Here is a 144,179-nt window from a genome sequence, read left to right as displayed (position 1 = left end):
ATAAATGGTGCTGGGAAAATTGGACAGCCACATGCAGAAGAATGAAACTCGACCATTCTCTAACACCATACACAAAGATAAACTCAAAATGGATGAAAGACCTCAATGTGAGACAGGAATCCATCAAAATCCTAGAGGAGAACATAGGCAGCAACCTCTTTGACATCAGCCACAGCAACTTCTTTCAAGATACATCTCCAAAGGCAAGGGAAACAAAGCAAAAATGAACTTTTGTGACTTCATCAAGATTAAAATCTTCTGCACAGCAAAGAAAACAACCAACAAAACAAAGAGGCAACCCACAGAATGAGAGAAGATATTTGCAAATGACACTACAGACAAAGGGTTGGTATCCAAGATCTATAAAGAATTTCTCAAACTTAACACCCAAAAAACAAATAATCAAGTCAAAAAATGGGCAGAAGACATGATAGACACTTCTCCAAAGAAGATATACAAATGGCTAACACACACATGAAAAAATGTTCATCATCATTAGCCACCAGGGAAATTAAAATCAAAACCACATTGAGATACCATCTTACACCAGTTAGAATGGCAAAAATGTACAGGGAAAGGAACAACAAATGTTGGAGAGGTTGTGGAGAAAGGGGAACCCTCTTACACTGTTGGTGGGAATGTAAGATGGTACAGCCACTTTGGAAAACAGTGTGGAGGTGCCTCAAAAAGTTCAAAATAAAGCTACCCTATGACCCAGCAATTGCACTCCTGGGTATTTACCCCAAAGACACAGATGTAGTGCAAAGAAGGGCCATATGCACCCCAATGTTCATCACAGCAATGTCTGCAATAACCAAACTGTGGACAGGGCCAAGATGCCCTTCAATGGACAAATGGATAAAGAAGATGTGGTCCATATATACAATGGTATATTACTCAGCCATCAGAAAGGATGAATACCCAACTTTTACATCAACATGGATGGGACTGGAGGAGATTATGCTAAGTGAAATAAGTCAAGCAGAGAAAGTCAATTATCATATGGCTTCACTTATTTGTGGAACATAAGGAATAGCATGGAAGACATTAGGAGAAGGAAGGGAAAATGAAAGGGGGGAAATCGGAGCGGGAGACAAACCATGAGAGACTACGGACTCCAAGAAACAAACTGACGGTTTTAGAGGGGAGGGTGGTAGGGGGATGGGTGAGCCCGGTGATGGGTATTAAGGTGGTCACGTATTGTATGGTGTACTGGGTGTTATACAAAAACAATGAATTGTGGAACACTACATCAAAAACTAATGGTGTACTATATGGTGACTAACATAACATAATAAAATAAAGTTTACCAAAAAAGGAATCTAAAAAACAATACAAACGAACAAACAATAAAGCAGAAACAGACCCATAAATACAGAGAACAAACTGGTGGTTGCCTGAAGGGAGGAGGTAAGGGGATAGACAAAATGGGTGAAGGAAAGTGGGAAGTACAGTCTCCTAGTTTTGGAATGAACAAGTCATGGGGATGAAAGGGACAGCATAGGGAAAATAGTCAATGGTATTGTAATAGCATTGTATGGTGACAGATGGCTGCATCCCTGCCAACATATGTCATTTCCTGACTTGTTAATTTTAGCCATTCTGACCAGTGTGAGGTGGTATCTCATTGTGGTTTTGATTTGTATTTCCCTGATGCCAAGAGATGTGGAGCATTTTTTCTTGTTTCAGTTGGCCATTTGTATGTCTTCTTTAGAGAAATATCTGTTCATATCTTCTGCCCATTTCTTGACTGGATTATTTGTTCTTTGGGTGTTGAGTTTGATAAGTTCTTTATACATTTTGGATACTACCTCTTTGTCTAATAAGTCATTTGCAAATATCTTCTCCCATTCTGTTGGTTGTCTTTTGGTTTTGTCAACTGTTAACTTTGCTGTGCAAAAGCTTTTTATCTTGATGAAATCCCAATAGCTCATTTTTGCCTTTGTTTCCCTTTCCTTTGGAGACATGTCTAGCCAGAAGTTGCTGGGGCTGAGGGCACAGAGATTGCTGCCTCTGTTCTACTCCAGGAATTTGATGGATTCCTGTCTCAAATTAGATCGTTCATCCATTTTGAGTCTATTATTGTGTATGGTGTAAGAAAATGGTCCAGGTTCATTCTTCTGCATGTGGCTGTCCAATTTTCCAACACCATTTGTTGAAGAGACTGTCTTTTCCATTGGATATTCTGTCCTGCTTTGTCAAAGATTAATAGACCATAGACTTGAGGGTCCATTTCTGGGTTCTCTCTATAGCCGATTCAGATGCCTTTTATTTCTTTTTTTTTTTTTTTTTTGTCTGACTGCTAGTCCTTTCTGGCCTGCCAGGTCTCTGCAGATAGGTCTGATGCCAGTCTAATGTTTCTTCCTTTGTAATTTTCCGACCTCTTGTCTTGAGCTGCTTTCAGGATTTTCTATTTGTCTCTGAGATTTGCAAACTTCACTATTATATGTTGAGGGGTTGACCCATTTTTATTGATTTTGATGAGGGTTCTCTGTGCCTCCTGGACTTGAATACTGCAGCATTATTTACAATAACCAAATTATGGAAACTGCCTGAGTCTCCAGCAATAGATTAATGGATAAAGAAAATGTTATGTATATATATATATAGAGAGAGTCCGATTATCAATTATCATGATGAGAAGTGAGTAATGTAGAATTTTTGAATCACTAAATTGTACACCTGAAACTAATATAACACTGTTTATTAACAATAATGGAATTATAAGTTTAAAAACCTAATACACATATAAATAAAATGAAAAGATCCATTAAAACTAGCATAATAGAACCCTAATTGCCTTTAAAAATTCATGTTAAAAATTCAAAATCAAATTGCTGTTCTGTTTAAATTATCCCTAGCCAAAATCATAGCATCTAATGAAATTAAGTACTTTTAAATAATTTTTTATATTCAGAAACACATATGTTCTTTAAATTTTTATTTAAATTCTAATTATTTGACATACAGTGTTTTATTAGTTTCATGTACACAATGTAGTTATTCAACACTTCCATACTTGTCACAAGTACACTCCTTAATCCCCATCAGCTATTTAACCAGTACCCCCACCCACCTCCTCCCTGGTAACCATCACTTTTTTCTTTATACTTAGGAGTCTGTTTCTTGGATTGCATCTCTCTAACTTTTGTTCTATATGCTCATTTGTTTTGTTTCTTAAATTTCACATATAAGTGGAATATTATGGTATTTGTCTTTCTCTGACTGTATCAGTTCTAGTAATTTTTGTGTTGGAGTCTTTGGGTTTTCTATATAGAGTATCATGTCATCTGCAAATAGTGAAAGTTTCATGTTGTCTTTGCCAATTTGGATAACTTTTATTTCTTTGTGTTTTCTAATTGCTGTGGCTAGGACTTCCAGTAATATGTTAAATAACTGTGGTGAGAGTCAATATCCTTGTCTTGTTCCTTTCCAAGGAGGAAAAGTTCTCATTTTTTGCCTCACTGAAGATGATATTAGCTGTGGGTTTTTCACATATCACCTTTATAATGTTGAGGTATGTTTGCTCTAACCTGACATTGTTGAGGGTTTTTAATCATGAATGGATAGTGTACTTTGTCATGTGCTTTCTCTACATCTATTGAAAAGATCATATGGCTCTTATCCTTTCTTTTATTGATGTGGTGTGTCACATTGATTGATTTATGAATACTGAATCACATTTGTGGCCCAGGAATAATTCCCACTTGAATGTGGTGACTGATTCTTTTAATGTACTGTTGGATTCATTTTGCTAGTATTTTATTGAGAATTTTTGCGTCCATGCTTATCAGGGATATTGGCTTATAGTTCCCTTTTTTGTGTGTGGCATCTTTATCTGGATTTGGTATCAGGGTAATGCTGATCTCATAGAAAGAATTTGGAAGTTTTCCTTCTTTTTCTATTTTTTGGAATAGTTTGAGAATAGGTATTAACATCTGTTTAAATGTTTGGTAGAATTCACCTGTGAAGCCATCCAGACCTGGACTTATTTGTTGGGAATTTTTTGATTACTAGTTCAGTTTCTTTGCTGGTTATTGGTCTGTTCAAGTTTTCTATTTCTTCCTGTTTCCGTTTTGGTAATTTATATCTTTCTAGGAATTTATCCCTTCCAGGTTGTCCAATTTGTTGGCATATAATTTTTCATAATATTCTCTTACAATTGTTTGTATTTCTGTGAGGTTTGTTTTTATTTCTCCTCTCTCTCTTTTGATTTTATTAACTTGGTTCCTTTCTATTTTCTTTGATAAATCTGGCTGGGGTTTTATCAATTTTATTAATATTTTCAAAGAGCCAGCTCCTGGTTTCATTGCTCTGTTCTGGTTTTGTTTTGTTTTGTTTTGCTTTTCTGTTTGATTTTTTTTAGCTTCTATATCATTTATTTCTGCTCTAAACTTTATTATTTCCCTTCTTCTGCTGACTTTAGGCTTTATTGGCAGTTCTTTTTCTAGCTCCTTCCTTGTGTAAGGTTTGGTTTGTTTATTTGAGATTTTTCTTGCTTCTTGAGGTAGGCCTGTATTAGTATATACTTCCTTCCTAGGACTGCTTTTGCTGCATCCAAGAGACGTTGGACCATTATGTTTTCTTTTTCATTTGTTTCCATGTAATTTTTTATTTCTTCTTTTATTTCCTGGTTGACCCAGTCATTCTTTAGTAGCATGTTCTTTAACCTCCATATATTTGTGGTCTTACTAAATTTTTTCTTGTGGTTGACTTCAAGTTTCATAGCACTGTGGTTAGAATATATGCATGGTATGATCTCAGTCTTTTTGTACTCAATGAGGCCTAATTTGTGACTTACTATGTGACCTAATCTGGAGAATGTCCCATCTGCACTTGAAAAGAAAGTGTATTCTGCAGCTTTAGAGTGAAATATTCTGAATATATCTGTTAAGTCCATCTGGCCCAGTGTGTCATTCAAAGCCATGGTTTCCTTTTTGACTTTTTGCCTAGATGATCTGTCCATTGATGTAATTGGGGTGTTGAAGTCTCCTACTATTACTGTAGTATTATCAATGAATTCCTTTATTTTTGTCATTGTTTACATATGTTGGTGCTCCCAAGTTGGGGGCATATATATTTACAGTTGTTAGATCTTCTTGATCTTGTTAGATCTTGTATAGACCCCTTTATGATATAGTGCTCTTATTCATCCCTTGTTAAAATCTTTGGTCTAAAATCTATTTTGTCTGATATAAGTACTGCTACTCAGGTTTTCTTTTCACATCCATTTGCATGATAAATGTTTCTCCATCCCCTCACTTTCAATTTGCAGGTGTCTTTAGGTCTAAAATAAATCTCTTGTAGGCAGAATATACTTGGTTCTTGTTGTTTTTTTTTTTAATCCCCTCTGAAACCCTATGTGGTTTTTAAAAATTTATTTAAATTCAGTTAGCCAACATATAATACATCATTAGGTTTTGATGTAGTCTTCAATGATTCATTAGTTGTCTATGTGTTTTGATTGGAGTGTTTAGCTAATTTACATTCAGAGTAATTATGGGTAGATGTGTATTTACTGCCATCTTATTACTTGGTTTGTCATTGTTTCTGGAGATTTTTCCACTCAGATTACCATTTAATATTTGTAGCAGGGTTGGTTTAGTGGTCATGAACTCCTTTAGTTTTTGTTTGCCTGGGAAACTCTTCATCTTTCCTTCTATTCTGAATAATGGTCTTGCTGTATAGAGTATTCTTGGCTGCAGATTTTTCCCATTCAGGACATTGAATATATCACACCACCTTTATCTGGCTTGCCACGTTTCTGTAGAGAGATCTGCAGCTAGCCTCATGGGTCCTCCTTTGTAAGTTAGGGACTTGTTTTGTCTTGCTGCTTTTATGATTTTTTTCTTTATCACTGTATTTTGCAAATTTAATTAAATGGGTCTTGGTGTGGGCCTGGTTTTGTTGATTTTGATGGGAGTTCTCTGTGCCTCCTGGATCTAGATGTCTTTTTCCTTTCCCAGAGTAGGAATGTTTTCAGGTATTATCTCTCAAAAAAAAATTTTTTTCTGCCCCCTTTTGTCTCTCTCTTCTTCTGGGACTCCTATTACACAAATGTTATTACATTTGATGGAGTCACTGAGTTCCCTAAGTCTATTCTCCTGTTCAATAATTTTTCTTTCTCTCTTTTGTTCAGCTTCATTATTTTCCATTATTTTTTTCTACATCACTTATTAATTCCTCTGTTTTTTCCAGGCTTGTATTCATCACATCAAGCCTGTATTCAATCTCAGTTATTGAATTTTCATTTCTGGCTGAATGTTTTTAACTCTTTTATTTCTGTATTAAAGGCCTCCTTGAAGTCCTCCATTCTTTTCTCAACCCCAGCTAGTATCATTATGATTGTTGTTTTAAATTCACCATCAAGAATATTACTTATATTGGTTTACTTAGATCTCTGGCCATGGCCTTATCTTGTTGTTTCATTTGGGACAAATTCCTCTGTCTTAGCATTTTGTCTGAGTCTCTGCTTCTGTTTTAAAAAGCCTATTATGTTGCTTCTCTTGAGAGTAATGGCTTTATGAGGAAGATATTATATAGTGTCCTGGGCCTCCCGCTTCAGGGTGTGTCTCTTGTGTGTGCTGTGTGTGCTGTACTATTGTGTTTTGGTCACACTATCCTTCAGTCATCTTCAGAGGCTCTCTTTGTCTGCAGTGTGCAGTGTTTGGTCCTTGCCCAGAATGTGGCAAGTTTAACTAGGTGTACTCCAATCTGTTCTTTAAATGAGACCTGATACTACTTCCACTAGAACAGAAGCCCTACAGAACTCTCTGGTTGGGGGAGGTGGTGTGGGCAGGTGTTTCTGCTGGTCTTCTGGGGAAGGGGCCCTCCACACTGGGATTGAGGCAAACTTGACTGAGAATGGCAGTACAGCCAAAATGCAGTGGTGTTGGACTTGGTGTTAACAGCCAGTGTCAGCACTGTGGTGCTTACCGTAGGTGACTCTGTGTTTATGCTGAGGGCTGGGGGGAGGGAAATGACATCAGCCAGTTCCTTTTTCCCTGGAGAGGCATCTACATGCATGCTACATGCTGCCTCTCCGAAAAGCACTGGGAGAAAAGAACACAATTTCCCCCATTGTGTGTCCTAGGTATTTTTCAGATTGTTGTTTCCACACTGCCTCTGGGTTATTTGTTTGCCTTCTTTCCAAGAGCAGCGAGGTGCCCTCCAGCCTCTATCCAACACAAGTCTGCTGAGTTTAAAACTCCAGGCTTTCTGGACATAGTGTTGGCAAGGGCCTGTACTGATCTGAGAGAGGGTCCTGCTATGCTGGGACTTAGGCAAGCTTGACCAAGACAGGGAGTCACGCCAGAGCACAGGGGTATGGGACTTGATGTAAGCAAGTTAGGCAGCCAGTGTCAGGGCTGAGCTGCTTTCTTCAGATGGCTCTGTGTTTATGCTGAGGGTCAGGGAAGGGAAATGGTGCTGGATGGCTCCTTTGCCCTGGGAGAGGCCTCTCCATGAACGCTCCCTCTCAGGGACAAGCTCCGTGAAGAGTAAATAATCTCACCTCTGTAAGCCCCAGGTGTTCTTCATATTGCTATTTCCATGCCACCTGTCCCCAGGTTGCCTGCCTTCTATTCAGGAGTAGGCAATGCCCTCAGTGTTCTATCCCAGCCAAGTCCAAAGATCTTTAAAACTCCAGTCTTTAAGCCCTGTCTGTTGCAAGAACTCATGAAAATCAGGCCCTCTTGTTTTCCCAGCCAATGTTTTTGGGAAGATGTTCTCGTTGTGTGTTCTCCTGTGTGCTCCTCTCTCTCTCACCTTTCTCCATGACCATGGTTCCCTCCACTCTGCAGTACCCATGATCCATTTATCCCCCAAACCATGTCTCTGCAATTCCTACCTTCTTTGATGTGGCTTCTTCTCTTCCTTTAGTTGTGGAGTTTCTTCTTTCAGTCTTCAGGTTGATTTCTGTGGTATTTAGAATGATTTGATAGTTATCTAATTGTGTTCATGGAACAAGATGAGCTTAGGGTCCTCCTGCTTCTCCACCATCTTCTCTCCCTTCTAAAAAATTAAGTATGTAAAAGTTAGTAGTAAATCTTTTTCTTACTTTTGAGGGAAGTCATACATATGCATATGCACATTTGCAGAAACACACATACACATTTAGGTGAGTGTGTTGGAAGCTTCATTAAAAATGCAGCCACCTCCCTTGGGTTCTATTTAGTACCACAAAACAGTGCCCTGAGATATTGCAGACCAGAAAGAGTGAATGAATTTGCAAAAGGTACACATTTTACAACTGTTGAGTAATTTAAATCCTGAGGGAATCTGACTCAGGTTACTCACAGTTTCTTCCATTGACACTACACCTAAATAAAAACACCATATATCTGCACTTTTTATATGGACAATACTGACTTCATGTAACTTTTTTTAATAATGGAAATCTGCCATATGTATTACCCAAATAAGATGCCATATCTGTGCAAAAAATACACAAAATAAACACACAGATTTTTTTTTAAAAAGCATTTTCAGACCATATGTCCTCATTTTCAGATCAGCAAATATAATTATTATTCATGTATCACATCTTATGTTAAGGAAATCCCTCCATAAGTCAGTGATGAATAAGAGAACACAAAATTTAGTAAGATGAACCTGATTATCAAGGGGAATGTTTTATCATTACTTCTTTTTTTATTTTATTTTATTTTTTTAAACATTTTATTTATTTGACAGAGAGAGACACAGCGAGAGGGGGAACACAAGCAGGGGGAGTGGCAGAGGGAGAAGCAGGGAGCCCGATGCGGGGCTCGATCCCAGGACCCTGGGGTCATGACCTGAGCCAAAGGCAGACGCTTAACGACTGAGCCACCCAGGCACTCCTATTTCTTTTTTTTAAATTGAAGCATAGTTGACATAAAATGTTATATTAGTTTCAGGTGTACAACATAGTGATTCAACAATTCTATACATTATGCTCTGCCATGATAAGTGTAGTTACCATGTCACCATACATTATTCCAATACTATTGACTATATTCCCTATGTTGTACTTTTAATCATCATGACATTTATTTTATAACTGGAAGTTTGTTCTTAATCCCATTCATTTATTTTAACCACCCCTCTCACTCTTTGTCCTCTGGCAACCACAAGTTTGTTCCCTGTATTTATGATTCCATCTCTGTTCCTATTTGTTTCTTCATTTGTCTCATTTTTAAGATACTACATATAAGTGAAATCATATGGCATTTGTCTTTCTCTGTCTGACTTATTTCACGTGGCATAATGCCCTCTAGGTCCATCCATGTTGTTGCAAATAGTGAGATTGCATTATCTTTTATGACTGAGTAATATTCCAGTGTGTGTGTGTGTGTGTGTGTGTGTGTGTGGTGTAGCATCTTTACCCATTTATCTATCAATGGACACAGTTTGCTTCCTTAAATAATAATCGTAAATAATGCTGAGATAAACATAAGGTGCATATATCATTTTGAAATAATGCTTTCATTTTATTGGGGTAAATAACCAGTGGTAGAATTACTGGATCATATGGTGTTTCTATTTTTAAATTTGAGGAACTTCCATGCTATTTTCCCCAATTGTGTCAATTTATATTCCCACCAAAATTGCCTGAGGATTAAGGACTAAGTTCTATTATTACACCTTTTTTATCCATGTGCTTTCTTTGGGTGATCATATCTACTCCCGATTTTTGAATACCAGCTCTACATTATTTACCCTCTCAGAGCCTCAACTACCTCATTTTAAAATGGGAATAATAGGACAGGAGGAAGATGGTGGAAGAATAGTGGACCCTAGTTTCATCTAGTCCCTGGAAGTCATTTAGATAGCTATCAAATCATTCTGAACACCTGTGAGCTCAAATAGAAATCTAAGAAAAGAATTGATGCAATTCTACAAATAGAAAAGTGACCACTTTTTACAAGGTAGGAGGTGTAGAAAAGTGAATCTGAGGTGACATATCTGCAGAGAAAACCAGGGAGAGGGACCTCCATAAGCCAGGTACTGGAAAGTGATATAGCAGCAGAGCATAAATTCGGAAATTTTAGAAATCTGCTCTGGTGGGGGACATCTTGCCTGAAAGGTGCTCAGGTGGTAAAGCAGGGCAGAATCCTAATTGGAACAGTGAGGTCCCAGGATCCCTGGGGTCACAGAAAGAATGGCAGAGGCTGAATGTGGCAGAGTTCCCAAGCACTGAGGCAGGGAAGCCAGCTGCAAACAGTGAGCCCAGAAGTGGTCTTTCAGCATGGTGTTGCCATTAACCATGAACTGAGGTATAATCAGGTGACTGCTCTCTGAGCAGGGGCCCAGCAAGATGCAGAACAGTGATGAGAACCCAGTCCCTGTCATGGGAGAAGAGGCATGGATGTCCAACGCAGGACTCTATAAAGTTGGAGACTCGGAATAGGATTGCCTGCCTGAGATAAAAAATGCTCATTCAGAGGCTAGGTGAACATAGAGTGTAGACAGAAACCAGGGAGACAAGAGTGATTGACTGCTTTTCTGTGAGGGCTCACTAAAGAGTGGGGAATATGAATCAGCTCTAGAACTGAAGATCAAGACACTGCCATTTTTCTTTTCATCCTCTAAATAGGCATGGAAAGTCTTCAGGGAATGAAGGCCACAAAGAGCAATCAGGAGCCCCTTACACTGAGCCCAGCCCCTTGGCAAGGGCAGTGAAACTCAACCTGGGCAAAGACAACTGAGAATCAGTACAACAAGCTCCCCCTTCAGAAGAACAGCAGGAACATCCAGTTCCAAGTTCACCAATTAACACACAACAGAAAAACTTCAGAGCTGGGGGGAAATTCTATTTGAATTCGGTTTTTTTCTTATGATTCTTTAGTCTTTCAGTTTAAATTTGTTTTTCTGTTTTTCTCTTTCAACTAGTTTCTTATTTTATAAACTTTTTGTAAGAATTTTTTATTTTTCATTTTTACATTTACATTTTATATACATTCTTCATTTTTGGCTTCCTTTAATTGTATTCAATTTTATTTTTGTATATAATATGTTTTCCTTTCTACACAATTTTGGGATCTAGTTTCTCCTAACAAAGAAGCCAAAATACACCAAGACCTAGTGTATTATTCTGTTCTGCCCACCTGTTTAATTATAATCTCTCTTTTTTTCCTTTTTTTATTTTTGGTTTCTGAACTCTTCTGATTTGTTTAGTGTAGATTTTGCTGGGGTTGGGGTTGATATTTTTGTATGTTTTTGCTCCTTCATCTATTCTTCTCTGAACAAAATGAAGATTGAAAAACTCAACCCAGAAAAAAGAACAAGAGACAGTACTAACTGCCAGAAACTTAATCAATATGGATCTAAGATGTCAGAGCTATAATTCAGAATAATGATTTTAAGGACACTAGCTGGACTTGAAAAAAGCATAGAAGACACTAGAGAGTCCCCTTTGGAAGAAATAAAAGAACTAAAATCTAATCAGGACAAAATAAAAAAGGGTATTACTGAGATGCAATAAAAAATGGAGGTTTTGGGATGCCTGGGTGGCTCAGTCAGTTAAGCATCTGCCTTCAGGTCAGGTCATGATCCCAGAGTCCTGGGATCAAGTCCCACAACAGGCTCCTTGCTCAGCAGGGATCCTGCTTCTCCCTCTGCCTGCTGCTCCCCCCCCCCCCCAGTTCATGCTCTCACTCCCTCTTTCTCACTCTGACAAATAAATAATAAATAAATAAATATTTAAAAAATGGAGATTCTATCTGCTAGGATAAATGAGGCAAAAGAGAGAATTGGTGATATAGAAATTAAAATGATGGAGAATAAAGAAACTGAGGAAAAGAGAGATAAACAATTACTGGACCATAAGAGGACACATTGGGAAATCAATGATACCATAAAGCAGAACAATATTAGAAAAATATTGGAGACCCAGAGGAAGAGGAGAGAGAGAGGGACAGAAGGCATATTTGAGTAAATTATAGCTGAAAATTTCCCTAACCTGGGGAAGGAAAGAGACACTCAAGTCCAGGAGGCACTGAGAACCCCCCTCATAATCAATAAAAATAGGTCAACACCTCAACATAAAATAGTGAAGCTTGCAAATTTCAGAGACAAAGAGAAAATTCTGAAAGAAGAGGTCCATAACTACAAGGGTAGAAATATTAGATTGGCATCAGACCTATCCACAGAGACATGGCAGGTCAGAAAGGACTTGCATGATATATTCAGGGTGCTAATTGAGAAAAATATGCAGCCAAGAATACTTTATCCAGCAAGGCTGACATTCAGAATAGGAGAGATAAAGAGCTTCAAGGATAAACATAAACTAAAAGAATTTATGATCACTAAACCAGCCCTGCAAGAAAGATTAAAGGGGATCCTTTAAGTGAAGAGAGAGCCCAAAAGTAACATAGACCAGAAAGAGACAGAGACAATCTATAGAAACAGTGACTTTAGAGGTAATACCATGGCACTAAATAAATATCTTTCAAAAGTTACTCTGAATGTAAAAGGGCTAATTGCCCCAATCAAAAGACACAGGAAATCAGATTGGATAAAAAAAACAAGACCCAATGATATGCCGTCTGCAAGAAACTCATTTTAGACCCAAACACACCTCCATATTGAAAGTGAGGGGTGGAGAACCATTTATCATGCTAAGGAACATCAAAAGAAAGCTGGGGTAAAAATCCATATATCAGACAAATTAGACTGTAATAAGAGATGGAGAATGTCACTATATCATAGTTAAAGGGAATATCCAACAAGAAGATCAGGCAATTATAAATATTTATGCCTCTAACTTGGGAGCAGCCAATTATATAAATCAATTAATAGCAAAATTAAAGAAACACATTGATAATAATACAATAATAGTAGGGACTTTAACACCCCCCCACACTGCAATGGACAGATCATGTAAGGAGAAGACCAACAAGGAAACAAGGGCTTTGGATGACACACTGGACCAGATGGACTTCACAGATATATTCAGAACATTCCATCCTAAAGCAGCAGAATACATATTCTTTTCGAATGCACATGGAACATTCTCCAGAATCAATCACATACTGGGTCACAAATCCGGTCTCAACTGGAACCAAAAGATCGAAATTATTCCCTGCATATTTTCAGGCCACAATGCTTTAAAACTTGAACTCAATCACAAGAGAAAATTTGGAAAGAATTCAAATACATGGAGTTTAAAGATCATCCTACTAAAGAATGAATGGGTCAACCAGTAAATTAAAGAATTCAAAAAATTCATGGAAACAAATGAAAATGAAAACACGTTTGGGTTGCAGCAAAGGCAGTCCTAAGAGGGAAGTACATAGTGATACAAGGCTTTCTCAAAAAACAAGAAAGTTCTCAAATACATAAACTAACCATACACATAAAGAAGATGGAGAGAAAACAACAAATAAAGCCTAAACCAAGCAGGAGATGAGAAATAATAAACATCAGAGCAGAAATCAATAAAATAGAAAATGAAATAACAGTAGAAAAGATCAACCAAATTAGGAACTGGTTCTTTAAAGAATTAATGAAATCAGGGCGCCTGGGTGGCTCAGTTGGTTAAGCGACTGCCTTCAGCTCAGGTCATGATCCTGGAGTCCCTGGATCGAGTCCCGCATCGGGCTGCCTGCTCAGCAGGGAGTCTGCTTCTCCCTCTCCCACTCCCCCTGCTGGTGTTCCCTCTCTCGCTGTGTCTTTCTCTGTCAAATAAATAAATAAAATATTTAAAAAAAAAAGAATTAATAAAATCAATAAGCCCCTAGCCAGACTTAACAAAAAGAGAAAGGACTCAAATTAATAAAATCATGAATGAAAGAGGCGAGATCACCACCAACACGAATGAAATACAAATGATTTTGAGAACATACTTTGAGCAACTATATGCCAACCAATTAGGCAATGTAGAAGAAACTGAGCATTCCTAGAAACATATAAACTACCAAAACTGAAACAGGAAGAAATAGAAAACCTGAACAGACCCATAACCAGCAAGCAAATTGAAGCAATAATCAAAAACCTTCAAACAAACAAGAGTCCAGGGCCAAATGGTTTCCCAGGATATTCTACCAAACATTTAAAGAAGAACTAATACCTATTCTGAAGCTCTTTCAAAAGGTAGAAATGGAAGGAAAATTTCCAAACTTTTTCTATGAGGCCACAGTTACCTTGATCTCAAAACCAGACAATGAACCACCAGAAAGGATATTACAGACCAATTTTCCCAATGAACATGGATGCCATAATTTTCACCAAGATACTAGCCAATAGGATCCAACAGTACTTTGAAAGGATTATTCACAAGGACCACATGGGATTTATTCCTGGGCTGCAAGGGTCGTTCAACATCCATAAATCAATCAATGTGATATACTACATTAATAAAGAAAGGACAAGAACCATATGATCCTCTCAATAGATGCAGAAAAAGCATGTGACAAAGTACAGCATCCTTTCTTGACTAAAACTCTTCACAGTGTAGGGATAGAGGGAACATACCTCAATATCATTAAAACCATATATGAAAAGTCCACAGCGAATATCATTCTCAAAAGGGAAAAACTGAGAGCTTCTCCCCTAAGGTTAGTAACACAGCAGGGATGTCCACTTTTGCCAGTTTGTTCAACATACTACTAGAAGTCCTATCCTCAGCAGTCAAACAATGTAAGAAATAAAAGGCATCCAAATCAGCAAAGAAGAATCAAACTCTCACTCTTTACAAATGACATGATATTCTATGTGGAAAACCCAAAGGACTCCACCCTAAAATTGCTAGAACTCATACAGGAATTCAGCAACTTGGCAGGATACAAAATCAATGCACAGAAATCAGTTGCATTTCCATACACAAACAATGTGACTGAAGAAACAGAAATTAAGGAATTGATCCCATTTATAATTGCACCAAAATCCATCAGATACCTGGGAATAAACATAACCAAAGAGGTAAAGGATCTGTACTCTGAAAACCATAGAACACTTATGAAAGAAATTGAGGAAGACACAAAAAAAATGGAAAAACATTCCATGCTCATGGATTGGAAGAACAAATATTGTTAAAATGTCTATGCTACCTAGAGCAATCTACAGATTCAATGCAATACCTATCAAAATGCCACCAACTTTTTCCACAGAGCTGAAACAATAATCCTAAAATTTTTTGAAACCAGAAAAGACCTCATGTACCCAGAGGAATGTTGAAAAAGAAAACCAAAGCTGGTCGCATCACAATTCCATACTTCAAGCTATATTACAAAGCTGTAATCATCAAGACAATATGGCACTGGCACAAATACAGATACATAGATCAATAGGAACAGAATATAGAACCCAGAAATGAACCCTCAACTCTATGATCAATTAATCTTCGACAAAGCAGGAAAGAATATCCAATGGAAAAAAGGCAGTCTCTTCAACAGATGGTGTTGGGAAAAGTGGAGACCAATATGCAGAATAATGAAATTGGACCATTTTCTTATATCATACACAAAAACAGACTGAAAATGGATGAAAGACGATTAATTATTTATAATTGTTAGATATACCCTTTAGGTATGATACAGTGTCCCTCTTCATCCCTCACTATATTTTTTGGTTTAAAATCTAATTAGTCTGATATAAGGATTGCTACCCCAGCTTTCTATTGAGTGCCATTAGCATAAGTAATTCACCACCTCCTCACATTCAATCTGGAGGTGTCTTTGGGTTTAAAAGTTGTCTCTTGATGACAGCATATCATAGGGTCTTGCTTTTTTATCCTATCTGATACCCTGTGTCATTTGATTATAGTGTTTAGCCCATTTACATTCAGAGTAACTATTGAAAGATATTTATTTAGTGCCATTGTATTACTTGTAAAGTCACTGTTTCTATATATGGTCTCCGTTTCTTTCTGGTCTATGTTACTTTTGGGCTCTCTCTTCGCTTAAAGGATCCCCTTTAATCTTTCTTGCAGGGCTGGTTTAGTGATCACAAATTCTTTTAGTTTACGTTTGTTCTGGAAGCTCTTTATCTCTCCTTCTATTCTGAATGTCAGTCTTGCTGGATAAAGTATTCTTGGCTGCGTATTTTTCTCATTTAGCAACCTGAATATATCATGCCAGTCCTTTCCAGACTGTCAGGTCTCTGTGGATAGGTTTGGCCTGCCAAGTCTCTGTGGATAGGTCTGCTGCCTCTCTACCTCTGTAGGTTAAGGACCTACAGAATCATTATTCTGAATTATAGCTCAGGATTTTCTCTTTGTCTCTGAAATATGCAATCTTCACTATGATATATTGAGGTGTTGACTTATTTGTATTGATTTTGAGGGGGGGTTCTCTGTGCCTCCTGGACTTGAATGCCTGTTTCCTTCCCCAAATTAGAGAAGTTCTCAGCTATGACTTGCTCAAACATACCTTCTGTCTCTCTCACTCCTTCCTCTTCCTCTGGGACCCCAATTATTCTAATACTGTTTTGCTTTATAGTATCACTGATTCCCCAATGCTGCCTCTCATGATCCAGTATTTATCTCTATTTTCCTCAGTTTCTTTATTCTCCATCATTTTCATTTCTATATCACTGATTCTCTCTTCTGCCTCATTTACACTAGCAGTTAGAGCCTCCATTTCTTAGTGCATCTCAGTAATACCTTTTTGATTTCGACCTGATTAGATTTTAGTTCTTTTATTTCTTCAGAAAAGGATTTTATAGTGTCTTCTATGCTTTTTTCAAGCCTGGCTAGTATCTTTATAATCATTATTCTGAATTATAGCTCCAACATCTTACTTATACCCATATTGATTAAGTCTCTGGCAGTTAGTATTACCTCTTGTTCTTTTTTCTGGGGTGAAATTTTCCATCTTGTCATTTTGTCCAGAGAAGAATAGATGGAGGGAACAAAATACAAAAATATCAACCCCAGCAAAATATACACTAAACAAATCAGAAGAGTTCAGAAACCAAAAAAGTACAAAAAGAAAATAAAAGGAATATAATCAAACAGGTGGACAGAACAGAATAATACACTAGATTCTGGGTGTATTTTTGGCCTTTTTGTTAGAAGAAACTAGATTCCAAAATTGTATAGAAAGGAAAACATATATATACAAAATAAAATTGAATACAATTAAAGGAAGCCAAAAATGAATGAAGAATATATATAAAATGTAAATATAAAAATGAAAATTAGAAAAGACTAAAAAAAAGAGTTGATAAAATGAGAAAGTAGTTTTGAAGGAAAAACGGAAAAAGGAAAAAAGAAATTTTAAACCAAAAGAGTAAGGAATCATGAGAGAAAATCTTGAATTCAAATATAGTTTTCCCCTAGCACTGGAGTTTTTCAGTTCTGAGTTAATTGGTTAACTTGGTATTAGCTGGATGTTCCTGCTGGTGTTCAGGGGGAAGGGTCTGTTGCATTGATTCTCAGGTGTTTTTGCCCAGACCGAGTTTCATCACCCTTTTTAGTGGGGTCTTTATCTGGTTTTGGAATCAATGAAATGCTGGTCTCGTAAAATGAGTTTGAAGGTTTTCCTTCCATTTCTATTTTTTTTTTTTTTTGGAATAGTTTGCAAATAATAGGTATTAACTGTTCTTTAATTGTGTGGTAGAATTCCCCTGTGAAGCCATCTGGCCCTGGGCTCTTGTTTGGTTGGAGATTTTTGATTACTGTTTCAATGTCCATGGTGGTTATGGGTCTGTTCAAATTTTCTGTTTCTTCCTATTTCCAATTTGGTAGTTTATATGTTTCTAGGAATGCATGCATTATTTTCAGATCACCTAATTTTTGGCATATAATTTTTCATAATATTCTCTTATAATTGTATTTCTGTGGTGTTGTTTGTGATCTCTCCTCATTCATGATTTTATTTATTAGGATCCTTTCTCTTTTCTTTTTGATAAATCTGGCTAAGATTTTATCAATTTTATTAATTTTTTCAAAGAACCCTTTCTTAGTTTCATTGATCTTTTCTACTGGGGTTTTTTGTTTCTTTGTTTTCATATCATTTATTTCTGCTCCAAACTTTATTATTTCTCTTCTTATGCTGGATTGAGGTTTCATTTGCTGTTACTTTTCTAGCTCATTTAGGTGGAAGGTTAGGTTGTTTATTTGAGATTTTTCTTGCTTCTTGATGGAGGCCTGTTGTGCTATATACTTCCATCTTATGACTGCTTTTGCTGCATCCCAAAGGTCTTGGACCATCATATTTTCATTCTCATTTGTTTCTATGTATTTTTTATTTCTTCTTTAATTTCCTTGTAGACCCATTCATTCTTTAGTATTATATCTTTTAACCTCCATATATTTTTGGTCTTTCAATTTTTTTCTTTTGTTTGACTTCAAGTTTCATAGCATTGTGGTCAGAAAGTATGCATGGTATGATCTTGATGTTTTTGTATTTGTAGAAGCATGATTTTTGACCCAGTATGTGATCTGTTGTGGAGAATGTTCCATGTGCACTGGAGAAGAATGTGTATGCTGCTGCTTCAGGATGAAATGTTCTGAATATATCTGTTAAGTCTGTCTGGTCCAGTATGTCATTCAAAGCCATTGTTTCCTTGTTGACTTTCTGCCTAGATGATCTGTCCATTGGTGTAAATGGGGTGTTAAAGTCCCTTACTATTATTGTAGTATTATCAATTAATTCCTTTATTTTTGTTATTGTTTTATATATTTGGGTGCTCCCATGTTGGGGGCATAAATATTTATAATTGTTAGATCTTCTTGTTGGATAGTCCCCTTTATTATGATATAGTGCCATTCTTTGTCTCTTCTTACAGGATTTGGTTTAAAATCTGGTTTGTCTAATATAAGTATTGCTACTACAGCTTTCTCTTGACATCCTTTTGCTTGATAAACAATTCTCTATCCTCTCACATTCAATCTGCAGATGTCTTTAGGTGTAAAACTAGTCTCTTGTAGCAATATATAGATGGGTCTTGTTTTTTACCCATTCTGACACCATGTCTTTTGACTAGAATCTTTAGTCAATTTATGTTCAGAGTAATTTTGATAGACATGGATTTGGTGCCATTTTATTACTTGTTTTGTCATTGTTGCAGTAGATTTTCTCTGTTGCTTTCTAGTCTTTTTCACTTTTTGTCTTTCCTTTCCTCTCAAAATGTTCCCTTTAGTATTTGTAGTAGGGGTGGTTTAGTGGTCATGAACATCTTTAGTTTTTGTTTGTCTAGGAAACTCTTTATCTCTCCTTCTATTCTGAATGATAGCCTTACTGGGTAGTGTATTCTTGCTTGCAGATTTTCCCTTACATTAAGTTAAATATATCTTGCCACAGCCTTATGGCTTGCCAAGTTTCAGTGGCAAGATCTGCAGCTAGCCTAATGGGTCTTCCTTTGTAAGTTAAGGTTTGCTTTGTCTCGCTGCTTTTATAATTTTTTCTTTATTGCTATATTTTGCAAATTTAATTACAATATGTCTTGGTGTGGGCCTGGTTTTGTTGATTTTGATGGGAGTTCTCTGTGCCTCCTGGATCTGGATGTCTGTTTCCTTCACCAGATTAGGGAATTTGTGAGGGAATTTTTTAGCTATTATTCCCTAAAGTACATTTTGTGCCCCCTTTCTCTCTCTTCTCTTCTTCTTTGGGACTCTTTTAATACAAATGCTATTACATTTGATGGAGCTATTGAGTTCCCTAATTCTATTCTCCTGTTGCATAATTCTTTTTCTATGTTGCTCAGCTTCATTATTTTCCATTATTTTGTCTTGTATATCACATATTCTTTCCTCTGCTTTTTCTATCTTGGTTTTCATTGCGTCTAGTCTGTTTGGAATCTCAGTTATTGAATTTTTCATTTCTGCCTGATTATTTTTTAACTCTTTTATCTCTGTGGTAAGGGCCTCCTTGAAGTCTTTTATTCTTTTCTCAAGTCCAGTGAATATCCTTATGATTGTTGCTTTAAATTCTCCATCAGGCATATTACCTCAGAGAATGCTATCTCTCTGGGACAAGCTCCAACAAGTATGAGTAATCTTTCCCCTGTGTGCCCAGGCATTTTTCAGGTCCCCATTGCCACACCTTCTGCCCCCCGGGTTGTTTGCCTGCCTTCTCGCCAAAAGTAGAGCAGAGCCCTTAAGGCTCTATCCCAACCAATCCTGCTGACTTTTAAAACTCTAATCTCCAGGGTGCCTGAGTGGCTCAGTCAGTTAAGCATCTGTCTCTTGATTTCAGCCCAGGTCATGATCTCAGTGTCATGAGATCAAACCCCATGCCAAACCCTGGTTAAGCCCCTGTTGGGCTCCATGCTGGGCATGGAGCCTACTTAAGATTCTCTCTCTCCTTCTCCCTCTGTCCCTCCCCACCCCTGCTCACATGTGCTCTCTCTCTCAAACAAATAATTTTTTAAATTTTTTTAAAATAATAAACTGTGCAACTAATGTTTTTAGTATATTCACAAAGTTGTGCAACCTTTAATGTAATTGTAGAACATTTTCATCACCCCCGGAAGAAACTCTGTACCCTCTGGCAGTCATTCATCATTTCCCCCAAATGCTGTCCTTCCAATCTCTGCTGTAGGCAACCATCAATCTACTTTCTGATTATATAGATTTGCTTATTCTAGATATTTCACAGAAATGGAATTATATAATATGTAATCCTTTGTTACTGGCTTTTTTCACTTAGCACAGCGTTTTCAGGGGTCATCCATGTTGTAGCATTTATCAGTATTACTTTCCTTTTTTTTTTTACCAACTAATATTCCATTCTGTGGATGTTCCACATTTTGTTTATCTATCCATTAACTGATGGACATTTTAGTTATTTCTACTTTTTGGCTATTATGAATAATGCTGCTATAAACAACTGTATAAAGTTTTTGATTGGATATAATATTTTGATTCTTTTATGTAAATACCAAAGTGGAATTGCAGGTCATATGATAACTCTAAATTTACCTTTTTTCAGGAACTATCAGACTGTTTTACAAAGTTGCTGCACCATCTTACATTCCTGCCAGCAGTGTTACAGGGTTTCAATTTCCCCACATCCTCACTGACACTTGTCTATCTTTTCTATTATAGCCATCCTAGTGGGTATGAAACAGAATCTCATTTTCATTTCCCTGATGGCTAATAATGTTGAACAACTTTTCATGTGCTTATTGACCATTTGTATATATTCTTTAGAGAAATGTCTATTCTGATACTTTGCCAAATTTTTAATTAGATTATTTATCTTTTTATTTTTGAGTTGTAGGACCTTTTTATATATTCTAGATACAAGTCCCTTGTAAGACATGACTTACCAAAATTTTCTGGGCTGTATTTTTACTTTATTAATGGTGTCCTTTGAAGCACAAAAGTTTATATTTTAGTGATTTCCAATTTATCTATTTTTTCTTTTGTGAGTTGTGCTTTTGTAGTCATATATAATAAATCATTGTTTAAACCAGTGATGAAGTTTTATACCAGTATTCTTCTTCTAAGAGTTCTATAGTTTTAGCTCTTATTTTTAGGTCTTTGGTCTATTCTTAGTTAATTATTGTATGTGGTATGAGATAAGTATCCAAATTCCATTATTTTGCATATGAACATCCAGTTGTCACAGCACAATTTTTGACAAGATTATCCTTTCCCTCATTGAATTGTATTGGTGCCCTTATCAAAACCAAACAGATTTTATTTTTTTTAAGATTTTTTTTAAATTTATTTATTAGAGAGAGAGAGTGAGAGAGAGAGCACAAGAGGGGGTAGGGTTAGAGAGAGAAGCAGACTCCCCGCCGAGCAGGGAGCCTGATGTGGGACTCGATCCCGGGACTCCAGGATCATGACCTGAGCCGAAGGCAGTCGCTTAACCAACTGAGCCACCCAGGTGCCCCAAAACCAAACAGATTTTAATGTGAAGGTTTATTTCTGAACTCTCAATTCTATTCCATTCATTTCCATGTTTATCTTTATATCAGTACTTCACCATCTTTTTTGGAAAAGCTTATTTTGGAAGTCTCAGTACTCTCTTTGTTCTTTTTCGAGATTACTTTGTCTATTATGGTTCCCTTGCATTTTTATATTTCATATTTTAGGGTCAGAATGTCCTTTTCTGCAAAAAAGACAGCTGGAATTTTGTAGAACTTGCACTGACTCCGTATATCAATTTGGGGAGTTCTGCCATCTTAATATGAAGTCTTCCAATCCATGAATATTGGATGCCTTTCTATTTAATAAGGTGTTCTTTACTTTTTTCAACAATGTTTTGTAACTGGCAGTTTTGTACTTCTTTTGTTAAATTTATTTCTAAATATTTTATTCACTTTTATGCTATTGTAAATGGAAATATCTTAATTTCATTTTAGAGTTGTTCATCACTAAAAGAAAAAAAAGAATTGTTCATTGCTAGTATCTAGAAATACAATTAATTTGTGTATATTGATTTTGTATTCTGCCCAATTTCATCCTCAGGTTCAATATAACGTGAGGTTATATTCAATCTTGTGGCTAGTGTGGGTTTGTAGGAAAGTTTTGGTGATACTATGCTTCTTTTAAGAGCTAAAACCCTGTTTTGTTCTTCTGCCTTGATGAATGCACACATCTATGAAGTAAATTAACTACCTCCAAATCAATCTTCACATGTTGTCATAGTGATCTTTGTAAAATGCAATTCTGAACATGCTCTCAACTTTCTGAGACACCACAGACAAAATTACTTTGATCCAGACCCATCCTTACCTGCTTGTCTCTAGTTTCAATAAAAAATATGTCTTTCCTTCTGAATCCCACCTTCAATCAACTCTTTGATCTTAAATTTTCTCCACAAATAACAGTAATTATTAAGCCCTTCATGCTCAGTCTTCTTAAAAGTGTGGACCATACTACTTCTATTTCTTTACTACCCAATCTTCTCAGTCCACTACTATCTACTTTCTGTCCCCCACTAATCCACTGAAAACAAGCTCATTCTGAGTCTATAGCCCAGAAGAAAAGCCTTGGCTAAAAGTAAAGATTTGGGAGTTATTTACTCCCATGTTTTAACTACTATATCTATGGTGATTTTACCCAAATCAATATTTACAGCCAAGATCTTTCTCCTAAGATGCACACCTATATATTCAATTGTCTACTATGTCTCCATCCTCCTGACCCACAAGTCCTTTATACTTAACAGAGCAAAAACTGTTGTCTCCAAATCTGTTCCTTCTTCCTTATCCCCGCTCTTAGTGAAAGGTATATATCCAGTACCCAAATCAGTAACCCAAACACCCAGTAACCCAAATCAGAAATCTAAGACCTTATTCTGGACTTTCCCTTCTACTTAACATACATATCCTATCAGATCTCTCAATTCTGTGTTTTAAATTTCTTTTTCACTCCCATTACTACTAAGTCACTTCAGGCCATGATTACATTTTGCCTTGATTATCATTTGTTGTCTGTCTCTGATCTTGTCAACTGTTTCCTTCACTCCCATCCATTCTGCACATAATAACCAGTGACATCTCTAAAATGCAAATCTGATCATGACACTATTCTTTTAAAAATTCTTCAGTTATCTTCCCCAGTTCTCTACTCCCTTGTCACAGGATAAAATCCTTTACCATGACTTAGGTCTTTGAACTGGACCATGTCTTTTTTATTTCCATGTCCCCTATGTTCCAGATACATTGAAACATGCATATATTGTGTACAGTTCTTAAAATGGTTCATAGTTTCACTCACTTCCATGTCTTTTCATGGATTCTTGTGCCTGGATTATCTATCCTGCTTCTTTGCTTGAGTAGCCCCTACTCATCTCTGGGAAGCCTTTCTTAACATCCCCTGAGTTGGGGACATTTGTGATCATGTAATACCTTGTGAGTATTTTTCTATTACAGAATTGATCACATTGTATAGTCAGCATTTTTTCTCCCTATTAGACTGTGAGTTTGAGTACTGTGTTATAATCATATGTTTATCTTTAGCACTTTGTATAATACCTGGAATCAATTAGGTGCTCAATAAATATCTGCTAAATGAATGATGTGGAATATAAAGTACTATTGTCTCCTGACATTTGCATATCTTCCAAAAGTACACAACTCCCACTACAGATACAGTAATGGCTTGCTTTTAACTAAAACTGTTCTATTATTTTTAGTTTTATTTTTCCACTGTTTTTTAGAATGTAAACATCAAGAGTAAAATAGAGTGGAGGTCAAATACTTAAGATTAAAACTTGCCCATGATTTTAAAAATACACATATGTTTTATTTGCAGTATATTGTGTATATCTTATTTACCAAATGCCACCTATAAATATAGTCAAACAAATCATCTAGCATAATTTTTGAGAACTTACTAGGTTTTAAGCATCCTGCTAAACAGTAGAGATAAATAAGAGTATGACACAGTTTCTGCTCTGTCCTCAAAGAATTAAAAAAATATGGGGAATTTAAGTGTATATCCTTATAAATCAATGTAGAATACACTATAGGGTCAATGTGTATGAGATGCTGTGGGAACACATGGACAAAGAAAATGACTGACTTCACCAGTAAAGAGTTGTACAAAGAATGTGTCTTTTGAACTAAACTTTGAAGGATGAATATCAGTTTTTCAGTTAATAGCATGTGCAAGTCATGGAAGGTGTGAATACATAGGGAGTATTTGTGGAACTCTAAGTACCTTGAAACGGTTAACACTTAGGATGATGGGTGGAAGGGAGGTCATAGAAAATGAGCTTGGCAAAGAATTCAGGGAGCTTACCAGAAAAGGCTTTATGAGACATGCTAAGGAATATGGTATTTACTCAATAGGTTACTGGGCAACATTAAAAAGTTTTTAGTCATGGAAATAACAGGATTTGGTTTCTGTTATGGAAAGATCGTTCTGGATCTACTGTGGAAAATGGATGGTGGGGGTTGGAGTATGGCAGAACTGGAAGCTGATAGACCAGTTATAAAGTTATGGTAATAGGCCAGGTGAAAGATGATAGCTCGTTGAACTAAGATAATAGCAGTGGAGATGGGGACACTTGAAGCATTTAAGAAATATGAAGAGTTAGCAGGTGGAATTTGGTAATTGATATGGCAAGTGAGAAAGAGGTAATAGTCAAGGGCCAAGTCCATAATTCTGGTTTGGGTAACATGGGTGGGTAATGGTCTCTTACTGAGACAAATTAACCTGTCAGTGGATTACACTCTTAGGTGTTTATAGTGGATATATATTGAAAGATCACTAAACAGGGGTTATAAGGAATATAGAGCTATTACCTTGTTTCAGAGAATATAGAAGAGAAAATACAATAACAAATCCCTAGATCACAATTTGCTCATTATATTCTCTTATATTCTATTTAAATAAATGCCAGAGAATTGACCTCTTAAGCAAGAACACTGGTACTACTTCCAGTTCCTTCTGCCTCAGAAATCAGTCTGTATATTTCATAGGGATATTTCCCACAAGGTAATAATCTTCAGACATAGTCAAAGCTTGGCCACCAAGTGATCCCACAAAATTGTGCCCAGGTCATCAGATTCATTCTGGAGAACATAATTTTACTATTACTTGAAACTCAAGTGATACATTCACACTTTAAAAAGGAACAATTTACCTCAATCGATACTGAAAAAAATATGCTTGCCAAGGAAATAATGATAACATTTCCCAGCTATGCTAATAATAATTGAATTTGATTCTCATTCAGTTCAATACTTTAACAATTCTCTTATGACCAGATGTCAACATGTCACATAATGCACATTTGGTTTTAATTTTATGGTAGTGCATGCCTTATACTAGTTGATAAATAATTTTTCTTCTGTAACTACATGCATAAGTGTTCAAGTTTTATTTTGGTAGGCTGGGAGTGACTTTGTTTTTATACTATTATATTAGTCTATAAGATGAAAACAAAAAGCTTAAATCAGGCACTCTATTCAGTCTGAGAATGTAATCTACTTGTACTTAGAAAAAGAAACAGCATTATATACATGCATTTAACATTTTAATTTTTATAGATTGATCTGGACCTTTTTGCCAAATAAATTATAATGATTGATTATTGGCATATTCATTGTAAAGTAATCCTCTAAGAACCAACTCAAGTCCTAACTTCACCATGATTATACTAACTACTATAGCCCACATGGATTTCGCTTTAAACTTAGCCATTTAGCTTTTAACTGTACTTAAATATATGTCTTTTCAACTTTATTATAAGCTCATAGAGGCAAGGAAATACATCTTATACTTCTTCATTATTCTATACAACATTTAACATAGAAATACTGGATCTGCTGATTTAAATACTATGTGTATAAAAGTATAGCCTTCTAGAGTACATGAAATTAATTGCCTGTATAGTTGACATTATTCCAACAGTCTGTTTTCACATTTGCATCAACTGTTCTGATAATTTGATGAGGCTGATTTTTTGTTTAGCTTATGAGAATTGGCCTCATTATTTTATTGTAGAATTTTGAACTTGCTTTTCTTTTGAATGAATGATAGGGTCTGGTGAAAACACAAATAAAACAGCTAACTGAATAAGTTCCACTTTTTTATAAGTTTATGTATGTATGTATGTATGTATGTATGTATGTATGTATATATTTTAACTAATTGCACCCAGTGTGGGGCTTGAACTCACAACCCTGAAATCAAGAATTGCATGCTCTTCCAACTGAGCCAGCCAAGTGTGTCCCAAGTTCCACTTTTTAATTAATTTTATTAAATAGCAGAATATTTGTTCTAACATCTAGTATATCTTTTAGTGGTTACTATATAAGTATTCTGTCATTTATGATAATAGTTCTTTTATAGCACATTTGTTAGTAATCTTAACATAGTTATCATAAATATTAGGGGAATAATGCATGCTGGACTGAATTCCTTAAAAAATAAGACCATCATCTTTATCCAGCTGGGTTAGATACCAACATGTGTGGATTGACCTTTTGTAGGTAATCATGTTTTTAGTATTACTATGATTGTTACTTTATTTTTATATCAGATGACTATGACTTTAACTTATTCAAACAGAACAGATACTATTGGATACAGACATTGGTTATTAGAATAATATTTTCCTGGTGAGGCAAAGAGTTTTTTAGATACCAATTTTTATTTGTTGTTTCTCAATTTTATTTCTAGTATTTCTAATTTTATGTACCTTTCTTACAGGCAAGACCTTTTTGTCCTTAGCTCCTTATAACAAATAGAGTATTGGTCAAGGGTAACCGTATTATAAACACAATTTCAGAATAAATATATTTTTAAATAATTTTATTAAATACTAACCTGCAATAACTATAAAGACTGATACTGGACATTATATTTATTTGTAATTCAACAAAAGAATGAGCATGATTAAGTGAATGCTCAAATTTTTAAGGTTTTACATTTCTAAAAAGGAACTTGGCAATTGTATTTTTCAATTTAGTAATAGATTGGTATGGGAATAAATGAGAACTCATCAACAAGGAAATTATTAAAGAAAAGATAAGAGGTTGCTTTCTGTGTGCATTCACTTACTGAATGCTGCTATTAGCAATTCTTACCATGCTGTATAGCTAGCAGTTGTCTGGCTCCAACTTTGCAATATCCTTATTAGAGCAATGCATACCAGTTGATATCACATCCTGCCAAGTAGCATTCATGGTCTTGTGTTACAGATGTCTTGCTGTGCCTGATTTCTGAAAACCCCATATATATGATTCAAGTGGATATTAGTATTAACTTCATAGAGAAATTCTATCTAAGGAGGGAGGTTTTGAAGCAATAGTTACACAAAATGGCTCCCTTTTTGGGTGCTATACAGCTTGTCAGGAAATCTTATGTGATTACATCTAAGCCTTGAACAGTGGGGGAAACAAAAACTGTTCCACACATATTCAGAATTCACCAAATTTCAATGCTGGAACCTGGATGAAGATCTTTTAGTACAACAAAATTGCCACATCAAAATTTGTCTGCTTCCAAAAGGGACCCCGTTTGTAGCAAGTTTCCTGGGAAATCATGTACATAGAACCAGGAATAAAAACTTTTAAAGATAGAACATTCTAGCAAAGCTAACAGAAATGAGATTTCACAGTTTCTATGCTTGGCATATATCACTAAAATAACTGGAGCCTGAAAAAAAGTTGGTGAAGTTATTTTGATCAGCCTAATGGCTGAATTATATTGCTGCATTGGTGAGCTAATTAACTGTGTGATCAACAATTTGTTCCAACAATTTGTTTTTCACTGAAATGAAAAATCCAAGAATATTGTCACCAATTTGTTAGCCATATATTGATATCAGTAATGCTTTGCCTTTAATACAGTATGAAATTTAGAAGTGAGAAGCAAAAAGGAATACCATTCCACTAGATATCTCTGTTTTACATTATAATTAAATATTATTAATTGAGCATTTACGAGGTACATAGCACTCATAGAAGTATAAAAGGATATCAAAATGAATGTCACTTCCTGTTTATTAAGAAATTTGGAATCCGGGGCGCCTGGGTGGCTCAGTCGTTAAGCGTCAGCCTTCGGCTCAGGTCATGATCCCAGGGTCCTGGGATCGAGCCCTGCATCAGGCTCCCTGCTCCGCGGGAAGCCTGCTTCTCCCTCTCCCATTCCCCCTGCTTGTATTCCCTCTCTCGCTGTGTCTCTCTCTGTCAAATAAATAAATAAAATTAAAAAAAAAAAAAGAAATTTGTAATCCAAGTGGAAAAGTAATGAAGGTATTTCCTCCCAATATTTTACAATAATCCTTTATGAAATGTGCTGTTTTGCATGTACACATATGCTTGGGAAACCTGTCTCTACATAAAAAGGTCATATCTTATTTACATTAACAATTACTTCCATGTAGAGATTCCCTTTCATAATTTTAACTATTTTTACTTCTTACTATAAAACACACACGTACCTCTTCCCAACATCCTCTTGTCCCACCCCCATCCCACTCATAGACATTTAAAACAATCTTTAAACTCACACTAGTTTGAAAATTTAATAGTTAATTATTTTATGAAAAGTATGGGGAAAAAAGGTTTCTATATCCCCACCTAATTAAAACATTCTTTGCATTTTCCTATGTATGTTATAGCCAAAAATCTTTTTACAAACTATATTTTTTACATGCAAGAAAGGTAAAAATATTTCCAAAGATAATAATGGTAGAATATGCTAAAAATGTACCTGAGACCTTTCACAGAACCATAATACTTTTTAGATGAACAAACCAGAAACTTTGAATTCTGTGTTTGTTTGTTTGTTTGTTTGTTTTTAATTTTAGACTAGGGTTTAAGTTTTCAGGAGAATTTAAAAGGTTTGGAACTTTTGAAGTGTGTAAGATGGCAGTGTAATAGGAGGATCCTAGGCTCCTCTTGTCCCTTGAACACAGCTAGATAACTATCAAATCATTCTGAGTATCCAAAAAATTGACCTGAGAACAGACAGAACAAACTGCACAACCAGAGGGAGTAAAGAAGCCACATAAGGGAAGGTAGGAAGTGTGGAGATGTGGTTTGGGGGAGAAATGGATTGCAGGCGCTGCAGAGGGGAAGGACCCCAGTCATGGAGAAAAGTGAGAGAGAGGAGCACACATGGAAATGCACAAGGAGAACACTTCCCCAAAGCCACTGGCTCAGAAAATGAGGAGCTGATTTTTAGGAGCTTTTGCAACCAGCTGGGCTCAAAGACAAGTTTTAGAGGTTGGTGGGCTTGGCTGGGATAGAGCCTTGAGGGAGCTTCCCTACTCCTGGAGAGAAGGCAGGCAAGCAACCCCAGGGGCAGAGAGCATGATCTGAGGATTGCCGAAGGCACACAGGGAAATATTGTTCCCTCTTCTTGGAGCACATCTGTGAGAGGTGGCCTTCTCAGAGATGCCTCTCCAGGGACAAAAGAACCAACAGGCTCCATTTCCCTCCCCCATCCCTTAGCATAGGTGCAGAGACACCTGCTGAGAGAGGTTAACTAGGAAACTAGCTATTTACCTGCTTTGCTCCAAATCCCATGCCCTTGACCTCTGATGTAACTGCCCTTTTCAGTCAAACTTATATCCATCCCCACTCAGCAATACCCTTTCCCAGAAGAGCAGTGCAGGCCCCCACCACAGCAGGTCCCTAAAGTTTGGAGTTTTAAGTCAGTAGGCTTGGCTGTGATATAGCCCAAAGTGTGCTGCTCCAGGGAGACAAGCAACCCGGAGACAGACAGAGTGAAAACAGTGATTTGAAAAATGCCTGAGATGCACATGGGGAAATTATTCGCTCTTCTGGGAGTGCTTGCCTGAGAGTAGCAAGCACAGAGACCCCTATCTGGGGACAAAGGAGCTGGCTGGAGCCATTTCCCTCCCCCATCCATTAGCATAAACCAACTTCAGTAAACATCACAGTGCCAACACTGGCTGCCTAACCTGCTTACACCAGGTTTCCTGCACTCTGCTGATACTCTTTTTCTTTGGCAAGTGTGCTTAAGGACCAGCACTGTCGGCCCCTTCCCCAGAAGACCACCAGAAACCCCCGCATGCACCATGCCTACCAACCATAGAGTTCTGCAAGGCTTCAGTTCTAGTGGAAGTAGCATCAGGTCTCATTTAACAAGCAGACCAGAGCACACTTAGTTAAAACTCACAACACTCTGGCCAAGATCCAAACACTGCCCACTGAAGGCAAGGAGAGCCTGTGCAGATGACAGATCTTAGGGATAGAGCAGACAAAACACAGCAGCACAGGGCACACAACATACACCAGAGACACTTTTGAAGCACCAGGCCCTGGACATCATATGACTTCTTCTTTATAAAGCCATTACTCTCAGGAGCAGGAAATATAACAAGCTTTTCTAACACAGAGAAGACAAAGACCTAGACAAAATGCCAAGAGAAGGAATTCATCCCAAAAGAAAGAATGAGAAAAGGTCATAGCCAGAGATCTAATCAAAACAGATATAAGCAATATGCCTGATGGACAATTTAAAGCAACAATCATAAGGATAGTCACTGGGCTTGAGAAAAGCATGGAAGACACCAGGGAGACCCTTACTGCAGAGACAGAGATCATCTAAGCAGAAAATGAACAGGGAAACAATGGCTTTAAATGACACACTGGACCAGATAGACTTAACAGATATATTCCGAACATTTCATCCTAAAGCAGCAGAATACATATTCTTTTTGAGTGCATATGTGATATTCTCCAGAATAGATCACATACAGGGTCACAAATCAGGCTTAAACAAGTACAAAAAGACTGGTATCATACCATGCATATTCGGTGACCACAATGCTATGAAACTTGAAGTCAAGCAGAAGAAAAAATTTGGAAAGACCACAAATACTTGGAGGTTAAAGAACATGTTACTAAAGAATGAATGGGTCAACCAGGAAATTTAAAAAGAAATTAAAGAATACATGGTACCAATTAAAATGAAAACATGATGGTCCAAAAACTGGGATGCAGCAAAAACAGTCATAAAAGGGAAATATATAGCAATACGGGCTTACCTCAAGAAGCAAGAAAACCCTTAAATTATCTAACCTGACATGTAAAGGAGCTACAAAAAGAACAACAAATAAAGCCTAAAACCAACAGAAGAAGGGAAATAATAAAGATTGGGGAGAAATAAATGATATAGAAACTTAAAAAAAAAAACAAAACACAGATCAATGAAACCAGGATCTGGTTCCTTGAATAAACTAATAAAATTGATAACACCACAGCCAGACTTATCAGAAAGAAAAGACAAAGGGCCCAAATAAATAAAATCACAAACAAGAGAGGAGAAATAATAACCAACACCATAGAAATACAATAATAAAGGAATATTATGAAAAACAATATGCCAACAATTTGGAAAACCTGGAAGAAATGGATGAATTCCTAGAAACATATAACCTACCAAAACTGAAACAGAAAGAAATGGAAAACTCAAACAGATTGACAACCAAAAAAAAAAAAAGTGAATCAGTAATTAAAAATCTCCTAGCAAACAAAAAGCCAGGGCCAGATAGCTTCATAGGGGAATTCTACCAAAGATTTAAAGAGCTAATACCTATTGTTCTTAAACTATTCCAAAAAAGAGAAATGGAAGGAAAAGTTCAAAATTGATTCTATGAGGCCAGCATTACCCTGATTCCTTAACCAGGCAAGGACTCTAATAAAAAATAGAACTACAGGCCAAAATCCCTGATGAGTATAGATGCAAAAATTCTCAATAAAATACTAGCAAACCATACCCAAGAGTACATTAAAAGAACCAATCACTACAATCAAGTAGGATTTACTCATGGGCTCAAGGGTGGTTCAATATTCACAAATCAGTATGACACACCACATTAGTTTTAAAAAGATAAGAACCATATGATGCAGAGAAGCATTTGACAAAGTACAACATCTATTCATGATAAAAATCCTCAACAAAGTAGGGATAGAAGGAACACATCTCAACATTATAAGGCCATATATAAAAAACACAGCAAATGTCATCCTCAATGGGGAAAAACTGAGAGCTTTTCCTCTGCAATAAGGGACAAGAGAGAGATGTCCACTCTCACCATTGTCATTTAACATAGTACTGGAAGTCCTAGCCTCAGCAATCAGACAACACAAAGAAATAAAAGGTATCCAAACTGGCAAAGAAAAAGTCAAACTTTCACTCTTTGCAGATGACATGATATTCTATATAGAAAACCCTAACGATTCCACCAAAAAATTTGCTAGAACTGATACATGAATTCAATAAAGTCACAAGATACAAAATCAATGTACAGAAATCTGTTGCATTTCTATACACCAATAATGAATCAGCAGAAGGAGAAATTAAGGAATTAATCCACTTACAAATACACCAAAAGCCATAAGGGAGAAACCTAACCAAAGCAGTGTATGATCTGTACTCTAAAAGCTATAAAACACTGATGAAAGAAATTGAAGATGACACAAAGAAATGGAAAAACATTCCATGCTCATGGACTGGAAAAACAAATATTCTTAAAATGGCTATACTACCTAGAGAAATCCACACATTTAATGCAATCCTTATCAAAATACCACCAGCATTTTTCACAGAGCTAGAACAATCCTAAAATTTGTATGGAACCACAAAAGACCCTGAATAGCCAAAGCAAACTTAAAAAAAAAAAGCTGGAAGCATCACAATTATGGACTTCAACTGATATTAAAAGCTGTAGTATAAATAAATAAATAAATAAATAAATAAATAAATAAATAAATAATAAATAAATAAATAGCTAGCTTCTGCCCAGCAAAGGAAACAACCAACAAACTAAAAATCAACCAATGGAATGGGAGAAGATATTTGCAAATCACATACCCAATAAAAGGTTAGTACCCAGAGGAGCAAAGTGGTGGTGGAGTAGTAGACCTAAATTCCGTCTGGTTCCAGGAATTCAGCTAGATAGGGATTAAACCATTCTGAACACATACGAACTCAACAGGAGATCAAAGAAAAGAATAGCAACAACTCTCTGAACAGAAAAGCGACCACTTTCTGGAAGGTAGGACGTGAGGAGAAGTGAATCCGAGGTGATATTCAGGAAGATAGATGGCAGGGAAGGGGGCCTCTGTCAGCCACTACCGGCAACTGATAGAGCAGTGGAGCACAAAATTGGAAATTTAGGAAGTCGGCTCTGCTGATGGACGAAGCTCCAGTGGCTAAGTGGGAGGTGGAACCCTAGCTGGGACAGTTTGGTGTCAGGACCTTTGGGGTCACAGGAAAACCAGGGGTGCCTAAGTGCCGCAGAGCTCCCAGGTATCGGAGCAGGGAAGCCGGCTGGAGAGAAGGAGCCGAGGAGTGGGCTCTCAGCTCTGCGTTGCCATAAACCGTGATCTGTAGCACGGTTGGGCCACTGCTCTACCAGCAGGGACCCAACAAGCGGCAGATCTGGGGAGACTTCCTCCTCCAGGAGGTGTGGCGCAGGATCACACTGCAGGAATCTGCTGGGTTTGGAGACTCCAAATGGGGTCGGGTACCAGAGATAGAAACACTCGATCACAGGCTGGGTGAGCACAGAGTGTGGCCGGAGACCAGGCAGACAGGAGTGATTAACTGCCTTTCTCTGGGGGCTCACAGAGGAGTGGGGCCCCGAGTTCTCGGCTCCTCCTGGGTGGAGATTGGAGGCCACCATTTTCACTCTTGTCCTCCAAAGCTGTATGGAAAGCTTGCAGGGAACAAAAGCTCCCGAGAGCAAACCTGAGCAAATTACTTAGCCCGGCCCTGGCAAGGGTGGGGCAATTCCGCCTCCCGCAAAGACATTTGAGAACCACTGGAACAGGCTCCTCCCCCAGAAGATCAGCAAGAACAGCCAGCCAAGACTAAGTTTATGTATCTATGAGAATGGCAGAACTCCAGCACTGGGGGAATACTGCACATAGAATTCATGGATTTTTTCCCCATGATTCTTTAGTCTTTCAAAGTTAATTTTTTTAATTTTCTTTTCTTTCTTTTTTTGAATTTTTCTTTTTCCCTTTTACAACTATCTCATCAATGCCTTTTTTAAAAAATCTTTTTTATTTTTCATTTTTAGAGTCATATTCTATCCCTTCATAGTAGTTAACCTTATTTTTGGTATATATATATATATATAAGTTGTTCTCTCTTTAAAATTTTGGGATACGGTTTCTTCTAACAGAACAAAATATACCCTAATTCTCTACTGTATGGCTTTGTTCTAATCTCCTGCCTGATCACATTCTCTCCCTTTTTTTAAATCCTCTTCTTTCTTTTTTCAACCAGCTTCTTATCTTATCAATTCCTTTTATAAAATCTTTTATAATTTTCATCTTTACAGTCATATTCCATCCCTTCATTGTATTTACCCTTATTTTTGTACATATATAGGTTTTCCTTTCTTTAAAATTTTGGGAGGCACTTTCTTTTAACAGGCCAAAATATGCCCAAAATCTAGTGTGTGGCATTGATCTATGCACTAGCCTGATAATATTTGATCATATTCTGTTTTGTTTTTTAAATCTTTTTCTTTTTCTTTTTGTTTCTTTATTCTTTCTTTCCCTTTCTTTTCCCCAGTTTCAGGTCTCTTCTGATTTGTGTATATTTTTCTGGGGTCATTGTTACCCTGTTAGCATTTTGTTCTCTCATTCATCTATTCTCCTCTGGACAAAATGACAAGATGGAAAAAATCACCTCAAAAAAAAAGAACAAGAGACAGTACGGACTGCCAGAGACCTAATCAATACAGACATTAGTAAGATGTCAGAACTAGAGTTCAGCATGACAATTTGAAAGATACTAGCTCGGCTTGCAAAAAGCATGGATGGTATTAGAGAAACCCTTTCTGGAGAAATAAAAGAACTAAAATCTAACCAAGTCAAAATCAAAAAGCCTATTAATGAGGTGCAATCCAAAATGAAGGCTCTAACTGCTAGGATAAATGAGGCAGAAGAGAGAATCAGTAATATAGAAGACCAAATGATGGAAAATAAAGAAGCTGAGAAAAAGAGAGATAAACAACTACTGGATCATGAGGGCAGAATTGGAGAGATAAGTGATACCATAAGATGAAACAACATTAGAATAATTGGAATCCCAGAAGAAGAAACAGAGAGAGGTGAAGAAGGTATATTGGAGCAAATTATAGCAGAGAACTTCCCTAATGTGGGGAAGGAAACAGGCATCAAAATCCAGGAGGCACAGAGAACCCCCCTCAAAATCAATAAAAATAGGTCAACACCCCGACATCTAATAGTAAAACTTAGGAGTTTCAAGGACAAAGAGAAAATACTGAAAGCAGCTCAGGAGAAGAGATCTGTAGAATGGTAGAAACATTAGATTGGCAACAGACCTATCCATAGAGACCTGGCGGGCCAGAAAGGACTGGCAGGATATATTCAGAGGACTAAATGAGAAAAATATGCAGCCAAGAATACTATATCCAGCTAGGCTGTCATTGAAAAGAGAAGGAGAGATAAAAAGCTTCCAGGACAAACAAAAACTAAAGGAATTTGCAAACATGAAGCCAGCCCTACAAGAAATATTAAAAGGGGTCCTCTAAGCAAAGAGAGAGCCTAAAAGTAACATAGACCAGAAAGGAACAAAGACAATATACATAACAGTCACCTTACAGGCAATACAATGGCACTAAATTCCTATCTTTCAATAGTTATCCTGAATGTAAATGGGCTAAATGCCCCAATCAAAAGACACAGGCTATCAGATTGGATTAAAAAACAAGACCCATCAATATGCTGTCTGCAAGAGACTCATTTTAGACCCAAAGACACCCCTAGATTGAAAGTGAGGGTGTGGAAAACCATTTACCATGCTAATGGACACCAAAAGAAAGCTGGGCTGGCAATCCTTATATCAGACAAATTAGATTTTAAACCAAAGACTATAATAAGAGATGAGAAAGGACACTATATCCTACTTAAAGGGTCTATCCAAGAAGATCTAACAATTGTAAATATCTATGCCCCTAACATGAGAGCAGGCAATTATATAAGCCAATTAATAACACAAGCAAAGAAACACATCAACTACAATACAATAATAGTGGGGGACTTTAACACCCGCCTCACTGAAATGGACAGATCATCTAAGCAAAAGATCAACAAGGAAATGAAGACTTTAAATGACACACTAGACCAAATGGACTTCACAGATATATCCAGAACATTCCATCCCAAAGAAACCGAATAGACATTTTTCTCTAGTGCCCATGGAACATTCTCTAGAATAGATCACATCCTAGGTAACAAATCAGGTCTCAACTGGAACCAAAAGTTTGGGATCATTCCCTTCACATTTTCAGACCACAATGTTGAAACTAGAACTCAATCACAAGAGGAAAGTTGGAAAGAACTCAAATACATGGAGGCTAAAGAGCATCCTACTAAAGAATGAATGGGTCGACCAGGAAATTAGAGAAGAATTTTAAAAATTCATGGAAACCAATGAAAATTAAAGCACAAATATTCAAAATCTTTGGGATGCAACAAAGGCAGTCCTAAGAGGAAAGTATATAGCAATACAAGCCTTTTGCAAGAAACAAGTAAGGTCTCAAATACACAACCTAACCCTACACCTAAAGGAGCTAGAAAAAAACAGCAAATAAAGCCTAAATCCAGCAGGAGAAGAGAAATAATAAAGATCAGAGCAGAAAACAATGAAATAGAAACCAAAAGAACAGTAGAACAGGTCAATGAAACTAGGAGTTGGTTCTTTGAAAGGATTAACAAGATTGATAAACCCCTGGCCAGACTTATCAAAAAGAAAAGAGAAATGACCCAAATCAACAAAATTATGAATGAAAGAGAGATCACAACCAACACCAAAGAAATACAAACAATTATAAGAACAATTATGAGCAACTATATGCCAGCAAATTAGATAATCTGGAAGAAATGGATGCGTTCCTAGAGATGTATCAACTACAAAAATTGAACCAGGAAGAAATAGAAAACCTGAACAGACCTATAACCACTAAGGAAATTGAAGCAGGAATCAAAAATCTCCCAACAAAAGAAAGCCCAGGGCCAGATGGCTTCCCAGGGGAATTCTACCAAACATTTAAAGAAGAATTAATACCTATTCTTCTGAAACTGTTCCAAAAAATAGAAATGGAAGGAAAACTTCCAAACTCGTTTTATGAGGCCACCATTACCTTGATCCCCAAACGAAACAAAGACCCCACCAAAAAGGAGAATTACAGACCAATATCCTTGATGAACATGGATGCAAAAATTCTCACCAAAATACTAGCCAATAGGATCCAACAGTACATTAAAAAGATTATTCACCACGACCAAGTGGGATTTATCCCTGGGCTTCAAGGTTGGTTCAACATTGCAAATCAATGTGATATAATACATTAACAAAAGAAAGAAAAAATTATATGATCCTCTCAATAGATGCAGAAAAATATTTGACAAAGTACAGCATTTTTTTCTTGATCAAAACTCTTCAGAGTATAGGGATAGAGGGTACATACCTCAATATCATAAAAGCCATCTATTAAAAACCCATAGTGAATATCATTCTCAATGGGGAATAACTGAGAGCTTTCCCCCTAAGATCAGGAACATGGCGGGGATGTCCACTATCACCACTGCTATTCAACATAGTATTAGAAGTCCTAGCCACAGCAATCAGACAACAAAAAGAAATCAAAGGCATCCAAATTGGCAAAGAAGAAGTCAAACTCTCACTCTTTGCAGATAATATGATACTTTATGTGGAAAACCCAAAAGACTCCACCCCAAAACTGCTAGAACTCATACAGGAATTCAGTAAAGTGGCAGGATATAAAGTCAATGCACAGAAATCAGTGACATTCCTATACACCAATAATAAGACAGAAGAAAGAAATTAAGGACCCGATCCCATTTACAATTGCACCCAAAACCATAAAATACCTAGGAATGAATCTAACCAAAGAGGCAAAGAGTCTGTACTCAGAAAACTATAAACTACTCATGAAAGAAATTGAGGAAGACACAAAGAAATGGAAAAACGTTCCATACTCATGGATTGGAAGAACAAATATTGTGAAGATGTCAAATGCTACCTAGAGCACTCTGCACATTCAATGCAATTCCCATCAAAATACCATCCACTTTTTTCAAAGTAATGGAACAAATAATCCTAAAACTTGTTTGGAACCAGAAAAGACCCCGAATAGCCAGAGGAATGTTGAAAAAGAAAAGCAAAGCTGGTGGCATCACAATTCTGGACTTCGAGCTCTATTACAAAGCTGTCATCATCAAGACAGTATGGTACTGGCACAAAAACAGACACATAGATCAATGGAACAGAATAGAGAGCCCAGAAATGGACCCTCAACTCTATGGTCAACTCATCTTTGACAAAGCAGGAAAGAATGTCCAATGGAAAAAAGACCGTGACTTCAACAAATGGTGTTGGGAAAATTGGACAGCCACATGCAGAAGAAGGAAACTGGACCATTTCCTTACACCACACACAAAAACAGACTCCAAATGGTTGAAAGACCTCAGTGTGAGACAGGAGTCCATCAAAATCCTAGAGGAGAACACAGGCAGCAACCTCTTCGACCTCAGCCACAGTAACTTCTTCCTAGAAACATCACCAAAGCAAGGGAAGCAAGGGCAAAAATGAAGTATCGGGACCTCATCAAGATAAAAAGCTTTTGCACAGCAAAAGAAACAGTCCACAAAACGAAAAGACAACCGACAGAATGGGAGAAGATATTTGCAAATGACATATCGGATAAAGGGCTAGTATCCAAAATCTATAAAGAACTTATCAAACTCAACACCCAAAGAACAAATGATCCAATCAAGAAATGGGCAAAAGACACGAACAGACATTTTTCCAAAGAAGACATCCAAATGGCCAACAGACACAAGAAAAAGTGCTCAACATTGCTTGGCATCAGGGAAGTCCAAATCAAAACCTCAATGAGATACCACCTCACACCAGTCAGAATGGCTAAAAGTAACAAGTCAGGAAATGACAGATGTTGGCAGGGATGTGGAGAAAGGGGAACCCTCCTACACTGTTGGTGGGAATGCAAGCTGGTGCAGCCACTCTGGAAAACAGTATGGAGGTTCCTCAAAATGTTGAAAATAGAGCTATCATATGACCCAGCAATTGCACTGCTGGGTATTTACCCCAGAGATACAAATGTAGGGATCTGAAGGGGTACATGCACCCTGGTGTTTATAGTAGCAATGTCCACAACAGCCAAACTATGGAAAGAGTCAAGATATCCATCGACAGATGAATGGATAAAGAAGATGTGGGGTATATATATACAATGGAATATTATGCAGCCATCAAAAGGAATGAAATCTTGCCATTTGCAATGATGTGGATGGAACTGGAGGGTATTATGCTGAGCGTAATAAGTCAATCAGGGAAGACATGAATCATATGATCTCACTGATATGAGGAATTCTTAATCTCAGGAAAGAAACTGAGAGTTGCTGGAGTGGTCGGGGGTGGGAGGGATGAGGTGGCTGGTTGATAGACCCTGGGGAGGGTATGTGCTATGCTGAGCGCTGTGAATTGTGTAAGACTGTTGAATCACAGACCTGTGCCTCTGAAACAAATAATAGATTATATGTTAGAAAAAAAATAGAAGATAGCAGGAAGGGGGAAATGAAGGGGGAAATATCAGAGGGGGAGTCAAACCATGAGAGAGTATGGATTCTGGGAAACAAACTGAGGGCTCTAGAGGGGAGGGAGGTGGGGGGATGGGTTAGCCTGGTGATGGGTATTAAAGAGGGCCCATACTGAATGGACCATTGGGTGTTATATGCAAACAATGAATCATGGAACACTACATCCAAAACTAATGATGGAATGTATTGTGATTAACATAACATAATTTAAAAAAAAAAGGTTAGTACCCAAAATATATAAAGAACTTACCAAACTGAACATCCAAAAAATAAATAATACAGTTAAGAAATGGGCAGAAGATGTGAATAGACATTTTTCCAAAGACACACAGATGGCTCACAGACATATGAAAAGATGCTCAACATCACTCATCATCAAGAAACACAAATCAAAACCAAAATGATATACCACCTCATACCTGTCATAATGGCTAAAATTAACAACACGAGAAACAACAGGCGTTGGTGAGGATGCAAAGAAAGGGGAACCCTCTTAGACTCTTGGTGGGAATGCAAAGTGGTGCAGCCACTCTGGAAAACAGAATGGAAGTTCCTCAAAAAGTTAAAAATAGAACTACCCTATGATCCAGCAATTGTGCTAGTAGGTATTTACCCAAAGGGTACAAAAGTACTGATTCGAAGAGAGACATGCACCCCAATGTTTATAGCAGCATTATCAACAACAGCCAAATTATGAAAAGAGCCCAAATGTGCATTGACTGATGAATTGATATAGAAGATGGTGTGTGTGTGTGTGTGTGTGTGATGGAATATTATTCAGCCATCAAAAAGAATGAAATCTTGCCATTTGCAACAACATGGATGGAGCTAGAGAGTATTAAGCTAAGTGAAATAAGTCAGTCAGAAAAAGACAAATACCATATGATTTCACTCATATGTAGAATTTAAGTAACAAAACAGATGAACATAGGGAGAAAAAAGAGAAGCAAAGCAGGATACAGACTCTTAACTGTAGAGAACAAACTGAGGGTTACCAGAAGGGAGGTGGGCAAGGGGGATGGTTTAAATAGATAATGAGGGTTAAGGAGGGCACTGGTTGTGATGAGCACTGGTGTTGTATATAAGTGATGAATCACTAAATTCTACACCTTAAAGTAATATTACACTGTGTGTTAGCTAACTGTAATTTAAATAATAACTTGGAAAAAATAAAAGGTTTGGAACTTTTAACAAAATAATGATATGTTTTATTTTGAGTGGTATGCTTTTTTAAAGATTTATTTATTTATTTGAGGCAGAGAGAAAGAGAGAGAGCAGGGGTGAGGGGCAGAAGGAGAGGGAGAGGGAGTCTTTAGCAGACTCCACACTAACCACAGAGCCTTACACAGGGCTCAATCTCACGACCCTGAGATCATGACCTGAGCCAAAACCAAGAGTCACTCAACCAACTGTGCCACCCAGGTGCCCCTTGCATGGTATATGTTTTTAATGTGCACAAAATCCAGAAAAAAAATGTGCACATTACTTTAGTGCTTAATACTAAAAAACTTTTTTGCTCCTTACTCTATAATAATATATTATTTTGTGTAACCATTTTGGTCATTTGAAGCACTTTACCTTTATTATCTCACTGAATATTCACAACAGCTTTATGAGACAGACAAGAATGGCACATATTCCCATCTCCTTTTTTTATAGATTATGAAACTAATATATAGAGCTGTGATTTGTGTTCACGCAACCAAAACCATAGCTCTATGGTCTTTCTGAGAGATCAGGATCATTGAAATGATTCAAAGGCTTGATTTTACAAATTCGTTTCAGGTTTTGCTTTTAGAGTTAAAGGTGAGCTTCTGGTGACTAAGACTCATAATAATTCATCCCTTTCTCCAAGCAAGTTGGATTTGATTCTGCTCTGGGACAGGCTAGAATCTTCCCAGAGATCTTGATCTGTACTGAATTCTCCAGCTCCTCCCATAATAAAATTGAAATGCTAGGTTAAATTGGGAACTGTCTCAAGTCTTTAAGAATAGTGGACATCTTGAATCATTCTAGATTTCAGGTTATCTTTTTGTTTTTCCTCGGACTGAACCAGAAATGGACTGCCAAAAGAGATAAGGAGGAAAGCAACATTTACCTGGGCATTCACTTAGGTGAATTTTTCCACAATATTTAGTTCCAAGAGGGGAATGTATGTATGTATGTATGTGTACACACACACACACACACACATACACACACACTACACCCAGCTATTTTTCACTTATTTTTTTTCAAGTTGAACTATTTTATCAAATGACAAATTTTACTATTATTAAATGAATTTTATGAGTTTGGTCAGCACTAGTTCTAATCTTTCCACTTAGATTGTACTTAATGTCTCCTGGAGCAAAGAAGATAAATTAAAAATAATAAAAAATATACTCTAAGCCTGAAAATGTCTACAGATACATTTTGAGTGTTATGATAAAAACAAAGATCTGGAAGGGGATCATTGAAATGTGTGAGACAAGGTAGAATATCTAAGTGAAACAGAAGAGGAAAAAAAAACTGGATCAGGGTTTTATAAACAAGAAGTAGACTCTTACTTCACTGGTAACTTTGAGTCCAGTATAACAACCCTTAAACACTTTCTACCTTGGCTTTGCTTACCTCAATATAATTAGAATACAACTTGTATCAGAAACCAAATTTGCAATAAATAAAAGATGTATATCACTGACTTTGCTTTCAGATAAAATGTGAATAGGGGACTGAAGGGATACTGAAAAGGATGGAAGAGAAAAAGACTTTTGGAGATAAAAATCTGGTTTTATGTATCTTTGCAATCTGTCTACTTACCCCAAACTTAGCAGAGTACTTTGTACATGATGAACATTCAAGACATCTTGAAATTGAAGTGTAAAGAAAACCTCAGCCAGTCAATTATCATGCTTAAAGAAAAATGAGGGTGGTATAAGAGCTGACTTATCAAATCCTTCTTGGATTCCTTAAGTATTTGACCCTGCTAAGTTAAAGCTATATAGTCTGTGTTTTATCATTTCTTCTCTGTAAAACTCATGGGGATGTTGTGAGGATTAAATGGTGATGTGTGTAAAATATTTAGAATACTTCTTGGAACATAAGTGTTAACCTATGCTAGTTATTTTAGTGTATTTTAAAAATCACTCAGGTGGCAGCTGTAGTTTAATGGAAAGAAGATTGAGCTTAGACTTCAAAGACCCAATTTTTTTGTCCTAGTTCTGTTGCTTAGTCCTGTGGCCATGTGTAAGTCACTTGACCTATTTTATCCTTGGTATCCTCATTTAAAAAAAAATAGGAGTAAAAAGACTATGCAGGGCAGTCATGAGAATTAGTCATGAAAATTAAAATAGATATTCTACATTACAGATATCTTATGACTAAGAAAATGCCTGGTATATGGTAGGTGTTCAATAAACGTTAGTTCTTCTCTACTCCATCACCTTACTTATATCCCAGAGTATCTTGATCATAGTAACAGCTTAATGAGTATTGAATGGATGGTTGATTGGAAAAAAAATCATCAGAACTACTTGATGACCATGATTAAACAGATTCAGATTTTATAAATGTAAAAAGATCAAGGTCACAGAACCATTTCTCATACTCTGATCACATGGTTCAGAGCTTTTCACACTCTAACACAAAGAAGGAAATGAAAGAACAGGTACAAAAAGCTACTTTTAGAATTTAAAAATATACATATTAGAAAAGAGACTATATGGATTATTTTCATTAATTTTTACTGAGGTAAATTAAAAATAGTGCTTGTCTGAAAATGCTTAGTAAATCAAATAGGTCAGAGGTACAGGAGAAAATTATTTTAAATGTGTAGAATGATCTATACCTGTTCTAATATGACAGCCACTAGCCAGATTTGGCTATTTATATTTTAATCAATTAAAATAAAATAAAAATAAAATAAAATAAAATAAAATAAATTCATTCCTTAGTTGGATTAGCCACAATTTAAGTCCACTATACCCACATCTGGCTAGTGGCTGACACATTAGACAGCATAGATTTATAGAACATTTCTGTCATCACAGAAAATTCTATTTGAAATCACTTGTGAGGACTTAATCAATGTACTAGGTGTAGGGAAATCATAAGGGCTGGAGAGCATCTCCTGAACAATTTGAAGGAATTCAAAGTTGAAATTGTGGAATAGATGACCATAAAGTGTTATATTTTGTCATAAGTGACCACTATGTTAGCCCCAATTTATAAAGATAGAACCTGAGAACTATAGACCAATAATTTTTATTCTTCCACCGTGGGTGAGGTGGCAGATTAACAGACAGCATTATCATCAAATGCTTAAGAAAAAATAACTACTACATAACTACTAAGTAAAAGCAATCATGGTTTCTGTAAAGAAAAATTGTGACTGATGAAATCAACTAAGATTTTTTTGAGCATTTTGAATAAAGGGGTTAAAATGGTTATAACTTATGTAAACTTTAAACAAACTTTGACAAGTTTAGGTAACATGGGACTAGAGTATAGATGACCCCTAAAATTTCTTCCAAACTAACATTTGATGCTGGCCTTACTGAAAATGAACTGCCAACCTGATAAGGGTAATCTACATGAAGATCTCCCAAGACTGGGTGAGTGGGTAGAACTCAGCAGATAAGCTTCAATGAGCTAAATGTTATTTATTAGAAAATAGGCTTCAAAGAATAACCTTGGCATTTAACATACCAAAAACATAAGAGTTGAAGAGAGACAAAAACAAGAGCTCCTTTGATTCTTCAAATATGAAGGAAGTTGAAGCAAATTTAAAGTACAATATGCCAAAAAGCATACAAAAATCTTAGAATTAACTGTCATAGAAGCTTAGCTGTTATCTAGTCTGTGCTCTCTCCTGAAGATGTCACTCCTGTCTCGTCCTAGCCTCTTCTGGAATACCTCCAGTTTTGAGGTGCATCCCCACACTGGAACTATATATATATAGTTATTTGATTGCTTCAACTGTTAGAAGATAAATGTATTACAATGAGCTGAAATTTGCCTCCTGTAATCTCCACCTTTGGTTTTGGTTCTGCCTTTTGGAACTATGCAAAATAAACAATTCTTCTTCCCCTTATATGTCCTACACATGCTTTAAGACACCTATCATATACAACATGTACAGACATCTCTCTGCTCCTGGTGGGGAAGTAGACATTAAAAAAATAACCACCCAAATGAGTATACAATTGCAAAGTTAGATGTGTTATGAAGGAAGAAGCATCTTCCTACAAGAGTGTATAGCAAAGGAACCTGAGCTAGTATCTTTATCATATCTCTCAAACCAGGGATAATGATGTTTATCTGTCTTCCCACATGTCCCAGCAGGACTGGGGACCAAAGAGATTTTCAACCAATGCTTATTTTAAAATAAATTTTTATTTTGAAATAATTTTGGACTTGTAGACAAGCTGCAAAAATTGTATAGTAAGTTCCCATATTTCCTTGACTCAGCTTCCTCTAATATTAACATCTTACATAACCATAGTGCATCATCAAAATTAGGAAAATAACAATGGCATAATATTACTAACTAAACTACAGACCTTAGGTGGATTTCTTTCTTTTTAATTTTTTAAAGATTTTGTTTATTTATTTGAGAGAAAGAGAGCATGAGTGGGGTGAGGGGCAGGGGGAGAAGCAGGCTCTCTGCTGAGCAGGAAGCCTGAAACGGGGCTCAATCCCAGGACTCTGGGATCATGACCTGAGCTAAAGGCAGATGCTTAACCAACTGAGCCACCCAGGCACCCCCTTAGGTGAATTTCAACAGTTTTCCCACTAATGACATTTTTCTGGTCTAGGATCCAATCCAGAAACCCACAATGCCTTTACATGCCATCTCTCCTTAGTCTCTTCCTGTAGTGACGGACCCTCAGTCTTTCTTTGTTTTCCATGACTTTGACACCTTTGAAGAATACTGGTTGATTATTTTCTAGAATGGCCTCTTAAATGAGTTTGTCTGATGTTTTCTCATTATTAGAGTGAAGCTTTTCATTTTTGGCAAGAAAACCACAGGAGTAATGTGCCCTTCTTAGTTCATCATATCAGAGGGCACATAATGTCAATATGACTTATTATTAGCAATGTTAATTTTGATCACATGGTTAAGGAGGTGGTATCTGATATATTTCTTTTTTAATACATGGTTTTATTTATAGCATTATTAAAAGGAAAATATTCCGAAAAATTTTGAATGTGTAATATTTTAAAAAATGAAGTTCTTTTTCTCACCTCTGTTCTCTAACCACTCATTTCTCACCCCTTAGTATTCTAAGCAGTAATAACTTTTATACTTGCCTGTGTATTCATCCAGTTTCTTTATATAAATATAAGCAAATAGGAACATATATTCTCACTTTCTCCCCTTTTTACACAACAGGAAGTGTACTATACACACTGTATTTCACCTCCCCCCCCTCAAGTGATCATGTCTTGGAGACATATCAGGACACAGATAATTTTCTTCTTTTGTAAAGTTCCATAGCATTCCATTGGATGAATACACAATAGGTTATTTAATCAACCTCATTGGATAGGCATTTGTGTTGTTTCCAATCCTTTCCTATTGCAATTTATGACAACAATAAAAATCTTATAAATACATCAGTTTGTACCTGTGGGAATATATCTTAGAATATACTCTCAGATGTGACATTGCTGAGTCAAGTGATATATATATATATATATACTTGCAATTGCCAAAATGCCTTTCCACCAGCTGTTTTCCTCATAGCCTTTCTAATAGGATATATTGCCAAGATTTTGGATCCTTACTAAAATGATAAGCAAACAAAAATGTATTTCAGTGTAATTATAGTCACATTTCTCTCATAATAACAAGGGAACATGAACATCTTTTCATGTTTGAGAGCTATTTAAATTTCCTTTTTAAGTAAACTGTAAGTTCATCTTATTTTCCCATTTTTAATTGAGTTATTGATCCTTTATGGTTATGAAGAGCTTTTACATATGAAGGAAAATTAGCTCCTTGTTATATTTATGCTGGATATCTTCTGTTTGTTCCTTTAGATCTACTACTCATCTTTCCCCTTCCTGTTCTGTGCTCAGAATACTAACCCATATCATATCAATGGGCTCCCTCGGTCTACAATGTATTTGGCTAATAAGAAGTTTCATTAAGAGCTAAGAGGGAGGTTGGAGAGTGAGAGTGAAGTAGTTATTCCTCCAGTGCCCTCCTACAGGGTTGCCTTGAGATGACTGCATACTTTGATCAATGTGGTCTTCTCTATATAACTCTTTTCTTCCAGGTCCAGTAACCATTCCCTCCCCTCACTCCTTCCAACCTAAGCATGGTAAAAACTTTGATGTTACTAGCTCCAGGGTATTATGTTATCCTTACAACTCCCTTATTTATGCTGTCCACACCTTTCTAAATAGTTCCTTTTTTAAACTTTTCTTGAAGACAACTAGATGATACTCACATTAGGATAAATAACCCAGAAAACAACCCAAAGACTGGCAGAACAAACTCCACAACTAAAGGTAGAGAAAAAGGCCACATCAAAGAAGGTAGGAAGGGTGAAGACATGGTTTGGGAGCAAACAGATGGTTCCCATCCACAGTTGGGAGGGAGCGGTGGCAAGGAGGATAAAAAAAAAGATTATCACATCAGGGAGCCCACATGGGGAAGATGAATCCCCATAAAGTTAGGCTTTGAAAGAGAGAGGGGCCAAATTTCATGAGTTCTTACAACCAGAGGGACTTAAAGCCTGGCATTTTACAGTTCAGCAGGTTCAGCTCTGGGAAAGACCAGAGAGCATTAAGAAGTGGAGTCCCCACCCTTAAAGAGATAACAAGACAGCCAGTGGACGTACAGCTTGGAAGCAATAGTTTGAAAAAACCAGGGGTAGATGGGAGAGAGTTGTTTACTCATCTGAGAGCATGGCCCAGAGAGGCAGGGATTGTGGGGCGATCCCTCCAGGCAAAAAGGAGCTGTCAGGCACCAATTCCTTCCCCTGCCCCCCAGCATAAACACACAGCCACCTGTGAGGCCCAGCATGGCACCCACACTCACTGTGTAACTTGTTTACACCAACTGCTGACCTTCCTCCACTTATCAGTAGATATGCCCTACCCAGTCACTCTTTCTTCAGTCATGGCATTGTGAGCTCCCTCACCCAGAAGACCAGTGCAAACCACACCAATATCTCATCCTCTGACTCATGCATTTTGGAGGACATCAGTTTTGGTGGCAGTGGCGGCAGGTGTCATTTCACAAGCAGACCAGCTCACACCTTGTTAAAATGTGCCTCACGCAGTGGGGACCAAACATGGCCCACAAAAGGTGAAGAGAGCCTCTGCAGATGACCAGAGTGAGGGAAAAAGTGGCCAGAACTCAATAGCAGAACATATGCAATACACATAGGAGACACTCCTTAAAGTGCCAGGTACTGGGGAATAGGAGACACTGCACTACAGGACCTCTTCATCATAAGGCCATCACCTTCAGGAAGAGGAGATGTAGCTGATTTTCCTAAAACAGAGAAACAGATACAGAGAGTTAGGCAAAATGAGAAGACAGAGAAATATTTCACAAATGAAGGAACAGGACAAAACCACAGCAAGAGACATAAGTGAAACAGATATTAGTAATATACCTGACAGAGAATTTGAATGATCACGAAGATACTCACTGGATGTGAAAAAAAGAGTGAAGGACATTAATAAGCCCCTTAACAAAAAGACTAAAAAGAACCAATCAAAGAAGTACACAATAAATGAAATTTAAAACATACTTAGAATAAATAACAGGCTGGAGGAAGTAGAGGAACAAATTGATGTTCTAGAAGACAGAGTAATGAAAGTAATCAAGCTGAACAAATGAGAAAAGTTATGCAAAATGAGAATGCACATAGGGAATTCAAGCGTAGTAACATTCATATTATAGGGATCCCAGAAGAAGATGAAAGAGAAAAGGGGGCAGAAAATTTATTTGAAGAAATAATAGTTGAAAGCTTCAAAAATCTGGAGAAGCAAACAAATATCAAGATCCAGGAGGCACAAAGATCCCTCCAAAAAATCAACCCCATGAGGTCCACACCAAGAAACATAATAATTAAAATGGCAAAAAAGTAGTGATAAAGAAAAAAAATTAAATTGGTAAGAGAAGACAATTACATGCAAAGGAAATCCTGTAAGGCTATCAGCAGGTTATTCAATAGAAACTTTGAAGGCCAGAAGATAGTGGCATGATAAATTCAAAGTGCTAAAAGGAAAAATCTGCAGCCAAGAATAATCTATCCAGCAAGGCTATCATTCAGAATAGAAGGAAAGATAAAGAATTTCTCAGATGAACAAAAATTAAAGGAGTTTATGACCATTAAACCAGCCCTGCAAGAAATATTAAAAGGGACTCTTTGAATGGAAAGGAAAGACCATAAGAGTATGAAAAGTTAGAAAAAAAAAAACAGTAAAAATAAATACATTTGTAGTAAGCAGTCAAGGGATTCACAAAATAAAGGGATGTAAAATATAAGACCATGTACTTAAAACATGGGAAAGGGGGGAGAAGAGTAAACAAGAGGTTCAAACTTAAGTGACCATCAATTTAATATATACTGCTATATGAAGAAGATGTTATATACACACCTAATGGTAATCACAAATCACAAACCAGTAATAGATATGCAAAGAATAAAGAGAAAGGAATCCAAGTATACCACTAAAGAAAACCAACAAACCATGAAAGACAGCAATGGAAGAAAAAAATCAAAGGAAAACTACAAAAATGGCCACAAAACAAGTTCAAAATATCAATAAATACATGCCTATGAATAATCACTTTGAATGTAAATGGACTAAACACTCTACTCAAAAGACAGGGTGACAGAATGGATTTTTTAAAAAGGCCCATCTATATGCTGCTTACAAGAGACTCATTTCAGACTGAAAGACCTTTCAAATTGAAAGTGAGGTGATGGAGAAATATTTATCATGTAAATGGATGTGAAGAGAAAGCCAGAGTAGCAATACTTAATATTGTACAAAATAGACTGTAAAACAAAGACTAATGAGACAAAGAAGGACACTAAATAATCATTCAGGGAACAATCCAAAAAGAAGATAAAACAAGTATAAATATTTATGCACCCAACATGAGAGCAACCAAATACATAAAAGAGTTAATAGCAAACATAAAGGAACTAATCAATACTAATACAATAATAGAAGGGGACTTTAACACCCCTCTTACATCTATGGGCAGATCATCTAAACAGAAAATCAATAAAGAAACAGTGGCTTTGAATGACAGACTGGATCTGATGGATTGAACAGATATATTCAGAATATTCCATCCAAAATATCAGAATACACAAGAAAAAACTTCAAAAGAGCACAAATAGATGGAGGTTAAATAACATGCTACTACACAATGAATGGGTCAACCAAGAATTCAAAGAAGAAATCAAAAAGTACATGAAGAAAAATGAAAATGAAAACACAACAGTCCAAAATCTTTGGGATGGAGCAAAAGTTGTTCTAAGAGGGAAGTTCATAGCAATACAGGCCTACCTCAATTAGCAAGAAACATCTCAAATAAACAACTTAAACTTACACCCAAAGGAGTGAAAAATAGAAGGAAAGAAAGAAAACCAAAACCAGAAGAAGGAAGGGAATAATAAAGATTAGAGCAGAAACAAATGCTATAGAAACTAAAAAAACAAAACACAACAAAACAATAGGACACATCAGGGAAACCAGGAGCTGGTTCCTTGAAAAGAGCAACAAAATTGATAAACCTCTAGCCAGACTCACTAAGAAAGAGAGAGATAATAAGAGAGAGAGAGAGAGAACCCAAATAAACAAAATCACAAATGAAAGAGGAAAAATAACAACCAATACCACAGAAATACAATTGTAAGAGATTATTATGAAAAGTTATATGCCAACAAATTGGACGACCTAGAAGAAATGGATAAATTCCTAGAAACATATAACCTACCAAAACTGAGGCCAGAAAAAATAGAAAATTTGAACAGATCGATTACAGGCAATGAAATTGAATCAGTAATCAAAGAAACCCCAATAAACAAAAGTCCAGGACCAGACGGCTTCACAGGAGAATTCTACCAAACATTTAAAGAAGAGTTAATCTGTTCCTCTCAAAGTATTCCACAAAAGAGAAGAATGAAAACTTCCAAATTCATTCTATGAGGCCAGTATTACCCTGATACCAAAATCAGATCAGGACTCTACCAAAAAACAGAACTACAGGCCAATACCTCTAATGAACATAGATGCAAAAATCCTCAATAAAACGATAACAAATCAAATCAAACAATATCTTAAAAAATCATTCACCATGATCAAGTAGGATTTACTCCCAAGATTCAGGGGTGGTTCAATACTCACAAATCAACCACCACAATATATCACATCAATAAGAGAAAGGATAAAAACCATTTGATCATTTCAATAGATACAGAAAAATCATTTGACAAAGTACAACATGCATTCATGATATAAACCCTCAATAAAGTAGTTCTAGAGGGAAAGATAATAAAGGGCATATATGAAAACCCACAGCAAACATTATACCACACGGGGGAAAAAAACTGAGATTTCCCTCTGAGGTCAGGAACAGGACAAAAATGTCCACTCTTACCACTTTTATTCAACATAGTGCTGGAAGTCCTAGCTACAGCAATCAGACAACAAAAAGAAATAAAAGCCATCCAAATTGGTAGGAAGAAGTAAAATCTTCCCTCTTTGCAGATGCCATGATACTAAATATAGAAAACCTGAAGACTCCACAAAAAACTACTACAACTGATAAATGAATTCAGTAAAGTTGCAGGATACAAAATCAACATACAGAAATCTGTTGCATTTCTATACACTTATAATGAAGCAGCAGAAAGAGAAATTAAGGAAACAATCCCATTTCAATGGCACTACAAATAATGATACCTGGGAATAAACCTAACCAAAGAGGTGAAAGACATGTAGTCTGAAATCTATTAAACATTGACAGAAATTGAAGACAACACAAAGAAATGGAAACACATTTCATGCTCATGGATTGGAAGAACAAATATTGTTAAAATGTCTATAGTACCCAAAGTAATCTACAGATTTAATGCAATCCCTATCAAAATACCAACATTTTTCACAGAACTAGAACAAACTATTCCTAAAGTTTGTATGGAATCACAAAAGACCCCAAATAGCCTAAGCATCCTGAAAGAAGAAAACAAAATTGATGGTATCACAACTCCAGACCTCAAGTTATATTACAGAGCTGTAGTAATCAAAACAGTATGGTACTGGCATAAAAATTGACACATATATTAATGTAATAGAATAAAAAACACAGAAATAAATCCACAATTTCATAGTCAATTAATCTTTGACAAAGGAGGAAGAATATCCAGTGGGGAAAATCTCTTCAACAAATGGTGTTGGGAAAGCTGTACAGGTACATGCAAAAGAATGAAACTGGACCACTTTCTTTTTTTTGTTTTTGTTTTTTTGTTTTTTTTAATTCTTATGTTAATCCCCATACATTACATCATTAGTTTTAGATGTAGTGTTCCATGATCATTGTTTGTGCATAACACCCAGTGCTCCATGCAGAATGTGCCCTCCTCAATACCCACCACCAGGCTAACTCATCCTCCCACCCCCCTCCCCTCTAGAACCCTCAGTTTGTTTTTCAGAGTCCATCATCTCTCATGGTTCACCTACCCCTCTGATTTCCCCTGCTTCATTCTTCCCCTCCTGCTACCTTCTTCTTCTTCTTCTTCTTCTTTTTTTTCTTAACATATATTGCATTATTTGTTTCAGAGGTACAGATCTGAGATTCAACAGTCTTGCACAATTCACAGCGCTTACCAGAGCACATACCCTCCCGTGTCTATCACTCAGTCACCCCATCCCTCCCACCCCACCCCCCACTCCAGCAACCCTCAGTTAGTTTCCTGCGATTAAGAATTCCTCATATCAGTGAGATCATATGATACATGTCTTTCTCTGTTTGACTTATTTCGCTCAACATAATACCCTCCAGTTCCATCCACGCTGTTGCAAATGGCAAGATCTCATTCCCTCTGATGGCTGCATAATATTCCATTGTATATATATACCACTTCTTCTTTATCCATTCATCTGTCGATGGACATCTTGGCTCTTTCCACAGTTTGGCTATTGTGGACATTGCTGCTATAAACATCGGGGTGCACGTACCCTTTCGGATCCCTACTTTTGTATCTTTGGGGTAAATACCCAGTAGTGCAATTGCTGGATCATATGGTAGCTCTATTTTCAACTTTTTGAGGAACCTCCATACTGTTTTCCAGAGTGGCTGCACCAGCTTGCATTCCCACCAGCAGTGTAGGAGGGTTCCCCTTTCTCCGCATCCCCGCCAACATCTGTCGTTTCCTGGAAACTGGACCACTTTCTTACACCAAACATATACAAAAAAACTCAAAATGGATTAAAGACTTAAATGTGACACCTTAAACCATAAAAATCCCAGAAGAGAGCAGAAGCAGTAATTTCTCTGACATCAGCCATAGCAACATTTTTCTAGGTATATCTCCTGAAGCAAGGGACATAAAAGCAAAAATAAACTGTTGGGAGTATATTCAAATAAAAACTTCTGCACATTGAAGGAAACAATAAAAAAAAAAACCTAAAAGAAATCTATGGAAGGGGAGAAGATATTTTCAAATGACATACATGATAAAGGGTTAACATCCAAAATATATAAAGAACCAATACAACTCAACACCCAAAGGACAAATAATCCAATTAAAAAATGGTCAGAGGACATGAAGAGACATTTCTCCAAAGAAGACATACAAATGGCCAACAGGTACATAAAAAGATGCTCAATATCACTCATGATCTGGGAAATACAAAACAAAACTACAATGAGATATCACCTCACACTTGTCAGCAGAACTAAAATCAAAAACACAAGAAACAACAAGTGTTGGTGAGGATGTGGAGAAAAAAGAACACTTGTGCACTGTTGATGGGAATGTAAACTGTTTCAGCCATTGTGGAAAACAGTATGGAGCTTCCTCAAAAAATTAAAAATAGAATTGCCTTTCAATCCAGTAATTGCACTGCTGGGTATTTACCTAAAAAAATGCAAAACACTAATTCAAAGGGATACATGTACCCTTATGTTTACTGCAGCATTATTTACAATAACCAAATTATAGAAGCAGCCCATGTGTCCATCAACAAATGAATGGATAAAGAAGATATATATATATATATATATAATGATATCTAATAATTAGATATATATTATATATCTATAATGGAATATTATTCAGCCATAAAAAAGAATGAAATCTTGCCATTTGCAAAAACATGGACAGAGCTAGAGGTATAATTATAAGTGAAATAAGTCAGTCAGAGAAAGACAAATACCATATGATCACACTCATATGTGGAATTTAGGAAACAGTGGGATGAAGGAAAAAATAGAGAGAGAGAGAGAAACCAAGAAACAGACTCTTAACCATAGAGAAAAAAAACTGATGGTTACCAGAGGGGAGGTGGGTGGAGTGATGGGTGAAATAGGCCATGGAGATTAAAGATTATACTTACCATGATGAGCACTGAGTAATGTATAGAATTGTTGAATCACTATATTGTACACCTGAAACTAATATCACACTGTATGTTAACTCTACTGGAATTAAAATTTAAAAACATAATAAAGAAAAAGCTGGAAGTAGTTGGGGAGCTGAAAGTTGGAGGAGGCATTTCTGATTGGGGTGGGTGAAAAAAGAAGTAGCCAAAAAGATGCTATTTTCCCAGATAAAATGAGTATGAGTCATAAAACAAACAAATGAATAAACTCTCCCTGAATTAACAGTTTCTTCCTGGGACCCTGATTAGTACAGTATTAGTTGCAAATATTTTTTCCTAGCTTTGTAATTTGTGTTTGTTCATGGTGATTTGACTATGTAGAAGTTTTTCTGTTTTATTTTGTTTGTATTGTTTCTAATGTAGTAAAATTTCCTTTGTCATTTTATGGCTTCTATATTTTGAGTCATAGAAAGAAATTCCCCATTCCAATGTTGTAAAGGATTTCTCTAATGTTTTTCTTCTAGTAATTATATGGTTTCAATTTTTTATATGTAAATATTTTATCCTTCTTATTGCTGTTGTAAGTGGACTAGTTTCTTCTGCTTTATCCTCTAAACTCATTATTTGAACAAATGGATGCTATTGATTCTATTCAAAATTCTTGGTTTTTCCATGTATGTGATTTTACTGTATAATAAATCATGATAGCTTTTATTCCTCCTTTCCAATTTTTATAACTCTAGCTTCTGTCATTGTCTAACTATTTGGCTGGCATCTCATATACTGTTAAATAATACTGGTAATAGTAAGCAGACTAATTTTGTTCCTTATTTTAGAGGGATTCACTCTGTTTTTTATGACTAATGCTGACTTTTGGTTTGGGAGAGGTATATTTTATTATGTTAAGGAAATATTAATCTATTTCTATTTTTATTGTTTTTTCCATGAATGAGTGTTAATTTTTGTCAATTGCCTTTTCAGTATTTGTGGGGATGATCATAAAATTATTTCCTTTGATGTATTAATATGATTAATTATATACCCTTGCATTCTGGGAATAATCCCACGTAGTCATGATTGGTTATTTTTTTTATGTGCCACCAGACGCTGTTTGCTAATATTTTGTTCAGGATTTTAGCATTTATATTTACAAAAATGATTAGTCAATGATTTTCTTTTTAAATGCAATCTTTTTCAGATTTTTAAATCAATATTATGCTCACTTCATTAAAAATGTAGTAGAAGTTTTCCTCCTTTTTTATGCTCTGAAATAGTTTAAATATCATTGGAAATCCTCAGTGACACTGCTGGATCTAGTGCTCTGTATATGTATATGGAGGGGGAGGGCTTTCTCTATTAGTTTCATGGAAATCACTCTGTTTACTATTTTTTTCTGGATATAGTTACATTTTCTTTTTAAAAAGATTTTATTTCTTTATTTGACAGAGAGAGAGACACAGCAAGAGAGGGAACACAAGCAGGGGGAGTGGGAGAGGGAGAAGAAGGCCTCCCGCTGAGCAAGGAGCCCCATGTGGGACTTGATGCAGGGCTTGATGCCGGGCTTGATGCAGGGCTTGATCCCAGGACTCTGGGATCATAACTTGAACAGAAAGCAGACACTTAACAACTGAGCCACCCAGCCCAGGACCCTGGGATCATGACCTGAGCAGAAGGCAGGCACTTAACAACTGAGCCACCCAGATGCCCCACATTTTCCTAAAAAAATATCTAATTCATCTTTTTACATATATCTAGATAGGTTTGGACAAAGTTGTCTCTTGTGATTATTTTAATTTCTTCTGTTTTGGAAGATTCTTCCCAATTCATCATTTATTTTGTATATTTGAAATAAGCAAATAAAATTTAATTCAGAATTTTGAAAAACATGGAAAAATTGAGATAAGGGAAGAAAAAGCACCCATAGACTCTCACATAAAGAAAAGAATGGCTAATATTTTGGTAAATGTATTTCTATTATTTATGTATACTTTACAAAAAGCATAGCTGTGATTCTTCAGCATCCAGAGTTTTTTATTTTCTTATTTTTTACCTGATTGATTCTTGCTTGCAATGCTGTTAGTGTGACACGAATCAGCTAAAATTTTATCAGAATCGCCAAAATTTGATACTGGTAGTACAGCCCTCTGAATAATTTGGTCCTGAGTCCTTAACTACAGGTTTCCTGCTTTTGAATTTTCCTCTCCAAACCAGAAACACCAAAACTTTATAATGGTTAATCGCTGCCCCCTGTTGGTAATAATGCAAAATTTCATCCAGTGACTTCTGGCATGGATATTTTATTTATGAAAACCCATCTAAAAAATAATTCCAGAAAATATGGGGGAATGATAATCTTAAATAAAATGGCAAGAAAAGTAGAACCAAAAATTGAGGAAGCTTAAGAGTTTAGTCAAAACTAAATAATGTTCTTTCTCTTGGCTTTTCTTTTCTTATCATCTTATAGATAAACAAAAGTAATCTAATCTTACTACTCCCAAACCAGCTAATAACACTAACCAGTTTTTTTTTTTTTTACATTTGCCATTATCTATGTTGTCATACAATCTAAGTAATATACTAACAGTGGTGTAACATAAAGCAGAGATTGAAAGATTTTTATTATTTAGTTTGTTATTGTTGATTCATATATTTGTATATTTATTTTACATAAGACATGCTTATATAAGTCCAAATTAAGACAATCAGTCTAAAAGGCACAGGAGCAGGTTGTCTTTTGATTTTGTTGACTGTTTCTTTTGCTGTGCAAAAGCTTTTTATCTTGATGAGGTCCCAATAGTTCATTCTTGCCCTTGCTTCCCTTGCCTTTGGCGATGTTTCTAGGAAGAAGTTGCTGCGGCTGAGGTCGAAGAGGTTGCTGCCTGTGTTCTCCTCTAGGATTTTGATGGACTCCTGCCTCACATTTAGGTCTTTCAACCATTTGGAGTCTATTTTTGTGTGTGGTGTAAGGAAATGGTCCAGTTTCATTCTGAATGTGGCTGTTCAATTTTCCCAACACCATTTGTTGAAGACACTGTCTTTTTTCCGTTGGACATTCTTTCCTGCTTTGCTGAAGATTAGTTGACCATAGAGTTGAGGGTCCATTTGTGGGCTCTCTATTCTGTTCCATTGATCTATATGTCTGCTTTTGTGCCAGTACCATACTGTCTTGATGATGACAGCTTTGTAATAGAGCTTGAAGTCCGGAATTGTGATGCCGCAAGCTTTGCTTTTCTTTTTCAACATTCCTCTGGCTATTCGGGGTCTTTTCTGATTCCATACGAATTTTAGGATTATTTGTTCCATTTCTTTGAAATAAGTGGATGGTATTTTGATGGGGATTGCATTGAATGTGTAGATTGCTCTAGGTAGCATTGACATCTTCACAATATTTGTTCTTCCAATCCATGAGCATGGAACGTTTTTCCATTTCTTTGTGTCTTCCTCAATTTCTTTCATGAGTATTTTATAGTTTTCTGAGTACAGACTCTTTGCCTCTTTGGTTAGATTCATTCCTAGGTATCTTACAGTTTTGGGTGCAATTGTAAATGGGATCGACTCCTTAATTTCTCTTGTTGTTGGTGTATAGGAATGCCACTGATATCTGTGCATTGATTTTATATCCTGACACTTAACTGAATTCCTGTATGAGTTCTAGCAGTTTTGGGGTTGAGTCTTTTGGGTTTTCCACATAAAGTATCATATCTGCAAAGAGTGAGAGTTTGACTTCTTCTTTGCCAATTATTTCTTTTTGTTGTCCGATTGCTGTGGCTAGGACTTCTAATACTATGTTGAATAGCAGTGGTGATAGTGGACATCCCTGCCATGTTCCTGACCTTAGGGGGAAAGCTCTCAGTTTTCCTGCTGTGGGTTTTTCATAGATGGCTTTTATACATCATTAGTTTTTGATGTAGTGTTCCATGATTCATTGTTTGCATATAACACTCAGTGCTCCATTCAGTACATGCCCTCTTTAATACCCATCACCAGGCTAACCCATCCCCCCACCTCCCTCCCCTCTAGAACCCTCTATTTATTTCTCAGAGTCCATAGTTTCTCATGGTTCGTCTTTCGCTCTGATTTCCCCCCCTTCATTTTACCCTTCCTACTATTTTCTTCTCTTTTTTTTAACATATAATGTATTATTTGTCTCAGAGGTACAGGTCTGTGATTCAACAGTCTTACAAAATTCACAGTGCTCACCATAGCACATACCCTCCCCAATGTCTATCACCCAGCCACCCCATGCCTCCCACCACCCACCACTCCAGCATTTGTTTCCTGAGATTAAAAATTCCTCATATCAGTGAGATCATATGATACATGTCTTTCTCTGATTGACTTATTTCGCTCAGCATAATACCCTCCAGTTCCATCCACATCATTGCAAATGGCAAGATTTCATTCCTTTTGATGGCTGCATAATATTCCATTGTATATATATACCCCACATCTTCTTTATCCATTCATCTGTCGATGGACATCTTGACTCTTTCCATAGTTTGGCTGTTGTGGACATTGCTGCTATAAACATCGGGGTGCACGTACCCCTTCGGATCCCTACATTTGTATCTTTGGGGTAAATACCCAGTAGTGCAATTGCTGGGTCATATGGTAGCTCTATTTTCAAATTTTTGAGGAACCTCCATACTGTTTTCCAGAGTGGTTGCACCAGCTTGCATTCCCACCAACAGTGTAGGAGGGTTCCCCTTCCTCCGCATCCCCGCCAACATCTGTCATTTCCTGACTTGTTACTTTTAGCCATTCTGACTGGTGTGAGGTGGTATCTCACTGAGGTTTTGATTTGGATTTCCCTGATGCCGAGCGATGTTGAGCACTTTTTCATGTGTCTGTTGACAATTTGGATGTCTTCTTTGGAAAAATGTCTGTTCATGTCTTCTGCCTATTTCTTGACTGGATCATTTGTTCTTTGGGTGTTGTGTTTGATAAGTTCTTTATAGATTTTGGATACTAGCCCTTTATCCGATATGTCATTTGCAAATATCTTCTCCCATTCTGTCGGTATGGTAATTAACATAACAATAAAAAAGATGAAGAAAAATGTTTAAAACACTCAGAATCCCCACTACCAAGTGATCACTAATGATAACTCTTTGGAGTGTAACTTTCTTGGCCAATTTCTTATGCTAATATGTATTTATAAGAGATGACCCATAATTTATTAAAACAAAATCTTAATTGTTGAAAAAAAAAGAGACTATGGACCCTGAGAAACAAACAGGGTTCTAGAAGGAGGAGGGTAGGGGGATGGGTTAGCCTGGTGATGTGTATTAAAGAAAGCATGTATTGAATGGAGTAGTGGGTGTTATATGCAAACAATGAATCATGGAACACTACATCAAAAACTAATGATGGAATGTATGGTGATTAACATAACAATAAAAAAACTCAAAAATAAAAATAAAAGGCACAGGAGCAGAAAGAGAAAAGAAATAATCATAAAATATTAGAGGCATAGAATAAATGAAAGCACTTCTCCATTTTAGCAAGAGAATGCTAGCTAGATCTCTCATTTATTGCACATAGTTGTATTATCCCAAAGTGTTTGTGTTTTTTCCCTCATTTTTTAGGTACTAAAACTGGTGCTTCGTGAGGTTAAGTGAGTTGCCCAAACTCACACAGTTGGTAAATGTTGGAGCTCCTTATTCTAGATCCTATGCATTCTATATTCTCTCCCTAGATAATCTCATTTACATGCCAGTGATTTAAAGCTTTTCTATCAGGTCATTACCTATTATCACTAGACCAAGTCTCTAGCAGTGACTTGTTATGGAAATATCCTGCAAATATGATAGGAGGTAGGCCAGTCATACATCCTGCTTTTCCTAAAGATTAGGGTACTTCAACACTGCCTAAGTTTTATTATCTGCTACAAAGTTTTTAGGTCAGAGAATTTCTCAGAGTACGACAGCCTCTACTGATTTTTAAAAAATTTCAGCTGACAAAACACAGAGCCCAAGTAATGTTTTTAGCTTCCCAATATGAACATGATGAAGAAGACTAACCAAGTGAAGATGGTGGTTCTACCTGTTTGACATGGGTTACTCTAGGTTATGTATGGTATTTGGAATCACTACTACATAGAACCACGCCCCTTCAAGGAAGTCCTTCAAGCTTCAGGGAAGTATTGATAGCCAACACTTTAACCCAGTGTGGAAAAATACCTCCTAGAGAAGTAAATGTGGCGATGATAGGCTTTGCCTGTAACAGTATAGCCTGCCTGTTCTTTGGTCTTAGAGGCATTGACTCCAGCACCACCAATTTCCTTGTCTGGCTTTATGGAATTCCTTGGTTGAATAGGCATGGTACTGGAATTCCATTTCTAGGTACTCAAGTACATTGCTCAGGATTGGCCAAAGGTGAATAATCTAAGACCACCTAATTCAAAGGTTATAGAAGACAGGTATGATGATTAGATCAATATATCATTAGGTAGATGGAAGACCCTTTGATTTAGAAGGCTATTTGGCATCTCATTAAATAATCACTGAGAAACCATAGGCTTATTTCATAGGTTGTAAAAAAAAAAATCATCATGGTTGGAGGAAGATGGCAGAGGAGTAGAGGATGCTAGTTTCATCTGGTCCCTAGAATTCAGCTAGATAGCTATCCAATCATTCTGAATACCTGTGAATACAACCTGAAATTTAAGAATTATTGAAATTCTACAAATAGAAAAGCAACCACTTTTTGCAAGGTAGGAGGTGTGGAGAAGTGAATCAGAGGTGATATATCTGATGATAAACCCAGGGGGAGGGAGACTCTCTGTAAGCCAGCTACCAGGAAGTGATATAGCAGCTGGAGCCCAAAATCAGAACTTTTAGAAGTTGGCTCCAGTGAGGGACATACCTGTCTGAAAGGCACTCAGGTAGTGAAGCAGGGCAGAATCCTAGGTGGGAGTGTGTGTGGTCTCAGGATCCCTGGGGTCACAGAAACAGTGGGGGTTCCTGAGTGTGGCAAAGTTCCCAAGCATTGGAGCAGGGAAGCTGGCTGCAATCAGTGAGCCCATGATGGGGCCCTCAGCTCGGTGTTGCCATAAACTGCAAACCATCACATGATCGGCGACTACTCTACAAGCAGGGGCCCAATAAACAGCAGAACCACAGCAAGACCTCTTCCTTCCTCTGGGAGGAGCTGCCCAGGTGCATTCTGCAGGGATCTGCAGGGCTTGGAGACACAAGTGGTAGGGGTGTGTGCTGCAGGAGTCTGCAAAGTTTGGAGACTCCAAATGGGGTCACATGCCTGAGATAAAAATGCTTGGTCACAGGCAGGGTGAACAGAGTGTGGATGGAAACCAGGGAGACAAAAGTGATTGACTGCTTTTCCCTGAGGGTGCACTGAAGAGTGGGGGTGGTGAAATTCAGCTCCAAGTTTGGAGATCAGGGAGCCGCCATTTTATTTTCATCCTCTAAAGCAGCACTGAAAGCCTTCAGGAAACAAAAGCCACATAGAGCAATCTGGAGCCCCTTACACTGAGCTCGGCCCCTTGACAAGGACAGTGAAACTCCGCCTGGGGAAAGACACTTGAGAATCAATGCAACAGGCACCTCTCACAGAAGACCAGCAGGAACATCCAGCTAATTACAAGTTTACTGATCACACAGAACTGAAAAACTTCAGCACTAGGGGAAAACAGTATTTGAATTTGAGGTTTTTTTCCTCATGATTCTTTAGTCTTACAATTTAAAAATATATTTCTTTTTTCTGTTTTTCCTTTTCAACTAGTTTCTTATTTATAAACTCTTTTTTAAGACATTTTATTTTTCATCTTTACATTTACATTTTATATATATTTTTCATTTTTGGCTTCCTTTCATTGTATTCAATTTTATTTTAGCATATATATATATATATATATATATATATATATTTTTTCTCTCTCTCTCTCTCTCTCTCTCTCTATATATATATATATATATATATATATATATATATAATGTTTTTCTTTGTATAAAATTTTGGGATCTAGTTTCTTCTAACAAACAGACCAAAATACACCCAGGACCTAGTGTATTATTCTGTTCTGTCCACCTGTTTGATAATATTCTCTCTTTCTCCCCCCCCCCCCTTTTTTTTCATTTTTGGTTTCTGACCTTCTGATTTGTGTAGTGTATATTTCCTGGGTCAGGGTTGATATTTTTTGTATTTTGTTCCCTCATTCATCTATTCTTCTCTGAATAAAATGACAAGATGTAAAAACTCACCCCAGATAAAAGAACAAGAGGCAATACTAACTGCCAGAGACTTAATCAATATGGATATATGGAAGATGTTGCAGCCATAATTCAAAATAACAATTATAAAGATACTAGCTGGGTATGAAAAAAACATAGAAGACACTAAAGAATCCCTTTCTGGAGAAATGAAAGAACTAAAATTTAATCAAAAAGGTTATTACTGAGATACAATAAAAAAATGGAGGCTCTAACTGTTAGGGTAAATTAGGGAGAAGAGAGAGACAGTGACAGAGAAGACAAAATGATGGAAAATAAGGAAGATGAGGAAAAGAATAAAACAACTACTGGATCATGAAGGGAGGTATCGAGAAATCAGTGATACCATAAAGCAAAACAATATTAGAATTGGTGTCCCAGAGGAAGAGGAAAGAGAGAGAGGGACAGAAAGTATATTTGAGCAAATCATAGCTGAGAACTTCCCTAATTTGGGGAAGGAAACAGGCATTCAAGTCCAGGAGGCACAGAGAACCTCCCTCAAAATCAATAAAAATAGGTCAGCACCTCAACATATAAAAGCGAACCTCCCAAATTTCAGAGACAAAGAGAAAATCTTGAAAGTACTTCAGGACAAGAGGTCTTTAAACTATGGAGGTAGAAATATAAGGCTGGTAGCAGACCCATCCACAGAGATCTGGCAGGCCAGAAAGGACTGGCATGATATATTCAGGGTGCTAAATGAGAAAACTATGCAGTCAAGAATACTTTATCCAGCAAGGCTGACATTCAGAATAGGAGAGATAAAGAGCTTTGAGAATAATCACTAAACCAGCCCTCAAGAAAGACTAAAGGGGGACCCTTTAAGTGAAGAGAGAGCCCAAAAGTAACATAGACCAGAAAGGGACAGAGACAATCTACAGAAACAGTGACTTTACAAGTAATGCAATGGCACTAAATGAATATCTTTCAAAAGTTACTCTGAGTGTAAAAGGGCTAAATGCCCCAATCAAAAGACACGGGGTATCAGATTGGATAAAAAAGCAAGACCCAATGATATGCTGTCTGCAAGAGACTTATTTTAGACCCAAACACACCTCCAGATTGAAAGTGAGGGGTGGAGAACCATTTATCATGCTAATGGACATCAAAAGAAAGCTGGGGTAGCAATTCATATATGAGACAAATTAGATTTTAAACCAAAGACTGTAATAAGAGATGAAGAACGTCACTTTATCATACTTAAAGTGTCTATCCAACAGGAATATCTAACAATTGTAAATATTTATGCCCACAACATGGGAGCAGCCAATTATATAAACCAATTAATCACAAAATTAAAGAAACACATTGGTAATAATACAATAATAGGGGACTTCAACACTCCACTCACAACAATGGAGAGATCATCTAAGCAGAAGATCAACAAAGAAACAAAGGCTTTGAATGACACACTGGACCAAATGGACTTCACAGATATATACAGAACATTTCATCCTAAAAAACAGAATATTCATTCTTGTCAAGTTCACATGGAGCGTCTTCAGAATAGATCACATTCTGGGTCACAAATCCGGTCTCAACTGGTACCAAAACATTGAAATTATTCCCTGCATATTTTTCAGACCACAATGCTCTAAAACATGAACTCAACCACAAGAGGAAATTTGGAAGGAACCCAAACAAGTGGAGGTTAAAGAACATCCTACTAAAAAATGAATGTATCAACCAGGAAATTAAAGAAGAATTTATAAAATCCATTGAAACTAATGAGAATGAAAACATATCTGTTCAAAAACTTTGGGATACAGCAAAGGCAGTCCCCCCCCCTTTTTTTAAAGAGTATAGCACATTGTGTGATTTTTCTTTAAGATTTTATTTATTTATTTGACAGAGAGAGTGAGCGAGGGCAGGAACACAAGCAGGGGGAGTGGGAGAGGGAGAAGCAGGCTTCCCACAGAGCAAGGAGCTTGATGTGGGGCTCGATCCCAGAACCCTGGGATCATGACCTGAGCTGAAGGCAGATGCTTAACGACTGAGCCACCCAGGCACCCAGCAAAGGCTGTCCTAAGAGGGAAGTACATTGCAATACAAGTCTCTCTAAAAATTAAGAAAAACCTCAAAGACACCAACTAACGTTACACCTAGTGAAGCCAGAGAAAGAACAGCAAATAAAGCCAAAACCAAGCAGGAAAAGAAATATATTAAAGGTTAGAGCAGAAATCAATGAAATAGACAGCAGAAGGACAATGGAACAGATAAATGAAACTAGAAGCTGGTTCTTTGAAAGAATTAATAAGATCGATAATCCTCTAGCCAGACTTATCCAAAAGAGAAGAGAAAGGACCCAAATTAATAAAATCATTAATGAAAGGGGAGAGGTCATGACCAACACCAAGGAAATACAGACAATTTTAAGAACATATTATGAGCAATTCTATGCCAATAAATTAGGCAATCTGGAAGAAATGGATGCATACCTAGAAACTTATAAACTACCAAAACTGAAACAGGAAGAAATAGGAAACCAAACAGACCTAAAACCAGCCAGAAAATTGAAGCAGTAATCAAAAACCTCCCAGCAAACAAGAGTCCAGGGCCAGATGACTTCCCAGGGGAATTCTACCAAACATTGAAGGAAGAAACACCTAATCGTCTGAAGCTGTTTCAAAAAATAGAAATGGAAGGGAAACTTCCAAACTCATTCTATGAGGCCAGCATTACCTTGATCCCAAAACCAGGCAAAGACCCCATCAAAATGGAGAATTACAGACCAATATCTGATAAAAATGGATGCCAAAATCCTCACCAAGAAACTAGCCAATAGGATCCAACAGTACATTAAAAGGATTATTCACCACGACCAAGTGGGATTTATTCTGGGGATGCAAGGGTGGTTCAACATTCGCAAATCAATCAGTGCAATAGATCACATTAATAAAAGAAGAGACAAGAACCATATGATCCTCTCAATTGATGCAGAAAAGGCATTTGACAAAGTACAGCCTCGATTCTTGATCAAAATTCTTCAAAGTATAGGGATGAGGGAACATTCCTCAATATCATAAAGCCATCCATGAAAAGCCCACAGTGAATATCATTCTCAATGGGGAAAAATAGAGCTTTTCTCTTAAGGGCAGGAACCCAACAGGGATGCCCTCTTACTACTGTTGTTCAGCATAGTACTAGAAGTCCTAGCCTCAGCAATCACGCAACAAAAAGAAATAAAAGGCATGCAAATTGGCAAACAAGAATTCAAACTCCTACTCTTCACAGATGACATGATACTTTATGTGGAAAACCCAGAAGACTCCACCCCAAAATTCCTAGAACTCATACAGGAATTCAGCAATGTGGCAGGATACAAAATCAATGCAGAGAAATCATTTGTATTTCTATACAATAACAGTGTGACTGAAGAAAGAGAAATTAAGAAATCGATCCCATTTACCATCACACCAAAAACCGTAAGATACCTAGGGACAAACCTAACCAAAGAGGTAAAGGATCTATACTCTAAAAACTACAGAACACTTATGAAAGAAATCGATGGAGACACAAAGAGATGGAAACACATTCCACGCTCATGGATTGGAAGAATAAATATTGTTAAAATGTCTATGCTACCCAGAGCAATCTGACATTCAATGCAATCCCTATCAAAATACCATTGACATTTTTCACAGAGCTGGAACAAATAATCCCAAAATTTGTATGGAACCAGAAAAGACCCAGAACAGCCAGAAGAATGTTGAAAAAGAAAACCAAAGCTGGGGGCATCATAATTCCTGACTTCAAGCTAAATTACAAAGCTGTGATCATCAAGACAGCATGGTACTGGCACAAAAACAGACATATAGATCAATGGAACAGAACCCAACGAACCCAGAAATGGATCCTCAACTCTATGGTCAACTAATCTTCAACAACGCAGGAAAGAATGTCCAATGGAAAAATGACAGTCTCTTCAATAAATGGTGCTCAGAAAATTGGACAGCCACATGCAGAAGAATAAAAGTGGACCATTCTCTTACACCATACACAAAGATTAACTCAAAATGTTTGAAAGACCTATATGTGAGACAGGAATCCATCAAAATCCTAGAGAAGAACACAGGCAGCAACCTCTTCGACGTCAGTCACAGTAACTTCTGGCTAGCCACAACTCTAAAGGCAAAGGAAGCAAAAGCAAAAATGAACTATTGGGACTTCATCAAGACAAAAAGCTTCTGCACAGCAAAAAGAAACACTCACCAAAACTAAAAGGCAACCTATGGAATGGAAGAAGATATTTGCAAATGATATATCAGATAAAGGGCTGGTATGCAAGATCTATGAAGAACTTATCAAACTCAAAACCCCAAAAAAACAAACAATCTAGTCAAGAAATGGGCAGAAGACATGAACAGACACTTCTCCAAAGAAGGCATACAAATGGCCAACAGACACATGAAAAAATATTCAACATCCCTTGACATCAAGGAAATACAAATCAAAACCACCTCACACTGGTCAGAATGGCTAAAATTAACAAGTCAGGAAGTGACAGATGTTGGCGAGGATATGAAGAAAGGGGAGCCCTCCTACACTGTTGGTGGGAATGCAAGCTGGTGTAGCCACTCTGGAAAACACTATGGCGGTTCCTCAAAAAGTTAAAAATAGATCCTATGACCCAGTAATTGCACTACTCTGTATATACCCCAAAGATACAAATGTAGTGATCTGAACGGCACCTGCACCCAATGTTTATAGCAGCAATGTCCACAATAGCCAATCTATGTAAAGAGTCCAGATGTCCATTGATAGATGAATAGATAAAGAAGATGTGGTATATCAATGGAATATTACTCAGTCATCAAAAAATGAAATCTTGCCATTTGCAATGATAGAACTAGCGGGTATTATGCTAACAAAATAAATCAATCAGAGAAAGACAATTACCATATGATTTCACTCATGTGGAATTTAAGAAAGAAAAAGAGGAGCATAGAGGAAGGGAGGGAAAAATAAAACAAGATGTAATCAGAGAGGAAACAATCTGTAAGAGACTGTTAACCACAGGAAACAAACTGAGAGTTGCTTGAGGGGAGGGGAATGGGTGATGGGGTAACAGGGTGATGGGCATTAAACAGGTCATGTGATGTAATGAGCACTAGGTGTTATATACACTTGATGAATCCCTGAACTCTACCTCTGAAACTAATAATACACTGTTAATTAACTGAATTTAAATTAAAAAAGAAAAAAATCATTGTGTACTCAAATTGAGATATGTATCAAAGACTTTTTTTTTTTTACATATATCACTGTTCTTATCATTATAGGTATCCTAAAGTTCCAGCTTCATTAATACTTTTCCTCAACAGATGAGAAATGATGGGGTCATAAATCACCAATCAGGAGGGGTTGAAAACAAAGTAGATGATGGATATTATCAGTCTTTCCATGTGGCCTCCTAAATATAGCTCATATATAGAATATTCTCCTAGAGAGAGTTACCCATCAACAACAATTTTGAGTCAGATTTGTGTGGGATAAGCTATGGGGCATGCCAAGTTAGTTATCGTTCCACAAGCCTGCAAGCCTGCCTTCTGTTCTCAGGTCTGTCATGGCTGTCATGGCAGATATCTGCTACCTTCTTTCCCACAGAAAGTGGATGTAAGGAATGAACCCCCTATCTTTGTAGCTGAGGGAGACTATATTGGATGGAGTACAATTAGCTTTTAAATCTATCCCACCAACATCACAAAATAGCTTGTTTTCCCAGCAACTAGGATAAATTTTATGGGCCAGATACCAGCACTTAGTGAGCCACCTTGGCATCATGCAGAGTTTTTTGTTTTCTGCCCTTACAGAGGGATCCAGTAAGGGCAGGTACAGAATTATCTTTATGGGTTTAAGCTCATCCCAGAGGGATGAGGGAATCTGTTGAGGTAGCAAGGAGATGTGAGTAGGATAGAAAATATTTCTATCCTGGCACAAAGATCTGAGCTCTGAGAAGTCTAGAGATGCCCCTTGCCCTATCATAGACCTTTCTCGAATTAGGTCAACAGTTCAGGTTCATTCCATGATAATTGCTGAGCAAGACATTGAAATTTAATAAGTCAAGCTACTACCCCACACTCCCTTCACTATCTCTTTGCCCACCATTGGCTTCATTTCTTTGATGGCATATTGGTGGAAAGTATGGTAAAAGTTTGCTTTGGGGGGCAATATCTGTACTCACAGGCTTTTGGAATGCCACAGTGGTATAGCACTCTGCTTGTCTTTTCCTAACAGACAGCCAACATGAAACATTTTATATGTGCTTACTTATTGTAAACATCATTAACAGATATTATTTCAATAACACTATTTTTTGGCATTGTTCCAACCCCCTTTGTATGCAATATCTCATTTAATCCTTTAAACAACCTTAAAAGATGAATTAATTTTTTAAGATTTTATTTATTTATTTGACAAAGAGAGAAAGAGAGCACAAGCAGGGGGAACACTAGAGGGAGAGAGAAGCAGGTTTCCTGCTGAGCAGGGAGTCCAATGCGGGGCTCGATCCCAGGACCCTGGGATCATGAGCTGAGCTGAAGGCAGATGCTTAACCATCTGAGCCACCCAGGTGCCCCCAAAATAAATTAATTTTAATTTCATACCCAGAAAGTTCAAGTGACCCTCCAACAGCTAGTAAGTTCCAGGCCTTTGGCTCAACAGCTCATGTTCTCATACCATTATCATGTTGCCCCATAAAATGCAAACTCTGGGTTTACCTGCACAACAAATACCTTGACTTTACCCACACAACCTAAAGCTAGGTGGTCTAGAGCAATGCCCTGGAGATTTTCCAGGTGCTGGGAACATCAGAAGCTTGGGGAGAAAGTCAGGTAGTGGGTAGTTTGTAAGTGCAATGTTAGTGGCTGCAGAATCACCTCTGCAGCTGTATGGTGAGTAATGTCAGCAATTGTGTCCATCCTGCAGCACAATAGTGTTAGCTGAATATTGAGATTCAGATTGTGGACATAGGTCAGCTATATAAAGGGCCAGGGAGAAAGAGACCATTTGCCACTAATGATACAAATGTTGGTGAGAATCGTAAAATGTTTATGTGGATGAATAAAGTGGGAAAGGAAAGACATTGTTGGGTAGTGTGGAGAAGAGAACCAATCAAAGTTACGACTTGAATATGAAATTTTAATGTATCAAATAAATTTGTGTGACATCAAGTAGACTGAGACTTTTTTTCTTACTAACTCAGAACAAAATAAATGATCTACCCAAATGTTTAGGATACAGAAGGTCAACACATAGTTTTTCCCACTGCTTTGGTTGAAGTTTTACAAAGAACGATCTCCACAGATGAAGTCTCAATACCAAACTCAGGTGTTTAAGTAGCAATGGTGAAATAAGTAGATTGGTTTGAGGACAATTTTAAAAGGTGAACGTATCTAAATGTCACATCATGTGTGGCATTAATAATATGCAATTTTATTCTTTTCAAATTTCTCTTTTTTTTAAAAAAAAGATTTTATTTATTTATTTGAGACAGAGAGAATGAGAGACAGAGAGCATGAGAGGGAGGAGGGTCAGAGGGAGAAGCAGACTCCCTGCCGAGCAGGGAGCCTGATACGGGACTCGATCCCGGGACTCCAGGATCATGACCTGAGCCGAAGGCAGTCGCTTAACCAACTGAGCCACCCAGGCGCCCCCAAATTTCTCTTATCATCAATTCATGTCTAATAAAGCCTATGGTGAGCTTAAAGAGTCATGTCTTTCAAAAATATCACTCTCACCATTGTTATTCAACATAGTCCTAGAAGTCTTAACTTCAGCAACCAGACAACAAAAAGAAATAAAAGGCAACCAAATTGGCAAGGAAGAAGTCAAACTTTCACTATTTATAGATGACCCATGATACTCTATATAGAAAACCGTATAAAGACTTGACCAAAAAACTGCTAGAACTGATACATAAATTTAGTAAAGTTGTAGGATACAAAATCAATGTACAGAAATCTGTTGCATTTCTATACACCAATAATGAAGCAGCAGAAAGAGAAATTAAAGAATCAATCCCATTTACAATTGCTCCAAAAACCATAAGATACCTAAGAATAAACCTAACCAAAGGGGTGAAATACCTGTACTCTGAAAACTATAAAACATTGATGAAAGAAATTGAAGATGACACAAAGAAATGGAAAAACATTCCATGCTGATGGATTGGAAGAACAAATATTGTTAAAATGTCTGTACTACCCAAAGCAATCTACACATTTAATGCAATCCCTATCAAAATACCAACAGCAGTGGCACCTGGGTGGCTCAGTTGGTTAAGCATCTGCCTTTGGCTCAGGTCATGATCCCAGGGTCCTGGGATCAAGCCTCACCTCAGGCTCTCTGCTCAGTGGGTTGCCTGCTTCTCCTTCTCCCTCTGTCACTCCCCCTGCTTGTACTCTCTCTCCCTCTCTCTCTCTAAAATAAATAAATAAAATATATTTTTAAAAATACCAACAACATTTTTCACAGAGCTAGAACAAATAATCCTAAACATTGTATGGAACTACAAAAGACCCCGAATAGCCAAAGCAACCTTGAAAAAGCAAAGCAAAGCTGGAGGTATCACAATTGTGGACTTCAAGTGATATTACAAAGCTGTAGTGATCAAAATAGTTTGGCAACTGGCACAAAAATAGACACATAGACCAATAAAACAGAATAGAAACTCAGAAATGAACCCACAATTACATGGTCAATTATTCTTCAACAAACCAGGAAAGAATATCCAATGGAAAAAAGACAGTCTCTTCAACAAATGGTGTTGGGAAAGCTGGACAGCAACATGCAAAAGAATGAAACCATTTTCTTACACCATACACAAAAATAAATTTAAAATGGATTAAAGACCTAAATGTAAGACCTGAATCCACAGAACACAGGTAATAACCTCTGTGACATTGGCCATAGCAACTTCTTACTAGATATGTCTCCTGAGGAAAGGGAAACAAAAGCAAAAGTGAACTATTGGGACTTCGCCAAAATAAAAAAGTTTCTGCACAGCAAAGGAAGCAATCAACAAAACTAAAAGGAAAGCTATGGAATGGGAAAAAATATTTGTAAATGGCATATCTGATAAAGGGTTAGTGTCCAAAGTCCATAAAGAACTTATCAAACTCAACACCCAAAAAACAAATAATCCAGTTGAGAAATGGGCAGAAGACAAGAATAGACATTTTTCCAAAGAAGATATCCAAATGGCCCACAGATACATGAAAAGATGCTCAATGTCACTCATCAACAGGAAAATACAAATCAAAACTACAATGAGTTATCACCTCACACTGTCAGAATATATAAAATGAACAACACAGGAAACGTGTTGGCGAGGATGTGGAGAAAGGGGAACCCTATTAAGCTGTTGATGGGAATTCAAACTTGTGCAGCCATTCTGGAAAACAGTAGGGAGGTTCCTCAAAAAGTAAAAAATAGAAATACCAGCAACCTAAAGAATAAAAAAATACCAATTCAAAGTGATACATGCACTCCGATGTTGATAGCAGCACCATATTCAATAGCCAAATTATGGAGACAAGCCAAGTGTACACTGACTGATGAATGTATAAATAAGAAGTAGATATATGGGGCACCTGGGTGGCTCAGTTGGTTAAGTGTCTGCCTTCGGCTCAGGTCATGATCCCAGGGTCCTGGGATCAAGCCCCATATCGGGCTTTCTGCTCAGGGGGAGCCTGCTTCTCCCTCTTCCTCTGCCTGCCACTCTGCCTACTTGTGATCTCTCTTTCTCTCTAATAAATAAAAAAATTAATTAATAAAATATTTTTTTAAAAGTGGTACACACACACACACACACTGGAATATTACTCAGACCATAAAAAAAAGAATGAAATCTTGCCATTTGGAACAACATGTTTGAAGCTAGAGAGGATTATGCTAAGTGAAATGTCAGAGAAAGACAAATATCATATGATTTCACTCATATGTGGAAATTGAGAAACAAAACAAATGAGTGAAGGGAAAAAAAAAGGGAGAGACAAATCAAGAAACAGACTCTTAATTATTGAGAACAAACTGATGGTTACCAGAGGGGAGGTCGGTAGGGGAATGAGTTAAATAGGTGATGGGGATTAAAGAGTGTACTTGTCGGGATAAACACTGGGTGGTGTATGCAATTGTTGAATCACTACATTGTATACCTGAAAGTAATTAACACTGTATGTTAATTATACTGGAATTTTTTAAAAGTATTCTTCCTTTTCAGTGACCATTTCTCCATATTTGTTGCCTCTACTATATAGCTTATTATATGCTCTTCAAACCATATCAGTATTCATTTCTATGCTCTTCAATCTATGCCCATTACCTGGGTCTCTAACTAACAAATGTAAGGTGTTTTGCCCCTTGACGTAATTGCTGCAAATTTTCACCAGGTGAAAGTAATTCAAACATGTTCTATCCTGTGGAAAGGGCTGAATGATGTCATATAATCTGTTTTTCAAGGCAGATAAATTTTAAAAACATATTTATGAACTGAGCAACAACCAAAAATAACAAAGGTAATGGTGAATTCTTCTCACAGGGCTAAACTATGTAGTACAACTTTTCGCCAGAGATTCATAGAATATATTGAGATTTCCAATTATATGCTCATGCTAGAATTGTAACAACTTTGAAAGTCACAAGCTACTCTGCTAAATGTAAAAGTGGGGGTAGGGGTGAAGAATAGGTAGCAAATATGTAGTCTTACCTTACCCACTCAAATCTAATCATTAAGTCAATTGGAGAAGCTTAGTATTAACAATTCAAGAATGAACTCAGGCTCTGCTTATTAATTCTTGGTTCAGTGTGTGTGAACTAGCTAAATAAAGAAAACAGTGATGAATTTGCAAGGAAAAGCATTATTCAATTTTGTGGAAATCTGATCTGGGCCTTAGCTCCTGAGAAGTTTTCACATGCCCAAGTCAATATTTCAAATGTACATTCAGAGCACAGCGCATCTGGACCCCTTTCTAAATAGTTTAACTCAGCTGGAAACTTTCCTAGTACTCTATGAAATTGTTAACCAGTAGTCCATTTCTGCTTCCTAATTCCCCCAGACTCTGAAAAATAATCAGGAAGATCAGACATGGTGTTTTACTTCTGGTGTCACCACATAAAGGGAAGTTTAGGAAATGGTCACAGCATTAAAGAGGAAGTGTCTACAGTAGAAGTATTCAGATAGATGTACGAGGAACTAAAACAGGCATTTAGCCAAAGGAAGATTGGGACTGGGGAAGGGGAGAATAATATTTATTGAACACAGTCTAAATGATAGGCGTTATACTTGACTTTCCTTCTGAATTGTATCCATGATTAGAACTTGTATAGCATTAAGTATGAAAGGGATGATGAGAGGAGAGAGGATGAGAAGGTCAAGTAGGAGATTTAAAAAACAGGTCGGTGGCAGAAATAACTGGAGAATCTAAGAATAAGTGAATCCTTAGAAAAGGACAGGCACCTCGTACCTGCTTAGTTCTCTAACCTTTAGAATTCATCTACAAAACAATTGATAACTTCAAGGGAAAAATTGATAGTTAAAGCTATTTGACAGCCTTAGAGTTAGTATTTTGGAAACATCAACATTATTCACTGTAGTATATTCATCCAGAGTAACTTAATCTTTTTTTTAAATATATACATTCCTCTGTTATATGGCCCATTAAATAGAAAATAAACAAACAAAACATAGAATAGAGCATTTGTTTATAAGTCACATTTTTGATGAACTCATTTCTGATGGTATAAATGAGTGCTCCCAACTTAAGACTATCATTATACGTACCTGAGAGAAGACAGTAACTACAATTTATGTTTTCCATGTTCAAATTATTTTACTTAACATTATCTGATTTTCCCCTATTATCTTATTATGAAAATTTTCAAACATATAACAAAAGTGAATTTTACAGTGAATGAACATGTATCTATCACTTTGATTTTGACATTAACATTTTACTATATTTGCCTTAAAATATATCTGCTCATCTATGCATCCTTCCATCCATCCATTAATCCATCTTATTTTCTTTCTTTTTTTCTTTTTTTTCATCTTATTTTCTTTTAATTTTATTGTTATGTTAGTCACCATACAGTACATCATTAGGTTTTGATGTGGTGATCCACGTTCCATTGTTTTTGTAAAACACCCAGTGCTCCATGCAGTACATGCCCTCCTTAATACCCATCACTGAGTTAATCCATCCTCCCTCCCCCCTCCCCTCTAAAACCCTGTTTGTTTCTCAGAGTCCATAGTCTCTCATGGTTCATCTCTCCCTCCGATTCCCCCACTTTCATTTTTCCCTTCCTTCTCCTAATGTCCTCCATGCTATTCCTTATATTCCACAAATAAGTGAAACCATATGATAATTGACTTTCTCTGCTTGACTTATTTCACTTAGCATAATCTCCAGTCCCATCCATGTTGATGTAAAAGTTGGGTATTCATCCTTTCTGATGGCTGAGTAATATTCCATCGTATATATGGACCACATCTTCTTTATCCATTCATCTGTTGAAGGGCATCTCGGCTCTTTCCACAGTTTGGCTACTGTGGACATTGCTGCTAGGAACATTGGGGTGCATATGGCCCTTATTTGCACTACATCTTTGTCTTTGGGGTAAAGACCCAGGAGTGCAATTGCAGGGTCATAGGGTAGCTCTATTTTCAAATTTTTGAGGCACCACCACACTGTTTTCCAAATTGGCTGTACCAACTTGCATTTCCACCAACAGTGTAAGAGGGTTCCCCTTTCTCCACAACCTCTCCAACATTTGTTGTTCCTTTCCCTGTACATTTTTGCCATTCTAACTGGTGTAAGGTGGTATCTCAATGTGGTTTTGATTTGGATTTCCCTGATGGCTAATGATGATGAACATTTTCTCATGTGTCTGTTAGCCATTTGTATGTCTTCTTCAGAGAAGTGTCTTTTCTCCTGCCCACTTTTTGACTTGATTATTTGTTTTTGGGTGTTGAGTTTGAGAAGTTCTTTATAGATCTTGGATACCAGCCCTTTATCTGTAGTGTCATTTGCAAATACCTTCTCCCATTCTGTGGGTTGCCTCTTTGTTTTGTTGACCGTTTCCTTTGCTGTGCAGAAGATTTTTATCTTGATGAAGTCCCAAAAGTTCATTTTTGCTTTTGTTTCACTAGCTTTTGGAGATGTATCTTGAAAGAAGTTGCTGTGAGCGATGTCAAAGGGGTTACTGCCTATGTTCTCCTCTAGGATTTTGATGGATTCCTGTCTCACATCGAGGTCTTTCATCCAATTTCAGTTTATCTTTGTGAATGGTGTTAGAGAATGGTTGAGTTTCATTCTTCTGCATGTGGCTGTCCAATTTTCCCAGCATCATTTATTGAAGAGACTGTCTTTTTTCCATTGCATGGTTTTTCCTGCTTTGTTGAAGATTATTTGACCATAGAGTTGAGGAACCATATCTGGGCTCTCTATTCTGTTCCATTGGTATATATGTCTGTTTTTGTGCCAGGACCATGCTGTCTTGGTGATCACAGCTTTGTAATATAGCTTGAAATCAGGCAACGTGATGGCCCCCAACTTTGTTTTTCTTTTTCAACATTTCCTTGGAGATTCGGGGTCTTTTCTGATTCCATACAAATTTTAGGATTGTTTGTTCCAGCACTTTGAAAAATGTCATTGGAATTTTGATCAGGATGGCATAGAAGGTATAGATTGCTCTGGGTAGCATTGACATTTTAGCAATGTTTATTCTTCCAATCCATGAGCATGGAATATTTTCCCATCTTTTTGTGTCTTCTTCAATTTCTTTCATGAGTGTTCTGTATTTCCTAGAGTATAGATCCTTTACCTCTTTGGTTAGGTTTATTCCGAGGTATCTTATGGTTTTTGGTGATATTGAAAATAGAATTGTTTCTCTAATTTCTCTTTTTACAGTTGCATTGCTAGTGTATAAGAAACCAACTGATTTCTGTGCATTGATTTTGTATCCTGCCACATTACTGAATTGCTGTATGAGTTCTAGTAATTTGGGGGTGGATTCTTTTGGGTTTTCCACATAAAGTATCATGTCATGTGCAAAAAGAGAGAGTTTGACTTCTTCTTTGCCAATTTGAATACCTTTTATTTCTTTTTGTTGTCCGATTGCTGTTGCTAGGACTTCTAGTACTATGTTGAATAATAGTGGCGAGATGGGGCATCCTTGACGTGTTCCTGATCTCAAGGGAAAGGCTCTTAGCTTTTCCCCATTGATGATGATATTTGCTGTGGGTTTTCATAGATGAATTTTATGAACTTGAGGAATGTTCCCTCTATCCCTATGCTCTGAAGAGTTACATCAGGAAACGATGTTGTATTGTGTCAAATGCTTTTTCTGCATCAATTGAGAGGACCATATGGTTCTTCTCCCTCCTCTTATTAATGTGATCTATCACATTGATTGATTTGCGAAATTTGAACCACACTTGCATCCCAGGGATAAATCCCACTTGGTCCTGGTGGATGATCCTTTTAATGTATCGTTGTATCCTATTAACTAGGATTTTGTTGAGGATTTTGGAATCCATATTCATCGGGGATATCAGTCTGAAATTCTCCTTTTTGATGGGGTCTTTGCCTGGTTTGGGGATTAAGGTAATGCTGGCCTCATAGAATGAGTCTGGAAGCTTTCCTTCTGTTTCTATTTTTTGAAACAGCTTCAGTAGAATAGGTATTATTTCTTCTTTGAATGTTTGGTAGAATTCCTCAGGGAATCCATTAGGTCCTGGACTCTTGTTTTTTGGGAGGTTTTTGCTCACTGCTTCAATCTCGTTACTGGTTATTGGCCTATTCAGGTTGTCAATTTCTTCCTGTTTCAGTCTTGGCAGGTTATAGGTTTCCAGGAAGGCATCCATTTCATCCAGATTGCTCAGTTTATTGCCATATGGTTGTTGATAATAATTTCTAATATTTGTTTCTATTTCCTTGGTGTTAGTCGTGATCTCTCCGCTTTCATTCATAATTTTATTAATTTGGGTCCTTTCTCTTTTCTTTCAGATAAGCCTGGCCAGTGGTTTATCGATCTTATTAATTTTTTCAAAGAACCAATTTCTAGTTTCATTGATCTGATCTACTGTGTTTCTGGTTTCGAATTCATTGATCTCTGCTCTAATCTTGATTATTTCTCTTCTAATGCATGGCTTAGGCGTCGTTGGTTGCTTTTTCTCTAGTTCTTTAAGGTGTAGAGTTAGTTGGTTAATTCGGGATTTTTCTATTTTTTGGAGTGAGGCTTGGATGGCCATGTATTCCTCCCGTAGGACCACCTTTGCCATATCCCATAGGTTTTGGACCCATGTGTTTTCGTTCTCATTGATTTCCATGAATTGTTTAAGTTCTTCTTTGATTTCCTGGTTGACCCAAGGATTCTTGAGCAGAGTGGTCTTTAGCTTCCAAGTGTTTGGATTTCTGCCAATTTTTTTCTTGTGATTGAGTTCCAGTTTTAAAGCATTGTGGTCTGAGAATATGCAGGGAATAATCTCAATCTTTTGGTATCGGTTGAGACCTGATTTGTGACCCAGTATGTGGTCTATTCTGGAGAAAGTTCCATGTGCTCCCGGGAAGAATGAGTATTCTGTTGTTTTAGGGTGGAATGTTCTGTAAATATCTATGAGGTCCATCTGGTCCAGTGTATCATTCAAACCTCTTGGTTCTTTGTTGATTTTCTGCTTAGATGATCTGTCCATTGCTGAGAGTGGAGTATTGAGTTCTCCTACAATTAATGTATTGTTATCAATATGACTCTTTATTTTGGTTAACAGTTGGCTTATGTAGATGGCTGCTCCCATGTTGGGGGCATAGATATTTACAATTGTTAGATCTTCTTGTTGGATAGATCCTTTAAGAATGATATAGTGTCCTTCTGTGTCTGTAACTACAGTCTTTAGTTTAAAATCTAATTTGTCTGATATAAGAATTGCTACCTCAGCTTTCTTTTGAGGTCCGTTGGCATGGAAGATGGATCTCCATCCCTTCACTTTCAGTCTGGATGTATCTTTATGTTCAAAATGAGTCTCTTGTAGACAGCATATGGATGGGTCCTGTCTTTTTATCCAATCTGCAACCCTGTGCCATTTTATGGGAGCATTTAGGCTATTCACATTGAGAGTGATTATTGAAAGATATGAATTAATTGTCATCATGTTGCCTGTGAAGACATTGTTTTTATAGATTGTCCCTGTAAATGTCTGTTGTATATCACTATTGGGGTCTTTCTCATTTTATAGAACCCCTCTTAGTATTTCTTGCAGGGCCGGCTTAGTGGTCACATATTCTTTCAGTTTCTGTCGCTCTTGGAAGCTCTGCATCTCTCCATCCATTCTAAGTGACAGCCTTATAAAGTATTCTTGGCTGCATGTTCTTTTCGTTTAGTACCCTGAATATGTCTTGCCAGGCCTTTCTGGCTTGCCAGGTTTCCATGGATAGGTCTGACTTTATTCTGATGTTCCTCCCTCTGTACATAAGGAATCTCTTCCCCCTAACTGCCCTTAAGATGGTTTCCTTGGTTCTAAGATTTGTGAGTTTTACTATTACATGCCGGGGTGTTGGCCTATTTTCCTTGATCTTGGGAGGGGTCCTCTCTGCCTCTAGGATGCAAATGTTTGTTTCATTCCCCAGATTAGGGAAGTTCTCAGCTACGATTTGCTCAAATACATCTTCTAGTCCTCTCTCTCTCTCCACTCCCTCCGGGATTCCAATTATTCTGACATTGGAACGCTTCATGGTGTCACTTATTTCTCTCATTCTATTTTCATGGATTCTGAGTTGTTTCTCCCTGGCCTCCTCTTTTCCCTTTTTATCTATTAAATTCTGTTCCAGGTCGCTTATTCGTTCTTCTGCCTCACTTACCCTAGCTGTTAGATTATCTAGATTAGATTGGATCTCATTGATAGCATTTTTAAGTTCTGCCAATTCACCTTTTATTTCTGCCCTTAGAGACTCTATGTTGCCATTAATTGATTTCTCCATTCTAGCTATTGTCTTCACAATTGCTAGCCTGAATTCCATCTCCGACATCTTGGTTATATCTCCATCCATTTGTAAATCTGCGGCATAAGTCATAATCTCTGAGTCTTTTCAATTTGGGGGCTCCTCCTCCTAGTCATTCTGTTGATGGGTGTTTGAGGGAATGTATAGAGTCCAAATTATTGACCAGAACCCAAGCAAGATGTACCTGTTTTCTAGGGACCTTAGGGTTGCTGGCCTCTTGTTTTCCCATGCTGTCTTCTCGGGGAGGGGCCTGCCCTGCTGTTATTCAGGCAACCCTGTTTGGGCAGAGTTGCCTTGCCCCCTGTGGTGGGTGATGGGCTCAGTGGGAATCAGTTTGTTGGCGCTAGTTCTCTGGTGGCTTTCCCTGGTGGCTTTCCACGTCTCTTCCATGAGTCAGAGCAGAAGAGACCATTTCCAATCCTCTGCCTCAGAGCAGAGAGATCACAGTCTATTCTTCAGTGAGCTCTCCAGGCCACACTGTCTCCATTTCTGTCTGTGCTGCTATAAACTGCAGCGTCCTGGGTTGTGCACCCCTCCGCAGTGCTCCTAGTCCTGCCTCCAGGTCGGGGCACGTCTCTGCCCTTTGTGCTTCTAAAACAGCCAGCTGATCCCAGTTCGCATGTGCAACCCTGCCACTTGGAGTTTCTGTCCCGGGGGCTGCCCTAAAGTCCTTTCTCCGCTGCTACTGGTCTGCAAGTCTGTGGCCTGTCCCCAGCGCGTGAGGCTATTGCTCACTGGTGGTGCAGGATCCCCATGGTCAGGCTCCCTTCTGCTGCCGTTTATCCTCTGATATCTGCCTGCAGAATCATGGCTCCCCGCTTCGTACCTCGAAACCAACTGCCAGTGATATTCTGTTTGTAGAGATCCAGATCTATTTTCTTACATCTCAGGCTGATTTCATGGGTGCTCAGAGTGGTCTGGTAGGTATCCAGCTCAATTCCAGGGACCAGTTGAAATAGGGTCCCCTACTCCTCTGCCATCTTTTCTTCTCCTCCATCTTATTTTTTTAAGCAATTGAAAGTAAATTTCAGACATCAGTTTATTTCACAAAAATTATATTATTTAAATATTTATGAAAAACCTGCAAGATAGGTATTATGAACTCCATTTTGCAAGTGAGAAACCTAAGGCTGAGAAATTTTAAGGAAATTCCCCAAAACAGCACAGTCAGCAATTTCTAGGGCAAGGACTTGAGCCCCAGACTGTCTGGCTCCTTGTCTTTGCTTTTTTCACTACACTAAAGAATTCCCAGATTATATACAAAATCACTTTGTCAATTCACAATTCAGGGAATCGGGGGGGGGGGAAGAACCTCAAATGAAATTATTTTTTAACTGAAGGAAAATAAAGCAATGTAATTCTTTACCCAAAAAGTCTACAAATAAGCCCAAATGCTTGTGAACATTACTACTATCCTGATTTTAATCAAGGTTTTTGGTTTGCCTGTTTCTCAATGTAAAATTTACCATTAATTATTTCATTTGATTCTCAAAAGTATGGAGAAGTAATGAAAGATAGTTTGAAGAAAGGCAAGCAGGGACAAGGTCCCCCACCCTTAGAGGAAACCTCCTTTAAAAGGATTTTACACCACCTGGAAGGAGCCCTCCACACTTTCCCACGTGATAGGTAGATGACAACAACGTGATTGGGTGACAGGCACATGGAGGGTTAATCAGATTAAATCAGCTCACCAACAAGCCCATAAAAATCCCTAGACTTAGAAACTCTGGTGGCAAAACTCTTGGGTCCCTTCCCTTTTCAGGAGCTTTGTACTTTCGTTCAATAAACTTTACTATCGCTCAATAAACTTTGCTTTGCTGCCCACCACTCTTCTTCTGGTCTACCTCTTCATTCTTCGAAGTGGGATTCCTCTTTCCATTTCTCTGACATTGTTCCTTGTGGGTAGGATGAAGACGAGGTACTGGTACAGCAGCACTCACACCTCTACTCTTAGGACAGTATGTATGATGCCCCAGACAAAAAGAAATCCTGTAACAGAAGTAAAATATGTATTACTCAATTCTCCATTTATAAAGCAGGAAACAGGGGCTAAGTGATCCATTCAAAGTCATAGCCAGTTAGTAGAAGAGAGACGACTGGAGACCTCAAACCAGTGTTCTAGTAAGCGCTGGAGCAGAAAAACTATGGAAAATACTTAAAAGGTGACTTATTTACAGGTATGATTTCTAACTATAATGATTCTTTAAAATCTCAGGAGGTTTCCAATCTAAGTCAAGCAGTAATATGAAATTCTTCACATTGATTTCAATTTACAAAATTAATGTTAAATAACATTGATTTTTTTTTTATACACAGGCGTTTATTTCTCATGTTCTGGAGTCTGGGAAGTCTAAGATCAAGGGGCTGGCAGATGTGATATCTGGGGAGACCCTGCTTTCTTTTCTTTATTTTTTATTTTTTATTGTTATGTTAATCACCATACATTACATCATTAGTTTTCGATGTAGTGTTCCATGATTCATTGTTTGTGCATAACACCCACTGCTCCATGCAGAACATGCCCTTTTAATACCCATCACCAGGATAACACATCCTCCCACCCCCTCCCCTCTAGAACCCACAGTTTGTTTTTCAGAGTCCATCGTCTCTCATGGTTCATCTTCCCCTCCGATTTCTCCACCTTCATTCTTCCCCTCCTGCTATCTTTTTTTTTTCTTAACATATATTGCATTATTTGTTTCAGAGGTACAGATCTGTGATCCAACAGTCTTGTACAATTCACAGCGCTCACCATAGCATATACCCTCCCCAATGTCTATCACCCAGCCAACGCATCCCTCCCATGCCCCTCACTCCAGCAATCCTGTTTGTTTCCTGAGATTAAGAATTCCTCATATCAGTGAGGCCATATGATACATGTCTTTCTCTGATTGACTTATTTTGCACAGCATAACACCCTCCAGTTCCATCCACGTCATTGCAAATGGCAAGATTCCATTCCTTTTGATGGCTGCATAATATTCCATTGTATATATACCACATCTTCTTTATCCATTCATCTGTCGATAGACATCTTGGCTCTTTCCACAGTTTGGTTATTGTGGACATTGCTGCTATAAATATCGGGGTGCATGTACCCCTTCGGATCCCTACATTTGTATCTTTGGGGTAAATACCCAGTAGTGTAATTGCTGGATTGTATGGTAGCTCTAATTTCAACTTTTTGAGGAACCTACATACTGTTTTCCAGAGTGGTTGCACCAGCGTGCATTCCCACCAACAGTGTAGGAGGGTTCCCCTTTCTCTCCATCCCTGCCAACATCTGTTGTTTCCTGACTTGTTAATTTTAGCCATTCTCACTGGTGTGAGGTGGTATCTCACTGAGGTTTTGATTTGGATTTCCCTGATGCTGAGCGATGTTGAGCACTTTTTCATGTGTCTGTGGCCATTTGGATGTCTTTGGAAAAATGTCTGTTCATGTCTTCTGCCCATTTCTTGATTGGATCATTTGTTCTTTGCATGTTGAGTTTAAGAAGTTCTTTATAGATTTTGGATACTAGCCCTTTTTCTGATATGTCATTTGCAAATATCTTCTCCCATTCTGTCAGTTGTCTTTTGGTTTTGTTGACTGTTTCTTTTGCTGTGCAAAAGCTTTTTATCTTGATGAAGTCCCAATAGTTCATTTTTGCCCTTGCTTCCCTTGACTTTGGCGATGTTTCTAGAAAGTTGCTGCGGCTGAGGTCAAAGATGTTGCTGCCTGTGTTCTCCTTTAGGATTTTGATGGACTCCTGTCTCACACTGAGGTCTTTCAACCATTTGGAGTCTATTTTTGTGTGTGATGTAAGGAAATGATCCAGTTTCATTCTGAATGTGGCTGTCCAATTTTCCCAACACCATTTGTTAAAGAGACAGTCTTTTTTTCCATTGGACATTCTTTCCTGCTTTGTCGAAGATTAGTTGATCATAGAGTTGAAGGTCCATTTCTGGGCTCTCTATTCTGTTCCATTAATCTATGTGTCTGTTTTTGTGCCAGTACCATACTGTCTTGATGATGACAGCTTTGTAATAGAGCTGGAAGTCTGGAATTGTGATGCCGCCAGCTTTGCTTTTCTTTTTCAACATTCCTCTGGCTATTCGGGGTCTTTTCTGGCTCCATACGAATTTTAGGATTATTTGTTCCATTTCTTTGAAAAAAGTGGATGGTATTTTGATTGGGATTGTATTGAATGTGTAGATTGCTCTAGGTAGCATTGACATCTTCACAATATTTGTTCTTCCAATCCATGAGCATGGAACATTTTTCCATTTCTTTGTGTCTTCCTCAATTTCTTTCATGAGTATTTTATAGTTTTCTGAGTACAGATCCTTTGTCTCTTTGGTTAGATTTATTCCTAGGTATCTTATGGTTTTGGGTGCAATTGTAAATGGGATGGATTCCTTAATTTCTCTTTCTTGTCTTGTTGTTGGTGTATAGGAATGCCACTGATATCTGCACATTGATTTTATATCCTGACACTTAACTGAATTCCTGTATGAGTTCTAGCAGTTTTGGGGTTGAGTCTTTTGGGTTTTCCACATAAAGTATCATAACATCTGCAAAAAGTGAGACTTTGACTTCTTTGCCGATTTGGATGCCTTTGATTTCTTTTTGTTTTCTGATTGCTGTGGCTAGGACTTCTAATACTATGTTGAATAGCAGTGGTGATAGTGGACATCCCTGCCGCGTTCCTGACCTTAGGGGGAAAGCTCTCAGATTTTCCCCATTGAGAATGATATTTGCTGTAGGTTTTTCATAGATGGCTTTTATGATATTGAGGTATATACCCTCTATGCCTATACTCTGAAGACTTTTGATCAACAAAGGATGCTGTACTTTGTCAAATACTTTTTCTGCATCTATTGGGAGGATCATATGATTCTTGTTCTTTCTTTTGTTAATGTATTGTATCACATTGATTGATTTGCGGATGTTGAACCAACCTTGCAGCCCAGGGATAAATCCCACTTGGTCGCGGTGAATAATCCTCTTAATGTACTGTTGGAGCCTATTGGATAGTATTTTGGTGAGAATTTTTGCATCCATGTTCATCAAGGATATTGGTCTGTAATTCTCCTTTTTGATGGGGTCTTTGTCTGGTTTTGGGATCAAGGTAATGGTGGCCTCATAAAACGAGTTTGGAAGTTTTCCTTCCATTTCGATTTTTTTGGAACAGTTTCAGAAGAATAGGTATTAATTCTTCTTTAAATGTTTGGTAGAATTCCCCTGGGAAGCCATCTGGCCCTGGGCTTTTGTTTGTTGGGAGATTTTTGATTCCTGCTTCAATTTCCTTAGTGGTTATAGGTCTGTTCAGGTTTTCTATTTCTTCCTGGTTCAGTTTTGGTAGTTGATACATTTCTAGGAAAGCATCCCTTTCTTCCAGATTATCTAATTTGCTGGCATATAGTTGCTCATAATACGTTCTTATAATTGTATTTCTTTGGTGTTGGTTGTGATCTCTCCTCTTTCATTCATGATTTTAATTATTTGGGTCATTTCTCTTTTCTTTTTGTTAAGTCTGGCCAGGAGTTTATAAATCTTGTTAATCTTTCAAAGAACCAGTTCCTAGTTTTATTGATCTGTTCTATTGTTCTTTTGGTTTCTATTTCATTGATTTCTGCTCTGATCCTTATTATTTCTCTTCTCCTGCTGGATTTAGGCTTTATTTGCTGTTTTTTTCTAGCTCCTTTAGGTGTAGGGCTAGGTTTTGTATTTGAGACCTTTCTTGTTTCTTGAGAAAGGCTTGTATTGCTATATACTTTCCTCTTAGGACTGCCTTTGTTGCATCCTAAAGATTTTGAACAGTTGTGTTTTCATTTTCATTGGTTTCCATGAATTTTTTTAATTCTTCTTTAATTTCCTGGTTGACCCATTCATTCTTTAGTGGAATGCTCTTTAGCCTCCATGTATTTGAGTTCTTTCTGACTATCCTCTTGTGATTGAGTTCTAGTTTCAAAGCACTGCGGTCTGAAAATATGCAGGGAATAATCCCAATCTTTTGGTACTGGTTGAGACCTGCTTTGTGACCTAGGTTGTGATCTATTCTGGAAAATGTTCCATGGGCACTAGAGAAGAATGTGTATTCCGTTGCTGTGGGATGGAATATTCTGAATATTTCTGTGAAGTCCATTTGGTCTAGTGTGTCATTTAATGTCTTCATTTCCTTGTTGATCTTTTGCTTAGATGATCTGTCCATTTCAGTGAGGGCGGTGTTAAAGTCCCCCACTATTATTGTCAGTGTGTATCTTTGCTTTTGTTATTAATTGGCTTATATAATTGGCTGCTCCCATTTTAGGGGCATAGATAATTACAATTGTTAGATCTTCTTGTTGGATAGACCCTTTAAGTAGGATATAGTGTCCTTTCTCATCTCTTATTACACTCTTTGGTTTAAAATCTAGTTTGTTTGATATAAGGATTGCCACCCCAGCTTTCTTTTGGTGTCCATTAGCATGGTAAATGGTTTTCCACACCCTCACTTTTAATCTAGGGGTGTCTTTGGGTCTAAAATGAGTCTCTTGCAGACAGCATATTGATGGGTCTTGTTTTTTTTATCCAATCTGATAGCCTATGTCTTTTGATTGGGGCATTTAGCCCATTTACATTCAGGGTAACTATTGAAAGATATGAATTTAGTGCCATTGTATTGCCTGTAAGTTGGCCGTTATTGTATATTGTTTGTGTTCCTTTCTGGTCTATGTTGCTTTTAGGCTCTCTCTTTGCTTAGAGGACCCCTTTCAGTATTTCTTGTAGGGCTGGTTTAGTGTTTGCAAATTCCTTTAGTTTTTGTTTGTTCTAGAAGCTTTTTATCTCTCCTTCTCTTTTCAATGACAGTCCACCTGGGTATAGTATTCTTGGCTGCATATTTTTCTCATTTAGTGCTCTGAATATATCATGCTAGTCCTTTCTGGCCTGCCAGGTCTCTGTGGATAGGTCTGTTGCCAATCTAATGTTTCTACCATTATAGGTTACAGATCTCTTCTCCCGAGCTGCTTTCAGGATTTTCTCTTTGTCTCTGAGACTCATAAGTTTTACTATTAGATGTCGGGGTGTTGAGCTATTTTTATTGATTTTTGAGGGAGGTTCTCTGTGCCTCCTGGATTTTGATGCCTGTCTCCTTCCCCAAATTAGGGAAGTTCTCTGCTATAATTTGCTCCAATATACCTTCTGCCCCTCTCTCTCTTTCTTCTTCTTCTGGGATCCCAATTATTCTAATGTTTCATCTTATGGTATTGCTTATCTCTTGAATCCTGCCCTCGTGATCCAGTAGTTGTTTATGTCTCTTTTTCTCAGCTTCTTTATTTTCCATCATTTGGTCTTTTATATCACTGATTCTCTCTTCTGCCTTATTTATCCTAGCAGTTATTGCCCCCATTTTGGATTGCACCTCATTAATAGCCTTTTTGATTTCGACTTGGTTGGACTTTAGTTCTTTTATTTTTCCAGAAAGGGTTTCTCTAATAACTTCCACGCTTTTTTCACGACCAGCTAGTATCTTTAAAATTATGATTCTGAACTCATGTTCTGACATTGTACTAATGTCTGTTTTGAGTAGGTTCCTGGCAGTCAGTACTACCTCTTTTTCTTTTTGTTGAGTTGATTTTTTCCGTCTTGTCATTTTGTCCAGAGGAGAATAGATTAATGAGAGAACAAAATGCTAACAGGGTAACAACATCCCCAGAAAATGTACACTAAACAAATCAGAAAAGACCTGAAACCGGGGGAAAAGAAAGGGAAAGAATGAAAAAAGAAAAAGAAAAGAAAAAGAAAAAGATAAAAACAAAAACAGAACAAAACAAAACAAAAAAATATGATCAAATATGATCAGGCTGGTGCATAGATCAGTGCCACACACTAGATTTTGTGTGTATTTTGGTCTGTTAGAAGAAAGTGTTTCCCAAAATTTTAAATAAAGAAAAACTTATATATGTACAAAAATAAGGGTTAATATGATGAAGGGATGGAATATGACTGTAAAGATGAAAATTATAAAAAATTTTATAAAAGGAATAAATAGATAAGAAGTTGTTTGAAGAAAGAAAGAAGAGGTTTTTTTTTTTTTTTTAAAAAGGGGGAGAGAATGTGATCAGGCAGGGACTAGAACAAAGCCATACACTAGAGATTTAGGATATATTTTGATCTGTTAGAAGAAACTGGATCTCAAAATTTTAAAGAGAGAAGAACTTAAATATATATGCCAAAAATAAGGGTAACTACTATGAAGGGATAGAATATGACTCTAAAAATGAAAATTAAAAATGTTTTAAAAAAGGGATTGGTAAGATGTTGGTTGAAAAAGGGAAAAAGAAAAATTCAAAAAAAAAAGTTAAAAAAAATTGACTTTGAAAGACTAAAGAATCATGGTAAAAAAGCCATGAATTCTATGTGCAGTATTCCCCTAGCTCTGGAGTTCTGCCATTCTCATTGATAGGTAAACTTGGTCTTGGCTCGCTGTTCTTGCTTGTCTTCTGGGGGAGGAGCCTGTTGCCCTGGTTCCCAAATGTCTTTGCCAGAGGCGGAATTGCCCCGCCATTGCCAGGTCCAGGCTAAGTAATCTGCTCGGGTTTGCTCTCTGGAGCTTTTGTTCCCTGTAAGCTTTCCCTACAACTTTGGAGGATGAGAGTGAAAATGGCGGCCTCCCAATCTCTGCCCCAGAGGAACCGAGAACTTGGGGCCCCACTCCTCAGTGTGCCCCCAGAGAATAGCAGTCAATCACTCCCTTCTCCCTGGTCTCCAGCCACCCTCTGTGCTCACCCGGCCTGTGACCAAGCATTTCTATCTCTGGCACCCGACCCCTGTGGAGTCTCCAAACCCAGCAGATCCCTGTGGTGCGCTCCCACGCTGCTCCTCCCAGGGGAGGAAGGGGAGTCTCCCCAGATCTGTTGCTTGTTGAGCAGGGGCCAACTGTGCCAACGATCACAGTTTATGGCAACCCTGAGCTGAGATCCTGCTCCTCGGCTCCATCTCGGCAGCTGGCTTCCCCGCTCCAATACCTGGGAGCTCTGCTGCACTGAGGCACTCCCAGTATTTCTGTTACCCCAAGGGTCCTGAGACCACACTGTCCCACGAGGATTCCACCCCCTGCTTAGCCACTGGAGCGATGTCCCTCAGTGGAGTTGACTTCTAAAAGTTCTGATTTTGTGCTCCTGTGCTCTATCACTTGGCAGAAGCGGCCAACGGAGGCCCCCTTCCCCCGCTGTCTATCCTCCCAAATGTCGCCTCGGATTCACTTCTCTGCACGTCCTACCTTCCAGAAAGTGGTCGCTTTTTTGTTCAGAGAGCTGTTGCTATTCTTTTCTTCGATCTCCTGTTGAGTTTGTAGGTGTTCAGAATGGTTTGATCCCTATCCAGCTGAATTCCTGAGACCAGATGAAATCCAGGTTTCCTACTCCTCCGCCATGTTGCTCAATGTTATTTAACATTGATTTTATGCAAATGGAATAATGGTGCAAAAAAAGATTAAGATTGTGAAACAACAAAAAGATTGCAGAGTTTATCTCAACCCTCCCAGAGACAAATAGCTAAGACTGCTCAAGTTGTTGATTTTTTAAAAAGATTTTATTTATTTGAGAGAGAGAGAGAGTGGGAGAGGAGCAGAGAGAAAGGGACATGCAGACTCCTGCAGAGCATGGAGCCTGACGCAGGGCTCAATCCCATAGTCCTTAGATCATGACCTAGCTGTAATCAAGAGTTGGACACTTAACCAACTGAGCCACCCAGGCAGCTCCAAATTGTTGATTTTATTGAAATTTGCAAACCAATTCTTAGAAGTGTGAGGTTCACAGTGCCAGCACTTTCAGTTTTAAAGTTATATTTCACACTATCCTCATATTGCATAGAGGGTAATATTATCTTGTCATTGGAGAATGATACATCAAAGTAGATGTTAATTTGAATTAACTGACAAAATTGATGAGATTTTACCTTACTGGTGTTTATTCCTTGTATCTGTACCATTCAGAGGGAGTGTAAATTATAAAGGGTACTGTTTGCTTTTAAACAAAGAAATAAAAGGAATGCAGCAGGGCTTTGCAGCTTTCAAAGCACTATTTTATCTCATTAGATTCCATTAATATAGCATGGGGATTAAGAGTTCAGGCCTGGGAACCAGATTCCCTGGCTACAGAGTTAGCCCTGTAACCTCAGCCAAGTTATTTGATCTCTGTCTCAGTAATCTCATCTGTACTTTATAGGATTCTTGTGAGAATTAAATGAGTTGATAGGTATGAAACATTTATAATTCAGCCTGACACACATAATAAACCCTCAGTAAATGATAGTTGCTTTCAGCATTATTCTTACCATTTTTATGAGGTTGGTAGTCCAGATTATAACAAATCTCTATTTTATATATGAGGAAATTGAAGCCAAGTGAGGTGAAAAGATTTACCCAAGATAGAGTCAGGTTATAGTCAAGTTTATTGGATTCCTCTTTCCATTTCTCTGACATTGTTGCTTGTGGATGGGATGAATAGGAGGTAGTGGTACAGCAGCACCCCCACCTCCACTCCTAGGACAGTATGTATGGTGCCCACAAATACTGTCTTGGTGGAAGGAAGGCACTGAATTAGGATAATTCGTTAATAAATTACACTTGGATTTTATCTGGGGAAGGGGCTTTTTGCTGTATCCAAATCCTGAACAAAATGTATTTGGTTATCCTGACTTTTGTTTGAATTTAATTAAATGTTCATGAATATAAAAGAGAACATATCAGTTGTGTGCATGATAGATATACATTATTTCTTGATTCATTTGCTGATCTTACAAGAGATTTCCAACCATTCTCAAAGGTATTTAGAAATTTCTTACCGGTGATCATTTATATTCTTCTTTCACTTCTTTTTACAGTAGTGGATAGTCTGGATTGTTATACCAACTACTAAAGCCAGTCCTATTCCAGGCAATGCTGTTACCAAAATAAGGTCCAGAGTATTCCAGAGTTGGTCACATTTGGCCCCCATGTACCAATAATTTCCCTCACTGACCTCTGAAATTTGAACATTTAGATAGAGGTAATAGAAAAAGCTCACAAATTAGAAAAAAAAAATATCTCCCCTGAATGAATCAAACCTTTTCCTGTTACTTAAGGAGTTTTCCCTTTAAGGCCCTCAAGAGATTTATGTTGTGCCATTTTCCACTTTAGAAAACACTCTAAAACCTACAGCTTTTAACATTGAGTCAGCATGCAGAAAGCTGTCAAGATTTCCCAACTATTAGCTAATAAAGATGTGGCATTTAGTTAGAAATGAAAAAAGAAAAGGTTCACCCAGAATGTCTGTCTTAAGACTGCTTTTAAAATTGTCCACATTTTGCCTACAATTCATACCCCTATTCACTCTGGCTACTTTAGTTCTATCAGTGCCATAAAAAAAAAAAAAGTTTGAAGCAGCCTATTTGACCAGTTCTGTCTGTAACTTCAGGCTGGGTGTGTCCCCCCACCCACTCCTACAGTGATGAATACTGGTAAACAGACTGACAGCCACTCTGCAGCAAATACAAGACGAAACATGAGAAGGTGAGATAGGACTGCCAGCAAAATCTGCCTGCCCCCATCTTTCCCACAACTACAGATTTCTCTCCTCTATTTTATAGAAGTAAATGACTCATATATGAACTTCTAGTGTTTTCATAGAGCCTTGACACTCTGCCAAATAACCTGAATGTGGTTCTCTGGTGCATAGACTATACTGGCATAGCATACACCCACATAGAAAAGTCTGTGGCTTTGTGGAGAGAAATAATGACTTCTCACTATCCTCCATGAGAGTGACTAATAGTGAGGTTAGTTCATGTAGTGTTTTAGAAACTGTTTCATTGTGTTCTGTAGAATTGGTAAAGGATTACCCACTTGAAAAGTAAATGTCAGATTCTAAGTAAGTTATTTTTGATTTGTATTGTTCCAATATATTAAAGAGTACTATCATGGATGACATGAAAGAATTGATTAAATTAGTACTATAAATTCTCATAGTTCTGATAGTCTAGGATTCTGTAAGAAAATGCATTTATCAACATTTATTGCATTTATTACATAGTAATCTACTCAAGACATGGCTGATAATATGTAACAATGCCATTCTTTAGAGATGTCAAAAATATATTTGAAATATATTTGAAAAATATGTATTTCAATCTTCATGGATTTCTTCCTGGAAAAAAAGATTTTTCTAAGAGTACATTTCCTATGTCTGTTGGCCATTTAGATGTCTTCTTTGGAAAAATGTCTGCCCATTTCTTGATTGGATTATTTGTTCTTTGGGTGTTGAGTTTGATAAGTTCTTTATAGATTTTGGATACTAGCCCTTTATCTGATATGTCATTTGCAAATATCTTCTCCCATTCTGTTGGTTGTCTTTTGGTTTTGTTGACTGTTTCTTTTGCTGTGCAAAAGCTTTCCATCTTGATGAAGTCCCAATAGTTCATTCTTGCCCTTGCTTCCCTTGCCTTTGGCGATGTTTCTAGGAAGAAGTTGCTGCGGCTGAGGTCGAAGAGGTTGCTGCCTGTGTTCTCCTTTAGGATTTTGATGGACTCCTGTCTCACATTTAGGTCTTTCAACCATTTTTTTTAAATATTTTATTTATTTATTTGACAGAGAGAGACACAGCGAGAGAGGGAACACAAGCAGGGGGAGTGGGAGAGGGAGAAGCAGGCTTCCCACGGAGCAGGGAGCCCAATGCGGGGCTCAATCCCAGGACCCTGGGATCATGACCTGAGCCTAAGGCAGAAGCTTAACGACTGAGCCACCCAGGCGCCCCAGGTCTTTCAAACATTTGGAGTCTATTTTTGTGTATGGTGTAAGGGAATGGTCCAGTTTCATTCTTCTGCATGTGGCTGTCCAATTTTCCCAACACCATTTGTTGAAGTCACTGTCTTTTTTCCACTGGACATTCTTTCCTGCTTTGTCAAAGATTAGTTGACCATAGAGTTGAGGGTCCATTTCTGGGCTCTCTATTCTGTTCCATTGATCTATGTGTCTGTTTTTGTGCCAGTACCATACTGTCTTGATGATGACAGCTTTGTAATAGAGCTGGAAGTCCGGAATTGTGATGCCACCAGCTTTGCTTTTCTTTTTCAACATTCCTCTGGCTATTCGGGGTCTTTTCTGGTTCCATACAAATTTTAGGATTATTTGTTCCATTTCTTTGAAAAAAGTTGATGGTATTTTGATAGGGATTGCATTAAATGTGTAGATTGCTCTAGGTAGAATTGACATCTTCACAATACTATTTTTCTTAGGAATGAATCAAAAAGGAAGTCTCTATTAAACAGTAACATTTCATTAATTTATTCAATAACATTTATTGGGTACTTACTATGTGCCAGGTACTGTTCCAGGCATTTGAGAGAGACCAGTGAATAAAACAAAGATACATATGCTCAGGTTGCTAAAAATGTAGCAGAGGAAGACAGACAACAAAAATAAACATAATTAGTAAATTATCTAAAATTATTAAAGATGGTAAGTGCTAAAGAAAAAAAGAAAAAGTAGAGGAGGGTAGGAGGGATTAACAATAGAGGTGGCAGGATAGTGAGACAGGTTGCAGTGATATAAGGTAGTAAAGGGTAGGCCTTATTGAGAAGGTAACATTTGAAGAAAGATTGAAGGAGGTAAGAGAGCCATAGTATATTTTGGTAAAAGGGCATTCTAAGCAACAATAACAGCAAGTAAATAAAGGTTCTAAAGCAAGAGGGAGTGCACCTGCATGTTTGAGAAACATAAGGAAATCAGGGTAGTGGATCACAGTGAGTTGGGGGAGTATGGTAGAAGAGCAGGGGAAAAGATCACAAAGCTGTTCAGTAATCTAGGCAAGAGATGACCAGAATAGCTTAGAATAGAATAACAGTGGGGGTGAGAGTAAAAAAAATGGTTTATTTCTGTTTATCTTTTTAAAGGCAGAAATGTAACCAAATCTATGTGAATTCACTCCTTGTGAATCAGAAAATGCACCAGGTTGAGTTGTCACACAAAGAAAACTTTTATTTGCAGCAAAGGAGATCACAGAGAAAGACTTCCAAAGCTGTGACTCCCCAAGAGAGGGTGAATGAGTTCCTTTTGTTTAGGGTTAAGATGAATAGATAGGGAAGACTTGCATCCTACATAGAGGCAGACATAGGTCACACATGTACCTTAAGGAAACATGCCTATACATACATTGTATGTTATGTAAATGAGGCAAAGGATACTCCTTGGGTAGAGATTTCAGTGTTATATCGAAGTAAAGGTAATTGTAGGTCATTCCAGAGGTCATTCCACAGTCCATTGTAAGATACTAGTAAGTATGTGAATATTGTTGAGAGATACATTAACTGTTACAAATAAAAATAGTCAAACTCACAGAAGTGGAAAATCAAATGAAGGTTGTCAGAAGCTGGAGGGAAGGGGGAAATGGGGAATTGTTTTTCAATGGGTATAAAGTTTCTGTTATACATAATGAATTTTATATCCCCTACAGGCAGATCACACATACAAACACACATGCACACATGTTGTACAACAGTACCTATAGTTAACAATACAAAATTGTGCACTTCAAAATATGTCATGTCAAGAGGATAGATTTCATATTTAAAAAATGGAAAGAAAAGATACCACAAGGAAATTTTTGGAAGTATTGGATATGCTTAGTGCCTTGGTTATGGTGATGGTATCACTGATGTATACCTATGTCCAAACTCATCAATATGTATACATTAAATGTGTACAATTTTTGTATATCAATTATACCTCAATAAAGTAAAAAAATTTGAATTCTGTTTAGATCTATTGTAATACTGATGTTCATTTTTTTTTGTAGTTCCAAGTTTTTATTTGAATTCCAGTTAGTTAACATATAGTGTAATATTAGTTTCAGTTTCACGAGTAGAATTTAGTGAATCATCACTTACATATAACACCCAGTGCTCATCACAACTGCCTCTCTGTTACACATCACGCATTTAACCCATCCTCCTCCCAACTACCCTCCAGCAACCCTCAGTTTGTTCTCTATAGTTAAGAGTCTGTTTTATGGTTTGCCTTTCTCTCTCTCTCTCTGGTCCTCTATGCTCATCCGTTGCATTTCTTAAATTCTACATAAGAGTGAGATCATATGGTATGTGTCTTTTTCTGACTTATTTCACTTAGCATAATACACTCTAGTTCCATCCACATCATTGCAAATGGAAAGATTTCATTCTTTTTTTTTAATTTTTTTTAAAGATTTTATTTATTTATTTGAGAGAGAGAATGAGAGAGAGCACATGAGAGGGGGAGGGTCAGAGGGAGAAGCAGACTCCCTGCCGAGCAGGGAGCCTGATGTGGGACTCCATCCAGGGACTCCAGGATCATGACCTGAGCCGAAGGCAGTTGCTTAACCAACTGAGCCACCCAGGCGCCCAAAGATTTCATTCTTTTTGATGGCTGAGTCATATTCCATTGTATGTATACCACATCTTCTTCATCCATTCACCAGTTGATGGACATTTGGGCTCTTTCCATAATTTGGCTATTGTTGATAATGCTGCTAATAAACATCGGAGTGTATGTATTCCTTTGATTCAGTATTTTTGTATCCTTTGGGTAAATACCTTGTAGTGCAATTGCTAGATCATATGGTAGTTCTATTTTTACATTTTGAGGAAACTCTATATTGTTTTCCAGAGTGGCTGCACCAGTTTGCATTCCCACCAAGAATTTAAGAGGGTTCCCCTTTCTTTGCATCCTCGCCAACACATGTTGTTTCCTGTGTTGTTAATTTTAGCCATTCTGACAGGTGTGAGGAGATATCTCATTGTACCTTTGATTAATATTTCCCTGATGATGAGTAATGTTGAGCATCTTCTCATGTGTCTGTGGGCCATCTGTATGTCTTCTTTGGAAAAATGTCTATTCATAGCTTCTGCCCATTTCTTAACTGGGTTATTTGTTTTTTGGGTGTTGAGTTTGATAGGTTCTTTATAGATTTTGGACATTAACCCTATATCAGATGTTATTTGCAAATATCTTCTCCCATTCCAAAGGTTGCCTTTTAGTTTTGTTGATAGTTTCCTTCGATGTGCAGAAGCTTTTTATTTTTTTATTTATTTATTTTTTTAAAAGATTTTATTTATTCATTTGAGACACAGAGACAGAGAGAGAGCATGAGCAGGGAGAGAGGCAGAGGGAGAAGCAGGCTCCCCAGTGAGCCAGGAGCCCGATGTGGGGCTCAATCCCAGGACCCTGGGATCATGACCTGAGCCGAAGGCAGATGCTTAACCAACTGAGCCACCCAGGTGCCCCGAAGCTTTTTATTTTGATGTAGTCCCTATAGTTCATTTTTGCTTTTGTTTCCCTTGCCTCAGGAGACATCTAGTAAGAAGTAGTTATGGTGGATGTCAAAGAGGTTACTGCCTGTGTTATCCTCTAGGATATTATAGGTTTCTCGCTTCAAATTTAATCTACTTTCAATTTATTTTTGTGTATGGTGTAAGAAGGTGGTCCGGTTTCATTCTTCTGCATGTTGCTGTCCAGTTTTCCCAACACCATTTGTTGAAGAGACTGTCTCATTTCCATTGGATATTTGTTCCTGCTTTGTCAAAGATTAGTTGACTATATAGTTGTGGGTCCATTTCTGGGTTTTTTATTCTGTTCCATTGATCTTTGTGTCTGTTTTCTGCCAGTACCATACTGTCTTAATCACTACTGCTTTGTAATATCACTTAAAGTCCAGAATTGTGATGCCTCAGCCATGTTCTTTTTTTTTTTTTTTCCAGATTGCTTTGACTATTTGAGGTCTTCTGTGGTTCCATACAAATTTTAGCATGGTTTGTTCTAGCTCTTTGAAAAATGCTGTTGGTATTTTGATAGGGATTTCATTAAATGTGTAGATTGCTTTGGGTAGTATAGACATTTTAAGAATATTTGTTCTTCCAATCCATGAGCATGGCATATTTTTCCATTTCTTTGTGTCATCTTCAATTACCTTTTTAAAAAAGATTTATTTATTTATTTGAGAGAGAGCATGAGTGGGGGAAGAGGCAAAGGGAGAGGGAGAGGGAAAGAAGCAGACTCCCTACTGAGTGCAGAGCCTGATGCGGGGCTTGATCCCACAACCCTGAGATCATGACCTGAGCCAAAATCAAGAGTCAGACACTAAACCAACTGAGCAACCCAGGCACCCCCTTTAATTTCTTTCATAAGTCTTCTATAGTTTTCAGAGTACAGATCTTTTACCTCTTTTGTTAGGTTTATTTCTGTGTATCTTATGGTTTTAGTGCAATTGTAAATAGGATTGATTCCTTAATTTCACTTTCTGCTGCTTCATTATTGGTGTATAGAAATGCAACAGATTTTTGTACATTGATTTTGTATCTTGCAACTTTACTGAATTTGTGTATCAGTTCTAGCAATTTTTTGGTGAAGTCTTTCAGGTTTTCTACATAGAGTAATATGTCATCTGCAAATAGTGAAACTTTGACTTCTTTCTTGCCAATTTGGATGCCTTTAATTTCTTTTTGTTGTCTGATTGCTGAGGCTAGGACTTCCAGTGCTATGTTATATAACAATGGTGAGAATGGACATCCCTGTCTTGTTCCTGACTATAGAGGAAAAGCTCTCAATTTTCCCCATTGAGGATGATATTAGATGTGGGTTTGTTGTATATGGCCTTTATGAGGCTGAGGTTTGTTCCTTCTACCCTACTTTGTTGAGGTTTTTATCAAGAATTGATGCAACTAATGAACCATTGAACACTATATCAAAAACTAATGATGTACTATATGTTAGCTAACTGAACATAAAAAAAGTAATTGATGCTATATTTTGTCAAATACTTTTTGTGCATCTATTGAGAGGATCATATGGTTCTTATCCTTTCTTTTATTAATGTGGTGTATCATGATTGATTTGCAAATATTGAATCACTCTTGCAGCCCAGGAATAAATTCCACCTGATCATGGTGAGTGATTCTTTTAACTTACTATTTGACTTGGTTTGCTAGTATTTTGTTGAAGATTTTTGCATCCATGTTCATCAGGGATATTGGCTTGTAGTTATCTTTTTTAGTGGTGTCTTTGTCTGGTTTTGGAATCAAGGCAATGCTGGCCTTGTAGAATGAGTTTGGGAGTTTTCCTTCCATTTCTATTTTTTGGAACAGTTTCAGAAGAATCGGTATTAACTCTTCTTTAAATGTTTGGTAGAATTCACCTTTGAGGTCATCTGGGCCAGGACTTTTGCTTGTTGGGAGATTTTTTATTACTGATTCAATTTCTTTGCTGGTTATCCATCTGTTTGAGTTTTCTATTTCTTCCTGTTTCAGTTTTGGTGGTTTATGTGTTTCTCAGAATTTATCTATTTCTTTCAGATTGTCCAATTTGTTGGACATATAATTTTTCATAATATTCTCTTATAATTGTATTTCTGTGGTCTTGGTTGTGATTTCTCCTCTCTCATTTGTGATTTTATTTATTTGGGTCCTATTGCTTTTTTTTTTTTATAAGTCTGGCTAGAGTTTTATCAATTTTATTAATTTTTTCACCATTCCTGGTTTCATTGATCTGTTCTACTGTGGGTTTTTTAATTTGTTTGTTTCTATTTCATTCATTTCTGCTCTAATCTTTATTATTTCCCTTCTTCTGCTGACTTTAGGCTTCATTTATTGTTCTTTTTTAGCTCCTTTAGGTGTACGTTTGGGTTGCATATTTGAGATTTTTCTTGCTTCTTGAGGTAGTCCTGTATACTTCCTTCTTAGGACCTCTTTTGCTGCATCCCAAATATTTTGGACAGTTGTGTTTTCATTTTCATTTGTTTCCATGTATTTTTTAATTTCTTCTTTGATTTCCTGCTTGACCCGTTCATTCTTTAATAGCATGTTTTTTAACCTCCATGTATTTGTAGTCTTTCCAAGGTTTTTCTTGTGGTTGACTTCAAGTATCATACCATTTAGTTAGAAAATATGTGTAGTATGATCTCAATCTTTTTGTACTTGTTGAGGCCTGATTTGTGACCCAGTATGTGATCTATTCTGGAGAATGTTCCACGTTTACTGGAAAAAAAAATGTGTATTCTGTTGCTTTAGAATGAAAGGTTCTGAATATATCTGTTAAGTCCATCTGGTCCAGTGTGTCATTTAAAGCCATTGTTTCTTTGATTATTTTCTGCTTAGATGATCTGCTTATTGCTGTAAGTGGGTTATTAAAGTCTCCTACTATTATTGTATTATTATCAGTTAGTTCCTTTATGTTTGTTTTTAATTTTTTTATATATTTGGGTGCACCCAATTTGAGGGCATAAATATTTACAATTGTTAGATCTTCTTGTTGGATAGACCTCTTTATTATGATATAGGGCCTTCTTCATCTTTTGTTTTAGTCTTTGGTTTAAAATTTAGTTTGCCTGATAATAAACTTTGCTACTCCAGCTTTCTTTTGACTTCCATTTGCATGATAAATGGTTCACCATCCCCTCTCAATATGCAGGTGTCTTTAGATCTAAAATGATTCTCTTGTAAGCAGCATATAGATGGACCCTGCATTTTTTTTGTTGTTGTTTTTTTGTTTTTATCCATTCCAACACCCCATGTCTTTTGATTGGACTGTTTAGTCCATTTGCATTCACAGTAATTATTTGTAGGTATGAATTTAGTACTGTTTTATTACTTGTTTTGTTGTTGTTTCTGTAGATTTTCTCTGTTCTTTCCTAATCTTTGTCAGTTTTGGTCTTTCTTTCCCACTCAAAGAGTCCCCTTTAATATTTCTATCACGGCTAATTAGTGGTACTGAACTCTTTTAGTTTTTTTGCTTTGGAAACTCCTTTTCTCTCCTTCTATTCTGAATGATAGCCTTGCTGGATAGAATATTCTGGTCTGCAGATTTTTACCATTCAGCACATTGAATATATCATGCCATTTTCTTCTTGCCTGCCATTTCTGTGGAGAGATCTGCTGCTAACCTTATTTGTCTTCCCTTGTAGTTTAGGGACTTTTGTCTTACTGCTTTTAGGATATTTTCTTTAGCTCTATATTTTGCAAATTTAACTATGATATGTCTTAGTGTTGGTCTGCTTTTGTTGATTTTGATGGGAGTTCTTTGTGCTTCCTGGATTTGGATGTCTGTTTCCTTCCCCAGTTTAGGGAAGTATTCAGCTATAATTTCCTCCTTGCCTCCCTCTCCTTTTCCTCCTCTCTTCTTCTGGGACTCCTATAATATGAATGTTATTACACTTTATGAAATTGCTCAGTTCCCTAAGTCTACATCCATAGTCTTTTTGTTTCCTTCTTCTTTTCAGTGTCATTATTTTCCATAATTTTATCCTCCGTATCATTAATTTGTTCCTCTGCTTTTTCTATCCTGGAGGTCATTACATCCAATCTGTTTCAAATCTCCGTTATTGCCTTATTAATTTCTGACAGTTTTTTAACTCTTATATCTCTGCATTAAGAGTCTCCCTGATATTTTCCATGCTTTTCTTAAGCCCAGTGAGTATCCTTCTGATTGTTGCTTTAAATTCTCCATCACAAATATTACTTATATCTGTTTTGATTAGACTCTGGTCATGAACTTTTCTTGTTCTTTCTTTTGGGATGAATTCCTTCTCTTGGTATTTTGTCTAGGCTTCTGTCTTCTTCTGTGTGCTAGGAAAGCCTGTTATGTTTCCTGCTCCTGAGAGTAATGGCTTTAAGAAGAAGAGGTCATATGCTGTATAGTTTCTGATGCTTCAGGAAGTGTCTCTGGTGTATGCTGTGTGCACTCTGCTGTTGTGTTTTGGCTGCTCTTTCCCTCAGGTCATTCCTCTGCAGAGTTTCTCCTTGCCTGCAATGGGGAGTGTTTGGACTTTGGCCAGAATGTGGTGTGTTTTAACTAGGTGTGTTCTGGTCTGCTTGTTAAAAGTAGCCCGATCCTATTTCCACTAAAGCCAAAGCTTTGCAGAACTTTATGGTCTGTAGACATGGTGCATCTAGGGGGTTTGTGCTGGTCTTCTGGCAGAAGGGCCCACTGCACTGGTTCTCAGGCACACTTTCCTGGGCAAAGCACACCAAAAGAGTTCAGGGAGGGCGGGGCTTGGTGTAAGTGGTTTAGGCTGCCAGTGTTGGGTCTGTGCTGCTTACTGAAGTTAGTTTATACTAAGGGGTGGGGAAAAGAAATGGTGTCAGCCAGCAACCTAGTCCCAGAAGAGGGGAGTTTGCACCTGCTGCTGTCTGGGAAACCCTCCCAGAAGAGCGAACAATCTCCCCTTGTGTGTCACAAGCATTCCTCAGATCACTGCCTTCTTCCTGTCTGTGTCTAAGCCACCTGTCTGCTCAGCAGCAGTGCAACTTGGGCTCTATTCCAGGCTGACTGGCTGAGTTTAAAAACTCTAAACTTTAGGGACCTGGCATGGCAGGGATCCACACTGGTCCTCTGGGGAAGGGTCTTGCCACCCTGCGACTGATGCAAGTTCATCCCTGTAGGACAGTTGCACCAAAGCACAGAGGCATAGAGTTTGGAGTAAAGCACTGCAAAGAGCCGGTGTCCAGGTTTGCCTCCCACAGCAGGTGTCTCTGCACCTATGCTGAAGGGTGGGTTAGGGAAATGGTGCCTGCCTGCTTCTTTGTCCATGGAGAGACTATGCCACCTCTCCCAGATGCACTCCAAGAAGGGGGACCATCTCTCCCTCTGAGTCCCAGGGGATCCTCAGATCCTCCTTCTCCACAGGAGTACTGCAGCACCCACAGGGCTCCACACCAGCCACATTGTGGACCCCTAAAACTCCAGTTTTGAGCCCTGCTCATTGTAAGAACCTACAAAAATTAGTCCCTCTTGTTTTCCCAGTCAATGGCTTTAGGGAAATGTTTTTCTTGTGTGATCCCCTGTGCACTCCTCTCTCTCTCTCCACCTGTCACCTCTCTCCGAGCCCAAGCCTCCCTTCCCTCCACAGCACCTGTGATTTGTTTCGCCCCCCAGAACATGTTTCCACATCTCCTACCTTCCATGATGTGTCCTCTTCTCTCCCTCTAGTTGTGCAGTTTGTTCTGTTAGTTCTTAGATTGATTTCTTGGATATTCAGAATGATTTCATATTTATCTAGCTGTATTCGAGGGACAAGGCAAGCCTAGGATTGTCCTACTACTCTGCCATCTTAGCTCCTCCTCCCTGATACTCATTTGGATAAGGATGAGAGAGGTAGGAGGTAAGAGTTTAATTTTTATAAAAATCTAAGATTATCTTAAATCATCTTTATTCTATTTGTAACAGTGTAAAATATAATTATTTGAAATAAAACAAGACTGAAAATTTTTAGAGATATATATCAGGCATGTGTTCTTAGTTTGACCAACTTTAAACATACTTTAAATTTGGTTTTTGTCCATTATTTATTTAAATTAAACATTTGAAACATGTGAGCGAATGTGTGTGAGATCTGCCTGTAGGGCTGTGAGTGGTGGTGGCAGTATGTGAATCCTTAGACAACTTCAGCAATGCTATTAAAATGTTTTAAGAGCTTGGGGCACCTGGGTGGCTCAGTCGTTAAGCGTCTGCCTTTGGCTCAGGTCATGGTCCCAAGGTCCTGGGATCTAGCCCCACATCGGGCTCCCTCCTCGGTGGGAAGCCTGCTTCTCCCTCTCCCACTCCCCCTGCTTGTGTTCCCTCTCTTGCTGTGTCTCTCTCTGTCAAATAAATAAATAAAATCTTAAAAAAAATGTTTTAAGAGCTTAAAAATAATGATTACATCATTTAGTTTGGTATGTTTAATTCTGATTTTTTAGTGCCTACCTCTGATTAACAATGTCAAAATAACTGATCCAAATTGTGTGATTATAACTATATTTAGTAGTAAAGATGATCTCTTGTCATCAGGTAGACACCCAAAAAATTCGACAGGCCTAAACAAATGAAAGGATGGAGTTGCCATGAAAGACTGTAGAAAGGCACACCAAATCCAGAGCAGTTATTGTTCCACATTGAGATCCACAGAGAAAATAAGTTGAAGTAACTTGTTTGAATCAACTTGGCAGAGAAAAATATTTTTTAAAAAATAGGTATAATGTCAGTGTGATGTGGCAATTAATAATTGTAAAGACTTGTAAAACAAATGGGGTGAATAATTATTATAAGGATCAGAAAAATAGAGAAAGGGTAATTGGCTTTTAGCCAAAATGTTGATTAAATGCCTCCAGAATTCCTCCAACTATGAGTTTACAAATAATATTAAAGTTGTCAAATGACATCTATGTTTCTCCATTGCTGTATTACATTTATTTCTCATCCCTTGGATATAATTTTGGAATCTGGCTTATGTTTTTTTTTAATATTTCATTTATTTATTTGAGAGAGAGAGAAAGAGAGGGAGAGCACAAGCACAAGCTGGGGGAGGCAGAGGGAGAAGCAGACTCCCCACTGAGCAGGGAGCCCGATGCAGGGTTCGATCCCAGGACCCTGGGATCATGGTCTGAGCTGAAGGCAGATGCTTAACCGACTGAGCCATCCAGGCGCTCCTGGAATCTGTCTTATGTTTTTATCTCAATATTTGAACAATATTCTCAAAAGTTATCACCAACAATTAAATGTTAAATCCAATGGCTTTTCCTTAAGAGAGAGAGAGAGTGCCTGCGAGAGAGAGAGCATGAGCAGGGGGAAGGACAGAGGGAGACGGAGAGAGAGAATCCCAAGCAGATTGCCTGCTGAGTGCAAAGCCTGATGTGGGGCTTGATTTCACAACCCTGAGATCATGACCTGAGCCAAAATCAAGAGGTGGACCCTTAACCTACTGAGCCACCCAGGCGCCCCAAAATCTAATAGCTTTTTAAAACCACTGTTCTTCAATATTCTTTCAATATTTTGCATTATTGAGTAACCACTCCCATGGAATGACTGATTTATTCAACAAATCATTGCAGCACACCTTCCATATGACAGCCTTTGTGCTAGAAGATAAATAAGACTAAATTATTGTTTTTGTGGTGCTCTTAAAAAGGAAACATACACCCTACCTTCAAAGACATTTCAGTATAGTGGTTTAAGTGCTATGTCAGCAATATGATGGAGTTTAGTCTTAAAGGTTAAGTAAGAATTTGTCAAGGGAAGAAGAAACATATTAAAAGAAGGGAAAGTGAAAAAAGAATAATAGAAGTTGTAGTATATGTGAACATCCAAAAGTGACAGAGAAAATAGTGCACTTGTAGAACTGTAAATATGCATGTTCAGAGTATGGTGTGCTAACTATTCACGTTTCTGCAAACACAAAAATCTTTCAAATCTCAGTGCCTTTGCCCATACTGGTCCCTTTCCCTAAACCTGGTTTTCTTACTATCAGTTTTCAAAGTTCAGCATGGGTCCTGGAAAACCTTTCACTATTGCCCTCTCCCCACCTATCCTCTCTTTCTCTCACATATGCACTTATTCATGTTATCTGTTTTCCTAAGTCTTCTTCACATTTTTGACCCAACTAATCTCATTTTTATGGTTAGAAAAAAGTAGAAAAAATGCCCTTTCGATTTATTTATTTATTTGATTTTTTTGGTGGGCAGCAAAGCAAAGTTTATTGAGTGATAGTACAAGGCTCCCAAAGAGGGAGGGGACCTGGGAGGGTTGCCCAAAAAAATGCTTAACTTTTAAGAGAAAAATTAACTGTTAATCAAAGAACACACTCTTATAAAAAAGTAAACCTGGAAAAAAAAAGTGGAAGTCACAGTGCATTTAAAATATTTCTTGATTTACAAAAAACTTTATTCTCGCATAATATGTCAGGATTATTGCAATTGCATAACATGAGGCACACCTTAAATTTTTCTTCCTTTTTCGAACAGTAAAACATTTTATTATGAATTATGTAACTTATCTGTAAAAAGTCTGCCTGACGAAAGCAGTTTTGAATGATGCTAATCTCTTTAAGTTAATATAAATTGGCTCAGTTAATGTTTTAAATTATATTGTTTTTAAAACAGTAGATTAAAGTATTTTAGGAAATCTACAACCATGCTCTATGTTAGCAGCCATTTCTAATTGTTATTTTATTTTATTTTTTTTAAAGATTTTATTTATTTATTTGAGAGAGAGAGAGAGAATGAGAGAGAGAGCACATGAGAAGGGGGAGGGTCAGAGGGAGAAGCAGACTCCCCGCCGAGCAGGGAGCCTGACGCGGGACTGGATCCAGGGACTCCAGGATCATGACCTGAGCCCAAGGCAGTCGCTTAACCAACTGAGCCACCCAGGTGCCCTAAAATGTTATTTTAAAACAAGTATTGCAGCACTGAATACAGCAAACAATAAAAATAAAGTGAATTATTACTTACAATACATTGTGCTTACTCTGCTTTTACACCATGTATAACCACTTATTTGCAAAAAGGCTATCTTTGCATGCACAAACAATATGCTCTGGACAGAAATCTGTTACAGTCCCTAGATAATCATGAAAGTCAGTCACAGATGTACAATTGGCTGTAAATAACAACTTTCAAAAATCCCTCAACAATATAGAACAAAATGTTTCAAACTTGGCTAATACACATGTGAAAAGTTCTACATGTTAGAAAAACTATTTATGTTAAGGAATCAAAATATGAAAGTGAAAATAACTTTGAATGTTCAAATATCATGTTTTCAAGTACTAGTCTCTAAAAATCAAGATAAGCAACAAACACGATTTCATTCTATTATTTTGTACCTGATGATTTTCATAGCATGACTTAAAATTAACAGTCAGTATACTGCATTACAGACCAAAGGATATATAACATTTAAAATAAAGTTCTTTCAGAATAAATTTGAGTATCATCTCTAGCTAATGGAAGATAAACCAATATAGCTGAAGATAGGGTCAACATATGTCCTGGTTTGCTAGGACAGTTCCAGTTATGTCTGTTGTCCTGGAATAATTATTAATACTTCTTTTTTCACTCTCAAAGTGCCCTGGTTGAGACAGAGAGATTAGTACTAGTAGGCCATTGGGGGGTAGCAGGCACCTCAGCCCTAACACTTAATGACTTTTTTATATTTCTAAGACTACCCTGGACAGTTATTCTGTCAATGATATGGCTGCAGCATCCCTTCCAGCAATCTGGACTGAGAAAAGGTTTTCTAGAGTTTGAAAATTAGTGAGTAGGAAAATTTATTAGGAGTCACAGGATCCATAAACATGCATAGAAAATGTAATTCCAAGAAAGGGATAACTATTTTGACCCTCTGTCAGTGTAAACACAACAAAGAGATTCTATAGAGTGAAATTTCAGATTGTCTGAGTTCCAGACCTCTGAGTATCTTAGAGGTGGAAGGTAAAAAAAGAAAATGTTTCTGATAAGATCAGGCCTACAGAATCCAAAGGAAAACTGCCCTTTGGAGAGCATATTTTTTTCTAACATAAAATATGACACACTGATGTTGCTACATAAACTTATTTAAAAGAAACAAAAGAGTGACATCAGAAATCATAAAGGAATTTTTAAGTGAAAACACTATACAGTACTTTAAAAACAGTTCCACTCTAATATCTGAATATGGAAACAACTTCAGTTGACCAAAATGCTCCACTGACCATCTAACTATCCAACACAGCAAAAATCTTTCACCAGAATTAGTGGGTCAAATGGTGCTACTTTTTTAGATTTTAGACTGTTTTATAGTCAGATATGTTTATATGATTATATAACTTATTTATTTGGATATCTCTTTCCTTTTATTGGGATTCATATGTTTTTTATTAGACCAAGTAAGTATATGTTGTATTGAACATACTGCAGAGTGAAAAATTTCTGAAAAATAAAGTACAACCTTTTTATATTATGACAAAGTCTTAAATATAAGTAGCCTAAAATAATCAGTAAAATTGACACAAGTACAGATTTTTGTTGGTAGTCCGTAGAATTTTTTATATTTATCTCAGCAGAGACAAACATGTTAATTACAAGTGAAAACAATTATTTACCCCTTTTAAAAATAAACATTTAAAAAATCAGATATTTTCAGGTTTGTGAACTTTTTTGTTGTTGTTTAATATTAATTTTATTTTATTATTTTTTAAATTTTATTTTATTATGTTATGTTAATCACCATACATTACATCATTAGCTTTTGATGTAGTGTTTCATGATTATGAATTTTTAACAACAGAACTTTGCTTAGAATACAGTCTAATCTCTTAGGCTACCTACTGCAGCCTTGAGTCCCTGTCTAATTAAAATCTAATTAACATTTCACATCTTCAACCAATGAAAATAAAGCAATTTAAAATTTTCTTGTGTTGTGCACAGTGTACAGTCAGAAAACAGCAGGAGATGAACAGAATTCTAGTCAAAATAATATGCTATCCACCACTGTGAAAGTAAGGCAGAAACATAAGCAGTCCTAACAACTGTACTTAAAGCCTACTTCAATTATGAGAGGTGATCAGTAAACAGAGGTTGTGAATGGTTTATAATAGGAGATAAATGAGCATGGATTTTGAACTTTTTTTCCCCCCAGCCTGTGTAAATTACTAAATTTTTGGTTGCATACTCGTTGGTTCCCCATATCTATAGTCTCTCTATACAGAACAGACATGACTTATCTATCAGTTGTATACTGTTTGAGTTCAGTCACAGCTATTTGTTACTTAGAAGAACTATTTGTTCATCTTTGTACTAGGTTTTATAATGTCTTATTATTTGCCAAAAAAAACCTCCTCATGTTTGAAACATACTGCTACATATGTAGTTTTCAACTTTGTCAAAGTCGGAGATCTCTGACCTTAAAGCTAGCTAGGATTGCTAAGCAATAATCTGAGGACATCACTGGGTATCACTGGCAAGGAGAAAAAAATAAAGAGTAAGAAAAAAAAAAAGGAAGTGAAAGAGGGCAGAAAGAGAGAAACAAGTAAGGAGAGCTGCCACAAAGAGAAAATAAAGAGACAAGGAAGCATTAGGCAGAGCAACAGACATAGATGTAACCCAGCTGGGACTCCAGGCTTTAGGATCCTTCCTCCCTCATATTTTCTCTCTCTCTCTCTCTTTCTCTTCCTCTCCCTTCAAGTCCACATTTATCAGGATGTCAGTTCACATTCTGCTAATATTACCTACTATATATTTTTCATCTAGGTGATTTTGATAAGTTGTTAACCTTGCATCCACTGTGTATCTCAAAATCTACTATTTTCGCTATCTACTGACAAGTGTATTTTATGTACTATTTCCTGCTTGGAATTTATCCATTATTGTACTTTATTCTTCACTTCTTCTTTCTGGCAACCAATAAAATCGGTTTCATGAAGGTTCCATGTTGAATCTTTATGCCACCTGTTAATACAGATAGATCATTTTTTATCTACCCAGCTCACCCTGACCCAGTATAACTTATTTGTTTATAACAATTCTATCCCACTTTAAAAATAATTTTCTTGTTTTATAATACTTACAGCAGTAAAATATGTACTTAATGGTATTGGTACCATATTAACAGAATATATATACTCACTTTTGAAAAATAGGATTTTTTGTTTATTTCTATCATTGTGAGAACCAAGTCCTTATTTAAATGTTTAGTAAGAAATAAGATTTAAAAAAGGTTATGAATCACTGAGACTATATAGAGTCTCTCTACATAACCTTTGCCTGAATCCCCTCTACAAAATTACACTGGCTTTTGCGATGAATCTCAGGGTTTTTTGGTTTGAAATTTATAGATTATAATTGTCTCTAAAGTGATCTGCTTAAACATTTTGGTGACAGGTAACTCAGATGCTCTGGCAGTAGCCAGCTCTATTAGAAATATTCTTTCTTCTATTAAATAAAAATCTACTTTTTTGAAACTTTCAGCCAATATGGAACAAATTCACTGTGGACCACTTAGGAAGTCCTGTCATATGGTGAGACTTAAGAAGCACAGTGGTAGACAACTTGTGAGAAGGGAACATTTCAGCTAACATATCCAATTTACTATGGGTATAGTTAATACATACCTCCCTTCTTCATCTCTATCCTTTCTAAGACATTAGGTTATAAATTATCTATGTGAGGCACACAATGATACAATAAATTGTTCCTTCCCAGCCCAACTAACACTTTCTTCTACGTAGGCAAAAACCTTTCTTCCCCCACAGAGGGTGAAAATGCCAGTTATTGTATCTCAGCCTACGTTGCAGCTAGGTATGGCCATGTGGCACAATTCTAATTAATGGGACTTAAAGAGAAGTCTATGGAGCTTCTCAGAAAATTTTCCTCCCTGGTAAAAAGAAAAAGGTTGCTTTCCTTTGCAGTCTTCTTTCTTCCTGCTTTTCATACAGCTGTATCAATATGTGATGCTTAGAATGGTTCCAGTCACCTTGTAACCATGAGTAGAGATATCCTACTACAATGGAGGCTACAGAGTGAAAAGATGGAAAAAAACCTAGGTCATTGATGACCTCACTAAACTACCAAATCAAGCCTGGGGGTGCCTAAACTCCAACTTCTTGTTATAAGAGATTTATTAATAAACATCTATTGTTTAAACAACATTTAATTGGATGTTCTATTACTTGCAGCCAAAAGTATTCTGATACACCATGTTAATGAAAACAAACAATAGTACAGATCAACTAAAGTGGCCTTTAAAGAATTCTAGGGATATAAGGTAAATATTTTATATACTTTAGCACATTGGGGGTAATGGTTACAAACCTGTTAATCTGATGCCTGAAACAGGATGCAATTATTTTTTTAAAGTATATATATGTTATAAGTCCATATAATTATGGAGGCTGGCAAATCCAAAATATGTAGTGTGGGCTGGCAGGTTGCAGATCCAAGAGAACCCATGGTGCAATTTCAGTCCCAAGGCAGTCTGCTGGGCTACCAGCAAACAGTCTTCTATATTGCTCTTACCTGAGGAGGCTGGACTTTTTGCTCAATTTAGGCATTTAACTGATTGGATGAGGTCCATCCACTTTATGGAGGGTAATCTGATTTAATCAAAATTTACTGATTTAAATGTTAATCTCAGAAATAGGATGCAATTAAATCCAAGAAGGCTAACAATGGATCCCCAATTTTAAAGTAATTATATAATGGGAATTTAGTGTGGCCTGAAATTAAAGTAATAATCAGATGTTAATAAAGTATATGTAAATAATTCAGTAAAAGTAATCTTACAATAACAAGAGCTCATCTATATAATTGGGATATATCAGCTTGATCTAGATATGGTCAAACATACTATTTCAAAAGAACAAAAATGTTACCCTAGTTCTGCCTCTTGTTAACTGTGTGACCTTGGGTAAGTTACCTAAATTCTTTAAGCCTTAGTTTCCTCTTTTGAAAAGAGGGAATGATAATAATAGTACCTTCCTCATAATCTTGTTATGAGGATCAAAAAAGTAACACAGCACTTACTTAGCATGTAAGAAGTGCTTGATAAGTGAGAGCTATTATTGTAATTATTTATAATTTTATGACAAATGCAATTCAAATAAAAGATTAGAAGAACAGAATCATTGTCATTTAGGTGAATAGGATGTAATTTTAGCTTTCATCCTTGAATGAGTGGAAAGAACATCAAAATCAGGCAAGAAATAAACAGAACATAACAGTTAATGGGAGTATGCATATATTTCAAAAGTGGGTTGGATTTAAGTTCAAAAACAGAAAAATAATAGTAGTTACCTTTGGGAGAGTAATGACTGAGTTAGCCACTGGGGAATCCTGGGGTATGGATAATGTTCTGGTTCTTGATCTGGGTACTATTTACATGGGTATGCTCACTTTGTGAAAGATTACCTGCCTGTGCACTTATGATTTATGTATTTTTATGAATGCAATACTTCAATAAAAAGTTATTTTATAAAGGGGAGTTGGGGCTTCTCATAGAAAGAATATAACAAGTTTAATGTAAATTAAATTCAGATCCTTTACTTTCAGAAAGGCATATTTGACTTTTCTTTACATGTTTATGGACAAAGGCAAATCCATAAATAATGAGCCATAAGAAAGTGAGATTAATCTGAGAAGTATTTTTGGGATTTATGATGATAGGCCAAGACACTGTAATAAGGAACTTAGCTTGCTTTCTTTGGAGACTAAACTAATCTCAGTAAACCCTGAGATCATCATCAAGGCCTTACACGAATTCTTGTTCAGAAGATAGGAAAAATATTGTGGTGGGTTAAGTGCATAGACTTCAGAGCCCAACAGTTGGGGTTTATGACTTGACTCCCCCATTTACTCACTGTGTATCTCAGTTTCCCCATCTGTAAAATGGGAATAACAGTAGCATCTACCTCACTGGGTTATTGTCATAATAAAATGAGTAAAGATATGGAAAGTGTTTGGAACAGTGCTTGGCACATAGCAGATGCTGTTAAAGTATTAGCTATTATCACAAATGCTAGGTACGTCTCCTTTTAAAAATATCATCCCATACACTGAGGATTCTTATTCTTTGGTAGAATTAAGATTCAGTTCTGACCTCCAAGTTATGATTTATCAAAGGGCAAGGCTGGTTATACTGGTGGTTAGCAAAGGGCTAAAAATTTCCACATGGAACAGAAGAAACAAATTCATGTGAATCAGGCAACCCTAAGAGCATGTGTATTGAATAAAAATAACAATAAGAGCAACAATAACATTTTAAGGATAATAACCTGTACATTGGTTCTTATCTCTTCTTTCCTACTTAAGGATTTTGCTCAGTAATTCTTCCCTCTCTCTTCTGCATTAGAATTTTTGGTTCTTCATTGGATCATTCCCATCAGCAAACATGCTCTAATGTTATGCATCTCCAAAATGAACAAAAAATTCCTTGACCCCCACATCTTCCTTCACCTATTTTCCTTTACTCTCATTAACAGCAAAAAACTCCTCAAAGGAGATGTCTAGGCTTGTTATCTCCAATTCTTCCACATTCTGTCTTGAATCCACTTCAGTCAAACTTTCTTTTCACCATTCCACTAAAACTGTTCCTGCCATGCTCAACAATGATCACCATGATGCAAAATCCAATGGCTAATTCTCAGTCTTCATTATACATGACCTATCTTTTTTTTAAAAAAGATTTTATTTATTTGAGAGAGAGAGAGCACATGAGAGGGGGGAGGGTCAGAGGGAGAAGGAGGCTCCCTGCTGAGCTGGGAGCCCGATGTGGGACTCTATCCTGGAACTCCAGGATCATGACCTGAGCCAAAGGCAGTCGCTTAACCAACTGAGCCACCCAGGCGCCCTATACATGACCTATCTTGATGACCATATGTCCCAGGTTGCCCAGGACAGTCTTAGCTTTTGCCTATTCTCTGTACATGATTATTAATAGCATTCTCTTTCACTTTCAGAAGTGTCCCATTTTGGACTACAAGTTACATGATCACTTGATCTTATTTGACTTACTCTCTATTTCTTTGTTTTGTTCTGTTTTGTTTCATTCTCTTTCTTGAAACACTTTCTTCACTTGGGTTCTGGGACATCTCTCTCTTTTGCTTTTCCTCTTACTTTACTGGCCATTCTTCAGAGACATCTCTGCTGGCCTGTTAATTTCTAAGCCATGGAGTGCCATGGCCTAAATCTAAACCTCTTCTCTGTTACATTTCATTGATCTCATATCATTCCAGGCTAATGACTTTGACATTTTTATCTCCACTCCAAACTACTCTAAACTCCAGACTCATATATCCAACAACCTACCTGACATTTCAACTTGCATAATAGGTGTCTCAGACTTATTTCCCAAACCTTATAACCTTTCCCCTTAAATCATTTTCTTTTAGTCTTACTATAGCCTAAAGACACTACATAATCTAACCGTATCTCCTAATTGCCTCCTTGCTTATTGAGATTTAAACCACTACACTGGCCTCCTTACTGTTATCCCAGGATGTTAGGCACTCTCGTTCTCTGGGACTGTGTACTTGTTCCCTCAGCCTGGAATGTTCCAACTCCAGATATTCAAATGTCTTATTCTTTCACTCTTTCAGTTTTCTGATAAAATATCACCTTTTAAGTGAGGTCTTCCCTGGCCACCCTATTTTAAATTTGCATCACCTCCACAATCCCAGCTCTTCCAAATATCCTTCCCTGCATTATTTTTCTGCATAATATTTAAAACCATCTGACATTATACACATTTTATTTGTTGATTATTTCTGTCTCCCTCAATTGGAAGGTAAGCTTCATGGAGGCAAATGATATTTGGGCCAAGACTCAAAGGAATTGAGGGATGGAGTCACATGGATTTCTAGCTGAAGGGTATTCTGGGTAAGGGGAACAGGTGACATTATACAACTTATGTTTTAAAAGGATCACATCGGCCACTGTGTGGAGAAAATGCTGCAAGGGGAAAAGCTAGAAGCAAAGGGATAGTAGAACACTATTACAGTCTTCTGATTTCAGCTCCAACACATGGAGAGCTTGAAAGTCTTCACTACCTTCCTTGCAGCAAGGAAAAAAACACACAAACTGAAGATCAGTGGTATTTCTTAGACCCATCAGAGAATTGAGGTTACAGGGCAAGTCACTGCCCCTAAAACTGGAGAGACAGGTGAACATAAAGAATAATGTTTAGATTAGCTTCCCTGGTACAGAAGTTACTGGAGCCAGTAACTGGAAGGAACACTTAAATGGCAATTGAAGAATTGCTGGAGGCTGAACATGGACAAACTTGAGAATTAAAAAACTTCTGGGGCCCAGTCTTGGGGTTGGGGCACACTTCCATTAATTTTACCTTCAGGAGCCCCATCAAATTCCCACAGTGAGGATCAGAGGAAAATCCCATGTGTTTTGGGCAGGAAGAGGGGGAAAATAACCATATTAAAATATGATCAGAAGAAAATAACCACTTTGAAATGCTCAGAGTGTTCTGTTCTCAGTAATAAAATCCTGCCCTCAAGGAAAACTATTTTACCAGAGCCTTATCTGACTTAGGAAGGGCAATTAGACACCAGCCCCCTCCAGTCTTCCTTTTTCAGATATAAGTGATGAAAAAAAGGTTAAGAAATGCTTCTGAAGGTTACAGCCTAAGGACTCAGGCCCACTAAGAAAATGAGATTAATTACAAGATTATAGAACACTTCCCCTCCTCAGTACCTTACTGCCACATCGACAGGACTGTGGTATTCCAAGAGTGGATTACAAAAAAGAGAGCTGTGAGACAAAGACTCCATTTAAGGATCTCTAGGAAAGTCCAAACACAATGGGGGGGGGGCAAAAACAAGGACATTAGAGGGCATTTTAGCCACTGACACCACAACCCCAGAAACAGTAAATACAGCTTTGCTCCACATAAAGATGATACCTCATACTAAAGGTCTATCTTAGTTCCTCCTACCTGATACATCATGTCTGGTTTAAAACAATTATAAGGCATGCTCAAAGGCAGGGATGGCAGGGAAGTCTGAAAAGACAAACCAAGCATCAAAAACATAATCAGATATAGCAGAAATTTTGGATTTATCAGATTGGGAATTTAAAATCATCATGATTAATATGCTAAAGCTTCAAATGGGAAAAGTAGACAATGCAAGAATAGATGGGTAATGTAAGCAGAGAGATGGACACTCCAAGACAGTGTCAAAATGAAATTCTACAACAAAACACCATAACAGAAATGAAGAATATCTTTAATGGGCTTATTAGTAGACTAGGCATGGTTGAGAAAAAAATCTGAGCTGGAAAATATGTCAGTAGAACCTTCCCAAACTGAAATGCAAAGAGAAGAAGAAGAAGAAAAAAAACAAACAAACAATAGAATACCCAAGAACTATAGGGCAACTACAAAAGGTGTAACATAGGTGTAATGGAAATACCAGAAGGAGAAGAAATAGATAAAGGAGCAGAAGAAATATTTGAAGTAATAATAGATAAGAATTTTCCAAAATTAATGACAGACACCAAACCACAGATTGGAAATCTCAGAGAACACTAAGCAAGATAAATACCCAAAATTCTACACTTAGGTATATCAGATTAAAACTGTAGAAAATCAAAAACAAAGAGAATCTTTGAAAGAAGCCAGGGTTGGGGGCGGGAGGAGAGAGCTATTACAATAATCAAAGAGAGACATGATGATGGCTCAGATTAGGGTGGTGGCAGTGGAGGTAGAGAAAAGTGGTTGGATTTAATGTATATCTTGAAGATAAAGCTGACAGAATTTCCTGATGGATTGGAAATGGGACATAAGAATAAGTAGAGGTGAACAGCATGACACTAGCATCAGACAAATCAGGAATTCTTCTTAACTGTAGTCATCTCCTTTAAACATTACCTTCATCTACTATTCCAGATTTTCATCACCCTAAATAACAATTTCATAGGGTAAAATTGAGGTTATGATGTGATGACTCTAGCTTCCTGATTCTTGCCATTGAGCTTTCACATATAAACTTCTCTACACTGGCTTCCATCATTAACTCTTTCGTTCTCATCTCAGTAGAAGAGGTATTTACCATTTTTAACAAATCCCATCCTCCCATTTGTGTTCTAGATCCCATCCTCTTCAGTTTCCTTACAGTCCCTCTTCCTTGATTATCCCCTTTCTCCTGAATCTTAAGCCTCTTCCTTTATGTTGGCTCCTTTTTATCAGCATTTAAACACAGTCAAGTCTTTTGAAAGAGAGAAAGAGGGAGGGTGGGAAGGAAGAAGGCAGGGAGAGAAAGAGAAAAGGAGAGGGAGAGAGACCTCCATTAAGCCAATTGTGCCTTCAGTTATCACTATTTCTCTCTTCTTCATAGCACAGCTAGTTGTAAGAATATTCATTCATTGCTTCTAATCTTTCACTTCTTATCTACTCCTCAGCCTAACACAGTTTGATTCCATTTCATTCATTTCACTGAAATTGAAACTGTACTCAATAAGTTTATATATAACCTACTTGTTGCTAAATCTAGTGGGTACTTTTCAGTCTTTATCTCCTGTGCAACATTTGACACTGGTGACTACTCCCTTCTGGAAACTCTTATCCCTTGGCTTCTGTGACATCATTATCTCCCTGGTTTTCTCCATACCTCTATAGACAATTCAGTCTTCTTCAAGTGCTCCTCTTCTTCTATTTAGTCCATATACAATGGTACTTCTTAGGACCCCATCAATGGGGTTCTGATCTTTTTGTACTCTCTGTTGAGTAACCTCACTGTCCTCAATTACTAACTCTCTGAAAGTAGGCCTAAATCTATTTCCAACCCAGATGTCCAACTGCTAACTGAACATCTCTGCTTGGAAATTTCAAAGGTAACTCAAATATGACATAACTGAACTCATAAATTTGCCTCTGTGCCTGATCCTTCCCTTCTCTATATGCCATGTTTCATTAAACTGCATTCTTATCCATCTATTCACTAAGCCCCAAACCCAGGGGTCTTCTTATATTCTACCATCTACCCCATCCTCACATGTAGTCAGTAATCAAGTCCCCTCACTTCTACCCCTAAATAATTATTGAATGTATCCTCTTTCTTGTGTACATCCACAGCTTTATTTCAGAACTTCATTTTTTAAAGTGTAGATTAAAGTAACAATCTCTCAACTGTTTTGGTTCGTTCCCTCTTTCATTAGATTTATCTCTGAAGCAAGACTTATGTCACTGTCCTGCTTAAAATTCTTTGATGGCTTTCAATCCCTTTAAAATAAAGTCAAACTCCTTAGCAAAATCAGACCAAGTATTTTTTTTTTAAGATCTGGCTCCTGCTTACCTCTTCAAGCTTTATCTATTGCTACTCCTTCCCTCACACTCACATTGAACAAGTTGCAATATTATGGAATTTTCCTTGCTTTTTGTTATCTCTAGACTTTGATAAAAAGCTTCTTCCACTGCTTGAAATACACCCCATTCTCCTTTAATATGAATAACTCCTATTTCTCACTTATAACTCAGCTCAGGCTGTCACCTATTACAAAAAAACTTTACTTGATCATTTAATTTGAGACAGATCTTCTTTTGCTTGCTCCTTTGGCACCCTCTGCATATCTCTAGCACAGTACTTACATTGATTTTATCTATATCATCTATCTATTATCTACCTATCTATCTATCATCTATCTATCTATCTATCTATCTATCTATCTATCTATCTATCTATCTATCATCTTTCTATCATCTATCTATCATCATCTATCAATAGGTCTGTCTTTCTAATAATACTGAAACTGTTGAGAACAGAGATTTGTCTTAATCACCTTTTGTCTCCTCAGAGCCTGACATAATATCTGCCTGGCACATAGTAACTGATCAGTAAATGTTTTATGAATGAATGCTTAACTGAATAAGTGCTTTTCCCCTTTCTTCAATCTAATCTCAACAATTTCTACATTCTCTTCCATTCATGTCTTCCTCGTCTCATGAGTCAAACATTTCTTTCTTTCTTTCTTCTTTCTTTCTACTTTCTTCTTTTTTTTTGGTTTAATCTTTCTTAAAGACTTGTCTTGAAGTCTTCTATTGGCAGAATACTTATGTATCTATGTACAAATACACATATATACACATATAAATTTGTAGAAGTTTTATGTTATTATTACTGGACTAGAATACTCATTAATTGAAGTCATGTACTTTTGGAACTTTAATTCTAAGCACAGAAGAAATATTCTGTTCTTTGTGCAAAATTCTTTTATTTACTTCAAGAGCTCCTTAAAATATGTATTTCTTTCCATTTAGTTTTTATTCTTATGTTAATCCCCATACATTACATCATTAGTTTTAGATGAAGTGTTCCATGATTCATTGTTTGTGCACAACACCCAGTGCTCCATGCAGAATGTGCCCTCCTCAATACCCACCACCAGGCTAACCCATCCTCCCACCCCCCTCCCCTCTAGAACCCTCAGTTTGTTTTTCAGAGTCCATCGTCTCTCATGGTTCATCTACCCCTCCGATTTCCCCCGCTTCATTCTTCCCCTCCCGCTACCTTCTTCTTTTTTTTTCTTAACATATATTGCATTATTTGTTTCAGAGGTACAGATCTGAGATTCAACAGTCTTGCACAATTCACAGCGCTTACCAGAGCACATACCCTCCCCAGTGTCTATCACCCAGTCACCCCATCCCTCCCACCCCACCCCCCACCCCAACAACCCTCATTTTGATTCCTGCAATTAATAATTCCTCATATCAGTGAGATCATATGATACATGTCTTTCTCTTTTTGACTTATTTCACTCAACATAATACCCTCCAGTTCCATCCACGTCGTTGCAAATGGCAAGATCTCATTCCTTTTGATGGCTGCATAATATTCCATTGTATATATATACCACTTCTTCTTTATCCATTTATCTGTCGATGGACATCTTGGCTCTTTCCACAGTTTGGCTATTGTGGACATTGCTGCTATAAACATCAGGGTGCACGTACCCCTTCGGATCCCTACTTTTGTATCTTTGGGGTAAATACCCAGTAGTGCAATTGCTGGATCGTATGGTAGCTCTATTTTCAACTTTTTGAGGAACCTCCATACAGTTTTCCAGAGTGGCTGCACCAGCTTGCATTCCCACCAACAGTGTAGGAGGGTTCCCCTTTCTCCACATCCCCGCCAACATCTGTCGTTTCCTGACTTGTTAATTTTAGCCATTCTGACTGGTGTGAGGTGGTATCTCATTGAGGTTTTGATTTGGATTTCCCTGATGCTTAGCGATATTGAGCACTTTTTCATGTGTCTGTTGGCCATTTGGATGGCTTCTTTGGAAAAATGTCTGTTCATGTCTTCTGCCCATTTCTTGATTGGATTCTTTGTTCTTTGGGTGTTGAGTTTGATGAGTTCTTTATAGATTTTGGATACTAGCCCTTTATCTGATATGTCATTTGCAAATATCTTCTCCCATTCTGTCGGTTGTCTTTTGGTTTTGTTGACTGTTTCCTTTGCTTTGCAAAAGCTTTGTATCTTGATGAAGTCCCAATAGTTCATTTTTGCCCTTGCTTCCCTTGCCTTTGGCGATGTTTCTAGGAAGAAGTTGCTTCGGCTGAGGTCGAAGAGGTTGCTGCCTGTGTTCTCCTTGAGGATTTGGATGGACTCCTGTCTCACATTGAGGTCTTTCAACCATTTGGAGTCTATTTTTGTGTGTGGTGTAAGGAAATGGTCCAGTTTCATTCTTCTGCATGTGGCTATCCAATTTTCCCAACACCATTTGTTGAAGAGACTGTCTTTGTTCCATTGGACATTCTTTCCTGCTTTGTTGAAGATTAGTTGACCATAGAGTTGAGGGTCCATTTCTGGGCTCTCTATTCTGTTCCATTGATCTATGTGTCTGTTTTTGTGCCAGTACCATGCTGTCTTGATGATGACAGCTTTGTAATAGAGCTTGAAGTCCGGAATTGTGATGCCGCAAGCTTTGCTTTTCTTTTTCAATATTCCTGTGGCTATGCGGGGTCTTTTCTGGTTCCATACAAATTTTAGGATTATTTGTTCCATTTCTTTGAAAAAAGTGGATGGTATGTTGATGGGGATTGCATTGAATGTGTAGATTGCTCTAGGTAGCATTGACATCTTCACAATATTTGTTCTTCCAATCCATGAGCATGGAACGTTTTACCATTTCTTGGTGTCTTCCTCAATTTCTTTCATGAGTATTTTATAGTTTTCTGAGTACAGATCCTTTGTCTCTTTAGTTAGATTTATTCCTAGGTATCTTATGGTTTTGGGTGCAATTGTAAATGGGATCGACTCCTTCATTTCTCTTTCTTCTGTCTTGTTGTTGGTGTATAGGAATGTCACTGACTTCTGTGCATTGATTTTATATCCTGCCACTTTACTGAATTCCTGTATGAGTTCTAGCAGTTTTGGGGTGGAGTCTTTTGGGTTTTCCACATAAAGTATCATATCATCTGCAAAGAGTGAGAGTTTGACTTCTTCTTTGCCAATTTGGATGCCTTTGATTTCTTTTTGTTGTCTGATTGCTGTGGCTAGGACTTCCAATACTACGTTGAATAGCAGTGGTGATAGTGGACATCCCTGCCGCGTTCCTGACCTTAGGGGGAAAGCTCTCAGTTTTTCCCCATTGAGAATAATATTTGCTGTAGGTTTTTCATAGATGGCTTTTATGATATTGAGGTATGTACCCTCTATCCCTATACTCTGAAGAGTTTTGATCAAGAAAGGATGCTGTACTTTGTCAAAAGCTTTTTCTGCATCTATTGAGAGGATCATATGATTCTTGTTCTTTCTTTTGTTAATGTATTGTATCACATTGATTGATTTGTGGATGTTGAACCAACCTTGCAGCCCAGGGATAAATCCCACTTGGTCATGGTGAATAATCTTTTTAATATACTGTTGGATCCTATTGGCTAGTATTTTGGTGAGAATTTTTGCATCCATGTTCATCAGGGATATTGGTCTGTAATTCTTCTTTTTGATGGGGTCTTTTTCTGGTTTTGGGATCAAGGTAATGCTGGCCTCATAAACTGGGTTTGGAAGTTTTCCTTCCGTTTCTATTTTTTGGAACAGTTTCAGAAGAATAGGTATTAATTCTTCTTGAAATGTTTGGTAGAATTCCCCTGGGAAGCCATTTGGCCCTGGGCTTTTGTTTTTGGGGAGATTTTTGATGACTGCTTCAATTTCCTTAGTGGTTATAGGTCTGTTCAGGTTTTCTATTTCATCCTGGTTCAGTTTTGGTAGTTGATACATCTCTAGGAATGCATCCATCTCTTCCAGGTTGTCTAATTTGCTGGCATAGAGTTGCTCATAATTTGTTCTTATATTTGTTTGTATTTCTTTGGTGTTGGTTGTGATCTCTCCTCTTTCATTCATGATTTTGTTGATTTGGGTCATTTCTCTTCTCTTTTTGATAAGTCTGGCCAGGGGTTTATCATCTTGTTAATTCTTTCAAAGAACCAGCTCCTAGTTTCGTTGATCTGTTCTACTGTTCTTTTAGTTTCTATTTCATTGATTTCTGCTCTGATCTTTATTATTTCTCTTCTCCTGCTGGGTTTAGGCTTTATTTGCTGTTCTTTCTCCAGCTCCTTTAGGTGTAGGGTTAGGTTGTGTACTTGAGACCTTTCTTGTTTCTTGAGAAAGGCTTGTATTACTATATACTTTCCTCTTAGGACTGCCTTTGCTGCATCCCAAAGATTTTGAATATTTGTGTTTTCATTTTCATTGGTTTCCATGTATTTTTTTAATTCTTCTTTAATTTCCTGGTTGACCCATTCATTCTTCAGTAGGATGCTCTTTAGCCTCCATGTATTTGAGTTCTTTCCGACTTTCCTCTTGTGATTGAGTTCTAGTTTCAAAGCATTGTGGTCTGAAAATAGGCAGGGAATGATCCCAATCTTTTGGTACCGGTTGAGACCTGATTTATGACCTAGGATGTGATCTGTTCTGGAGAATGTTCCATGGGCACTAGAGAAGAATGTGTATTCCGTTGCTTTGGGGTGGAATGTTCTGAATATGTCTGTGAAGTCCATTTGGTCCAGTGTGTCATTTAAAGTCTTTATTTCCTTGTTGATCTTTTGCTGAGACGATCTGTCCATTTCAGTGAGGGGGATGTTAAAGTCCCCCACTATTATTGTATTGTTGTCGATGTGTTTCTTTGCTTTTGTTATTAATTGCCTCATATAATTGGCTGCTCCCATGTTAGGGGCATAGATATTTACAATTGTTAGATCTTCTTGTTGGATAGATCCTTTAAGTATGATATAGTGTCCTTCCTCATCTCTTATTACAGTCTTTGGTTTAAAATCTAATTTGTCTGATATAAGGATTGCCACCCCAGCTTTCTTTTGGTGTCCATTAGCATGGTAAATGGTTTTCCACCCCCTCACTTTCAATCTGGGGGTGTCTTTGGGTCTAAAATGAGTCTCTTGCAGACAGCATATCGGTGGATCTTGTTTTTTAATCCAGTCTGTTAGCCTGTGTCTTTTGATTGGGGCGTTTAGCCCATTTACATTCAGGGTAACTATTGAAAGATAGGAATTTTGTGCCATTGTATTGCCTGTAAGGTGACTGTTACCGTATATTGTCTGTGTTCCTTTCTGGTCTATGTTGCTTTTAGGCTCTCTCTTTGCTTAGAGGACCCCTTTCAAGATTTCCTGTAGGGTTGGTTTTGTGTTTGCAAATTCCTTTAGTTTTTGTTTGTCCTGGAAGCTTTTTATCTCTCCTTCAATTTTCAATGACAGCCTAGCTGGATAGAGTATTCTTGGCTGCATATTTTTTCTCATTTAGTGCTCTGAATATATCCTGCCAGTCCTTTCTGGCCTGCCAGGTCTCTGTGGATAGGACTGTTGCCAATCTAATGTTTCTACCCTTGTAGGTTACATATCTCTTCTCCCGAGCTGCTTTCAGGATTTTCTCTTTGTCTATGAGACTCGTAAGTTTTACTATTAGATGTCGGGGAGTTGACCTATTTTTATTGATTTTGAGAGGGGTTCTCTGTGCTTCCTGGATTTTCATGCCTGTTTCTTTCCCCAAATTAGGGAAGTTCTCTGCTATAATTTGCTCCATTATACCTTCTGGCCCTCTCTCTCTTTCTTCTTCTTCTGGGATCCCAATTATTCTAATGTTGTTTCATCTTATGGTATCGCTTATCTCTTGAATTCTGCCCTCGTGATCCAGTAGTTGTTTTTCTCTCTTTTTCTCAGCTTCTTTATTTTCCATCATTTCATCTTCTATATTACTGATTCTCTCTTCTGCCTCATTTATCCTAGCAGTTAGCGCCCCCATTTTTGATTGCACCTCATTAATAGCCTTTTTGATTTCTACTTGGTTGGATTTTAGCTCTTTTACTTCTCCAGAAAGGGTTTCTCTAATAACTTCCATATTTTTTTCAAGCCCAGCTAGTATCTTTAAAGTGATGATTCTGAACTCTAGATCTGACATCGTACTAATGTCCGTATTGAGTAGGTCCCTGGCAGTCGGTACTACCTCTTGTTCTTTTCGTTGAGGTGATTTTTTCCATCTCGTCATTTTGTGCAGAGGAGAATAGATTAATGAGAGAACAAAATGCTAGCAGAGTAACAACGTCCCCAGAAAATATACTCTAAACAAATCAGAGAAGACCTGAAGCAGTGGGATAAGAAAGGGAAAGAGAGAAAAAAGAAAAAGAAAAAAAGAAAAAGATAAAAACAAGAACAAACAAAACAAAACAACAACAACAAAAGGAAAACCAGAATGTGATCAAATATGATCTATATGGTATATAGATCAGTGCCACACACTAGATTTGGGGTGTATTTTGGTCTTTTAGAAGAAAGTGCCTCCCAAAATTTTAAAGAAAGAAAAACTTATATATGTACAAAAATAAGGGTTGATATGATGAAGGGATGGAATTTGACTGTAAAAATGGAAATTATAAAAAATGTTATAAAAGGAATTGATAAGAAGTTGTTAGAAAAAAGAAAGAAGAGGATTTAAAAAAAGAAAAAAAGAGAAAAAAAAAGGGAGAGGATGTGATCAGGCAGGGGAATAGAAAACACCATATACTAGAGATTTAGGGTATATTTTAGTCTGTTAGAAGAAACTATCTCAAAATTTTAAAGAGAGAACAACTTATATATATAAGCCAAAAATATGGGTAACTACTATGAAGGGATAGAATATGACTCTAAAAATGAAAAATAATTTTTTTTTTTTTTAAAAAAAAGGGATTGATAAGATGCTGGTTGAAAAAGGGAAAAAGAAAAATTCAAAAAGAAAAAAAAAGAAAAAAGTTAAAAAAATTAACTTTGAAAGACTAAAGAATCATGGTAAAAGAAACCATGAATTCTATGTGCAGTATTCCCCTAGCGCTGGAGTTCTGCCATTCTCATTGATCGGTAAACTTGGCCTTGGCTGGCTGTTCTCGCTGATCTTCTGGGGAGGGGCCTGTTGCCGTGGTTTCCAAATGTCTCTGCCGGAGGCGGAATTGCCCCGCCCTTGCCCCCTCCCGGCTAAGTAATCTGCTCGGGTTTGCTCTCCGGGGCTTTTGTTCCCTGCGAGCTTTCCGTCCAGCTTTGGAGACGGAGAGTGAAAATGGCGGCCTCCCAATCTCTGCCCCGGAGGAGCCGAGAACTCGGGGCCCCACTCCTCAGTGAGCCCCCAGAGAAAAGCCGTCAGTCACTCCCGTCTCCCCGGTCTCCGGCTGCACTCCGTGCTCACCCGGCCTGTGACCACGCGTTTCTATCTCTGGCACCCGACCCCGGGTGGAGTCTCCAAACCCAGCAGATCCCTGCGGTGCACTCCTGCGCGGCTCCTCCCGGGGGAGGAAGGTGAGTCTCCCCAGATCTGCCGCTTGTTGGGTCCCTGCTGGAGGAGCAGTGGCCCGACTGTGCCGCGGATCACGGTTTATGGCCACCCCGAGCTGAGAGCCCGCGCCTGGGCTCCACCTCTGCAGCCGGCTTCCCTGCTCCGTTACCTGGGAGCTCTGCTGCACTCAGGCACCCCCAGTCTTTCTGTGACCCCGAGGGTCCTGAGACCACACTGTCCCAGAGGGTTCCACCCCCCGCTTAGCCACCAGAGTGACGTCCCTCTGCGGAGCAGCCTTTTAAAAATTCCGATTTTGTGCTCCGCGGCTTTATCACTTGCCAGAAGCGGCCGACAGAGGCCCCTCCCCCGCCACCTATCCTCCCGAATATCGCCGTGGATTCACTTCTCCGCACGTCCTACCTTCCAGAAAGTGGTCGCTTTTTTGATGAGAGAGTTGTTGCTCTTCTTTTCTTCAATCTCCTGTTGAGTTTGTAGGTGTTCAGAATGGTTTGATCCCTATCCAGCTGAATTCCTGAGAGGAGACGAAATCCAGGTCTCCTACTCCTCCGCCATCTTGCCTGAAGTCCTTTCCATTTAGTTTTTTTAATAATGCAAAGAGAGTGATTTATTCTTTTCTATATAATGTAATGTATATATAGCATTTGCACTTCATCATTTATAATTATAGAAAGCAGGAAGAATTAAAATATTTTATTCAGGCAAAATAATTATATAACTACTAAGTGCCAATAGAAGGCAATGATGTAAAATAACTTACTTCATGGCATGGTCATCATTTGGGTTGAAAAAAATTCAATAACAATTCAGATTTTTTTAGTATCAGATTTTTTGTTATTTGCCAAAAGGATATGGAGGAAATTAAGATCATTATTTGTTTTACAAATGCAGAGGTTGAAGTAGAGAAGTTGATACCTTCACCCAGATCACACAGTTTAGATTAGGGGTTAATCTAAATCCTAAACTAACAGTTCTCTGTTCTCTGACCTTATGCTATGAATAATAACAAAACATGTATTTGTATAGTGCTTTAGAGTTTAAAAAGCACTTTCAGATGCATTGCCTTCTTTGATCCTCAAAATCATCTTTGAGGTAAGGTGAATACTATCTCCAATTTATAGACAAGAAAGCAGGGCTGGGGTAAGGTGGGGGCAGGACTCAGAGAGAGATTAAGTAACTTCTCAAAATTATATAACTAGTAAAGACTTAGAGATGGGATTAGGATTCAAGTCTTTTGGCTCTAAATCACACACTAAATCACAATAAACTATATAGGAATCTGAATCAGCAAGTTAGTTACAAAGATTAAATTAGCTTTTTATTTTACTTTATCCTATAGTTTTTGTAAAATACATCACTAAAGAATTCTAAAATGGCAGACTTTGGGGAAGTTGAGGTAATAAATTAAAATACTCATTGAGTCAATTTTCCAATGTTTCAAAATAACTCTGAACCTTGATTCATGAGTCATTTTAACTATGGTAAATAAGTTACCTCTGGTGGTATATACGGTTTAATCAAAACAGAGGAGTGAAATTTATAATTAAAGAGATAAAGGCTATCATTTGATATATCAACCTCTGGAGATTTGTTCAAGTTTTGGGCAACTTATTAGGTACCTACCCCTGTGCAAGTGTTCTGAGGGCTATAGAACTCAGATAAGACATTGCTGCTGCTCCTTGAGAATTTTATACCCCGGTTAGGTTGTCTAATCAATAAGCATAAGACAATCACGTAAAAAGCAAGTATCAACATAGTATAGTTTATAAGTGCTGAAGGAATTCACAGAAAAGAAGATCAGTAAGGCTGGAGTAGCAGGAGGGTGTCTCACTATACTGAAAGTAGCAGTATAGGATAGCAGTTAAAAAGAAAAGACTTTGGCACTAGGCTGCCTAAGTTTAAATCCCAGTCTACCACTTACTAAATGTGTAACCTTGGTTGGGCAAGTAACTTAACCTCTTCTGTGCCCTCAGGATCTTCACCTGTAAAGTGAGGATAACAATATACCTATATAAAAGGATTACTGGGAGTATTAAGTGAATTAATATGTTCATATTGTTTAGAAAAATTCCAAGCACCTAATGCTATATGTAAAAAAGAAAATAATGAATAACATGGATACATGGGAAGGGCAAACTAGAGTGGTAAAGCCTGAAGCTAGGGAGACCAAATGAGAAGATGATACACTAATCCAGGCTAAGGTGATATAGGATGGGAAGGATGTGACAGATACAAAATTCAAAGCAATGATGGGCTCCTTTTGTGAAGGACTGAAGGTAAATAAAGGGAAGGGAAAGCCTAAAATCTATTATAGTCATGGAGTGATCCTCAGATTAACTCTTGGGAAGCTAGGTCACTCCTGGAAACTTTGAGGTCATTCAGGATTTCCTGGGTCCCTACTAAATTCTTTTTTGGCCTTCAAGACATCTTCTAGACTATGAGTAATACAGGATTACAATGATTGAAGCATACTTGAATCTCCTGAGCTACGTTATTGGTCAGGCAATTCTTTCCCTTCAGAGTTCACTAACTATTGAGCAAGCAGTTCATAATGTTTTTAAAAAAATAGACATTGAAATTTAAGGCAATGCTTAGCAATGGATCACATATTTGGTGGGCTCTTCAATGGAATGATTCAAGAATGAATTGACTGGATTGTGGAAAGACAGTTTTATTATTGCAAATTTCATAGCATTGATGCACTGTAAAGAAAACTTAGCTTTCTTATACTTCTTAACAGTTCTTTCTTATGGGGTCATTACAGACTCACTTTAAGATAAATTCTTGTGTATGCAGAGTTCAGAAATGATATCTCCTGTTTATATAAGCCAGTGGGCAATTCTTTTTTCTACACACACACACACACACACACACACACACACACACACTTACTTTCCTATGTTTTTCTACCTTCAAGTGGAAGGAAAAAACATGTTTCAGATTTAAGCAATGAAGGGTTATTTTTTGCTTCTGCCCTCACTTTTTGCCTGGCCAATACCTACTCACTTTAATTGTCACTTTCCAATTAAGGTACCCACTTTTTTACATTAAAAGAAAACCCAACAAATTCAACACCCCTGTGATACTCTCTCATACACCCCATGGTTCTTCTTCATGGCACTTATCACACCTTTTTCTCACACAGATGGATAGATATAATTTAATGTTTGCCTCCCCCACTATACTCTAGCTCCACGAGGGCAAGGACCACATTGATTTTGTGAACCAGTGTATTCCCAGTGCATGAAGTGATGTCTGGCACATAAGTGCTCAGTACATTATTTGTTTAATGAGCAAAGTGGAAAAGAAAGCTGGCATTTATTGAATACCTAGTCCTATGCTAGACACTTTATATATAAACTCATATTTGTTCTTTCTTTTTATTTTTTTATTTTTTATTTTTTTATGTTCAGCCAGCATATAGTACATCATACTTGTTCTTTACAACAGTTTTGTGAGGAAGGTATTACTAGCACATTTTAAAGAGGTGGAAACTGAGGTTCAGAGAGACTAACTTTTCTAACATCACAGCATTATTTTTTTAAAAGATTTTATTTATTTATTTGACAGAGAGAGACACAATGAGAGAGGGAACACAAACAGGGGGAGTGGGAGAGGGAGAAGCAGGCTTCCCGCCGAGCAGGGAGCCCGATGCGGAGCTCGATCCCAGGACCCTGGGATCATGACCTGAGTCGAAGGCAGACGCTTAACGACTGAGCCACCCAGACGCCCCACATCACAGCATTATTAATGGCAGTGCCAGTATTCAACCTGAAGACTGTTTGATTTCAAAGCTAGTGCTCTTCACTCTACCTCATTGCTCCTTTTTTTAAATTGAGATATAATTGACATATAACATTGTGTAAGTTATATATTACAATATGATTATTACAGTAGCATTACTCTATTATGTCACATAATTATTTCTTTTTTTGTATTGAGAACAGTTGAAATCTAGTCTTAGAAACTTTGAAGTTACAGTATTGTAGACTATAATCACTATGCTGTGCATTAGCTCTCTGGAACTTATCTATCTACTAGTTTTAAGTTTTTTAACATTTATTTATTTAAAGAATTTATTTATTTATTTGACACAGAGAGAGAGCACAAGCAGGGGGAGTGGGAGAGGGAGAAGCAGGCTTCCCGTGGAGCAGGGAGCCAGATGTGGGACTCAATCCCAAGACCCTGGAATCATGACCTGAGCTGAAGGCAGTCGCTTAACCAACTGAGCCACCCAGGTGCCCCTAGTTGTAAGTTTTTAACCCCTAAACATCTCCTCAATTCCCTCACTCTCAGCCCTTTACCACATTGCTTTAATATCTGTTTAGTGTGACCTTTCCACTGAATCAATGATATAAGGGATGTTCTCTGGAGCCATATTTAAAAGTAACAGAAGAAAAGAATAAGGCAAATCTTTGAAGCTAAATACTTACACTTCAGTCCCAAATATCTAAGTATCATAGAAAAAGCTGGATTATAAATAACTATTCAAATGCATTTTTGTAGAGTAGCGTATTGATAAATCATGGAGTCAATAGCATAGTCCTTGACTTTTTAAAGCAATTATTTTATTTTTGGTAATTTAAAAAAAATCAAACAATACAGAAGTATATAAAGTAAAAACCTAAACCCCTTACCCTTGTCTCAATCCCACTCTCCAGCAGTAACCAGATTTAACAGTTTGTTGTGAATGTGACTTTTTGGTTTCTGAAAAATCATCTACAGTTTCCATTAAGCGATTTATGTAACTCATGTTTGGCAGGTTTTACAACAGTGAATCTAAGAATTGGCATATGTTTTTCATTTAGTGTGTGTGTTCTTAGAGCACATCTCTCTGTAGTAATTGACATGTAGGGTTCAAAGGGCCTCACAGAATTCACACTGTTTTTCCCACTTTAGGAGACCTGTTCTTTCCCTTTCTTTTCTTTCATACAGTCACTTATTTATCTATTTGTTTCAACATGTATTGAGTCCTTACTGTATACTAGGCACTGGAAACACAATTCATGAGCAAGGCAGACACAGTCCCTGTTCTCATTACAGGTTAGAGGGAAGAGACAGATATAAAATTTTAATTGAGGGTGATGAGTATTATGACAGACTGTGGCTCTTAACATTTAGTGTACATCAGAATCATTTGGGATGCTAGTTAACTTGCAGACTGGCTCTACACCAGACCACTGAATCAGAACATCTGGAGGGTGGATCCTAGGAGTTTTCATTTTAATAAGCTCCCAGATGTTCTGATGTGGGTGTTTTCTTTTGGCAATGTATAGAAGAAGAATGGGGTTCAATAGGAAGTGCATGGGGGCAAGTTTGTTTAAAGGAAGGCTGCTGCAAAAAGTTATGTCTACATTGAGATTTGAATAATGAGTAAGAATTAACTAGGCAGTTGGAAATTGGGCATTGAGAAGTGGGTAAAAGCATAACAAGAAGAGACACTGCCTGAATATGGGGCGGGGGAGGGAGAGATAGTGTCTGCACTCAGAAAGTGAAAACAAGTTCAATATAGCTAAGAATAGAGTTTGAGGTAGGTAGGGGAGTGGCAAGTGGATAAGAACCCCAGTTGAAAGGGTAGCTTGTTTTCCACTTATAGATATCATTATCACTCTAAATATAATAATCCTTTACATTTGTAAATTCTTATACACTTTTTCATTTGAATAAACCCTCACAACAAATCTGTGAGGCTGCACAGGTATTACTGTTTCAACTTTAAACATGAGAAAACTATGGCTCAAAGAGGTCAAGTTTCCTAAGGCCTCAAAGTTACTAAGAAGCACAGAATGGACTCTTGAACTAGCATTTTTTGTTTGTTGTTTTGTTTTCGTTTTTTTTGATGCCAAGTTCAATATTCTTCTATCTCTTTCTCTGAGAGCATTTTGAATTCTGAGCTTATCCTCCAAAATTCTATTTACTTCAACTGTCTGAAACCCATCACAATGGTAAGAATATTATCACCAAACAAGTGATGATGGCACAGAGCCCAGAGCCAAATTAAGCAGAACCCATTTTTTTTCACCTCTATGATGGACAACTCTAATTTTTTTTTTTGTAATAGATAGGTTTGTAGAAGAAGAGGAGTGTGTCTTAGAGTATATGTTTCAAAATCACTAGCATTTGGTGAGCAATAACATTTTCCATAGTAGTCCATAATATAACAGAAGATAGTTTATTGCTATGACTTTTCCAGTTCCAAAGTTCAAGTGAAGGAGAATTCTCTCATCAAACACCAGTAACATAAACTCAGTTTCTGGAAACATGCTTCCTTTAACTTTGCTTCCTGCTATCTTGAATGTTTCCTAATAACCTTGAAGTAAATTGAGTTCTCAATTTCATGTTAGCCTTTTTGGTCTGCTTTCATCCCAGAATTATATTCTTCTTAACAGCTTTAATTTTACCTCCCATTTTCTCCAAGAATATTATTTCTTGATAGATGTGGAAAAGACTCTCATTATTCCTCTTTTGGAGCTGGGGTTTACTTTTAAACTAGGGACATTTCAGAAAGACAATAACTAAATAATTAAAAGTTAGTAAGATTAGTGAGTACAAATAAGGAGAAGAGGATATGAACTTTCTCTGGGGCCATAGCTGTAGTATCAGTCCCCTGCCTCACTACCACCATACTCTGAAGAGAGAGGCTTTCCAAGAATATTAATACAGGAACAGCGATATTTGAAGAGACTAGAAGAGTAAGATTACAATAATATTTAGTTGGGTTACTAGGCAGTTTAAAATGAAGATTAATTGAAGGGGAAAAAGCAGGATTTAAATTACATTAAATTTCTTAATAATTAAGAATTAAAATGGGGATAAGTTATTTCTTAAATATTCCCTGAATTGTTTTATTCTAGTACTTGAATTTTTTCCTTTTAGTGTTTTGTATTCAAAAAACCTCTTAAGGATAGCTTTTCTCCCCCACTTTCCTCTGATTCTCCTTAAAATATTTGAAGAGGGGAGCCTGCACAGCTCAGTCAGTTAAGCATCCAACTCTTGGTCTTGGCTCAGGTCATGATCTCAGGGTCATGAGATCAAGTCCCGTGTCAGGCTCTGCACTGGGCATAGAGCCTGCTTAGGATTCTCTCTCTCCCTCTCTCAACCCCTGCTCTCTCTCTCTTTAAAGAAAAAAAAATTAAAAAATATTTGAAGAGTTAGAATAAAAATAAAATTTTTTAAAAGTAGGCTCCAGGCTGCCTGTGTGGCTCAGTTGCTAAGCGTCTGCCTTCGGCTCAGGTCATGATCCCAGGGTCCTGGGATCGAGTCCCACATCGGGCTCCCTGCTCCGCAGGAAGCCTGCTTCTCCCTCTCCCACTCCCCCTGCTTGTGTTCTGCTCTCGCTATGTCTCTCTCTGTCAAATAAATAAATAAAATCTTAAAAAAAAAAAAAGTAGGCTCCACATGGGCATGGAGTCCAACATGGGGTTTGAACTTACAACCCTGAGATCCAGACCTGAGCTGAGATAGTCAGACACTTAACTGACTGAGCCACCCAGGCACCCCTATATTTTTTAACATGAAAAGAATGTCCTAACTTGATACTCCCTGGGTATTTGCTGAAACTTGTATACTGAGGGAGATCTTTTACCTAAGTGTCCTATATATCAAATGCAAGGTATTTAAATATCTTGAATAGAGCTTTTGTTCAGGTTTCATCTACTGATATTTTTCTAAAAAGTTTCTGGGTTCTCCAGACATATTTAAAGTGATGTTTATTTAAAAACGTATTGCACAAATATGTTCACTGGAACATTGTTTAATACTATAAAATTGGAAACAAAAATGCACATCAAATGTCATATTAAATAAAAGAAAACATATACATAGTGAAGTGACTTAGCATCTGGTTCAAAGCAGTGAGCTCAGAAATCACACTAGTTCTGAGTTTGAATCTTGGCTCAAACCAAGTTGTGTGATTTTGATAAGTTTAACTTCTCTAAGCCTCAATTTCCCTCTCTATGAAATTAGGGTCATTATGCCTACCTCATTGTGAGGATCAAATGGGATTACATATATAAAGCATTTGCCATAGCACTGGACATTTGATAAATGTTCAACAGGGCTTCAAACAATTTGGCATATGGTTAGTGGTTAATAAATATTTGTTCAATGATAGCAAATTTTAAAAATGTTATATGTAACGCTATAGCAGTGGGGAAAGACTAATAATATATTGCTAAGCAAAAAAAGATAGCTACCACATATCAATTATATTTAAAATTATACATAATAATTATATATAATTATAGTTTATGTATATATTTGTATTTTATATTTTTATTATAAAATTATATATAATACATTAGAGAAAGAGAGAGAAGAAAGAGGGTCATTATTTTATTTTATTTTTTTAAAAGATTTTATTTATTTATCTGAGACAGAGAGAATGAGAGAGACAGAGAGCACATGAGAGGGGGGAAGGTCAGAGGGAGAAGCAGGCTCCCTGCTGAGCAGGAAGCCCGATGCGGGACTCGATCCAGGGACTCCAGGATCATGACCTGAGCCGAAGGCAGTCGCTTAACCAACTGAGCCACCCAGGTGCCCGAAAGAGGGTCATTAAAATGTAAATGGTTATCTCCAGGTAGAATGCTGACAGATTTTTCATTTCTATTTTGTATTTCTTAGGAAATTCATATGTCTCCCAGTCCTCTGGCATCACATATTCTAGTAATAACCAAATGTCTTGAATTCCTACCCCAAGTAACATCAGGATCTATACTCTTTACCCATCCCTCCTACTCCAAGGTAACCTTTTGTGAATCAGTTCAAGCTATAGTCAGGATTCTCAGTCTCTGGGTTCAATTCCTACAGCTGTGGCCTTCTTTCAGCACCTCTGCCTGACATGTAATCTTCATCACTCCACTTTCATGCTCCCAAACTACAACAAATACAAAGCTACTATGTGATGACAACCACTAAATTACTCAGGAGGAAGTAGGCATATTTCCACACAGCATATAATAGGAAAAGTTTAAAACTAAATACTGACATCTTAAAGAGAACCTTTATTGGCTGTCTTGTGCCGTAAGACTCAGGCTATCACCATTATGCCAGGTTCTGCTTTGCAAGTCAAAAACTCTTCCTTTCCATTTAACATCTCTTTTCCTAGTTTCTGGAATACTCAGCCTCTTTCTCCACACAGCTCTCTTTAAAAAAAAAAAAGTTCATTTTATGTGCAAAGCAATTTAATTCTCAGTCCCCATCCCAGACTATGCTCTGGACCCATCTTGCCTTTCACAAAAGATTACACTCAGGGAACTTGTCTAAACAAAAAAGCCATGAGAAAAAGAAAATGACGATGGAGTAAGAGAACCATAGGCTTACCTTATCCCACGAACACAACTAGATAACTAACAAATCATCCTAAATACCCCAGAAACCAACCTAAAGACTGACAAAACAACTTCCACAACCAATCAGAGAGAAGAGGCCACCTCAAAGAAGGTAGGAAGTGCAGCTATGTGGTTGAGGGGAGAAATGGATTGTGGGTGTTGTGAAAGGGAGGGAGCCATGGTCACAGAGATGAGGAAGAGAGAGGGGAGCACACAGGAGAATGCACAAGGAAAAGGTTTCCCCAAAATCATTGGCTTGGAAAACAAGAAGGACTGAATTTTGTGAGTTCTTGTAACCAATAGGGTTTAAAGCCTGGAGTTTTAAAGGTCAGCAGGCTTGGCAGGGATAGAGGCTGGAGGGCACTACCCTGCTTCTGGAGAGAAGGCAGTCAAACAACCTGGGAACAGATGGTGTGGAAACAGCAATTTGAAGAACACCTGAGGCACATGGGGAGAGACTATTCACTCTTGGAGCATATCCTTGAGAGGCAGTGTTCACAGAGAGACCTTTCTGGGAACAAAGAAGCTGGAGAGAGCCATTTCCCTTCTCTGCCCCTGAGCATAAAGACAGAGCCACCTGTGGTGAGCACCACAGCACCAAAACTGGCTGCCTAACTTGCATATGCCAAGCCCCAAACCCCTGCACTCTGGTGAGATTCCCCTTCTCAATCATGCTTGTTTCAGTCCCAGCACAGTGGGACCCTAACCCAGAAGACCAGCACGATCCATGTCCACACCATGTCTTCCAACCAGAGAGTATGTAGGACTTCAGTTCTGGTAGAGGTGGTGTCAGGTCTCACTTCACAAGCAGACCAGAGCACATCTAGTTAAAACTCGCCACATTCAAGCCAGGGACAAAACACTGCCCACAACAGGCAAAAAGAGCCTCAGCAGAAGAGTGCCCTGAAAGTTAGAACATCCAAAACACAACAGCAGAGTGAATGCAGCACATAACAGAGACACTCCCTGAAGTGTCAGGCCCTGGGCATTACATGATTTCTTCTTCATAAGGCCATTAGTTTCAGGAGCAGAATACATGACCAGCTTTTCTAACACAGAAGGAAGAGACTTAGACAAAATGTGAAGATGGAGGAATTTATCCCAAATGAAAACAAGATAAGGCCACTCTCAGAGATCTAAGCAAAACAGATATAAGTAATATGCCTGATGGAGAATTTAAAGCAACAATCATAATGATACTCACTGGGCTTGAGAAAAAAATAGAAGACATCAGTGATACCCTTACCTAAGAGATAAAGGTTAAAAAAAGATCAATCAGGCTGGAGTGGTGGGGGGTGGGAGGGATGGGGTGACTGGGTGGTAGACATTAGGGAGGGTATGTGCTATGGTGAGCACTGTGAATTGTGTAAGACTGTTGAATCACAGACCTGTACCTCTGAAACAAATAATACATTATATGTAAAAAAAAAAAAAAAGAAGAAGAAGAAGAACATAGGAAGGGAAAAATGAAGGGAGGGAAATCAGAGGGGGAGATGAACCCTGAAAGACTATGGACTCTGAGAAACAAACTGAGAGTTCTAGAGGGGATGGGGTGGGGGGATGGGTTAGCCTGGTGATGGGTATTAAAGAGGGCACGTACTGAATGGAGCACTGGGTGTTATATGCAAACAATGAATCATGGAACACTACATCAAAAACTAATGAGGGAATGTATGGTGATTAACATACTATAATAAAATAAGAAAATAATAATAATAAAATGAGGGGGAAAGGAAGAGATCTGAAACATATATAACAAAATCTCTTTAATCAGGCTGGTAGATACAGGGATGTTTTGTTACCCTCTATGATTTTCTGAATGTTTGTAATAATTAATTGTTTTTAAAATGCTTTAATATGAAAAATGTTAATTATCCAAATAAAAAATAAAACCTTAAAAAAAAAGATCAATCAGAGATGAAGAGTTTAATAAATGAGATTAGAAATATGCTTGGTGCAATAAAAAGAAGGCTGGAAGAAGGAGAGGAACGAATTAGTGACCTAGAGGACAATAATGGAAAGTAATGAAGCTGAACAAAAGAGAGAAAGAAGAATTACACAAAACAAGAATAGACTTAGGGAACTCAGTGACTCCACCAAGCATAATAACATTCATGTATTACAGACGTCCTAGAACAAGAGAGAGGAAAGGGGACAGAAAATTTATTTGAAGAAATAATAGCTGAAAACTTCCCTAATCTGGGGAAGGAAACAGACATCCAGATCCAGGAGGCACAGAAAACTCCCATCAAAATCAACAAAACCAGGCCAACACCAAGACATACTGTAATTAAATTTGCAAAATATAGTGATAAAGAAAAAAGTGTAAAAGCAGCAGGACAAAAGAAGTCCTTAACTTACAAGGGGAAATCCATAAGGTAACCTGGAGATTTCTCAACAGAAACTTTGCAAGCCAGAAGGGAGTAGCATGATATAATTAAAGTGCTGAATGGAAAAAATCTTCAACAAAGGATACTCCCATCTGGCAAGTCTATCATTCAGAATAGGAGAGGTAGTTTCCCAAAGGATACAAAAATACTGATTTGAAGGGGCACATGCACCCTGATTTATATATCAACAATAGCCAAATTATGGAAAGAGACAAAGTATCCATTGATTGATGAATGGATAAAGAAGATGTGATATATATATCCACATACAATTGACTATTACTCAGCCATCAAAAAGAATGAAATCTTGCCATTTGCAACAACATGGATGGAGCTAGAGTGTATTATGCTAAGTGAAACAAGTCAGTCAGAGAAAGACAAATACCATATGATTTCACTCATATGTGGAATTTAAGAAACAAAACAGATGAACATAGGGGAAGGGGAAAAAGAAAAAAAAAAGGAGAGAGCTAAACAAGCCATAATTGACTCTTAATGATAGAGAACAAACTGAGGGTTGATGGAGGGGAGGTGGGCAGGGGATGGGCTAAATGCATGATGGGTATTAAGAAGGGCACTTTTGTATTGAGCATGGGTGTTATATGTAAGTGATGAATCACTAAATTCTACTCCTGAAGCCAATATTACACTATACGTTAACTGACTGTAATTTAAATACATTTGAAAAGAGCAAAAATATAGTGTTTACATATTTTTGAGACATTGCACACACACACAAAATGTTTCCCAGACAAACAAAAATGTAAGGAGTTATGACCACTAAACCAGCCCTATAAGAAATATTAAAGGGGACTCTTTGAGTGTAAGAGAGATCAAGAGTGACAAAGACAAGAAAGGATCAGAGAAAATCTCCAGAAACAATGACAAAACAAGTAATAAAATAGCAATAAATACATACCTATCAATAATTACTTTGAATGTTAATGGACTAAATGCTCCAATCAAAACGCATACAATGTCAGAAAGGGTGATGTTGTATGGAAGTGCTGAATCACTATATTGTACACCAGAATCTAATAATACACTGTATGTTACTTAACTAGAATTAAAATAAGAATTTATTTATTTTTTAAAGATTTTATTTATTTGAGAGAGTGAGAGCCAGAGAGCATGAGAGGGGTGAGAGAGCATGAGCAGGGTGAAGGGCAGAGGAAGAAGCAGACTCCTCACTGAGCAGGGAGCCCAATGGGGGGCTCAATCCTGAGACTCCAGGTTCATGACCTGAGCCGAAGGCAGATGCTTAACCGACTGAGCCACCCAGGCGCCCCTAAAATAAGAATTTAAAAAGAAGAAAAAAAGACAAAGGGTGTCAGAATAGATTTAAAAAACAGACCCATCTATATGCTGCCCACAAGAGACTCATTTTATTTTATTTTTTTTTTAAGATTTTATTTATTTATTTGAGAGAGAGAGAATGAGAGACAGAGAGCATGAGAGGGAGGAGGGTCAGAGGGAGAAGCAGACTCCCTGCCGAGCAGGGAGCCTGATGTGGGACTCGATCCCGGGACTCCAGGATCATGACCTGAGCCGAAGGCAGTCGCTTAACCAACTGAGCCACCCAGGCGCCCAAGAGACTCATTTTAGACCTAAAAACACCTGCACATTAAACATGAGGGGATGGAGAAACATTTATCATGCAAAAAAAAAAATGTCAAGGGAAGCTGGGAGCAATAGTTATATTGGACAAACTAGACTTTACAAGAAAGATTATAACAAGAGAAAAAGAAGGGCACTATGTAAACATAAAGGGGACAATCCAACAAGAAATAACAATTGTAAATATTTATGCACCCAACATGGGTACATCCACAGACAGAAAACAGTTAATAACATAAATAAAATAGCTAATGGATAATAATACACTAATACTAGTAACACCCACTTACATCAATGGACAGATCATCTAAACAGAAAATCAACAAGGAAACAATGGTTTTGAATGACACACTGGACCAGATGGACTGAACTGATATATTCAGAACATTCCAACCTAAAACAACAGAATACACTTTCTTTTCAAGTGAACATGGGACATTCTCCAGAATAGATCACATATAAGGTCACAAAACAGGCCTCAACAAATACAAATAGATTGAAGACACACCATGCACCTTTTCTGACCACAACACTATGAAACTAGAAGTCAACCACAAGAAAAAAATCTGGAAAGTCCACAAATACGTGGAGGTTAAATAACATGCTACTAGACAATGAATGAGTCAACCAGGAAATAAAGAAGATGTAAAAAGATACATGGAAACAAATGAAAATGAAAACACAACAGTCCAAAACATTTGGGATGCAGGAAAAGTAGTCCTAAGATGGAAGTATATAGCAATACAGTCCTATCTTAAGAAGGAAGAAGTCTCAAATAAACAACCTAACTTTACATATAAAAGAACTACAAAAGAACAACAAAGCCTAAAGCCAGCAGAAGGAAGGAAATAATAAAGATTAGGGCAGAAATCAATGATCTAGAAACAAACAAAGGAAAAACAGTAGAACAGATGAATGAAACCAGGAGCTCTCTGAAAAAAATTAATAAAATTGATAACCCCCTAGCCAGACTTATCAAAAGGAAAATAGAAGGACCCAAATAAATAAAATAACAAAAGAGAGAGGAGCAATAACAACCAACCTCACAGAAATACAAACAGTTATAAGAGAATATTATGAAAAATTATATGCCAACAAATTGGACAACCTGGAAGGGATAAATTCCTAGAAAGATATAAATTACCAAAAAGGAAACAGGAAGAAATAGAAAACTTGAACAGACCAATAACCAGCAAAGAAGCTGAATCAGTAATCAAAAAACTCCCAATAAGTAAGTCCAGGTCTGGATGACTTCATAGGTTAATTCTACCAAACATTTAAACAGAAGTTAATAGCTATTCTCAAACTATTCCAAAAAAATAGAAAAGGAAGGAAAACTTCCAAATTCATTTTATCAGGCCAGTATTACCCTGATATGAAAACCAGATAAAGACACCACAAATAAGAGAACTACAGGCCAATATCTCTGATGAACATAGATGCAAAAATCCTCAACAAAATACTAACAAACCAAATGCAACAATACACTTAAAAAAAAAAATTATACACCACAATCAAGTGGGAATTATTCCCATGATGCAATGGTGGTTCATTATTCACCAATCAAGCAATGTGATACCCCACATTAATAAAAGAAATGATAAGCACCATATGATCATTTCAAATGATGCAGAAAAAGCATCTGACAACGTACAACACGCATTCATGATAAAAACCATCTACAGAGGAGGTTTAGAGGGAACATACATCAACATCATAAAGGCCATCTATGAAAAACCCACAGCTAATATTATCTTTTTTTTTGCTTTACTCTTTATTTTTTATTTTTTAATTATGTTATGTTAATCACCATACATTACATCATTAGTTTTTGATGTAGTGTTCCATGATTCATTGTTTGCGTATAACACCCAGTGCCCCATGCAGTACGTGCCCTCTTTAATACCCATCACCAGGCTAACCCATCCCCCCCACCCACCTCCCCTCTGGAACCCTGTTTGTTTCTCAGAGTCCATAATCTCTCATGGTTCATCTCCCCCTCCGATTTCCCCCCCTTCATTTTTCCCTTCCTGCTATCTTCTTAAATTGGGCAAAAACTGAGAGCTTTTCCTCGACAGTCAGGAAGAAGACAGGGATGTCCAGTCTCACCAGTTATTTGACATTATACCAGCCACAGCAATCAGATAACAAAAAGAAATAAAAGGCATCCAAACTGGCAAGGAAGAAGTAAAAATTTTACTATTTCAGATGACATGATACTATATAAAGAAAACCCTAAAGACTTGACCAAAACACTGCTAGAAGTGATACATGAATTCAGTATAGTTGCAGGATACAAAATCAAAGTATAGAAATCTGTTGTACTTCTATACACTGATAATGAAGCAGCAGAAAGAGAAATTAAAGGATCAATTCCATTTACAACTGCATCCAAAATCATAAGATACCTAGGAATAAACCTAACCAAAGAGATGAAATATCTGTACTCTTAAAACTGTAAAACACAGATGAAAGAAATTGAAGATGACACGAAGAAATGGAAAGATATTCCATGCTCACAGATTGGAAAAACAAATATTGTTACAATGTCTATACTACCCGAAGCAATCTACACACTTAATCCAATTGCTATCAAAATACCACCAGCATTTTTTACAGAGCTAGAACAAACTGCTAAAATTAATGGAACTACAAAAGATCCCAAATAGTCAAAGCAACCTTGGGAAAAAAAAAAAAAAAAGAAAAAAAAGCAAAGCTGGAGGCATCACTATTCCAGACTTCAAGTTATATTACAAAGCTGTAGTAATCAAAACAGTATGGTGCTGGCACAAAAATAGACACAAAGATCAATAAAACAGAATAGAAATACCAGAAATGAACCCACAACTATATCATCAATTAATCTTCAATAAAGGAGGAAAGGGTATTCCATGGGAAAAAGAATTTCTCTTCAGCAAATGGTATTGGAAACATGGGACAGCCACATGCATAAGAATGAATCGACCACTTCCTTACAGCAAACACAAAAATAAACTCAAAATGGCTTAAAGATAAGAAACCATTAAAATACCAGAGGAGAACACAGGCAGTAACCTCTGACATTGGCCATAGCAACTTCTTTCTAGATATGTCTCCTGAGGCAAGGCAATCAAAAGCAAAAATAATCTCTTGGGACTTCATCAAAATAAAATGCTTCTGCACAGTGAAAGAAACAACAAAACTAAAAGGCATCCTATGGAGTGGGAGAAGATATTTGCAAAGGACATATCTAATAAATGGTTAGTATTCAAAATATATAAAGAGCTTATAAAACTCAACACCCAAAAATGAAAAATCCAATTAAAGTTGGGTAGAAGACATGAATAGACATTTTTCCAAAGAAGATATACAGATTGCCAACAGACACATGAAAAGATGCTCAACATTACTCATCATCAGGGAAATACAAAACTACAATGAGATTTCATCTCACATCTCTCAGAATGGCTAAAATCAACAACACAAGAATCAATAGGTGTTGGTGAGAATGTGGGGAAAAGGGAACCCTCTTGCACTGTTGGTGGGAATGCAAACTGGTGCAGCCACTCTGGAAAATAGTATGGAGGTTCCTCAAAAAGTTAAAAATAGAACTACCCTATGATCCAGCAATTGCACTACTAGGTATTTATCCAAAGAATACAAAAATAATGATTCAAAGGGATACAGGCACCCCAATGTTCATAGCAGCCTTATCTACAATAGGCAAATTCTGCAAATAGCCCAAGTGTCCAGTGACTGATGAATGGATAAAGAAGATGTGGTACATATATACAATGGGATATTACTCAGCCATAAGAAATAATGAAATCTTGTCATCTGAAGGACGTGGATGGAGCTAGAGAGTATTATGCTCAGTGAAATAAGTCAAAGTAGGGCAAATATAGGATTTCACTCATATGTGGAATTTAAGAAACAAAACAAAGGAGCAATCAGGGGGAAAAAAAGCCTTAACTATAGAGAACAAACAAACTCCCTTACTAAAATGGAGCTGGGTGGGGGGGGGATGGGTGAAATAGGTGATGGGGATTAAGGAGGGCACTTATTGGGATGAGCACTGAGTGTTGTATGGAAGTGTTGAATCACTATGTTGTACACCTGAAACAATATTACACTGTATGTTAACTAACAGCAATTCAAATAAAAACTTAAGAAAAAATAAACAAAATAGCCATGTATCCCAGATCTGCACCCTCAGGTAAGCAGAGACAGCATAAGCAAAGTGATGATTTTCCCTTAATTGGAAATTTGCTGCTGGTATTTGGAAAGAAACTTCAAATTCTTGGGTGTGCTCAAGTAAAGTGGTGAGGTATTTTTTTTTTTTTTGGCTGTCAGATATTTTCCAAATGTTTTATAATAAGCATGTATTCTGAAATAAAATAAAATATAGCAAATATTATGAAAATATTAAGTGGTACTTACTGATAGATGCCTCCAAAGCACCTTAAGTTTTTATTTCAGAAAATATCCTATATGTTAGCTCTGTTCTAGTCTGGCTCCCTGCATTAAGCTCCACCCCTCCCACCCACCCCCTATCCCCCAGTCCACTCAATTTTCTGCCTTTTCTTTTTCTTTTATTTCTTTTTATTTGCATTTTCAGAAGTAAAAACTAAAAGCCTGTGAAATTAAAAGGGATAGGAAAAAAAATATTGGCTCTGAGGTATATGGAGATTCCAACAAATTTAAATTCTGTTTGCTATAGATTAAAACTATACAAATGCCTTTTCAACTGTGAATATTCATTTAGACGAAACCAAGCTAGGGTCAGAATTTAGAATATAGGATTTTACTTAGCATCTTCATAAAAGGGCATGTTATGAGTTGGAGTCATTTTAATGCATAAACATATCCATATTTTTAGATCTATACATTATATTAAATTTAAAACATTTTGTTAGAGCAGACAATGCATGCAGTTTGAAATCTTAGAATTTGGCAGGTCTTGGCATATGTAATTCACTACATAGACTGTAATAAAATAGTATGTTAACTCTAATAATAACATTTAAAAAATTTTTCTGATAAGGTCTGGAAATGACAAAAACCTCAAATTAATATGTATACTTTTATTAAATATAATCATTTAGACTTTGAGTTCCCAAACTGGATAACACTGCCACCTTGTGGCAAACACTGATTATTGAAGATTTTGTTTAAATATTAAAACAACAACAACTTAGTTTTTCCCTGATGTTGTTACAGCTACAGTGTGAAGATATTTGCATGGCTAATGGAGGCAATCTCATTCTGTATTCCGAAGATGGGACAATTTGTGTTAATAAGTAAGTGAGCAAGAATATGCATTGTTGGTGTGTTCTCTTAAAATCAAAATTGCATAATACTCAAACTCAACATTCTTTAAAAAGAAAATGAAAACCTAACATGGCTTTCAAGTGATGTAAATATTTATGAGCCAAAATACAGAAGAAACTATTTAACAGAGCTAGGTCACTAAACTGTAATTTCTAGTTTTACCTCTTTAAGGGATCAACTGGACATGTGCCTCCTCTAAAAAAGCAGGAAAAAAAAGTCAAACATCCCCATGATAAATTATGCAAATGGTTTGATTTTAAAAAGCAAACAGCAAGATTCCTTCACCCCTTTCATGGCATTTCAGAAAAACCAAAATGGTAACTGGGTTTTCCTAATTTTGTCTGAACTTTTCATTGTGTGACCTAAGTCAGATTATCTAATGTCTCTGAATCTGTCTCCTGAAAAAATGGTCATAATAATATCATCTACATCACTGGATTGTTGTGAGGATAAAATGAATTAATGCAAGTAAATTGTTCCTTAAAATCATGCCTGACATCACAGGAATCGTTCATAAAATTTTAGCTCTCATTATTATTACAAATGGATTGAGATCAAATTACCTACATATATGTTAGGTTTAGCATAATTCTGTGATGTGACTTGATTTGCCTGTCATTATATGAAAATGGGCCCTCTAGGTTCCATTTATAGCCAGTATAGGCCAAATGGTGATTGTGGCCCCACAGTTCTATTTACTGTTCTGTCCATGGGCTGGGCTTTGGATTCTGTCCCCATTCTGCCATGTATTAGACTTGGATAAACTACTTAATTCAAATTCCACTTTTTTATTAATAAAGTGTAGAACAACAGTATATATCTCACAGAGTTGCTTTGATGATTAAATGAAGTAATGCATATATAAGGCTCTTAACACAGTGTGAGACTTAAAATAGCCTCAACCAAGGTTCTCTGGTATAATCAAAAAACAAAAGTCACTCCATCTGTAACAATTTTAGCACCATTTACATAATATACATTATTGTGGAAATGAGCCAACAAATAAAATGATGGGAGAAGGGTTCTTGTGAGGGAGGATGGGGTTAAAAGAGAATCTTGATTTCACAGATATGGGGGTGGAGAATAAGCATAGTGTGTGTAAGAGGCAGGATAGTGTGATGGTAAAATGCCTGAAAATGGAGTTGAATACACCTCTGCCTGAATTCAGGCTCTTCCCAACTGTTGAGGCCTTGGTTAGTTTACCAAATCTTTTGAACTATTTTCTGCAGAAGTGGGGATAATAGGATTGCTATGGGATTAAATGAGAAAATGTAATGTGCTTCCCACTGAGCCTAGGTCATAAAATAAGTCAATAAATAGTAACTAGTTATTTTTAATTATTTATAAAGAAGTATTTTCTGCATTAGAGACTTGGGCACCTCATTAAGACAACCTTTTTAAGCATTCTAGTTTCTATGCCTATGGGAAAGAGGTGGTAAGTGGAAGTAAGGACAGAAATAGGAAGTGAATTATTTCAGGGCCGGGGCAGAGGGAAAGCAGAATTAAAGCAACTCTCTTTGAATTGAGTGGTTAAAATAGCAGGCACTTTTAGGGAGAACGCCAAGCATAAGCTCTCAGACTCCTTCCAGCTTCTTGCTTCACCCTCTTAAGCTCCAGGAAAGGACGAAATAAAGTGGTGGTCAAGCAGGCCCTGTCCGTCACCACATGGGGGGGCACTTAGGCACGTAAATATGAGCATTGTGACTTCCA

At 37.3% G+C, this 144,179-nt stretch overlaps 1 protein-coding gene across 1 annotated transcript in view; it reads left to right on the top strand.

The window, feature by feature from the left end:
- The first annotated feature begins 143,989 nt into the window (after nt 1-143,989).
- SATL1 (spermidine/spermine N1-acetyl transferase like 1) overlaps nt 143,990-144,179 on the top strand; it is an 18,909-nt gene continuing 18,719 nt past the window's right edge. The window contains exon 1 of the mRNA XM_035028813.1: nt 143,990-144,179. This exon is cut by the window's right edge and continues 976 nt beyond it. The gene's annotated coding sequence lies outside the window, so the exon portion shown is untranslated.

Source organism: Mirounga leonina, unplaced genomic scaffold (genome assembly GCF_011800145.1).
Source record: "Mirounga leonina isolate KUSES-001 unplaced genomic scaffold, KU_Mleo_1.0 Mir_204, whole genome shotgun sequence".
NCBI lineage: Eukaryota > Metazoa > Chordata > Mammalia > Carnivora > Phocidae > Mirounga > Mirounga leonina.
Note: the sequence above shows the minus strand (reverse complement) of the source record. Positions and strands in the feature narration are given on the sequence as shown.